Raw genomic sequence first — 133,934 nt, forward strand, 5'->3', positions numbered from 1 at the left:
GGGTGTGATATTTCTTTAGACTGGAGATAATGCTTATACTTTTATTTGATTGCTATCATTAATCTGATTGAATAAATACGAGTGTTTCAAAAAAAAAATCATTTTGAATTTGAATTTTGTTTTCGCTTTATTTGCTAGGGACTAGCAATAAGCTAGTTGGGGGGTGTGTTGAGTGTTAGAAAATGCATATTTATAAAGGAGAAAACCGTCATTTTACATTTCAAGTCTTATTAACAACCCTTACTTTTATGTTTTTAACATTCTTGTGATTTAATTACGTGTGTTTTATTTTAATTAAGTAATTTATATATTTAGGAGCATTATAGTCATTTCACAATAAAGGAGAGATCAGACGGCAAAACGGACATCACTTTTGAACTCAGGACGGTCGAAAACCTTAGGAGGAGCATAAAAGGAAAAATGGCACTATTCACATGTATGGTACTATTCACGTGTACGGTACTGTATACGTTACTGTTCACGACACTGTTCACATAGACGGATGATGACGTGGCATTGACCGATGATGTGGCATTGACTGATGAGGTGTCACGATCCTGTTGGACTAAAATTCTTATGTACTGTTGATGGTGACGTGGCAGCATATCAGTGGACGAAAAATCTCACGTACGGTGCATGCATCACACAGGATTATTTTCAACCAAACCGTGTTACTGTTCATCCGGGTCAAACCGTGTTACTGTTCATCCACGTGGTCAAACCGTGGACTGTTAACTGATGACGTGGCGCAATCCTGAGCGTCCAAACTATTTTTAATCCGATGGCCATAATTTACTCCATGTATCTATAAAAAGGGGGCCTCCCCCCCCTAATTTGATATCTCTGAATCCATTTTTGGGATCCATTTTCTGTAATTCCCTCTCCATCTTGTATTTTCTTCGTATTTTAATAAATTCTCATTTTGCCCCTAGTTCAATTATGAGTAGCTAATTTCTTTTCAAGCTTGGGTTGAAGGTGAAGTCTCAACATGTGTCATGGGCTTTATTTGGTAAATTTATTTTCTCTTCCCCTCTAGTTTTTGTGGATGTTTTGACTTCTCGTCGACAAATAATACTAATCTTGTCTAGTACCGCCTTGGTTTCACTGGCTCTCTAGTACAAGGTTATTATTATTTGGCACGATAAGCCTTTAGCACCATATTGATTAGAGCGTGGTTCATGAGGTGTGGATTCCCCCCTCATGATTTAATTGGCATTAACACGGATTATTTAGCCCATGATGCATGTTGATACGGATCCAGATACCCAAGTACGTCATTTCAATAGAATTCTCTTCAATTTATTCTCACCATTTTAATTTCAATTTTAGAATTTATTCTCGCCATTTTAATTTAAGTTTTAGCATATTCCAAATCATTTCCACCACAGATCCAATCACCAATTCACAAAATTAATTCTACACAATTAAAATCCACCTCCTCATGAGATCGACACTCGACACCATTAATCTATACTACAATAAATTCGTGCGCTTGCGAGTACATTAAAATTTGCACAACAGAAAGCACAAGTGTTACCTGCAATAAGGGGTAATGGACTTGAAGGCTTTGTTAATAGAACAACGAAGGCTCCTACAAATTATCAGGTCTCAATAGATGGGTTTCAAAGTGCGATAGCCATCGAAAGCCCATAATATGTTTTGATTGAGACAAGATCAATTGCTTTTGAGTTGGTTATTAACTACAATGTCTAAGAACATCCACACTGCTGTGACACACTGTACCAGTTCATATAAAATGTGGACATCTCTTGAAAGACTTTATGCTTCACAATTAGTTACGAGAACAACCTGGTTTAATATGCAATTCTAGATAGCCCAAAAAGGCTCTAGAACTATCGTTGAATTCTTCAAAAAATGAGAATTCTAAGCATAGAACTTGCAGTTACTAGGAAACCAATTTTAAAAGAAGATCTTGTGATTTGTATTCTCACTGTTTTGGGAGATGCATATAAAATCATTGTTGTGAGCTTTCTAGTAAGGCCAATACTAGCAACCCTTGAAGAAGTGTATGCCATACTTCTAAACCATGGAGGAAGAATGTAACTACAAAAAGATAATGAATCTATTAAAGCTAACATGGCTGTGAAATCAAGAAAAGAAAATACAACAACTGGGGAAATAAAAAATTGCAATTTGTAAGTAGCTCCTCTCACAAACATGGAGAGTACTATGATAACAATTAGTTTGAAAAAACTACAAAGGTTAAAAGAAAAGCAAAAGGTCAAAAACCATATTCAAGCATGTTGTCTTTTGTCAAATTTGCTTTAAAGAAGGAAAAACGGCCGATGAATGATAGCACAAGAAAGATGATGACTACATGCCAAGGCCACCTTCAAAGAAACAACAAACTTATACACTTCAGAGGCAATAAGGATAAAGGACAACTTTCATGACAGCAACTAGTGAAGCAGGCAGTGAACATGGATTGTTTTTAGACAATGAAGCCACACATCATGTCGCAAATGATCATAACAACTTAAGCTAAAGATCTAAGTACAAAGGTAAACTAATCTCCAAGTTAGTAATGGAAATGAATTAAGCATCTCTCACATTGGTAATGTTGTTCTACACATATCTAGCAGCACACACCTCACAATATGTGATGTGTTATATGTTCCTAGAATATCTAAAAATCTCATCAGCATCTCAAGCCTGGCCAATCAAAATAACCTTGATATAATTTTCACTAATGGAATTTGTATTGTAAAAGACAAGTTGGGGAGAGTTATGCTCAAAGGAACTGACATAGCCGGTCTCTTTGAGGTAAATAGAGTCAATAAAGTTAGCACACAAAGAAACAAAAATGAAGTTGTTTCTACCTTTAATTATGTTATGTCATTGTATGCCTCACTGTGCGATCTTGCTAGTTCAAAACATTTAGTCATTCATTCTAATGTCAAGTCAGAGCCTATTCTTAAGAATGTAAAACAAATAGACATTATACATAGGAAACTCGGTCACCTAAACAAGCAAGTCTTAATGAAACTAATATCTAGTTGTAATCAATTCAAAAGAACAAATAAAGAATGTTCAACGTCATTTTATTCAGTGTGCATGCATGGAAAAAGGCACAAATTACATTATTCATCTACACCTGACAAAACAACCAAATCACTTGAATTAGTGCACACAAACTTGTGGAACTTGCGACTATAAGCTCTAATAATGGATATAAATATTATATGAGTATAATGGATGACAACACTAGATATACGTGGAACTTTCCCTTAACAGACAAAGTATAAACTACAAATGTTTTTATCAAATTTACGAACTTTATTAAGAAGCTCATAGATAACGAGATCAAATGTATCCAAAGTGACTAGGGAGGTGAATTTAGACCATCAAAAGGATATCTAGAGTCACAAAGAACAATGTTTAGACATCATGTCCCTACACATCACATCAAAATTTTACAAAGTTAAAAAAAATCACACACATCCTAGAAACACCACTCACACTTCTAGCTCAATCTAAATTACCATTAAAATTATAATGGGAAGCATGTGAGACAAGTGTGTATCTTCTAAATAGACTTCCAACATCTGTATTGAACCATAAACTCCTTATGCCAACTCTATCAAAATGAACCAGATTATAGCCTCCTCAAAACATTTAGATATGTATGTTATCCTCACAAGGTACAATGTAGGACATTAAAGTGCATTTTCATACGTTATAGATGTCTACACAATTCAGGAAGGATATACATAGCAAGGGATATAGTTTTTTTATAAAAATGACTTTCCTTTCATTAATGATCCCTTATTTAATACATCAAATCAATCATAAAGTCAAAATACACAAAATTATTACATACAACTTCTTTCTATGTTATATATGTCATCTGGTTTTGATTTTTCAGCTTATAGAGATTCACTTCTCACCTTAGAGTGGAACATTACTCAAACTCATGATACAAATGACAATTCACCTAACCTTGTTGAAAATCAATCACATTCTCCTCATCTCCAACAAATTGAAAACACTTAACCTGATTTTGAAACCACAAATGAAGAATCTAAAGGAACTAAACCTAATATCCTATTAGAAAACCATGAATTACCATCAAACCAACGAAAAGGCCACCCAATGATAACAAGATCAAAGGTAGGAATCTACAAGCTTAGGATCTATCTGTCCAAGAGAGAATAAAAAGATGCTGAACTCATTCTATATAACACTGCAAATGCCTTGGAAAATAAGGGTTGGAGGAATGCAATGAAAGAGGAATTCAATGCTTTACGGCTCAACAATAGAGTTAGTTAAACCAGAGGAAAATATGAAGATTGTAAGAAATAAATGGGTGTACAAGATCAAATATAATCCAAATAGAACTGTATCAAGATACAAAGTAAGGCTAGTGGCTAAAGTGTATCACCAAACTGTAGGAGTTGATTATATAGAGACCTTTAATCTAGTAGTAAAAAATGCAACAGTAAAAATGATAATGATTATAGTGGTAGCAAAAGGTTAAGAAATAAAACAAGTAGATATAAACAATGCGTTTCTAAATGGTGAACTGAATGAGGAAGTAAATATGCAACAACCGGAAGGGTTTGTTGATCCAAAGTGTCCAAAGGCAGTATGTAAGTTGAAGAAAGCACTCTGTAGGTTGAAGCAGGCACCAAAATCTTGGTGTGAAAAGTTAAAATGAGCATTAATTGAGTGGGGGTTTAAAAATACAATCTTAGACACATCATTCTTTGATCAAAGTAGAGGGGAGAACCATTTATTAGTTTTAGTATATGTTGATGACATTCTAATAACAAGAGGTCAAATCAAGGATATACAAAAAGTCATTGACTTGCTGAGAAACAAATTTACTCTAAAAGAATTTAGCTCAAGAGAGATAAGTCAGAAATTCATCTAACTCAAACCAAGTACATCTAAGATTTAATGAAGAAAACATGCATACAAGACTAAAAAAAAAGTCTTACTCCAATGAGTACAATAGTCAAGTATAGGGTGAACCTAGAAATCAAAGAAGGTGGAAGACCATTTGAGGATAAAACCATGTATAGAAGTGTAATTGATGTTCTGCAATATGCCACAACTACAAGGCAAGAAATCTCTTTAATTGTAAATAAACTAAGCTAATATCTTGAGGATCCAAGAGAAATACATCGGCAAGGGTGCAAGATGATTCTCAAATATTTGAAAGAAACAACAATTATGGCTTATTTTATACACCTAGAAGAGAAATGAAAATTAAGGACTTCACTGATGCATATTGGAGAGTAGATAAAGACGATAGAGAATCAACATGAGGTTGCTATATCTGTCTAGTTGGAAATCTTGTTTCATGGAATGCCAAAAAACAAATGACAATCTTAAAGTCTACTATTGAAGCTTAATATAGAGCATTATCAAATGCTTCTCAATAACTAGTCTAGATGCAGTCACTTTTTAAAGCGCTCATCATAAATTTAGTCACGGCCTATTCTATGGTGTGATAACATGAGTGCAATTGCACTCTCTGAAAATCCTACATTTCATGGATGAGCTAAACATATTGAAATAGATGTGCACTTTGTGAGGGAAAAGATAGGGAAATAAATAATGGTTAAGTATGTGCTGAGTCGAAGGCAAGTGGCAGACATTATGACAAAGGCATTGGGACAGGAGCTATTCAAATTCCATAGAAATAAATTAAGAGTATAGGAAAAAAGCTAAGCTTGAGTGGTAGTGTTAGAATGAAGTGTGAAGTCAGCGCGTCAAGCATGACAGGCAAGCTCAGCAAAAATGATAAGGTGACTTGGTGACTCAATTAGCACTCAAGAACACTCAAGTGGAGATAAAGTGTAGTGGAGACAATGGCCATGTGATTAGCAAATAAAATAATACAGCAAAGACTATAAAGTAATGTAAAGTATAGTATATATTCAAGCTAAAGAAATGGAAACTATGTGCATTCACAAAAAAATCTCTTATCTCTCATTGTCTTATTCTTTTCTCTTAGGTTTCATCATATTTTAATATTATTTAAAATTTACCATTTGTATTATAAAATGTTCAATTTACGAAGAAATTCAACGGTGCTAATAAAATGCAGGCTATGAACAAGTATAGTCATCGCCTCAATTGAATAGAATACATTGGATATATACAAGAAATCATGAATATATATCAACTAAGAGTTTAATTTATCTTAAACTGTGGATTTTAACTTGTCTTTTTTATTCAGTGGTGCTCAAACAAGGGTTTTCCTGAAGAGTAAGCAGACGAAACTGTGCTATAGAAAAGAGCTCGGAGATTGAACAATGGACAATACAACCTTGAGACTAAATAAATTATTAACATAATAGTTACAAAATTCAGTTACAACAACATTTTTTTCCTCATTCTAAGCCACTGTGTACGTAACTAATAGTTATTAATTTCTTTATTATAGGTGATAGGAAAAGTTGGAAAAAGAGGCTAAAAAAGGTTGTTAAAGGTAGATGCAAGAAATGACTTATTTGCGTGATCACTGGGAAAGATTCCTCATTATAGTTATATGCAAGGGGTGGGTAAATTTGTAACTTCTTCTACGCAATTTCACACCATTTAGGGACCAATACATAGTGACAAAGAGAAAAAGCTATATGCTTGGAAGAAAGTAATTGATGATGAATTGGAAGATATTTATAAGAAATTAAAGAAGACATCTTGCCACTCGGATGTAGGAAGTTCTAACTACTCAACTTATAAAGCTATTGATGGTGATGATTGCTTGGAAGAAAATGTTAGTTTCTCGATATTAGTTAAGGTTATTTATCATTTTGTTGTTTTATTTGGATTACCTATTGTTTTTATTATTATCATTAAATCTGATTTTCTTTTATTAACTTCATTTTTTTGTTATTTAGAATCAGTTACACTAGATGATTGGAAATTTATCATCAATACTTTGTTATTTTGTTTATATTAATATTTATCTACCTCTAATATTTGCTACTAAATTTATCAACAGCCTAATACACTAAGAAGGTTAGTAAGGAAGAAAATGTAACAAAACCAAAACCTATATTAAAAAAGAGTTAGACTTATTCAAAAGGAAAAATGCACATTTAAGAAGAAAAAAGGAACTCCAACAAACACTGCTGGCATTCCAAAGAAAAGGCTAAAACTCAATCCTTTTGTTACTAAAGTGATGGATCTTGAAATTTTAATGAATATTGCGGACGCCAACCAACAAACTTTAAATGAGAATGGGAAGAATAAGCTTGCAAATGCTAACTAGTAAAATTCAAATGAAAGAGAGAAAAATAAAATTGGAGAGACTAAAAAGCAATCGAAATTTGGGGTTACAAAAGTTGCTAATGGTATATAAGAGATTCCACCTTTTAGCCCAACAACAAAGTAAATAAAGAACAAAGCTAAAAAATTTGCGACAAATATGAGAAATACAAGGCATGGAGGGATCACGCATAGTAACAAGCATCTAATGTTGCCAATTTTGGAAAATTGTGTGAAACATGATTGCCAATAACTGAAGTCATGCAATATATGTTTCTTGATGATGTACTTCATCCGAATAGTGTTTCAGCTCATTTTGGGAATGAGGAGTGCAATTATTGCTCTCAATAAACGTGATAGGACTTAACATTATTGAAGTATATATTGTGTTATGAGATCCAATTTGTATTTTACCTTTGTATTTGAACCATTTTATAAGAATTTTTGACACTTCTCTATTAATTTTAGTTTACTGTCTTCACTATTTCAAGGTATTGCATACTTACATGACCCTAACCAGAAGTGGGATGAAATCATTTTGTTTCATATCTCTATGTACAATTTTTTCCATAAAATACAACTCATGGACAAAATTATCTTGGTCAAGAGTTTAAGACCTAAACAAATGCTTGAAAAGGCCTCAAAAGGTAAAGATGGCAATTTTGGTTATGATTCATTTATTCGATTCAATTTGATACAAATTAAATGGGTATGGGTTTAAAAAAACTTGATTCATTTAATAAATGGGTGAATTTAATCTGATTTACTAATATACAATTTGAATTCGGGTGTGAGGATATTAATTTGTTTATTCGTTTAATAAATGGGTTATAAATAAATCGAATATAATCCATTCGTTTAAAATTGATTTATTATTCATTGAATTAAGTAACTTTTTATCCTTATATTTATATGAAAAATATTTAAAATTTAAAAATTAATTTAGAAATTATAAATGACAATAAGACAAAATGTATAAGTGAGTGCAGGCATAGCTGGCCCTAATTTATATCCTTTATTGATGACAAAAGATCAAACAAATTCAATTCTTTTTTAATCTATGCTTAGCTAATGTGAGGGAGGTTATCATATCAATCTTCCAATTCTTGGCATTTTTGGTGGTCTTCTTAGGACTCACATTCACATTTTTTATCTCATTAACTCCCTTCAATAACTTGCTTCTCGTTGTCACTCCAATCAAATCATCATCATCACCATCATCATTAATGTCACCAACTCCATCAAAATCATTTACCAGCTTCCTCTTATGACTATTCTTCTTCTAAACAACTTTTTCCTCTTCTTTTTCATCACTCAAAGCCAAAAACCTCGTCTTCTTCATTGCCACATGTTGTGAATTTGGCTTTGATACGACTAACCAAATTCTCCCCAAGACACTAATTCTGTATCAATGGTTTGAGAATTAACAGCATAGAATTATCCAGCAACAATCACACGCAAGAATCAAAGCATTAAAGAAACAATATGACACCAAGTATAAGTGGTTCAGCACCAAGAGGTGGTGCCTACATCCACTGGAAACAAAGCAACAATCTTTCACTCCTTAGTTCACAAAACAATACAAGAATAGGAATTGATTTACAGAGAACAAGAACTTGTAAACCCCTTTCTCTCTCTATCTTCTCTCTACTCTAAGTGTTTCCCAAATCAATGTGAAGATGATGACAGAGCCTGCACCTTTTAACCTCTGTTTCTAGGTTGTTACGCTAACTACCATTCCCGCCAAATCTATCCAAGAAGCTCTACCTCACGTGCTTGACATACGCTGATTTAAGTGTGTTTAAGAAACGGCACTCAGAGACGTCGTTTCTTGATCCAAGCAAGAGTCAGCTTCAACACACGTGCAAACCACGTGTATTACTTAAGATAGAACTGACGGCTGAGATTATGTCAGTTCTGGCTTCAGGAACTCTACAAGTGACAAGTCATTCGAGACTGAATCCTCTAAACGACTTGTAGTACTTGAGTTTCGAGTTCACTGTTTATCAATCTCCACCTTGAACTCAGAACTCAAGCTATTCCTGTTTACTTCATTCCCTTTCTTTTGCAGCTGATCAGAAACTGCAAATTCCTGCTAAGCTCAAACAGAAGTTGAGCTTGGCAGATGGCACAGCTTTAGTCAACATATCAGCTGGATTTTGATCAGTGTGAACCTTGAGCATCTTCATAGTTCCTTTTGAGACCTCAAGTCTAACAAAATGCAGCTTTACATTGATATGTTTTGTTCTTTCATGATTGGTCTGGTTTTTACTCAAATGTATTGCACTCTGGCTATTACAATATACTTCAACTGTTTCTTATTTTGCTCCCAACTCTGAGACCATTCCCTTTAACCAGATAGTTTCCTTAAAAGCTTCTGCAGCTGCTGTATATTCGGCTTCAGTTGTGGACAAAGCCACCACATTTTGTAGAGTGGCTTTCCAGTTCACAGTGCAGCCTCCCAAAGTGAATATAAAACCTGTCTGTGACCTTCTTTTATCAAGATCTCCAGCGAAGTCTGAGTCAACATATCCCACTAGCTGGTGCCCTTCCTGTTTTAACCCTCCATATAGCAGACCAAACTCCATAGTGCCTTTCAGGTACCTCATTATCCACTGGACTGCCCTCAAATGCTCATAGCCTGGATTTGCCATGAATCTACTCACTATACTCACAGCATGTGAGATATCTGGTCTAGTGAGAACCATTGCATACATGAGGCTCCCAACTGCACTGGAATAAGGTATCCTTGCCATTTTTCCTTGCTCTGCATCAATTTGTGGACACTGTGCAGCAGACAGTTCGAAGTGATTTGCCAAAGGTGTTTGAACAGACATAGATTCATGCATCCCAAATCTAAGCAACACCTTCTTAACATAGCTCTGTTGGGTTAAAAACATAAGCTTCCTTTTCTTGTCTCTGATAATTTCCATACCTAAGATCTTCCTTACAGCTCCAAGATCTTTCATATCGAATTCACTACTCAAGAGATCCTTTAAATGATTGATTTCATCTATGCTGTGACATACTATAAGCATGTCATCCACATACAGCATAAGATAGATCATTTTTCCATCACCAATGTCCCTAAAGTACACGCAACAATCATAATTGCATCTCTTGTAGGCATGTTTTGTCATAAAACTGTCAAACTTCAAGTACCATTGCCTAGGAGACTGCTTTAATCCATATAAAGATTTCTCCAGTAAGCACACATGATCTTCCTTACCAGACACCACATACCCCTCAGGCTGTTCCATTACAATTTCTTCTTGTAATTCACCATGCATGAAGGTTGTTTTAACATCCATCTGCTCCAGGTACATGTCTTGAATGGCAACTAAAGTTAAGATAACTTTGATGGAGGCATGTTTCACCATTGGAGAGAATATTTCATTGAAATCAATCCCCTCTCTTTGTGTGAAGCCTCTTGCTACCAGCCTAGCTTTAAACCTACTAGGTTCAGCATCAAATATTCCTTTTTTAACTTTGAAAATCCATTTGCAGCTAACAGTCTTCCTTTTTTCTGGTCTAACTATCAACTTCTAAGTTCCATTTTTCATCAGTGATTCAATTTCCTCATCCATAGCCTTCTTCCATTTCAGCTTATCCATGCTGTTTATAGCTTCTTTATAGGTTCTTGGCTCTTCCTCATTTACCTCTTGTACACCGTTAATGCATAAGCTATCAAATCTGCTACTACAAACCTCTTAGGTGGTCTTACAATTCTCCTCTTTCTATCCCTGACCAACTGATAAGAGTTATTTTCATTCTCAGCTGGCTCTGACTTCTGAACACCATCAGATCCATCAGCAACCCTTCATGTATCTTCTTCAGTTTCTGATTCAGTCCTATCTTGTTCATGGGACTCCACCTCAAACTGAACACTCCCAGGTCTTGTTTCTGATCTATAATCTTTGGATTCAATGGCTTTGGATTTGTTCGAGATTTCTGTTTCATTGAAAGTTACATCCCTGATAATAATGCATTTTGGTGGCTTAAGATCAATGCACCATAGCCTATAGCCTTTGACTCCATCAGGGTATCCCAGAAACCTGCACCTTAAAGCCCTTGGCTCCAATTTGCCTTGTTTGACATGTGCATAAGCAACACAGCCAAAAATCCTCAATTTTGAATAATCTGCAACCCTTCCAGACTATAGCTCAATAGGTGTTTTGCATTCTATTGCTGTAGATGGACTTCTATTTACCAAGTAACATGTTATATTTAAGGCCTCTACCCAGAGTGACTTAGGCAGCTTTGAGTATAGCAGCATACACCTTACCTTGTCCATTAAGGTCCTGTTCATTCTCTCAGCAAGACCATTTTGCTGAGGTGTGTGTATGACTGTTTTGTGCCTCATAATCTCATGTCTGTCACAGAAGTCTCCAAAGTCTTTGTTGCAGAATTCCAATCCATTATTTGTTCTGAGAGCTTTTACTTTCAAGCTTGTCTGTGTTTCTACCAGAATTTTCCACTTCTTAAACCTTTCCAAAACTTCATCTTTAGTTTTGAGTGCATACACCCAAACCATCGTTGAATAGTCATCTATTAGGGATAAGAAATACCTACAGCCACTAAGGGAATCTACCTGTGCAGGTCCCCACAGATCAAAGTGTATATATGCAAGCCTCTTTTTGGTAGAATGAACTGCATATTCAAACTTGAGCCTGGAAGCCTTCCCTAGAATACAGTCTTCATAGAACCCCAAAGAACTTAGCTTGTCACTTCCAAACACCCCCTTCTTTTGAAGCTCCTTCGGTCCTCTCTCACTCATGTGCCCCAACCTCAAGTGCCATAGTCTTGCTTTATCTTCACTCCTCTCAGTAACACTTGCCTCTCCAACAGTTGTATGTCCATTAAGCACATACAAACCATTTTGCTTGGTACCTTTCATTATGACTATTGAGCCTCTGATAACTTTCAATGTCTCATTTTTAGCCTTAATGACACATCCAGTTTGATCAAGCATGCCAATAGATATTAGGTTCCTTTTAAGTTCAGGAACATGCCTAACCTGAGTCAGTTCTCTAACCATGCCATCATACATCTTAAGGCTTACTGTCCCAATTCCAACTACTTTACAAACTGAATTATTTCCCATCAGCACCATACTCCCATCACAGGACTGATATGTAGTAAAGTAATTTTTATTTGGACTCATATGAAAAGTACATACAGAGTCTAATACCCACTGACCTTGAGTTTTTTCTTTTGTGACAATGAGGACTTCAGCTGTCTCAAAACTGGTTTCTTCTGTGGCTATTGCTGCATTTCCATATTTGTTTTTCTCTCAGGGCAATCCCTCTTGAAATGCCCTTCTTTGTGGCAATGAAAACACTTCAAGTGTTTTTGCTTTGACTTTAATCTTCCTTGCTTCTTTCCTTTGTACTTCCTTTTTTTCAGATCTGCCTCTTGCCATCAGCCCTTCACTTGATTCACTCTCTGGGTTATCTTGTTTGTCTTTTAACTTCTTGGTACCCAGAGCAGATTTAACCTCTTCTAAGGAGAGTGATTGCCTTCCATATAACAAGGCATCCACAAAATGTTCATATGATTTTGGTAAAGAACTGATTAACAGCAAAGCCTTGCTCTCATCACTCAGTCCTTCATCAATTGTTTCCAGTTCATCACAAACTTTATTAAACTCATCTATGTGTTCATCAAGTGATGCTCCTTCAATCATCCTCAGTGAGAACATCTTTTTCTTGATGTATAGCCTGTTTGCTAAGGACTTTGTCATATACAATTGTTCCAGTTTTGCCCAGAGCCCAGCAACAGTCTTTTCTTTGGCAACTTCCCTTATCACTGAGTCACCAAGACTGAGGATGATGGTGCTTCTTGCCTTTTTGTCAATCTCAGCCATATGTTCTGGAGTTCTTGAAGAAGAAACTTCTGCATTTTCATTCTTGATGACTGGATCAATGGCATCTCCCAGACCTTGTGTGATTAACAATGCTTCCATCTTGATCCTCCACATATTGAAGTCATTCTGACTCGTGAACTTCTCAAGATCCACCTTATTAGTCATTTCTTGAACCTTGATACAGAAAAGAGAGCTCTGATACCAATTTGTTGTGAATTTGGCTTTGATACGACTAACCAAATTCTCCCCAAGACACTAATTCTGTATCAATGGTTTGAGAATTAACAGCACAGAATTATCCATCAACAATCACACGCAAGAATCAAAGCATTAAAGAAACAATATGACACCAAGTATAAGTGGTTCAGCACCAAGAGGTGGTGCCTACATCCACTGGAAACAAAGCAACAATCTTTCACTCCTTAGTTCACAAAACAATACAAGAATAGGAATTGATTTACAGAGAACAAGAACTTGTAAACCCCTTTCTCTCTCTATCTTCTCTCTACTCTAAGTGTTTCTCAAATCAATGTGAAGATGATGACAGAGCCTGCACCTTTTAACCTCTGTTTCTAGGTTGTTACGCTAACTACCATTCCCGCCAAATCTATCCAAGAAGCTCTACCTCACGTGCTTGACATACGCTGATTTAAGTGTGTTTAAGAAACGACACTCAGAGACGTCGTTTCTTGATCCAAGCAAGAGTCAGCTTTAACACATGTGCAAACCACGTGTATTACTTAAGATAGAACTGACGGCTGAGATTATGTCGGTTCTGGCTTCAGGAACTCTACAAGTGACAAGTCATCCGAGACTGAATCCTCTAAACAACTTGTAGTACTTGAGTTTCGAGTTCACTGTTTATCACTACAAGTGCTAGAGTGGTCGAAATCGAAGAACCGTTTCGTTCGTTGTGTTATTGGTCACCACCAATTGTTCACTAGCTGGAGATCTCTCAACTCAAGTTCTTGAATCAATCATCTTCGAGATGGGTTTTATTTGATCCATTGTCATTTTCTCCCGATCAATAACAAATTTATTCAAAGCATTTGTAAAACAATTCATACTCAATTCGATTCATTATGCATTTGCTTATTATGGCATAAATGAATAGTAATCAAATCTAGATTCGATTAAATTCATTTATTAATTTTACTAAACGAATTAAACAAATCGAACTGAATATTAGTTTAATAAACGAACTGAATATTCGTTTAATAAACGAATTGAATTCGAATCTTGAGATTTTGATTCATTTATTAAATGAATGAAACTCAAATCAGCAAAGTTTTGACCCAATTCGAATTTGATTCATTTATTCATTTTGCTACCCCTACCAAAAGGATAACTGCTTCTAATGATATAAAATGCCTGGTATGAAATTCATGCCGTCTTCTAATTTCATGCATTTCGCTAACTGTTATCTTCTTTTATTAAAGTATATTAGTCTTCTTGACATGGATTTCAAAATTCATGCCCTTTTTTATTGTAGTTTTCGTTGGGTATTGGTTGCAAATAATGTGGTGAAAAATGATGTGTTTTATTTAGATCAAGTGCAGTAAAGTCTTAATCCAAATTTATGCAATCTCCTTATAATGTATGCATTCCTTCTTTTTGTTACCATTAATCTTTTATTATTCTTCAATATATTCCCAAGATGACTAAGGTAATTTTCATACATTGCCATGACAATGTTCATAGCAGAAGATAGTAAGGAAACTGGAATTATAAAAGGTGAGAATGGTGAAAGTAAAACAAATTACATAAAGTAAATCTTTAGTTAAACTATTAATTTTAATAGTTGTTATAGTAATTAAAATTTTGGTTTTGAACTATAACTAGACCCTACAATAACAAAAGAAGCTTAGTGTGACAATTATGTTATAAGATACATGATTGAAGGAGTTAAAATTTTTACCTTCACATAAAATTTTTTTACCTTCACACAAATTTGTAGTTGTGGAGAACTTGACGGTGTTTATTGATTTTAGAGCTGTTGTGGATACCTACAAAAGATACTCTTAACATTCAAGTCAGTGTTTGTATAAGGCCAAATAAAAAATATATATATGAAGTTGGGAGAAGATGAGTTTTTCCCTTGAAGTGGACAGTGTCTTTACAATGGCCAAAGAATCATTCTCTTATAAATGAGCCCCTATTTATAGAAAATAGGTGACATGGACTTAGGGTTTTATTCTAAACCCTAATTCCAAGGGTATGTGCCATCATTTTTTATTAGTACACATTTATGCGGATGTATATAGGGGGAATTTTGTACATTATTTTCTTTATATCCTTTTTCTCCCTGTTGCCTTATTCTTCTTATCATGGTCTACTTAGAGATAGATCTTGAACCATGTTGAACCTAGTTTCTCTTTTTATTCTTATTTTTCTTTGTAATTTACTAAAAAGGTGTGTTTCAGATGTCATTTTATCTGAAATGATCCTTCCTCAGTTACTGAAGGGGGACACATGGCAAGACTTGGTTCCCTAGGGAATTGGGTACTTACAATGATGGACATACTAGCTGATGTTTATTTGTTAATGAACAATGTAAGTTACTGATGAATATCATTATAGGTTCATATTATAAAATATACGTTGTTTGCTTAAAAGTCTAATAACATTATATTGTGGTTAATAGTTGAAAGGAAATGAAGCATACACACAGGTTAAAATAGATAAGGTTCATTTGGAGTGAGCTAACAATTTTTTTTTTTTTACAATTCTTGTCGCAACAAATAATGGTTAGTATGCATATGAAATTGGAGTTTATTAGAATTGGGTAAATTAAAATTACAGTGGTTAACGTGTTGATGGGATTAAGATCAATGTAATTTTGCATCTAATAATGGTAGTTTATTTTGATTGATTTTCTATAACATTGTGTTGTTGTTGGATGTGTATCCTCTCCTAGGCATTTTCTCTCGCAGTCCTTCTAAACTTTTAAGGATCCATTAACATATGTCATTAATGAAATTAAATAATTAAGATTTTGTTTTAATTAATTTTTACCTAAATACATATCTAAACACATGCGTGACTCTTGTCAAAAAAATTTCAGCAAATTCTTTCCCTCTCAACTCATGCCGATTTCCAGCTAATTGTAAAAAGAAGATGTCAATTGTTTTGCTGAGGATAATGCTTGCTCTGCTTGCCATTGATGCAACTTAAAGACCCTTTGAGGTAGCACACATGTTCCACTAATGCAAATCTTCCTCATAATTTTCATCATTGAAGTGGATATCAAAGAAGCCTCCGGCGAATGGGATTAAGTGCTAAGCACTCGAACGCTGCCAAACTTTATGCAAGTGTGCTTGAATCTCATCAAGTTTCATCAGCTTAGATCTTGGTCGAAGGATATTCTGTCCAATAAGTTCTACACTTCTTCTCTCCCAACAAAAAAAAAAGAACAAAGAAAAAACTTAGCTGCTTTATTTTTATAAGCGGGATGTGTGCTGAAAGGGAAAGAATTTACAAGGAAAAAAAAAATCTTCTTCCCTAAAATTTAAAAAAAAAAAATTAGCTGCTATATTTTACGAGTGAATGTGTGTTGAGAGGGAAAGAATTTGCGAAAGAAAAATTTGGCAAGAGTCACACATGAATTAAATGTCTATTTAAATAAAAATTAATTAAAATAAAATTTTATCCTTTTGATTTTATTAATGACACATATCAACCGATTGTTAAAAGTCGAAGAAGATTAAGAGAAAAAATACTTTCCCAAATCCAATTAAAAATATCAAAGGACCCACTAAATTGCGGTCTAATCAACCTATGTTGAATAATTTCTATCACAACATTTATCACAGGTATATTCTACGTAAATGAGTGATAGGGTTAGGTAAATATCATATTTGATTATTGACCAATTGTTACCACAACACTTATGACAGGTATTAACTCTCTTATAAATGAGTGATATTGTTATAAATAACATATAAATTGAATTGTCGCCTACTCTCTATTACCGATTTTGTTGTAGCTTGTAGTGAGAGACACATATGGCGTCACTAAGTCTTCAAATTAGAATGACCAAAAATGTTGGCAAAAGTGACAATTAAAATTGTCACTAATCAGCAAAATGTTGGGCTTTTCAATACCTCTTTTCTTTTATTTTGTGCTGTTTACGTGAATACAAAACAAGCAACAAAAATTAAAAACAATCAAACAAGGAAGGTTGATGATAATGATTAATGAAACTTTTGGGGGAATTCTGCTAATTCGTCAAAATAAAAGGATAGATATGCAATTTATCCTATTTATTCAGCTAACGAGATTACAATAGGATAGGATTTAGGGAAGGTCCATCTGTTGGTTGCCGTTACTTCAACGGACACATGCTCACTCTATCACTCCTTTTTTATCTCTTCTGAGACACAGCACACAAAGATGATTCTTTTGCGGGAGCAAAAATAAGTCCTGCAACCTTTCTTCTTCTTCTTCATGCTTAGAATTTCCTCTTGTTATTAAACCATGAAAATGAAACCATCCCTTTTTTTTTTCTCAGCTTGCTGTACATGTTCATTTTTTTTATGAAGTGGGTGATCTTTAATTGTTTTAACTATTATTTAACTGCTTGTAGCTAGCACTGAAACATGTTGATGCCAATGGCCATTTCCTTCACTAAGCAAAGTTATGTGACAAGGCAAGTTTTATTTCTTTGTTGTTGTTCTTAAAGAAACGAATTCTTTTCTTATTACTTGTACATTTGTATACAGGTGTTAAATTTGCTTGTTTATAAATTTTTTTAATCATGTTTAGCGTGGAAAGATACTAAGAACTCACTCAAAATAATCAAAAATGAAAAATATAAGGAGATAGAGGTGTGGGGTATTCAGGGATAACGAATCTCTCAATGTCTTAAAAATGAAAAAAAAAAAAATCTAATGTGTTTGAAACGTTAATCAAAAACTGAAATTTATGCATTTGAGAGAAAATAATATCAATTAAGGATCATTGTATTTTCAGCTGCAGAAGGCCATCACAGAAAAACAACTGTTCAAGTTGCTTTTATCTTAAAACTGAATTCATCTTTGTGTCAATGACTGTAAGAAAGTTAATGCTATTTGATTCCGCCTCATTTATCTGTATTGAATGAATAATGGCTTTAGTATTATATTTATCCACAAGGGTAGCGGCTTTCTACTGTTGAGGATGCTAGTCAAGACAAGCGTGTAGCATAAAACAAACGTCAGTTTGTGTTAAATTTCATATCATGACTCAAGACCTTTCATATATTCAAATTAGGATAAATTAATATCCATTTTCTTGAATTCAATCACCACCACTTCAGAGTTTCAGAGTAGATGATTAAGGAACTGCAATCATATAAACTCATTGGCAACAGGAAAACTCTTTCCCAAAGTACAATTACTACCTAAACAAAAGGATCCTCTTCGAAACTCTTTGATTCCATAAAATAGGCTTTTTCTTGAAACCATCCCATCCAGTTACAATTTGATTGTGCTGATCATTATATTGATATAATATGAAAATCATCTTATGGTACTCCTGCTTGTTAGAGTTTTTACATTCGAAGATGCTTATTCTCAGTTTTGAGTGCTTATTGGGAGAGACAAATGGGGGTGTCTATGGCATATGTCTGATCATTCGCTGGCATTGTTTTTCAGGTATCCAGGAGCTCTGTTTTCTCCAAGGCGGTCATCACATTTCTGTGTTAGTGCTAAAAATTTTTTCCGAATGACTTGTAGAAGAGAATTAGAATTCAAGCAACAGTGCCATCATGCACTGTTTCGTTCCAAAGATAAAGCAGATTTCTCTAGTAGTATGCATCATCAGGCAAACGAAGAGGATGTCTCCAGAGCAACCTTAATATGGAGGGCCATCAAATTACCTATTTACTCCGTGGCTCTGGTTCCTCTCACTGTGAGTTCCTTTAAAACTTCAAGCGGTCTGTAATTCACTTTCGAAGCTTTGAATTTAAGTTGCTCAAGAGCATGACTGTTGACATTAGAAAAAGATAAGCATGTTTTCAAGCAGGTTTTATGTGATTTTCTTTGTTCAGGAAGGAAATGACCAGTAAATTTGGTTCTTCTCTAGCAGATCCCACATACACACATCTATTCAGTCTCACTGTTTTAAGTCCCATTGAACAGGTTGGTAGTGCAACTGCTTATTTGCAGACAGGCATGTTTTCCACCCGGCGTTATTTTGTTCTCTTGATTTCTTCTGTCCTCATTATTACTTGGCTGAATTTAAGGTGAGTTTTGTAACTTTACTTCAGATGTAGATTAGTGATGGCATGAATCTGACTCTTTGAACAAGCTTAACTTTACATTTGAGAATGTAATTGCTACGTGTTGTAATTGCAAACTAATACATCTATTGCTTTTCTGAATTTATTGAACATTTCTTCTGATAGCCTATGAATGGCTATGCATCTCATGGGCTATTTTCTATTTAATTTGAGAGGACACACAAACATTTATTTCTGGGGGTTCTTTGAAAGATCATATAGTCTTCATTCTCAATATTAGGACTCATCTGTGTTTGGGCCTGCTTTGTCTCTTGGCAGTCAGTAGAAGAATCAACCATTATATTTTAGGTTGATTTGCCTAAGGTGTTGCAATTGCCACATATACCCCCCTAGGAACTTCATGATGCGTTTGCATTCTGAAAGAGACCTTTCACTTTCATAGAATAAGTGTTTAGCGGATAGCAGCCTGAAGATCAGAAAAAGGATTGCTGCTCTTTGGCTTTTGGGCTTCCCAGTAATTTTGGTTCATAAAAATATTACGACTTTGGCAAACTGAATTTGTTGTCTTTAGTCTTTGGTACAGAACTATTAACTCCTCCTATTTGAAGCCATTAAAATTGCTAATGTGTATTGTGGGCAGCAATGATGTTTACGATTTCGACACAGGAGCTGATAAAAACAAAACAGAATCAGTTGTGAACTTGGTTGGCAGGTAATAAATTTTCCTCTTTTCTATTTATTTATTCTAAGGTGTGTCCAAGAGCTACTTTTCTTCTATTTTGTCCCTCTGTTTTGTACTCAAAAGAGTCACATTGGCTGGTTATTTCTTTTGTTTTGCTGGGAAGCCGTACAGGGACCCTTGTTACTGCCTACTTGCTTCTTGTCCTTGGCTTCATTGGGCTGACATGGGCATCTGTGGAGGCAGGAAATCTGCGCGCAATTATGTTACTGACTTGTGCAGTTATTTGTGGTTACATATATCAGGTGCAGAAATTGAATTGGCATTAGATAGCTTTGAAATTCGGCAATATATACATGATTTACCTTGGTATACATAACACAAAATTAATTTTGGAGATCTGGATCTCTCCTCTATTATAATTATCTGGGAACCTGTAATATCTGATTAGGGGTGTTGGTTGTGTGCATGGCAGTCCAACAATGGTGGAGTCTCGCCAGAACATCTGAGTCAACTAATGTTTAGGCCAACTCTTTAATGATGAGAAAGTGTACTTTTTTATGATTATCATCTTTGTATAATTTTATGTATTCAATTTTGTAACACATTTCTTTTTTCCATTACCAAATGATTTTGGGAATGCTACAAAATTTCCCACTATCATCCTTATAGGAAACATGTACTATTGCTTTGCTTGGATCATTGATGGCACAACAGTTGTGTGCTCTCTTTGACGCGCTTCTCAGAATTTGTCATTACATAGTTGGCTTTCCTATCCTTTGACAGGAATTAGATTGACAACTTGAACTTGTATTATTATATATCTACTTTTAGAGCTTTCATATTGTTAAAAACTGCTTTCTAAATGGTCATAGCTGTGCGCATATTGGAGCAGACGACCAAAATCTGACAGTTTTCAATATTGTATTTGTTGCAGTGCCCTCCATTTAGGTTAAGTTATCAAGGATTGGGGGAGCCTTTGTGCTTTGCAGCATTTGGCCCATTTGCTACCACTGCCTTTTACTTATTGCTTGGCAGCACAAGGTTGCCTATTTTAATTACTAACAATTTCATGGTCTTTCACTTTCCTTGTCATAATATTGATTCGGATGGTTTTGACAGAGAAAATCTATGTCTATCTATAACGGCTACAGTTCTTTCTGCATCACTCCTTGTTGGTTTAACAACCAGCTTAATTCTCTTTTGTAGTCACTTTCATCAGGTAGTTCTCTTTCTTTTGGGTTTTCCCTCTTTTGGTTCCCCACTTTGAAGTCTCTACTTTCTAACGTCAAACAAAATGATACCTTTTTTATAGCTCAGGTGGAAGGCGATCGGAATGTTGGAAAGATGTCGCCTTTGGTGTGTTTACTTAGCTCTCTTAATTTTTAAAATTTTATTAAGAGTAGATTATGTCATTTGATTGTCTTGTTATTTGCATGCAGGTGAGGCTGGGAACTGAAAGAGGCTCTGTAGTGGTGAAATGGGCAGTTATGATTCTCTACTCTCTTCTTTTTGCTATTGGTTTAAGCAGAGCTCTTCCCTTGAGTTGCATCGTAAGTCAATATTTTAATGATGAAATGTATTCTTCTAGTATTTTTTCTCCAGCACCATACTCGTTATAGCACCTGATATCTGAAATGTCAATTGTTCTCCAGTTTCTTTGTGCCATGACTTCGCCCATCGGGAAATTGGTTGTTAGTTATGTGGAAGAGAACCACAAGGTAAGTAGTAAACTTGTGCACAATACTTCAATTTTAATGTTTCAAACCCATCCTCAAAGTATGCAGAATCATGATTAATTACAACAATATAATCCTCTCAGTAAAGCGACCAATCCGTAATGAGGGAGCATGAGACCTTGAAATACAATAGATATACAGTCCTCATTCCTTGACCTTGCCTAAACTAATCAATTTTTTGTTTCAGGACAAAGGGAAGATCTTCATGGCAAAGTATTACTGTGTGAGATTTCACGCATTATTTGGAGCTGCATTGGTTGCTGGACTCATTACAGCTAGAATACTCGTTACAAAACATATTCCAAAGCTGGTTTTTCAGTGAGACTGAGTTCTGCAAGTTGCATTTCGACCTTCCAAGCCTGTGCGCAGCAGAGCAGGGTAGCATTTAGAAGAGAGGATGTGAATAATTCAATCTGGAAAGTCCAAAGTGATGCTTGCAAAATAGCTCGCTGATGAGCATCTTCAACAGTCAACCCAAAAATCAACATGCCAATGGTTGTTTAAGATCCTGCTATTTAGTAGTTTATCTGGTAATTTTCAGGAGTTAAGTGAATATTTTTTTTTTGGAGGAAATATATATCTCCTTTCTAATTGCATTATTAGAGTTGCTTGTGATATTGCAAGAATTGAATGGAATATCCAAATTAAAATAGCTACCAAATTCATTTAAAGTACATGCATTTTGGTCCGAAAATCAGTATGGATTGGGCCATTTTTGTAAGGCTTAGAAAACATGGGGCATTTCCGTAAATATACCGTGAACTTATGGGGTCAGGCTACAATGCAACTGTGGTACCGTGCCACAGTTGCACCAGCCGTTGGATCTACTCAAATGAGTGGGGTCTATTTAAATAAGTGAAAATTCAACGATTTGGTGCAACTGTGGCACGGTACCACAGTTGTACCACAGTTTTATCCGAACTCATGTACCATTATCATATTTAGACATACACCTCACGGATATTTTTATATTTAACTTGAAAAGGTAGGACATAACTGTAATTTCACAATAAATAAAAATAGCAACTGAAACGATGGCCAAAAGCGTTGGTTCGCTGTCTTTGCTGCTTCTTCAAATTAGCTGTCAAATCAGGAGCCTCTGTATAAAACCCCCTTAAATTGACCTCCACCATTTCCATCAATTCCAAATCGCCCACAAAATCTCCAAAAGAAAACCGAAAGAAAGAAACAAACACAACTGAACGGAACAATGGCAGCCCCTTCTCCACGGGAAGAAAACGTATACATGGCGAAACTTGCGGAGCAAGCCGAGCGGTACGAGGAGATGGTCCAATACATGGAAAAAGTCGTCGCCTCCGCCTCAACCGGCGAGGAACTCACCGTCGAGGAGCGCAACCTCCTCTCCGTCGCCTACAAGAACGTCATCGGCGCACGCCGCGCCTCCTGGCGCATCGTGTCCTCCATCGAGCAGAAGGAGGAGTCGCGAGGCAACCAGGACCATGTCTCCGTGATTAAGGAGTACAGATCGAAGATCGAGGCCGAGTTGACGGAGATCTGTGGCGGGATCTTGAAATTATTGGACCAGAAATTGGTTCCCGCCGCTGCCGCTGCCGATTCCAAGGTGTTTTATTTGAAGATGAAGGGAGATTATCATAGGTACTTGGCCGAGTTTAAGACTGGCGATGAGAGGAAAGTCGCCGCTGAGAATACTCTTAATGCCTATAAATCTGCTCAGGTTTAATCTATTTGCACTGCGTTTATTTATTTTTTTATTACTTTGAAATGTGGAGTATTTGTTGTTTTGTGTTTTAAAATTATTTTAGATGCTGCATTATTCATTTTCTTAAGGCATGTTTGATCTAAAATTTTGTTTGATTAGGATGGGCTTGTATACTGTGACTAAGCAAAAAGGATCAGAAATGAATGCTAATAAGGCTCTGTTAAGAGTTTCGTTTATGCAGCAATAAGCATTCATCTTATTATTGAAATTACTGATGGCTCATCACTAAATGCAGGATCCTAATAACTTCATTTCTTTCCTCCAATTTTTTTGTGCTCTATTTACAATTCTATCATGTGCGGTTTGATGCCCTTTTACTATGTTCTTCATTTTGGTTCTAACGCTGTATTGAAAAATATTTTCTCTTGTTGAGCTCTCTTGTTTATTTTAACTGTATGCCGTGACAAGTCGAAGTATAATACCCATTTATTATTGTTATTATTTCTGTAAACCTTATTTTGTTTGAAATGTGGTGCATCTTTCTATTTGATTTCTATTAATCTTAGAAGTTAATGTTATGTGTAAAATATGTCCATCTATTTTTCTTAGTTGTTGCCTTTTGATTTTGTGTCTTTGTTGGGTATATTATTTGATCAGGATATTGCAAATGCTGAACTGGCGCCAACTCATCCTATCCGGCTAGGACTGGCTCTGAACTTCTCTGTGTTTTACTATGAGATTTTGAACTCTCCCGATAGAGCCTGTAACCTTGCAAAACAGGTGAGAGGCCTGAATTTATGATTTTAGTTTCTTCCAAGAACTTTGTCATTCTGCAAAATTTGGGACACGGATCAACAAACAATATGTAGACAAGAATTGCAGTAGCAGTTGATCCTTAAACCATGGATCTTCTGTCCCTTTATTTTTGACTTCTTTGTACCATCCATGTCCTTGAGTTTGCTGATTGTTACATCCTTTTAAACAATATTTAGGCCTTTGATGAAGCCATCTCAGAGTTGGATACACTCGGAGAAGATTCATACAAGGATAGCACTTTAATAATGCAGCTTCTTCGTGATAATCTCACTTTGTGGACCTCAGACATGCAGGTATTAAACTCGATCTTTCTTTCTTGTTAGTTTACTTGTTTTTCCTCAACAGTTTTCATTTTTATACTGGATGGTTTTATCAACATTTGCTGTTATGTTGATAGGATGATGGAACTGATGAGATCAAAGAAGCACCGAAGCCCGAGGAAGAGAAGAAGCAGTGAAGTCACTTGTCTTCGCGGCAGTATTTCACTTCTCTGTTTGTTTTTGTTTGGAGAAGTTTGCTTGGTCCACAACCATTCATTTATGGACTTTAGGTGTTCATGCATCAAATTATGAATATTGGAATTAGTTTTGCAATTTATTAGTTTTTCAATTAATTACTTCCAGATTGAATTTTTTTAGTTTCAACGAGGGGTGAATGGGTGAATACTATTCTCTAATGTTGTTTTCTTGACAATAATGAAACCAATGACCAAGCTATTTCTCTTCATCTTAACATGTTGGAAGATGTGAAATTTCCATTGCACGTATTCTGATATCTTTGTTATGCATTTCCTTCCCTCTTTTGAAAATATATTTGAGTTTATTCTCCATATTTTATTTCTCTCGTTAGTCTTTCGCTGTGTAGATCTACTTTTTTGGCTTTGAGTAAATTGAATTGTTTGTGGTAGATTAAGACTTTTTGGGCTTTGAGTTAATGGAATTGTGGTAGAGTAAGTGTGATTTTATTTCTTATCACGGTGGGATTAGCATTTGCAATTACTCAGGTATACGGAGATGGTCTGTAAGTGTGATTTTGTTAGCCACAAAGTGATTGTGTTGTAAGGCTAATAAAGGTGGATGTAGAAAATAAGTGTGCATTTTGGGATAACAAAGAGGTTATGATCTTAGGAAATGCGTATTGGTTGACACGAGATTGAGAAGCAGGAAATGCATAAGGTGAACATAATAATGAGTATGATTTTCAAACAACTTCTTTCGGCATCTTATAATGCAGCATTAGCAAATCAAATTGCCTTGGTGGTGTTTTGAGCTTAATGAAAATGAAAATAAGTTAGCCCTACTTTATTAATAAAAAAAAAAAAGGGCAGAGGACTAGTTATACGACTTTTCACTTCGGAACATTTAATTGGTGATAAATATCTCAGCACACTCTTATCAAAAATTGGTGAAAATAATCCCGGCACACTCTTATGACAAATTGGTGATAATATTCTTGTCATCAAATTGGTGATAATAATCTTGTCATCATCCTTATCTATTTTTTAATTTTTTATTTTAGAGGTTTTAGGGTTTGATAAGTGAAATGGCATCCTTTCCTTTTTCTTTTTTTTTTTCTCTCCCTCCACTCACATAATGAGCAACTAAGATTGAGCTTTATTTTTAATATTGACAATCAAAATATCAAACCATTTTTTTCACCTTATTTGATAAAATCAACCACTTCTTTTTCACTAAATTATGGAGGGGAGGAGAGGTAACGAGATAAAAAACAGGAAGAAGATCCTTATCTTTAAAAAGACATTCTCAAAATATCAAATTGGATTAAGCTTGGAGATTGTTCCGACCCAACTCCATCCTTATTTTTCATTTTTTTAATTGTTACGGTTTATACGGTATAAAATGAAATTTTTAGAGCATATAATCCAAAAGAATGCACCTATTAATTCGAAGAAATAAATACTCAACTTTATATAGTAGAGTCATAAGAGTTTGTTGAGCGACTACACTCTCATTTACTTTTTGCTTTGCACTTTTTTTTTTTTTTTTATAACATGAGACTATTGCTTAAATTACAACTCATATTACATGAGAGTATAACTGATATGTACAATCATATATATATACTGAGACCTGTTGACATCAATGCTGATATAGTACTGCTCAGATTATTTTTAATTCTCTCAAATATTCGAGAGACGTCAACTCCCAGTCTGAGAGAAAAATTACCTTCACTCAAATTTTAAAACTCCAAAAAAAAATATTTAAATTAAATCCCTGCAATACGTCTGTGAAAACTCGCATCACTTCCCTCATATTTACGAAGGAGGGGCTCAACCACTTGGGCTAAGCCCAAATGGTTCTTTTTGCTTTGCACTTAAAAACATTGGAACCTCCGGTATTTCTTGCTTTACACAGTACAACTTTTGCCAACACCCAATCCCATCATTGGTCTCTCCTACTAGTACCCATAGACTATCTCGTTAATGTCGCCGCCGACCAACTGTCATGGGTTTGATTTAAATGTCTATTCTTACATCTCTGCCTCATTTTATTAGTTAACTTATTACTCCTCAATTGAATCAATAGAATCCAATCTCTCAGTTCTTCTCTCTTACAATGGCTACTGCCCCTGCTGCTTCCTTTGCCAATTCACTTTTATCTCTCAATTCTCATCGACCAAATCCAAATGCCTCTTCTATTTCAAAACCCAACACTCTCTCCATCCAATTCGACAAGAAGACGAATCAACAACAACAGCAGCACCAACGACATGCTCGTTTCACCACATTTTGTTCTTTGGACGCTGAACCCAAAGATTCCATCGAAGATAAACCCATCGAACTTCGTATGCCCCTAACCTTTTTTATTTAATTATTTTTTGTTAATACTTAATTTAATTTATTTTTTTCTTTGTGAATAACTATTTTAATTTAATTTGCTTCTCCATAGGGTACCAGGCATTTCCTACAGTGATGGACATTAACCAGATTCGTGACATTTTGCCACACAGGTCAGTTTGCTTACCGAATTGTGAGATTTTATGTGTCCATTAGATATGATTTTGATGGACTTGTACTTGTGTAGGTTCCCATTTCTTTTGGTGGATAGAGTTATTGAATACAATCCAGGAGTTTCAGCTGTTGCTATTAAGAATGTTACTATTAATGATAACTTCTTTCCTGGCCATTTTCCTGAGAGGCCAATTATGCCCGGTGTTCTCATGGTTGAGGTATTTTCTTTTTCAGATTATTTACGTATTTGATTTAATATTCATTACATAATACAACCTTGGCCAACGTAGTGTTGCTCTAAACTGACGGTTCTGAATTTAGTTGGGTTCTTTTTCGGTCCAATCTAATCCATTGTACCAAATGTAGTTTCGAAAATGCTATACTGCGTTTTCTTTCACCTAGTATTCTTACAAGCCGTAGTTAATGTATTTCATTTGTTTTAGAAGGACAAATATCATTGATGAAAATAAACTTTTTATGAAAATATGGGTCCTGTAAGGCTCTCGCCTCAACCACCTCAGCTGAGAGAGAGTGGCCTCGGCTCCTTGGTTTGCCCCACCACCCGAGGCAAAGTGCCAAGGATGCCTGTCTTATATTTGGTTAGAGTGTGTAAATGATTTGCTTTTGAGAAAGTAGAACTTCAGCCATGGCTGCATAATGAGATTAAAGCTTTAGTTTCCAGGATACATTGAAATTGTCTCGGTGCAAACTTATCTGAAGACGTAAATATCATTGATGAAAATAAACTTTTTATGTAAATGTGAGTCCAGTTACGCATTCATGTCAACCGCCTCACCTGAGAGAGACTTGCCCTGCCTTCTGGGTTTGAGTGTGTCAAAATTTTACTTTTCAGAAGGTAGAACGTAAGCCATGGCTGCATAATGAGATTAAAGCATAGTTTCCACGCAACATTGAAATTGTTGTTGTGCAAACTTATCTAAAGTTCTGTTTTTGTATGTATTTTTGTTCCTGTTAAATAATGATGCATGACTTTGATTGTTGGAACCAGGCAATGGCACAGGTTGGTGGCTTGGTTATGCTGCAACCAGAAGTGGGAGGCTCTCGTGAAAATTTCTTCTTTGCTGGAATTGATAAAGTAAGATTCAGGAAACCAGTGATTGCAGGTGACACTTTGGTCATGAGAATGACACTTGTCAAGCTACAGAAACGCTTCGGAATAGCAAAGATGGAAGGGAAAGCTTATGTGGGAGGTGAAGTGGTCTGCGAGGGTGAGTTTTTGATGGCTACCGGTAGTTAATAATGTTGTGTCTATGTGGTAGTATCTCAGTTTGTCACTGTCAGATTTTCCTTGATTCTGCTCGTTGAATTTTGAGTAACCCTATGTACGCTTTTAGTCGCTCTTCATTTCATGCAAAATCAACCTGATTACTGAGGACTTACTAAATTTTCTTGGTTGATGTGGCCCATAAAGGTGTTTCTGGTTTTTTATATGGATGTTTTATGATACAGAGACCTTAAATCTCAGTTATGATTCCATTACTACCTACTGCTTTGGCTACAGTATGATTGTGCACAATTAAAAAATCTGAGACTAGAGCTTGGATTGGTTAATGGTCATATTACAACAGCTCATCAAACTTCTGACACATTACTATTAACATCACTTAGTGAGTGTGATTCATCTCTCTAGTAGGCCCAAATAATATGTTATCTACATAGGCATTTTATACAAGAAGTAGAATCCTTAGAATTAGTTAATCTTAGGGAGGATTTCTACCTTCTAGATAGCATATTAGGACAATGATTTGATAACGCCTGGGGTTGAAACTGGAGAATTTTAAACTCCATTTCTGGGGCATCAACACTTTTCTCTCTTGTGGTGAGAAACGATATCATTATTCATTGGAATCTTTGTGATCAAATCTGCACCAATGCCTTTTTTCTATGTTGTCTGATTTTTTGTTCTTCACTGCGCTGTCGTTTGACTGTAGCATTATGTTTTAGTCTAAACTAGTTGAAAGTTTAGACATCGTTTTCCGATCAAAGGAATATGTAACAACAAAGATTAGTGCCACTGTTTAATCTTCATTTTTCGATCAAAGAAATATGCAACATAGATTAGTACCACTGTTTAGACGTTTTCCAATAGTACCATCTATGACCTGACAGGGCATCGCGCCAAATGAGGTCTTTATTTACTTATTTATTGAATGGGGAGGTCTTATTTTTATAATTATAAAAAATAAGGTTGTTATGAATTTATTAAAATAAATGTAGATGTTCATAATATATATCTATTAGTCTCCTCATTATTTCTCATTAACAACATTCGGCTTTTCTATAACTCCCACTATCTCATAAGGAATTATGATCCATAATTTTTCCATTAATTTCATAGAGTGATTATGTAACTATAAAAAGAGAATTCATCTCTTTATTTTGTACACACAATTAGAATAAATAAAATCACTTTATAATATATTGCTCTCTCATTTTACTCTTTTATCTTCCGTTGCTCCTTTATTTTGTGTTGCTAGCTAAGAGTTTTTCTAATAAAGGTAAACTTCCATTTATCCTCTATTTAGAATGGCAATCTTCAATTTACTTCTCAAAAGCACGAAAATGTTAATTTATTCTATTTATTGTTAATAAAAAAATTTACTAACATGCCCTCCATGGCTCCTCTTGCCATTTCTATCTGAACAAAAATAGAGGACAAATTGAGATATTTACATTTTTAGGAATAAATTGAAGGTTATTATTCTATCTGTAGAAACTGAAATTAACTTAATTAAATTAGTGTTTTGTTAAATATGTTTAATTGAATAATTATAAATATATAATTAGTCAAACAAAAAATAATTTTAATATAAATTTTACCAAACTTCATAAGTTACAAAAATCTATCAAAATCGCCACTAGACTAATGTAGTTTTCATTTAACATTTTGTGGCTTTGAAGTTTAAAGCCACAACATCGGAAAATCACAATGTATCGAACAAAGCATAAGGTAATTTTTTTTTGTTATTACCTTTTTAGATTAATTCAATAAATTAAAAATTTTTTTATTAACATTTCTAAAATTGTCGTAAGGGTATTATTGTTAAAATGGATATTATCATTTCCCCACCAAAGGTATTCTGACACATCATGTCAGTACCATGATTTGGTAAAACTATCATTTTATCACTAAACGTTTAAACTGTTAGCATTTTCCCACCATTCCGTTAAAACTCAGTTAATAGTTAACGGAAAATTCTTAAAATGTCAATTTTACCCCTAGAGCGTAAAAGACGATTTTACCCTTTAAGAATGAACAGCAGCAAGTAATGATTAAATTACAAAAATAACCCTAAAAGTAGCCGTTACATTCAAATAACGGCTACTTTTATGCTTATAAAAGCTGCTGCTGGTTGCCATTTCAACCAGCAACCAGCAACCAGCAACCCCAAATCAAAGGCCAGCAACCCCATTTGAGCACCAACAACCCAGCTGAAAAAGAAAGAAAATGGCAACCCAACAACTCAATTTTTAACGCACAACTACAAGCCACAGTAAACATTTCAATACCACTGCACTAGCAAGCCCAAGCCATTTTTAAACACCAGCAAGCTCATTTTATTACTAGCAATCAGGCCATTTCAACCCCAACTAGCAACCCCATTTCAGCCCCAGCAACCTAGAAAATGACATGCTCAGCTCAAAGACAGCAAAACCAAACATCCTTTATCATTCAAAGACAGCAACAATAAGCCACTGTAAACACTACATTTCATCCAAGCTCAAAAAATCCAGCTCTTCTTAATATTCACTCAAAACCAAACATAGTTTCAGCCTTCATACACATAAATTCAAACAAAACAATGGCCTCCAGTAGTAACTTAAGTGTTAATACCAGGGTTCGAGCTAAGAAACATGCTGAAGTTACTTGTTACCCTAAATATTGCAATTGTGGAGTGCAGGCATGTGCGATGGTATCTACAACCTCGGAAAACCCCAATAAGCTCTTTTGGACATGCAAGTTTAAAAAGTGTAATTTTTGGCAATGGGCAGCAAAAGAAGATATGGAAATGCGTAACATTACATCCGGTCATGGCATGAACCTAAATGAAGATGTGATGAAGATAAGTGAACAACTACGATGCATTGAAGCGAAACTGAAATTGGTCATAGTTTTTATTTGTGGCATTGTGATAGGCTTATTTATGATGAAGTAATGTAATAAACATGAAAAGTAATGCAACTGGAAAGTAATCAATCAATCATTGTAGCTGAAGATGTAATGAAGCATTATAGTTTAAGATGTAATGCAACTGGAAAGTAATCAAAACAGTTTGTGGATTCCAAAAACATAACAGCAACTTAATGCACTAATATAAAGTTTTGTGCATCTAAAATACATAACAGCACCTTAATGGTAATATTTCATACAGCATCTAATATCTGTGAAGCTTGTGAGCCTTGAGTTGGATTCGAGGAAACATTATCAGCTTCATATTGGCCTGGACAAAAAAATTATTACCTCATTATCTAAGACCAGCAATAGCTATTTGCAGACATCAAATATTAATTTGAAACAATAACATACCTCTATTACGTCCTCTTACTCCATCGCCTCTTGCTCTTGCTCTATTACCCCGTTGGCCCCTTCGGCCTTTATTCCCTCCTCTTCCTCTATTACCACTACCTCCTCTTCCTCTATGAGCAATAAAGCTCTCCTGTGAACCACCTACAGCCTATTTAAATTGAAATATATAAATAATCAAATCATCAATATTTATAACAAACTAAAAATTACTCAATGAATAACAATAAACGAATTACCACTTTCTTTGTCCTCTTTGAAGTACGTGCTGCATTAGAACTTTCTCCCAGCCCACTAACTCCCTATTTAAAATTACATAGATAACAATAAAAAATTAATTTCAATACCCATACAAACAACTAAAACATTAGGTTCAATGGCTGTTACCTGCTGGGCTCTTAATTCTCTTGCAATTGATGGTCTTAATGGACATTTCCTGACATTGTGGTTCATCCCACCACAAAAGGAGCAGCAGATATAAAATGATTTTTTTTTTTATTGGCTCAGTGGCTGCCCTTTTCCTTGCCTTTTTTGGTCTTCCAATCTTCTTGGTAATCTCAGGTGGAAAGAGCTTGGGCCTATCACAAGGGTCCCATGTAACTTTGTCAGGAATTGGCTTGAACATCACTGCATATGTGGTCAAGTACGCCTCTTTGCTGAAGTATTTTGGTAGATACTCTGTTGCCGTGTGTCTAGCATGACTAATTGCAGCCATAGCATGAGTACAGGGGATTCCAGCTAGGTCCCAATAGCCACAATCACAGGACCTGCTCATGAGATCGACAATGAACCTCCTTGCTGGATAATAACCCTTGTCTTTAACCTAACAAAAATTACATAATGATTAAATAATAATTATAAGGTTGAGGAAAAAAAATTGATTAACCTAACAAAAATTACATAATGATTAAATAATAATTATAAGGTTGAGGAAAAAAAATTGATTAACCTAACAAACATTCAGGTTCAGGAAAAAAATAATTATAAGGAACATGAGTTAGAATTATACTTGAAAGTGAAGATCCCCAGAAGCCATTACATTCATCTTGCTTCCACATTCATATGCAGCATCCAATTCTTTTTTCACTCTAGGTGGAATGTTGGTCCAAGATTGTGCTTCTTTTTTTCTTTCTGTGAAGAGTGTCATGAACATGCATCTAATTTCTTCAAGCATGGTCAAGCAAGGCTTCTCTCTGTGGGGTAATATCCAACTATTAAAACACTCTGAAGTGTTGTTAGTTGTACGATCTACCTTACAATTCTTGTCGTACTCATGTCTTGACCAAGTAAACCCAGCAAGCTCAGTCTCCAGCCACTGCCATGCCTCTAACTTCTCTTTTTTGAGCTTTTCCATTGCAATAGCGTAATCAAACTTGTTAGTGCTACTGACAGCCCTCCAAAACAGATTTCTCAAACTAACACCATGATGTTCTTTGCAGAAGTTAGCATATATGTGCCTAGCACATGGTCTGTGATATGCAATAGGCCATGTTATCTTAATGGCCCCCAACAAACCCTTTTGCCTATCTGAGCAAAATGTAATCTGCTCCAAGCCATTATCAAAATACGAATGCAGAATTTCTAAAAACCACGACCAGGTTTCAGTATTATCTATCTCACACACTGCTAATGGTAATGGGACCATTCCATTATTAGCATCCATACCCACAACGGCTAATAGAACTCCACCATATTTTGATTTCAAGTGACACCCATCCAACCCGATATATGGCCTACAGCCATTGTTAAGGGCATTTTTTTGAGCCGGAAATGCCATAAAGAATCTCTGAAACAACACTTTCTCAGGCCTAGTTACAGCATCACAAAGCACTTTACAAATTGCACTAGGATCATACTTGTGAATCACTGCAGCATATTGAAACAAATCTTCGTATCCCCTCGCATGATCTCCATTAATGTCTTTTCTTGCCCTCTCTCTAGCCCTATATAGTTTTAAATCCCCTATCCGCACACCATAAGTCTCTAACATAAACTCACGAAGAACAGAAATCTTCACATGAGGATCTACAGTAACTTTGCTCTTAATTTTCTTTGCTATCCATTTACTGTTCACAGCCACTGACTTTCCAGTCTGTCTACATTCATGCTTCTTTTGCAACTCTTTGATTGCAAATCCACCCTTGCCCCTTATTTTACCTCCCATCACATACCATGGACACTCACTAATCTTGCATTTTCCGTAAAATCTCCTAGGCTCATTGTACACCTTTGTAATTTCAAAGCCTTTATCCACCATCACTTCACCTAACACATATCTAAAATGCTCAACATCATCAAATACATCTCCTAACCTCAGCCTATGTTTACCATTACGCCCTGGCTTATATGCATGCACTTCAATGTAATCCTTCAGCTGAGTGGTACCCAAATCATAATCTGAATCTGATGTGTCTGCTAACAACTGAGGATCTACTTCAGCTGTTTCATCGTCAGAACTAGAACCCCTAGCATCATCCATAATATCTGCACCATTATCTTCATTTTGGTCATCGTCATTAGCATCATCATCATCAGTGTCATCTATACGAGTCCCATCAGTTGAATATTCCTCATCAACATCATCATCCTCATGTCCATCATTCTCATTCAGCTCTGTTGGTGGCCCTTGTGTGCCTCCAGTCCTAGGTGGTGGTTCATTTCCACCATCATTCACCCATGTAATTTGCTCTGCAGATAACTGCACTCCACAGTTATGTAGCATCGCTTGTAACACCCCACAAAGCGGTAAATCAGGACGTAGGGTTGGCAAAATTGTGGCTTCAAACACTGCCACTTCCATTGAATCATGTGCAGCGAACTGAGCCTGCAAGACTGCCTCAGAATCTACAATAATCGAAAGCTTGTTCCTTGGGTTGGTAACCGATAACTACACACTTTCAGGAGTCGTCAACCCATGCTCCCTGGTAATCTTCAATGCTTCATTCTTCATCTACTGCAGGGTATATTCTTCAGGTTCAATCAACCCTATACGATGTCTTTCACCTTTGTAAAGTAAATGTAGTTGTAATGGTAACATCATCTACAAGATCAAAAACGAGGAAACATTTTGAATAACTGAAATTACAGCATAACTCAAAGCAATTTAATTAGGTAAAAAGTAATGAAAAATAACTAAAATTATGGCCAACAACCAAAATTTCAGCAAAACAGCAAATGCATGTAAGCTTGATGGTTACAAATAAAAAATTAATTAACAGTAAGCAAAAATTAATTAACAGTAGGCAACTAATAATCCTAATCTATTAAATTTAAGTGCTAATCACAACTCAAAGCAATTTAATTAGGTAAAAAGTAACGAACAATAACAAAAATTATGCCCAATAACCATAATTACAGCAAAATGGCAAATGCATGTAAGCTTGATGATTACAAATAAAATGGCAAAAATTCATTAACAATAACCAAGTATTAATCCTACTTACAATGGACAAAGTAGAAGACAGTAGAGATGGAAGAACACTGCTGCGAGACTGAGAGAGATATGCATCAGTTACAATGAGCGAGAGAGGGCGGAGATGGAAGAAGAATCGAGAGAGAGGGGGGTTGATTTCGATTTCTAGGGCTCCATGTCCAAATTGCCCGCTTTCTTTACAATTGCAAAACGCAACGTTTTCGCCTCACGTGATATGTCCAAAATACCCTTATGACGTCAGCATAATTTTTATTCAGTTAACGGAATGGTGGGAAAATGCTAACAGTTTAAACGTTTAGTGGTAAAATGATAGTTTTACCAAACCATGGTACTGACATGATGTGTCAGAATACCTTTGGTGGGAAAATGATAATATCTTTTGTTAAAATAAAGAAAAAACAAGGACAAGAGTCTAGCATAATTAACAAGGGTAGAAATGTAGAAAAAGCCTGTTCGACCTTAGCCCGCATGTTTTGGGATGGGCTTGGGCTGAATCGGCCACATCTTCAGCCTAAAAAACAAAGCCCAATCCACCGTCCAATAAATGTCTAAACAAGAAAAAAATATTTTTTAATTAAAATACACCTTTTAATATTTATTTAACCCACCGGTAACATATATTTAAAAGTATTAAATTCTTTTAGCCCAACTTTTAAAGTGTAATCTAATAAAAATAAAATTTTATATATAATAAATTCATAAAATATAATGAAAATTTTTTTCTATAATATACAATACACAAATTCGGGCTTTCAGGCCCAACTCCAACCCAGAAAGAGACATGCTCAAAGCTTTGTCAAGTCCGGCCCGAATCCGAGATTTTGCCAATTCAAAATAAGAGTGGATTGAGGTATTTTTTAAAATATAAGAACTAATCAAACACTTAGCCTAAAATATAACTTATATAAAAATTAAAAAATAATTATACATTTAAATATTGCAGTTTTTAACTTGATTTTTATTTTATTCTTTCGTGTAATTGCAGAATTGCATGAATATATAAATTCACCAGTACAGCCGACCCAAACCTAACACATAAAGTGCATGCCTTTATTTTTGTATACTCCAAACATTGGCTTGTACGCACCACAATCGAGTAGTGGAACTAATTTCATATATGTTCGTCATGATAATGACTTTATTTTGAGAAGCCAGTAGCTGTCGTGTGGACAGCACACTCCATTTATACAAATTAATATTAACAAGATAATGATAGTGGACTAATTTTCCCATTCAGTGAGGAGTATATATATACATATTCTTCACTTTTTGATGATGAGAAACTCTAAAATACTAGCGTTCCGTGTGGAAAACACACTCTATCAATAAAATAAGAATGATAAAAAGTTTCCTTTCGTGTGGAATGCCCACTCACTCTAGTTAAATTAATATGTAATTTCAAATTGATTGATCTCAGTAACATTATTTGAAGTGCTCTCTTATTCAGCAATGACTCAGCAATCCATGCTTAAAAGATCCCTCTAAAACAATGAAACCATTAAGGCAGTCATTCCTTGTATCTTCTTATGCATTATACAGTCCCTGAGTGCTTTAAGTTTAATCGAATTGCACGATTTGTCTCTACATTTTTTAGAATTATTCAAAAGATATACGTTGTATAGGTTCGGTATCTAATTAATTTTTAAGTTGTGTGTTTGATTTTGTTATATTAGATAGTCATAATATTATTTTGCCAAAAGTTAAATCCACCCATTACAAAAGTAATAATTGGGGTCCAAGGAAGTTTACTAGATAAAATCTCTTGTGTGAAAATAATGAAATCGGGAGTTCTAACTCTGTTCACATGGAACGGAAAAGAAGATTTAGTTGTCATTAGACAAAATGAAAAGAAAATAATGTTTTAGATTTTTTTTTAAATGTAAAAATTAACTGAGTAATTAGTCCAAACTCTAGTGAATAAAAAAGAATTGACCTTTTGTGTGTGTGTGTGTGTGTGTGTGTGTGTTGGTCACTTGAACAAAATAGCCTTATCTAGGAATTGATAATGAAAATTAGTTAAAAATAGAATTCGAAATACAAAAGACTTTCTCTTAATATGAAAACGAGAAATTAAAAATTTTGGCATGTTAATAAATTAACTGTATATTTAGCATACATATCGAACTGATATATGTATATCAAATTTGCAAAGATGTCGTCACAGAAAATTGTGTGGTTGCTGGACCACAAGTACGTAAAGTTCAAACTCTAGCAACATTAATTGTTCAGTAATATCTCATCTATTGAATAATTTTCTTATTCCTATACTCTTTGCATTGTTTTTCTTTTTCCAAGTGTAGTAGACCTATTATTCAAAAGATAAGCAAGACAGTACATACTTCTGTGTAGTACTACAAACTTGAATCATTAATTTGTCTTTTAATTTCGTCTATATTAATAAAATTTGTAATTGCTAAGAGTATAATAAATAGAGTAATGATACAGCCACAAACTCTTGTACAAACTTATTTTGTACAAACTGACGTGGCACGATAAGATTGGTTGAATGAAAATATAAATTAATAAAAATAAATTATGTGGATCAAGTGATATTTAATTCAACCAATCTTATCATGCCACATCAGTTTGTACAAAATAAGTTTGTACAAGAGTTTGTGGTTGTATCATCACTCTAATAAATATATATAACTACTATTTATACATTTGTATTCCAACTAATGTATTACTAGCTAATAGAATTTTATTATATAAATTAGAAATAATAAGGCTTAATATTTAACTATCATTTAAGCTAATAAAGTAGTAACCCATCATTTGCTATATCAATTAAGATATAAATTAACTATCTTAACTAACTATATCGTTATTAATATATATATTAAATTTAAATGTTGAGAAACTATCTACTATACTCTATTAGTTACTCTCTCCAAGCAAAAACAAACGTGCAATTTTTTATTCTCGAGTGTTTGCGAGAGTCCTCAACATGAAACGCCACTAATAGCTGAAAATTCCCTATAAATATAGCCTCGACGAGGGCGTGTGTCCAGCACAAGCATCTTCATTCTTCCCCCTTGATTATATATATCTTCCCAATTACTAATCCTTCAATTTCTTTTTCGGTCATGGCTGCCCCTAGAGCGCTTGAAGAAACATCATCTCAGAATCTTGAAATGACCATCCACGTGAATGATACTGCAGAGAAAATTGGTGATGAATTTGATTACTCTCGAAGGGCACAGTGGCTTCGAGCTGCTGTGTTGGGTGCAAACGATGGGCTTGTTTCCGTCGCTTCATTAATGATGGGTGTTGGAGCTGTTAAAACAGATATCAAAGCCATGCTTCTAGCTGGTTTTGCAGGCTTAGTAGCCGGTGCTGGCAGTATGGCAATTGGAGAATTTGTCTCTGTGTGTACTCAGAGGGACATCGAAATTGCTCAAATGAAGAGAGATCAGCAAAAGAAAATTACCAGCAATGAAAATCATGAAGAGCCCGATGAGAATATTCAGAGAGAAGAAGCATTGCCAAATCCGGCACAGGCTGCAATAGCATCCGCGCTAGCCTTTTCTGTAGGGGCAGTGGTGCCGTTACTGGGCTCTGCATTTGTACGAGACCACAAGGTGAGGCTGGCTGTTGTGGCTGCAGTGGCCAGCATCGCGCTGGTAGTTTTCGGAGTTTTGGGAGCATTGCTTGGGAAGACTCCGATTGTGAAATCCTCTGCTAGGGTTTTGGTTGGTGGCTGGATGGCCATGGCCATCACTTTTGGGCTCACTAAGTTGATTGGCACTGGCGGCCTCCAGATGTGACCGCTTAGGCTCTGTCTGCGCACAACTCGAATTCTACTAAAAGATTTTGATAAACACGAAATTACTAAAGTATTTGGTAAACATGTGTATTATTTACTTGTTTTTCTTTCGTGCAGGTCGATCAGTGGCTATTTCTACTTGATATAAATTGTTATTTTGCATGTGGTGCTTGGACTGTTGTAAGCAATAAAGTGAATTATGTTTGAATTAATGAAGAAACTGCTCAATAATTTTAAATATAAACTATGATCTTACGCTTGAGGCAAAATTTGTATCTTAATTTGTCATGAACGAAAGTTGCTGTTGAGCTCTACAACGGCTCCAGCCTTGTTTCAAATATACTGCAAGTTACAGCTTCAACATAAGCTCTAGATCACTGCACACAGTATGGCGAAGACGCAAAGTAAATGGTAGAGGGAGATAGAGAGAGAGAGAGAGAGAGCAATCTACACTCTACCAAGTGACCATTTGCTTATCGGACATTAACTCTCAATGTGCCATAATCACCTAAATATTTTAGTTGAATGTGGGGATCTCTCCTGTATTAATTACAAAGTTACCTATTACATTATAAGTTGTATGATAACACAATTTAAGGTTAAATTTGTCCATAATATATTCTTATATAGAGTATAATAAATCAGACTCATTATATAATATTTGAGTCTATCAAAATTACTCCTTAATATTGACATTAATCACATATTAATTAAGTACATTAAAAAATTAAAATGATTTATACTAGTCTACAATATATGAAAATAAATAAAATAAAACGAACATGACAAAATTAAATGATTTATACCAATCTATAATATATGAAAATAAGTACAACAAGAAACAACAGCGTAGAATATTTGTCCATTTCTGTATGCGTACATAAGCATAACTACAAAGTTCAAAATATGGAACTAACAAAAGACAATGGCTTCAACACTTATGGTGTGATACTGATACCCTTTTTAAATAAATCGTTATGAGTGGTTCCATGACTTAGATGTTGCTTCTTTTTTTTTTTATCTGAAATCTAAATAAATATGAATTAGTTTGAATTATGAATAAAGCTAAATTTGAACATGTTTATTTTTTAATCTCTAATAATAAGTATTAAGTTGCTTTTTTTTTAACTTAAAGAGCTTGAAAACTAGTTCTTTTACATTTATACCCTTATCAATTTTAAATATTAAATAGATAATTAACATTTCAACAAACATAAATAAAATAATATTATCATAACATAAATCATGTTCAAGTGAACACAACTCTTTAATATTCTAAACTAGAAAATTTTGATCAATTTTATTGTAATTTATGATGTATTACATGAAAAATAGTCATAAAAAATTATAAAGATAAATAATGCTAATTTGAAGAATATAAAAGTTAAAAATAATAATAATCTACTATTATATTATCACAAGTAATATAAAAGAATGACAATGTTAATTAGTAAGAGAATCATAAAAAAATCTTCAAAATGAAATTTTACTACTTATTTGAAAAGTCATATCAACAAAAAGAGTTTCAAAAGACTTTTCAAATGAGATTCTTCAAATAGAATAATGCTTTTGTCTTTTCAATATGAAAGAGAGAGAAGTACTATCTCATCTCATTTGGAGAGTCTTTTGAAACTTTTAATTTATTATTAAATTATTTTTATTTCATAATTCATGAAGAGAGTGAATTTTTATAATTGCTATTACTTTTGTAGGGAAAAAGATTTGGTTAAAATAATTTATGTTCATTTTTATTTGAAGAGAATTTGGCAGATGACTTTTTTTTATACTCTTTTATTTGTCACATAGGTAAGCAAATAAGTATTTAAAGAGCTAAATTAGAAGAGTCTTTTAGCGATGCTCTACATTTTATTTAGGTAATGATGAAAATAAAATAATAAGATAGGGATATTTTTAGAGAATATTTCTTAATAATATCATTCAGATTTTTTATATAAAGTAAAAAATTTTTAAAATTGGCTTAATAAATAAATAAATGAACGACTAAAAAATTTCATTAAACTGAAAAAATAAACAAACTTATTAATTTAACTTATTGATATTAAGTCAATTACGTCAATTAGGTCATTAAATTAAAAAAAAAAAACAAATGCCCTTTTACTTAAAATCATAACTTAATTATTCTTTTTAATCGGTCTAGTCCAATGGTGTGGATTTAAAAAGTAGCATTTAATTCTTGATTCATTTACCATTGAATTTGATTAATATAACAAATGAAAAAAAATAAATCGTGATTGATGAATATAATAAATTAAAAATTAAGTCATGATTTTAAGTAAAAATTTTAATTTCATCCTGTCAAATAAATTGCATAGAAGGATGGAAAATGGGCTTGCTGGGCTTGGCCAAGCCCGGTCCTAGCTTGACTGTATTTTTAGTTAACCTCACATCCGTTCGATCCTGGGTCTTTACTTTGCCTGATACGGCCTGGTCAGACTTGGCCCAACGTAGACCCGATATTTTTAAAAAATAAAAATAAAAAAAGAGTCGAGATCATTGCACCCTTTAAATACTCTTAAAGCCAAACTATCTATACCTTCAGTAAAATTACATGAAAGGATAATAGTATATCTGATATGGGTGCTCAAGGATCAAAATTTACAAATTAGATATCAATCTATATCGATGTATGATTTTACGAATTATAAATTTTTAATCCGATCCAATCTATGCATTAATGAAATTTAATCTAAATTCAATATATATGTTTTTAGATCGGGTGCAGATGTGATACAGTCCACATCCAATTTACCTTTTTTGTGGATTGATTGCTGATTAAAAATTTTTCATTTTGTCCAATCGACGAACTATTTAATAAAAAAAATTAATTTAAAAATAATTGACTACCGAATCGATTTTAAATTAAAAAATCAAAATAATAATTGTTTAAATAAAACTAAAATAAGTGTTTTTTTATTTAAATATGCTCCATTTGTCCTTAAATATCAAATCTATACCCCATTACATACATATACCTCATGAAAGTGTAAAAAGTCAAAAATAACCTTAAAAATCATCTATCTACATTTTTTTCCTCTCTCATGACTTCTACATAATAACATAACTAAAGTGGAGTGTGCTTGATTTAATTAAAAAGAAATTTTTCGTTTTAATCTAACTCAAGTATTCTCAACCAGTTACCGAACTTCAATGAAAAGTCGATAATTTTTACTGAATGGATGTTGGGCAAGTTAAATTAAGGTCGAGTACTCTCGACTCTTTACTCGACTTACTTGAAAAAGTCGAGATTTTTTAAGACAATTTTTTATTTCAATTGGCGTCGAGTATTCTCGATTGTTTACCCGACTAACATGGAAAAATCGAGAATTTATGCTGAATTACTAATCGTGTATGGTTTGATTGAAGTCGAATATTCTTGACTATTTACCCGACTTTGAGGATTTGGGTTCAGTTTTATGAGGATTTAATTGTGGTTATTTTTGTACTTTTTCTATTTTTTTTAAAGTATATATATGTAAAATTTAAGAGTGTTATAATTTAAGGCATATATTGGGTATTTTGGAGGAAATGGGGTATATCCCACGCAATTCTCTCCTAAAATAATGCATTCAAAATTTCAAATTGTAACACCCCAAAAAAATGAAATTGATTTATTTGGATCAATACATGAGGATTAACTAAAATTATGGAAGTGAATACAAAATTGAAACTTGAAAGCTTGCATTATAATCATTATGGAATTAAATAAATACCAAAGTTTCAACTTCAAAGCTTAAAGAATACAAAAATTGAAGCTTGAAAGTTTAAATTATAATAATTACGGAATTAACTCAATGCAAAAGCCGAAATAAGTTATGAAAATTAGCTTGTTCATTAACTAATAATGCCACATTTATAAATTTTATTTTTTGGTTAAATAAATATTATTTTTTTAACCAATTTGCTACTTTACAAAAATAAATTCATATTCAATTTGCATTTTAAAATTTTCAAACCAATTTAATCCATGAATTAAATTTTTATGAATAAGATTTTTACAAATCAGACAGATTGAACGATTAAAACTAAATTATGAACACCCCAGATATCTGATTAAACCCACACTTTAAACAAAAAAAAAAAATTCTTTACACCCACAAGCTTGCTCTTAAACATAGGAGGAATCAAGTTTGGTTTAGAAAATCATCATGAATTTATTCATGCAATGAAACCCTCTGGTCATGAAATTACAGTCCAAGCGTCAGTGGAGATCTCACCATGATGCCACCAAACATTCTTACAAATGGGTAATGACTAATGAAACAAGATTTAATTTAATTAATATATATGATTTTAAAGCCATGATTTTTGTTTTTTGCTCTTTTTTCTTGAAAATCCAAGCATCGTTGGCTGCTATTTCTACTTTGATAAATCAATGTTGGGCTTCTCATTGGGGCGTTGGCTAAGCAAGCATCGTTGTTTTCGGTTTATGATACCAAGCTGCTTCATCATTCTCACCAAACCTTAAGCCTTTTTCATAATTAATTTTTTTTCCTATAATTCTAAAGTTTAGACATTAGCTGATTTACAAGGTTCAATTTATTTTATCATCAAAGGTTGGTGGCAATGGAGAGAATGAGAGAAAAAGAAGATAAAAGGAAAATCTAAAGAGGAAGTAAAAAAGTGAGAAGAAGAGAGAGGAGGAAAACTTCTGTCTCACTTGAAATACTAACTAGGCAACCCAAGAGGGGGGGTGAATTGGAATTTTAAAATTTAAGCTAAGCAATTCGCTCAACAATTTAATCTATTGCCTTAATCAAATTGAAAACAATAAATTCAATAAAAGCACAATAATAAATGAGTAAGGGAAGAGAAAGCAAACTCAAGGATTTTTACGTGGTTCGGCAATCCCCGCCTACGTCCACGCCTCCAAGCACACCGGGCTTGAGGATTTCACTAAGCTAGCCTCCCAAGGCTTCAAACGCTTACAATTGACTTCCAAGGTGTCAATGGACCTTTACAACAAGAGATTATCCCCAATCTCTTAACCCAAGTGTATCCCAACACTTACAATCTTTTAACTTGATTTTACAAAAAGGATTACAAATGAATCTCTCTCACACAATGTATTTGATCACAAGTGAAAGCTCAATGTGTGAATGAATGAGATGAATACAAAGATTTAAAGCTCAATGAAAGTTGTATTCTCAATATTTTGCTCAATGATGATCGTTGGAATACTTCTTGTTTGAATTGGATTGAGCTTATTTATAGTTGGAGCTGAAAAACTAGCCGTTACAAACTGTCTGCCCGAAAACGGTTCGCCGTTAACCATTAACGGTTAACTGTTTACGCTGGTCAAAGTTACCGTTGTGCCAATTTTCAAATAAACGGTTAGCCGTTTAGGCTTACCCTTTCGCCGTTAATTTCCAGGGACCTGCAAAACAAATTTGGTTTAACCGTTCTTACTAAACGGTTCAAGGTTAGCAATCTGGAAATAATCGGTTAACCGTTTTCAGTAAACGGTTCACCGTTAGTTTCCAGAATCATCATTTTAACAATACTTTGCAGAGCATGCTTTCTGGAAATTATCGGTTAGCCGTTTTAAATAAACGGTTAGCCGTTTGCTACAGTGATTGCTACAGTGAAAATATTTTCCAAATTTACAGTTTGACCACAAAACTTTATAAAACTGTATTACGGCCCAAAACGTTATGAAACTTTGCACATAGGTCCAATTTCAGAATTTCTAAGTAATGCTTTGTTAATCCCAAAACTTTCTGAAATTATGGTATACCCCAAAATGCTATTACACTTTTCAAATAAGTCCTTTACCAAGATTTCAAGCAATACTTGTTTATTTCAAAGTTTTCAAAATTCTTTCAATTAAACCATAAACTTTGAAAAACAACCAATTTCATAAAATCATTTTTCCATTAAATATGAAACATTTATAATGTGAAAATAATGATTTGTTTAAAAAGAATAAAAACAATCAATTTCATAAAATCATTTTTCCATTAAATATAAAACATTTATAATGTGAAAATAATGATTTATTTAAAAAGAATAAAAACAATCAATTTCATAAAATCATTTTTCCATTAAATATAAAACATTTATAATGTGAAAATAATGATTTATTTAAAAAGAATATTAAATAATTTGAGCTTAAAAGATTAATCATTCTTAAACTTGTTTGTTATCATCAAAATCAATATTATGGAAACATATATGTTAACAATCTCCCCCTTTTTGATGATGACAAACATTTCATGTATTTAAAGAATGATTCCACAAATTGCTCCTAAATATAATCTTCTTTTACAATTTGCCAATTAGCTAAATTCATGATTTAAATACATGGGTTTTTCTCCCCCTCATCATCAAAAAGAAAAACTTAATTGGCAAAGACAAAAGTAGCAAATTTTTATAGATTTGAAAAACATGTATTCTTCTCCCCCTTCATCATCAAAAAGAAAACTTTAAAGGAAAAGAAAAAAAATAGCAAATTTGTTACCCATGTTGTTTGAGTAGAAATTTTGAAAGAATCTCCCCCTAACAACAAGCATCACCTCAAATACAAGATTAGTGATATCACTTCCAAAATATCATATAAAACAATGTAATCAAATCATTATCATATCTTAAAAACATCACCATAAGCACATATTCATCATCAAAAGAATATTCAAAGTGCATGTTATTCTCCCCCTTTTGACAACAAAAAAGTTCAAAATGCATATTGTTCAAAATCATATTGTATGCTCCCCCTAAATATATGGCCAATTAAAAAATTTAACCAAAATGATTTTATCCAAAAACATATCATATTTATCTCCCCCTTCATCGTAAAAAGGAAAGATAGATGCAATTGAAACAATATCATGAAAATAATTCGATGAAGATATTACCCATTTTGTGAGAGCAAAAATTTCGGTAAAGTCTCCCCTTAAAAATGAACAAATTATCAAATACACAACATGGTTAAAAAGATATAAGCTTCAACAGTTATAACAAACCAATAACTCCATCAATTCATCAAGCAACGCACATATAATCATTAATCATCAAAATCAATATGAATTCCTCCAACACATGTAACAATTAAATCCGAGGATTCCATAATCATATATCAACCATTAAAAGAATGCTCAAAATGCATATTATTTCCCCCAATTTACATCATTAAAATGATTTATTACTTTGTCTCCCCCTTTGAACAATAAAAATGTTCAAAAAGCATATTATCCAAAATAGAACAAGTAATAAGCTAAGCAAGGGAATGCAAAAGTCATAAGAGCATAATGTCAACAATTCAAAAAACATATAATTACTAATCACATTTTAGAAATCAAGACAACTAAACTCATCAAAGATCTAATGTGACATTTTAATATAATTTACACTCTCATATGCGCCAAGATCTCAAGGATCATGTATTTCTCCCCCTTTCGATATTATTTAAAGCAAGTAATGGATATTTAACAATACGTCAAGAAAGCATACAAAAAATGTATCCATTCACCAATCATAGATTCCATAAGATCAAATTTCATCAACTACAATGGAATCATCAAAGCACATTCTTTGTCATCAAAGCATAAGTATATAATAGCAATATATAGATAATCAAAATCAACATATGCCATTATAGATCATCAAAATCAACATAGCTAAAAAGCCATCATTATGAGCTAAAGAACAAGTGATCAAATCCATTATTACAAATGCTCACATATATTTTTAAGTGATGATTTAGTAGTTACACCTTGTGATGGATCTTCAAAATTAAATTCTTAAGGTGAGAAGAAATATACCTCCACTCTTTAGGGAGTGTTTGAGAAGTACCTTCATCTTACTCCGCATTTATTTCTTCATGTTGCTCCTTTTGATTTTCAAGTGGTGCATTCTTTTGGCTATCATTTGATAATCTTCTTGTAGCTTTTCATCTACATTATCATCAACAACAACTTTCTCCATAGAGGAAGAATTAGACTCATCAAATATAACATGTATAAATTCTTCCACAATCAAAGTTCTTTTGATATACACTCCATAAGTTTTGCTTGTGTTTGAATAGCCAAGAGAAATACCAACATCAAATTTTGGATCAAATTTGCCAAGATTATCTTTTGTGCTCAAAATAAAACATTTGCATCCAAATATCAAATAATAATCATCATCAATCCACAATGAAAGCAACAATGCATATGAAAATGTAGGTGCATAATATAATAAAAAACTATGGTAAAATCCATAAGGAGAGCACACTATGGAAGTGGTAATTTGAAATACTCAAAATGCACAAATTCGAATTTTTTAAGATATTGAGTAAAAAGTGTAAGTTTGAATCAATTAAAACGATTTTAGAGATGATTTTAGACACAAGAATGGATGAGAATAATTTATATGAATCAATTTGGATTGAAAACGAATGAGAATGATGGATTTTGGAATGAAATCAAGTGAGGAGTAATCGGCTTTTAGTGAGAAAGAGAGAAACGGAAAGCCGAAAGAGAGGGAGAAGATGAATAGTTGAAATAGCACCCGAAACCGGATTGCCGAATGAGCTTAACCGGAAATCCGGTTGGTTCCAGCAAATGTTTCACGCAAATCCGGTTTTCCGGATAACACGAACCGGCTTGCCGGTTGGATCCAGAAGATAGCAAGAGAGAATCGGCTTGCCGATTTGCCAAAATGCAGCTCGAATTCGGAATTCCGAATTGACAGAACCGGAAATCCGGTTTGGTCCAGCAAGCGTTCCTTGAGAATCCGGCTTTCCGGTTTTGCTAACCGGTAGTCTGATTTGAGGCAGAAAGTAACGTGCAAGCTATATACCGTTGGAAAGATAATTAAGTTAGCTTTCCAATAAATTTTACAGAGCTGGATTTGGAGTTCTCTAGAAGGAGTTATGACCAATTCATTACAACATGTGCAGACTTGATTTGGAGTGCTTATAAGCATTCAAAAATAAAATGCAGAAAGGTCAAATTCGGAATAAAAACTGTATTGATTGAGCCAGAAAGTAACGTGCAAGCTATATACCGTTGGAAAGCTAATTAAGTTAGCTTTCCAATAAATTTTACAGAGCTGGATTTGGAGTTCTCTAGAAGGAGTTATGACCAATTCATTACAACTTGTGCAGACTAGAGATTTTCACAATAATTAAACATATAAACATTCAAAAGTGAATAAATTAAACACACCACTTAACTATCATGCTTAAACACTTCATAAACATTAACATCAAACAAATCCATCATGATTAATCACTCAATATTACATACAATGATAATTCCATCATGTAAACATACAAGCATACTTTCGCAATTTTATTTATCATGATTCATTCAACAAAATTAATATGGTAAGAATTGTTACCAAAATAATTAAATCATCTTGCCTCATCTTTTTCTCTTAGATCATGCTCAAATGATTATCCTCACAAGCTTCCATCAAGGAACTTCTCCACCATTCCTTGATTGTGGTACCTACAAAACAAATTCAAGTTGTGTGCTTTGGTACCCAAATACTCTTGGGTCCTTGAACGTTAGATTTAATTTCTTTTGGAACCCAAATACATTTTGCTCCATAATACGCATTTCTCTTAACTGGACATCTAAAACTCATATGACCATTTCCATTACAATAATGACAAATAATCTTATGATCGCTTGTGGAGGTAGCCTTAACAAAATAATTCTTATAATATTTTTGTTTCAAGTAAGGCTTATACCCAAGTCCTCCTTTATCAAACACACATTTTTGTGAATTAAGCATGTTATCCAACATCTTTTGCCCATTTGTGAATTTCAAAACAATCTCATTCAACTCATTGCTCCTTTTCTTAAGCGTTTCATTTTCATTTATTAATTCATCAACATGTGATTTCTCATGCTCATACGAAGTACTTTGTTTACATGTGAATGATGCAATTCTATCATGTAACATTTCATTATCTAATTCTAATTCTTTGATCTTTTCATTTAATGAAACATTGGATTTTTGCAAGGCATCTTTTTCATTTTTTAAGTCATTTACATGTGATTCTAGATGCTTGTGTGAAGTGCTAGGTTTCTCATTTGATAATGCAACTCTATCATGCAATATTTTATTTTCTAATTCTAGGCAACTAATCTTTGCACTTAGAGTTTCATTTTCATTTGTGAGCTCTACCATTTTCTTTTTAAGACATGTATTCTTTTTACCAATTTTTATCCAATTATCATGCAATTCTTTAAAAGCGTCATGTAATTCATTATAAGTAGGAAGATCATTTACCTCATCAAGTCCATCATCCGAGTCATCTCCAATTGCCATAAGTGCCAAATTCGACACTTCATGAAATTCCTCCTCCTTTGTAGTCTCCTCATACACAATTTCAAGTTTTCTCCAAATTTCATAAGCATTAGAACAATTTGAAACTTTATGAAATTCCTTTTTATCTAAGGCACAAAATAAAGCATTCATAGCCTTGGAATTTAATGACATCTTTTTCTTATCCAATTCACTTAAAACATTCTTCCTAGGAATGAATGAACCATCACAAACTATTTCCCATAGTTTATAATCTAAGGCTTGTAAAAACACTCTCATTCTAGTTTTCCAATAAGGATAGTCATTACCATCAAAGAATGGAGGTCTAGTGGTAGATTGGTCTTCCATGAAAGTTGAGCTAATTTGGGTTGCTATAGATCTTTAACTCTAGACGGTTAAGTCTATACAAGAGCACCTCGCTCTGATACCAATTGAAATACTAACTAGGCAACCCAAGAGGGGGGGTGAATTGGAATTTTAAAATTTAAGCTAAGCAATTCGCTCAACAATTTAATCTATTGCCTTAATCAAATTGAAAACAATAAATTCAATAAAAGCACAATAATAAATGAGTAAGGGAAGAGAAAGCAAACTCAAGGATTTTTACGTGGTTCGGCAATCCCCGCCTACGTCCACGCCTCCAAGCACACCGGGCTTGAGGATTTCACTAAGCTAGCCTCCCAAGGCTTCAAACGCTTACAATTGACTTCCAAGGTGTCAATGGACCTTTACAACAAGAGATTATCCCCAATCTCTTAACCCAAGTGTATCCCAACACTTACAATCTTTTAACTTGATTTTACAAAAAGGATTACAAATGAATCTCTCTCACACAATGTATTTGATCACAAGTGAAAGCTCAATGTGTGAATGAATGAGATGAATACAAAGATTTAAAGCTCAATGAAAGTTGTATTCTCAATATTTTGCTCAATGATGATCGTTGGAATACTTCTTGTTTGAATTGGATTGAGCTTATTTATAGTTGGAGCTGAAAAACTAGCCGTTACAAACTGTCTGCCCGAAAACGGTTCGCCGTTAACCATTAACGGTTAACTGTTTACGCTGGTCAAAGTTACCGTTGTGCCAATTTTCAAATAAACGGTTAGCCGTTTAGGCTTACCCTTTCGCCGTTAATTTCCAGGGACCTGCAAAACAAATTTGGTTTAACCGTTCTTACTAAACGGTTCAAGGTTAGCAATCTGGAAATAATCGGTTAACCGTTTTCAGTAAACGGTTCACCGTTAGTTTCCAGAATCATCATTTTAACAATACTTTGCAGAGCATGCTTTCTGGAAATTATCGGTTAGCCGTTTTAAATAAACGGTTAGCCGTTTGCTACAGTGATTGCTACAGTGAAAATATTTTCCAAATTTACAGTTTGACCACAAAACTTTATAAAACTGTATTACGGCCCAAAACGTTATGAAACTTTGCACATAGGTCCAATTTCAGAATTTCTAAGTAATGCTTTGTTAATCCCAAAAATTTCTGAAATTATGGTATACCCCAAAATGCTATTACACTTTTCAAATAAGTCCTTTACCAAGATTTCAAGCAATACTTGTTTATTTCAAAGTTTTCAAAATTCTTTCAATTAAACCATAAACTTTGAAAAACAACCAATTTCATAAAATCATTTTTCCATTAAATATGAAACATTTATAATGTGAAAATAATGATTTGTTTAAAAAGAATAAAAACAATCAATTTCATAAAATCATTTTTCCATTAAATATAAAACATTTATAATGTGAAAATAATGATTTATTTAAAAAGAATAAAAACAATCAATTTCATAAAATCATTTTTCCATTAAATATAAAACATTTATAATGTGAAAATAATGATTTATTTAAAAAGAATATTAAATAATTTGAGCTTAAAAGATTAATCATTCTTAAACTTGTTTGTTATCATCAAAATCAATATTATGGAAACATATATGTTAACATCACTACCTCAATATAATGAGATAGTAAGTCCATCTAATAGTGTTTTACCATGTGGTAGAATAATGTGACTACAATGAGTTCTACTAACTTTTTAACTATAAAATTTTATGAGTCTTGTGTTAGAATCCACCGTCTTGCCCATGATACCAGATAGTAAAGTAATGTGACCTACAATGAGTTCTACTAACTTTTTAAGAATAAAATTTTATGAATCCTGTGTTAGAATCTACTGTCTTGTCCATGACAGAACAAACTGAGATAATGAACCTGTCTTGTGTAAGTTTTTTTCAAGAGAGGGGTTTAGGGTTTTTAAAGAAAAAGATTTTAGGAGGATTCTTTATATTCTTTAAAAAAAAAGTTTTTAAAAACTTTATATTCTTTATATAATTTTAGGGAGCTGCTACTTTACATTAAACGTAAGGTACAACCCTCTCATTAGTGGTGGATTTTAGTGGAGTCCACAAATAAATTATGTGAGTGGTTGTACCTTACGTAGCAAAATTCATAATTTTAATGGGGTAATTAAAGAAAAGGAATTTAAGAGGCACTTGAACGTGTCAGCGAATTGATAGTGTTTCAATTCCGACGAGACGTCATTATTTCGCTTCAAGTCTTCAGCCACCTTGCTGCATCACGAATCATATGATGCCAAGGTCTCATGCAAGGACCCTTACTCTATTCTGCTCCTTTATGGAACTGTCATATAAAGTAGTATAAACGTGTTTTCTCCTTGCTTGCTACTTTCAAGCCTCGTATTGTCTTCCATTTTTGCTGAATGGTTGTTTTGAGTGTTTGTTAAGTTATGTAATCATGTAATTTATATCAACTCAACACTTATTACAACTGACATAAAAATATAAATAATAAAAATTAAATGTGTTAGTGATAATAAATGTTAGATTGATGTAAATTACCTGATTATATAACTTAACAACTACTCTTTGTTAATGCCTTAATGCCTCTCTTGTTGATGATAGAATAATAGAAAAATAATTTGAAATAGCTAAAATAAGCTTTAGTCTTCAGTTTCTTATAAGTTGTTTGTTTAACTTTTTTTTTTATTTCTCAATTTACCTTAATAAAAAGTAAAATGTGATTTTATTTTGTTGGCTTATTTTGTTTTATTGAAACAGAGGATTTTTTGTTTATTTCAAACTTTCAAAAAAAAAAAAAAAACCTTTCTTTTATGAATATGAATATCATCATGTTTTTTCTGCAAAAGTAGCATTACTGGCAAATCATTTCATATTTTATAACAAAATTACCAAAAGAAAATGCAAAACTACAGCTTACAGAAATGGCGTCGTATTGTGTTCAAAGAATTCTACAATCGTCTTAGGGGTATATATGTCTTTTGGCTATATAATTGATGTTAGTTTTCTGAAATTAATAAGTTTTAAGATTTTTTTTTATTATCATTTGAAAGTTTTAAGATTAATTCTCTAAAAAAAAAAAATTAATCCGCCAACGAAGCTGCAGTTCCCGCCTAAAAGCAAAGGTAATGGAGCCGGAAAATGTGCCGGCTCACTTGAAAGCATTAGCGGAGTTTGTGATTCGGCACCACTCTGATCAGCTCCGATCCATCACTCTTTCTCCAGATCCCAAGCTCCATTATCCTCTCTACATAGAGTATGTTACTATTACTACTATTATTTTTTTATTCCTTGAAATTTTGATATTTAATTTTTTTTAATTTTTAATTTTTTATCCCCTTAGTTTCGCAGAGCTATTGGATGAGGATCCTGAGATTGCCCATCTCGTCTTTTCCAAACCTGCTGACTATTTGCGATTCTTCGAGGATGCCGCCATTTGGGCTCATGTAAGTAATCTTCTTGAATTTCACAGTATAAGCTCTTCAAACGGAATTTGATTACGGTGCCGAACTAAGTTGTGCTCACCTTTTTATAATCTTTTGTCATTTGTGTATTTATAGCAATGTTTGATTAAATTTTAATTATTTTTAATTTTTTCTATAACTATGGGTCACAATTTTATAAGAAGCACAGCACTGAATTAAAATGCCTTTCAACTAATATATTAAATGTGAGCTGCAAATTTAGGATATATCCATAACCCATAAATTCGAAACACAACCATTAAGGTGTTACTTTTACTTGACAACTAGGGTTTCCATTTTATGGTAACTATGGATTAATAGGCACAACACTTCACGTCTGAAACTTACCTTTAATTTTATACATTTTTTTTCAGTATATATGGCTTTGGTGCTCAATTTAAGCTTAAAATGAAATTCTGATACTAGAATTGACTTACAATTTTGATATGGGTGTACATAGAAAATCGTCTTTGACGAGTTGAAGTCTTGCGAGAAAAGGGTCGAGAAGAAATTCATTCATGTCCGTATCAACGTCAGTGGTTCTCCATTGGAATGTCCTGGTTTGCTTCCCGTTTATGTTCACAGAGGGACTAGTTCGCTCTGTTTTGAGTTGCATTTTTTGTTTTTGTTTTGAATAGATTATTTGATGAGTGGTTTTAAAATGTGATTAGAAACTTTTCCAAGTATTGGACGTGTCAGAGTGAAGCACCATGGGGTTCTGCTCACACTCAAGGGGACTGTGATTCGTTCGGGAGCAACCAAGATGTATGAAGGAGAGAGGACATATATGTGTCGGAAATGCAAACACATGTAGGTTTGATCTATGGCACTTTGCTCCATTTATACATTTAATCTACATCACATCTACTCATATGTATGGATATAGTTTCATATTGCCCTATTTATTTTTTTTTATTTTTTGAAAGGTTTGCAATATTTCTATTGTCTATCTCTGAATTTGATTATTGGTTGTTTAAATTGCTTGGCATGATGATGCTGTGATCAAAATAGTAAATATGGAAGCACTTGTCTTCATATTTTGTTTGTGAGTAGATTGGGATCAGAGAACTTGTTCACTCTTGTTTGTTTGGATTGCAAGCAGAAGCAGGGTAACATTGCCTTTTTTTATCCATTTTGCTTTCTCCAAACCTGTAAAACTCTCAACTCAATCTATTGTCATGTTTTACATCAACAAGTGTCCGTTAACTTTTTTGAAATGAGAATATTGTCACCTATCGGTTATTACATTTCTTTGCATCTTTGTGGTGCTGTTTTAGATTATAATAAGAGGAACATATATATGCTTATGGCAATGGCATCTGGTTTTACATTCTTAGCAGATCATGAGTTGAGTTGACTATTATTTTGTGCAGGTTTCCGGTTTATCCTGAATTGGAAACAAGGAATTCCATAGTTCTACCATCACATTGCCCCTCTCAGGTATCTAGTGTGGTTAATGCCTAGACATGTCACATTGTCCTTACAAACATTTTGCAGAGTTTGGAATAAATCAGTAAGCATAAATTTGTATAGCCTCTGTGTGTGTGTGTGTGTGTGTGGTGTCGGTGATGCTTAAACTTTGAAACTAGTGACTTCAGTTCACAGAATATATAAATATATATATAGTAAATAATGAATTTATTTTTCTTTTGTTGTTCATCAAACAAGATGTCTGATTTTATTTTCTTCTAGCTTTTACTATTTTTTCAGTGAGTATTAAATTTAATTTGCAAGCTGTAAGTTTTGGTCTCTTCTGGTATGAATATCTTTTTGGAGTTTGATCACTTACCTTTGGTCTACAATGACAGAGGTCCAAACCTTGTGAAGGCACAAATTTTCAGTTTGTGGAAAATTCTATAATATGCCACGATTACCAGGAAATCAAAATCCAAGAAAGCACACAGGTTTTGGGTGTTGGAGTCATTCCTCGCTCAATTCTAGTCATTCTGAAGGATGATCTTGTTGACATTGTTAAAGCTGGAGGTATGACTTTTTGTGACTGAAATACATCTATGTTGTTCCTGAAGATCGACCTGAAATAATTTTTTTTTAAACATCTTATAAATAGAGTTGTATCCCGATGGAGACTGTCTTAAGTTGAATCATCTTGATTACCATAGTTAGTCCTTCACTTCAACTGAGGTCTGCATAATCATATTACTGTGCTACTGAAACATCATTTTGCAACTGAATTGGCAGCCCACAGAGCCTTATATAAGGCTTTACTTTCTTGACCATGTCATCAATGTTTTGATATGGGATTCCCTTATGACGGGATCACTAATGGGTTCTTGGTTGTTGTAGAATCAAAAGCTCTTCAGTAATATTAAAAAATGAATAACCCTTATTTTTTCTTTATTTGAACTTACCATTCTCATATTATCAAATATCAATCCACAAAAGCAGAGAGGATATGCTGACTGATGTTTCTTTTTTATTTAAGCAAAAGTGTGTATGTTTAACAAATACCGTAGGCTTCCACGTTGAGTACATATATTGCGCTCGTTTAATAGTTGAGCTGTAGGAATTTTATTCTAGCAATTTAGATCTAGCCTTTCCTAATTTTACCATACACTTGAAGTTGCTATAATAAGGAATACTGATCATTGTTAAAATTATAATAAGAAATTGAACTCATCTTGCTGCTTCAAGGACATTATTCAAAAAATTTGAATCTCCTGATTTACTGGCATACATTAAACTGGCAATCTATGAATTTGGAATTGCATTGGAAGTCCTTAAGATCCTAAATAGTTGGTCATATACAATTTTATTTTGGAATCCATACAGAATGGGATGATTCGCAGTATCTTGATATGATGGCAATGCATTTTTTAACATACTATTACTTCCATCTGCCACCACCACCATGTCAAACTATCATATCTGTTGCCAGTCCTCACCATGCTTCCACCATTAACACCAGTTGAACTCTATGCAACCACAATAATTACCTTTATAACTTACTCTATACACTCTTGCATAGTGGGATTTTGAATATAACTATGAGTAACTAATCCATGAGAGCATACAAATTATTTGCAGCCTAATTAAATCTGAGTAAAGCTGTTTTCATCAAAGATATTAAGACAGCTGTAAATTGTCTGCACCACATCCTTAAGTTCCAAGTTCTTGGTTCATGGTTTTTTCCATATCTTGTTTCTTTTTATTTAATTTCTTCAATGCTATACATAGTACTTCTACTCAGTATATGTGTCTCTTCCACTTTTTATGTTAACTCTAAACCTGCTTTTCTGTAATTTGGTTTCCATGGGGATGTCTGGAAATGCAAATTCCATTTTGTGCAGATGATGTCATTGTTACTGGAATTTTAACAGCAAAGTGGTCACCTGATTTAAAAGATGTCCGCTGTGACCTTGATCCTGTATTAATTGCTAATCACGTGAGGTAAATAGGTTATTTTTGTTGTTGGGTTTAATCTTATCTTAATCAATTAGTCCCCTTAGGGGTGATTTATAATAAGTTTCTTAAAGGAAAGAAATCCCAGTCTCGTTTGGAAAAGATTCTTATTTCTATTTATTTATTTCTAGTTACAAATGGCATCCCAAATTAAATTAATTCCCCTCTAAGGTTGATATGAGGGTGAATTCAAAACCTTGACCTCTTGCTTGCTAGAAGAGGCAAATTGGAATGAAACAAATTGTATCTAGGATATTTGGTACCTTCTGTTTATGGTTTGTAATTACATGTTTTGCCGTCTTGCTCTGGTTATAACTTGTTATGGCTTACTTTTGAAGTAACTGAACTGTTTATTTTTCATTTCTCCAATATGATGTATTTGTATATCCAATTCTTTTTCATGTAATCTTGAAGTCTTTCCGCATACTTCTGTAGCGTAATACTATCTTATGCTACTGAAACTACTGAAACTACTTAGTCGATCTGAAGTATTACTTTCAAAGTGAAATCTTGTGCTTTTTTATTTATTTACTTTTTAAAATTTTACTTTCTATATATTTTAGGAGAACTAATGAGCTAAAATCAGACATTGACATCCCTGATGACATTATCATGCAATTCAAGCAATTCTGGTCAGAATTTAAAGACACCCCATTGAAAGGTAATAATTGTTGATCGTTTTCTTTTTAGGAAATTCATTTACAAACTCATAATTGTGCTTCATTTAGTGGATCCCTTTTAGAAAGGAATTTAGATTTCTATTTCTTTTCTTTCTGAAGCATCATTTATGTTTTACTTGATCTTGAGCATCCACATTTCTTGTATATCTCTAGTAAGAATTTTAATGTTTGCCCAGGGAGAAATGCTATTCTACGAGGCATTTGCCCTCAAGTTTTTGGACTCTTCACGGTAAAGCTTGCAGGTACAGTATTATCACATATCACATATCTTATTTCTGTTAAACTTGAATTTTGCACTTGCATTGCTTAAATTTTGGGAAATAAGGATTTTTGGTGATGTCATCCTTCTTTTCTCAAAGTTTTAGCATCTTTCATCATCCCACTTACTTTGTCTTCTTTCCAGTTGCACTGACGCTTATTGGAGGTGTCCAACATGTGGATGCTTCTGGGACAAAGGTTCGAGGAGAGTCTCACTTGCTTCTGGTTGGTGACCCAGGTATTATTACTGATGTAGTATGTATATTTTTCTTACCCATTAAGTGCCATCAATCTACCTTATGCTCACGAGAAAGAATTAAAAAGGTTCAGGCATACCTGAAATTTCTTGATAGGCTTTAATTGTATAAATAATTCCATTGACCAATATTGGTAGCAAAAGTTTATTCTATCTTTGGGAACTATTGGATAAGATGTGTCTACAAATTATTGATGCATGTCAGCAAGACATTATAGTGCAATTATCATTGTACTATTAATCCTTTAGGGTTCATTGTACCTACCTTGCCAATACATAAAATTTTACTTTATAGGACTGTCTTTGACTTTGAATTTTCTCGAAATAAGGGTTCGAATGAATGGTGCTTGTCTCTGTTGTGATTGCAATCACTTTACAATTCTGAATTTTAAAATTGCTGGATAACTTTTTCATTCCTAACAATGGGATAAATCTCACAGGTACGGGAAAGTCTCAGTTCTTGAAATTTGCTGCAAAATTAAGCAATCGGTCTGTAATCACTACTGGATTGGGAAGTACTAGTGCTGGATTGACCGTCACTGCAGTCAAGGATGGTGGTAATTATCATTACATTTCTACCTTAGACAATGTATTAGAATTCTAACAGTTTGTTTAACAATTTATTCTAACATTATGCTTTTGGCTTACTTTCTCTATGCTCATTTGAGTCACATGTGCACTTCTGAATTATTTCTGCACAATATGAGACATGCTATGTGGTTCAACTGATGCACCTAGACTGTGGATTGTTCTCTAATTGGTAAAGGTGTATTTGTAGCATCTGTGTCAGATTCTTTGTTTTTCAAGATTAAGTCTCCCTCTAGATTTATGTAATAATTTTACATTGTCTATAAATAATAACTTCAGGAGAAATCATATTGGGGTCCTTTGAATTCATCTATATAAAAATTGAAACTTGTCATGACTCAAAAAAGAAGCTCGGCGTAAACCAAAAAAAAAACTTCATATTACGTATCAAGGCTTCCTGCATAAACCATAAAGACTTTTATGTATGGCACACGTAATCATAGCTAGACTACTAACTGAACTGGAGAACTAATCTAATGAAGAAAACTTATTTAAGTAGTATTAGCAAAGACTACTTTAAATGAGACATACTTCCAAGTTAATGTTACTCTCTTAAAATCACTCCCATAATATGATTCCTGATATAGAAATAAATGAGATCCTAAATTACCCACATTTCATGCCACCTTGGTTCCAATGTAGTGCTATGCCAGTAAGGAATATACATACAATTCATTTTCATGACATGGGACTGCTGTCTATAGACTTGTGTTGGACTACTGCCTAACACAAGGTTCCTTGGTTTCTGCAGTTTCAGGGTCAACTCTGTAAGGGTGTGATATTTATGTTAGATATAATACTGTTGTTGGGGCCCAAACCTACAAGCTTAAGCTTTTCAAATTCCCCATTGTGATTGCATCTTTCTGTTTCTGGTCTTTTTTTCTTCTATCTCTGTGGCTTACTCTGCATGACAATTTGATTTGGCATCGGTCCTGTATGTGAGGGCTATTACAGCTTAATGCTATTATTTGGATCCTTTGCTACAAGCTTAAGCCTTTTTGTAATGCGATAACAACTTAAGAAGCATGACACACATAAGAGTTTCTTACGGGAAAAGATAAACTTTAAATTTAGTTTTTATAAACTTCCAGTTCATTTTTTATTGTGTATCTTCTCCTTTTGTTTTGTTGCTTACTGTTAATATTGCATTATGTGCTCCTATCTTTTGATAGATCTCTCCTAGGCATCTTTGATAATTCTCATTTGAGGAATATTTTCTCAAAATCTTTGGACTTGCAAACATTTGGAATTTATCTGAATTTTATCTAAGTTTAGGGACTGATCATTTAATGAAATAATTAGGAGAATGGATGTTAGAAGCTGGGGCCCTTGTTTTGGCTGATGGAGGCCTTTGCTGCATTGATGAATTTGATAGGTAGTCTCTTCCAATATCTTTATGAAACTTTTGAAGCTTTTATTCATTCCTTATTAAGCTTAGACCTGATACAATTTATTCCTCCTGGCATGACCTGTTAAACCATTAGTTATAGTAAATTACCTTCTTTTTCATATAGCATATAGTTTCTCTGTTTTTCTTTGTCTTTCCTGATTGGATGGAGAAATATGAAATATGAACAACTTTTGGGGATGTCCAAACCCATTTATTCAAATTTTTAGCTGTATATACATTAGTGTTTCTATTTGAGTGCAATTTTCTTTTTTTGGCTTTTATTGATACACGCGGAAGGGAAAGCTGGAAAATTTGCAGACAAAATCTTGTGCATGCTTCTTTAAGAACGTAATTGTAGAGTGATTGTTCTACTCGTTTTAATTATGCACTACGTGATATTATCACATGCTTGGGATAATATTTCCTGACGGTCATTTTAATTGTTTCATGGTCATATGCACTATTTGTAAAACTCTAGACTAATAGTAAGATAACTTTGGTAGTCTTGCTGTTTATTGTTTGATATTTAAACTAACCTAGAGGCCTTTTCATTATTGTTTTACTTTTTCTTTGCTTCCCAGCATGAGGGAACATGACAGGGCAACTATACATGAGGCAATGGAGCAGCAGACTATAAGTGTTGCCAAGGTATATGCATCTTGTATAAGGGAATGCTAGGGGGAAAAAAATTGACATGAATTTGTGACCAAAATTCTCTTTGTCACATATTGCTGCCTTGCGTTGACTTCTAACCTGGAACATACCCACTCTTTTTAATGAAAAATATCACGCAGGTCAATCATGATATCATGTTTGACTACTACTTTGTTAACACTTGTTGATTTATTTGTAAATCAGTTCTTACTGAACCTTCTTTGAGAGACAACCAGACCTTGCATGAGAAAGCTTTCTGTAATATTCATCCATTGTTCATTACTTTTTTCATTTAAAAGTCTGAAATCCCAAGTATATTTCTGTTTTTGTACTTTTTTTTCATCATATTCAACCATGCTTTCTGTTATTTCCCACTTTTTTTCATTATATTTATCCATACTTTCTGTTATCTCCCACCTTTTTTTGTTTATATTCATCCATGCTTTCTGTTATTTCCCAAGACGTATTTTTATCGTGCTCTGTTTGGTGCCAAATGTCAGAATGGTTACTAAATAAGTTAACGCCTCTCATATTTCAGGCTGGCCTTGTAACGACTCTTAGTACTAGAACTATCATCTTTGGCGCAACAAATCCTAAAGGACATTATGATCCCAATCTATGTATCACTTTTCAATAAGAATTTTAAACAATTCACATTATAATTATGTGATTGTGCCTGTTTGCATCTTAAAGTGTACAGATTTTCCTTTTCTGTCAGCTGTGAGCTTTATTATTTCTTATACATTCCGGGTTGCAATATTCTTAACCTCTTCTAGCCCTCTCTGTCAATACAACACTCTCTGGTCCCTTATTGAGCAGATTTGATATAGTTCTTGTCCTCCTGGACACTAAAAATCCTGAATGGGATGCTGTTGTATCATCTCACATTCTTGCTGAGGTAAAGTAAGCTTTAATTATGGATTTAGAATCATAAAGGACTTGAAAATTTGTAAATATTGGCTTCTTCTGAACTAATGTCAGGGAGGACTTAGCGAAGAGAAGGACACTGAACCTCTAACAGATATCTGGCCATTAGCAATGCTTCGCAGGTAAAAGATTCTCTTATTGCATTCTGACATTATGATGCACTGTTGCAGGAGTAGAATAAAAATGGAAGGTCTTTTTCAGCTTGCCAATCTTATTAACAATGTGGAATTATTCTTTATTGGTTTCACATGCATCATTTGTGGTTTTGCGATTATCTGTAAATAACTGAAAACTATAAACTCAAGAATATTATAACAAAAATGCTGTCTTGTTCTGAGTTTGGCAGTATAGATAAATGGCAACTAAAATATATATACGTCTATATTATGTATGCAGCAGGATCAGTGAATGTATATCATATATTCAAAATCAAGTACTGTACTTTGTTTATCTAAAATTTGGCTGCACTTTTTATTTAGTGTGCTTTAGCAACCAGTCATTGTTCTTATTTAGGAGTGGCAATGGGGGTTATGACACGATAACATGACATGGATACGACACAGATTTCCGTATTCAGGTCTTAACTTGACACCATTAATAATTGTGTTCTGTTCATGTCAACCTATTATTAAGATATAGAAATTAACCCTTGAATCCTTGGCTTTTGTACAGCTTTATAGTTGCTACCAACAAGGTACAACTAAGATAGGCTATTTTGGAATTCCTAAAAATTTACTTGCAAAAATTTAGCGACGGATCCACCCGTAAAGTCTTAAAGACCATGGCAAATTTTGGGGGTTTCACATGACATATTGTACATTTTATTACTTTCTTGGGTCCTTTTCCACCAGTAGATTATATTTCTTTCAAGTGAGCTTTGTTACTTTCCACCAGTGCACTGCACAATACCATGACAGCTTCACTGTCAGTGGATATATGTCTGATGCTATCCCTCCCGATCTGGGGCAAAATGCCACATTTATCCTTTCTCATAAGTTCTTTTTGTTTTTCCTGGTTTAGTTTCACAGGCTTGTTCAAATGTGAGCATAACTGTATTTCTTCTGCCTTTTTGTCTTTTTCCAAATCAAAGTAGAAAGAATAATACCTTTTCATACTGTTGTATGTCTTTGTTACATTTTCTTTCTCTTGTCGGATCTGCACCGGTAAATCATTTCTATCAGTTATAGCTTTCCAGTGAAATTGTTCGTTTTGGTATTAATCTAGGCTAATGTTTTATTTTTCATTTTCTCTTTTTCTTGGTACTGGAAGCTTGGTACTTTGATAATCTGCAAACTAGTACATTAGCTATGATCCTGCTGGATTTGACATTTAATTTGTTAATTTGATCAATCAATTAAACTTTATGTATCACATTGAGTTTTTCATTGGCTCAATGGAAAGGAAAGAGGAGGAAAAAATGAGGGTAAATCTTAATTTTATTGTTTGGTTTGACCAGGAATTAATCCCTTCCCTTATTTCTTTCTCCTGTCCTCCTTTACTCTCCTCCTTTCATTTCTTCAAATCAAACATTAAAGATCATCCTCAAATCTATAATTATTGGGAACTAAACTTTCTGTATTATCTTGCAGGTACATTTACTTCGTAAAAGGATACTTCAAACCGATCCTTACGAAGGAGGCTGAAAAAGTAATCTCAAGCTATTATCAACTCCAAAGAAGATCTGCGACCCAGAATGCAGGTTTCTAAACGAATCCCCTTGTTGCTAAATCACTTTTGTTATGGTTTTACTGTATTCTCTTTCATAATAACATTTCAAACCAAACAGCCAGGACAACCGTGCGGATGTTAGAAAGTTTGATACGCCTAGCTCAAGGTATGTACGTTTACTATTGCTTATTCTTCCAATGCGAATTCTACTTTATCTCATTGGAGATTAAATCTATTGCTGTTGCAGCTCATGCAAGACTAATGTTCAGAAATGAAGTTACTCAATTAGACGCTATTACTGCAATTTTATGCATTGAATCATCCATGACTACCTCAGCCATAGTGGATAGTGTTGGGAACGCCCTGCATTCAAATTTCACTGAAAATCCTGATCTAGAGAGTATCCTTTTCTTCTTAATCAGCATTGTGAATTTATGCATGTCAGTTGTGCATACAAATATGATATCATATATGCTGTCATCTGCACAAATTTAAAAGCATTCGGACATTCAAGATAATGCAACTAATACTAGGAAGTTGTCGATATGATAGTTTACGGTATGATTTTAGCATGAGTTTACTCATTCTATGAACATAAATCAAGGGTTAGTGAATTCTTGACTCATCGTATCATAGATGCCAAGCAAGAAAAGCTGATACTTGACAAGCTCAGATCATTTGACGAATTTCCTGATATCATCAGTACTCAAGCATTGTGAGGATGGAAATTTATGGGAAGAAAATACATGCTTGTCAAACAGCCGATTGCGAATTGTGACAGATGTTTCGTGCTCTAGCTGTAATATTATTTACTTGTTTGTTGCATAATTTTTCATTATTTATTTTTTGGGATAAATACATTTTACGTATCTGTTCGACGCACTAGTACAGAAATGAGAGAGGAAATTGTATCAGGAATTGTCCATATGCAATTTCTTTGTTGATTGCTTGCATAATATGTTTGCTGGATGAGATTATCTTTTCAGCCATTCATCACCACAACATTTTTTCAGTCATTCACGACCACAGAGTAGAAGATAATTGAAACAACGATTTGGCTCTTTTGGGCCTCTCTGTCAATCATTCAATAATAAGTGGTTCAGTTTTTTTATGTTCTCTCTGCCTTTGTTCCACATGTTTATGTGTATGTTATCATAAATTTCTTCAACCATTACATTCAAACAGTTTCCACTTTTGAGGTCAAATGCAAGATCGCAGTCTTCAGAGTTAAATTTTCTTTTTTTATTCTCGACGCAACAAATTTTCTTATTTAAAAGTCCATAGAGTTAATTTCTTACTTAAAATTCCATTCTAAATTTCTAATAAAACGATCTACAGAGGTATCAATTTGATAATATTGGCATTACATGTGGCTTAAAATAACTACACTTTTTGATCTTTAAAAACCCAAAAAAAAAAAAAACCTTCACTCTTTATCCCATTTTCATGATAGCTAGACGTTTAAGAAATGATAGCAAATGAGACTAGCCACTAAAATACAAATGCACAAAATACACAGCGAATGAAATGGAACATTATACTATTCAACAACACTCCCTCGACGTTCTTTTAAGAATCAATCGTAGGATCATGTACTCTACTCCCATGATCTTCAGATCCCATTTCTTGGCATACATGCAATTTTGTATCAACATGGAAAATTTTAGTAATAATAGGAAGTGGGGGCTGAATATCACTCGAATAATCATAAATAAGAACTTATAAATAATTTGCACATACACAGACTTCTTTTGCACGCACTTGAATGACAGGCGGTCTGAATAACAACTCAAATGGATGAGAAACAAAGTTGCCTTTTCTCATTCTAACTGATTATGATTTACAAACTATGGTTTGGACATAATAAAACATCACTAATATCGATCTCATTGACCGTTTTCATAGATATGTCCAGACCCACAACACCTATTAGAATCAACTGGTTTTTCACTCCTAATTGCTACATGCAGGAGCTATGAATATTTTCCAACTTAAGGCTCTACAAATATAAGACTGGTTGTAGCATAAATGTACAGCAAATTAATCTCTGAATCAGCAACCACTAATCATAGACATGGACTAGGTTTTCCCGTGCAGAAAGGAATGTTAATATTTCCCCCAAAGGCACGTTGTAAACTCAATACAGCAAACATTGCCTTTATTGGTTACATCAGATGTGTCAACATGGAAGGTTGTGAATCTAAAAAACAGAGCACGTCCTGTCATACTATTGCAACGTATTAATTACTTTCGAAACTCTACAATAAGATAGGTGTATATCCACCCATGAGACAGATTGAATGTAGCGGAAAGGCAAGTCAATCATATAGTTGAATTATGCATCCAAAATGACAATCTAATTGTCAACACTAAATAACAATTATTGGCATCGGCAAGACTTTGGAAGCCCACTTCTCTAGAGTGACAGGCAAAAGGTATTCAGAGCAAAGATACAACTCCAAAAAAGATACAGAACTTGCAAGGAAGCATCTGAAAGAAGCATTCTCCCAAAGGGTGAAAATAACTGTCAAGCTTTTATCTAAGGACTTCACAATAAAATTGAAGTGACAGCAGTATAGATTCTAATTTCAGTATTCTGTGAAGAGGGGGTAAAAAATTCCACTTTCTGGAGTGAAGTGTTTTGATCAAGCAATGTCGAGCTAAATATCAAAAATTTCTTTGACATAAAAATAATGAGCTCAAGTTTTCCCTGAAACAGTAGAGGGAAGATCAACGATTAATTACAATGAATATCGGAATCAATAAAGACCCAAGAATTTCCACCAGAAAGTTCCAGTTACTCCCCAGATGATAGCATTAACAAGAGCCATTGTAAAGCCCATTTTGAATACGTCAGGAAGGTCAATATAACCAGCTGTTCAAAAAGTAATAAAAAGATTATCAGTCACCCAAGTGAAAGATTCTGCATCATCATTTACCATGTAGGGAGGTATGTGGTTGTTAAATATCCAATTACAGATACACTAAAAAGCATATACCCGAGATTAAGGATACAGCTTCAAACATTTTGTACAAACAAGCGTGTACAAAGTGATGTCACATCAGTTAATGAAAATAATTATGTGGGCCCTGTGATAATTTTATCTAACCAATCTCTTTTTGCCATACCACTTTGTACACATAAGTTTGTAAAAAGTGTTTGTAGCTCCAACATTACTCTAAACCAAAGCATCATAAAATGAGAAATTAAAACAAAATGAACAAAAATAAATAAATAAAATAATGCATAACTTAGGGGAAGCAAATCGCACCTCCATAGTACACAGCAGCTTGACCACTGCTATAATGTGTTATTGCACCGAACAGATTAGTATTGTAAGCTAAAGCCAGTGCAGCCAGCACACCAGGAACCCCAGCTGCCAAGTGCATTGCAAGAAAAGCAGAATACAACGCTCCCACGTGACCAGTTTGACTAGCAAATAGGTAGTGGATTAAGAAGTATGATGCCTGAAGAACCCCAAATGCGGCTGGCCAGCTCAAAGAGAAAGACTGAAGGCACTTGGCCACACTGTCAGACATCCACGTAACAATGCCAAGATTTGTCAATTGGCCTGCCATGCCCACTAAAACAGCAAACCAAGACAATGTATCCCAAGCTGACTTTTCACTTAGGCAATCATCCCAATCAAGGACACCCAATAACAGAAGTATAGATAGGCCGATCATTGCAGCTACAACACTTGGTATACCTAGTGCATCTCTGCATACAGAAGAAGTCATACCTCCATTCAATTAATGCATTCCGAAAGAAAAAATTAATCTGGTTTCTTTACATATCAAAGACATCATGACATGCTCCGAAGAAACTAAAAGGTATTTATAACAGAATTGAATCCTGAGAGGGTGACAACTTATTTGAATGATGGTTGCACCTCAGAAAATTACCAAATACATCTGTAAGACAGCTTTTATAATGCTAAAACCCAAGAAAAAACAATGAGAGAAACTAATAGAGTGAACAACTAACATAGACATCAAATTGTAGGAGAAGGAGTTTCACAAGTTAAAATTTGATGTGATGTAAACAGAAACAATAATGAATTTGCTCTGCTTATGAAGTATTATAGAAGCTACCATCTTTCTGCTTCTGTTTCTTAGTACCAGTGATTTAAACTTTAAAGCATAAACAGAACAAACTATTCCAACAAGTTAGACAATGAATACACAGAATAGAGGGCTGGAATGACTGTTACATCTTACAAGTAAGCAGAGGCATACCAAGGCGGTTTTTCTAGGGAGAGAACTGTACCCAATATAATTGGAGAACACAAAAATTATACAAATCTGATGCAATAGAAAAAGTTGAAATTATGCCTGATTTTCAGATGAAAATACAAAAATAACCTTAGTGATTGACTACTTGCCCTACGTCTCTGTTTTGCTCGACTTCCAAACTAGTTTGATTGGAAGGACAGGAAATTTATAAGCTTTTTACTATAATTACTGAAACATTTCTCTACTCTAGAGTTTTCTACCATTGCTTAAATCCTGGCTAGTCTAGAAGTCTATAACTTCCTCAGATTGCAATGCATTTGAGCAAAATACGCAGTTATTAAAAAAGCACCACTTCAAATGACCTACATTTATCTATACATTAATCCATCAAGCATACATCATCAGTATTTGTCAACAGAAGTATATTCAGTAGAGATGTGTGCAAATATAACTTGTTGCAACTGAAACTGAAAAGACAAAAAATTGTGTATGCAAACAAATATACCTTATTATACTATCTGCATGAAATGGTTTTTTGCAGTACATACTGATGCGATTTAATGATATATTGAAAATAACATCCACATAATTGATAGTTCACACAAGCATCACATAGGTTAATCTTAAAGAAAGCAGCTAAAATGTTAATGTCTATCAGAAGCATAACAAATAGCGCGAAAAGTTCTAACCTTCATTTTTACCTGTTTGCACATTTCAATCAGTTATATATAACATAATGGAGATTACAAATGTCAGTTATGTGAAAAAAAATCTTCATTGCTATGTAAGAAATAGTACTAACCCAAAGATCCACAAAGAAACTGCAAGAAGCATTGTCCCAACCATGATCCACTCATTTCTAGTGACAGGACCCAACTGCTTCAGTTTCTTTGCAGCCATAGCAGGGGCATCTGGTGTGTCTTTGACTTCAGGAGGATAAAGCTTATATAATATAAGTGGAGTAGCAAGCAGAGCAACAAGAGCTGGTACACAAGCAGCTTTGAACCAAGACACCCAGGGGCTTGAAATTATTACTCCAAGTTCCTCAGCTAATTTGAGGCACAGTAAATTTTGAGCTGCAGCTGTCAGGAAAAGAGCACTAGAGTTGCCAGCAGACTGTGTTGCATCACACAATCAAGTATAAATGAGTTAGCAAAAGATTAAAGTTGATATTATAAAAGAAAAACCATTCCATGGGCCTAAATATTCACTCTGCCAACTACTAAACATTAAACAAATAGAAAGAAAAGTGACAGTGTTAACTAGAAACATGCAGCTGATGGTCACACTTCAATCTTTAAAACATGGTAATTTCCATCCACTTTAAGCATACACATGTAGCATAGTTATCAGCAGAAATTTCAATTAAACCATAGAACAAGCATTCAAACATAATACATTACATTTTAGCCATTTAACACATACCCACATAGCATAATTAATAATACAGTATATCGTGTGGCCAATGAACACGAGCACATTACTTGAATTACAGTTTGCTTCAAATGCTAACCTGAAATTGGGACTGAATAAGATATGATCCAAGCTTCTTCGAGGAGGAATCCCCGGGCTTGCTCCCAGCGGATAACGACAATGATTTAATGATTGGCAAGAAAACGCCGCCAGCTCTGGCAGTAGTACTGGGCATTGCCGGAGCAATAAGCGCCTCACTGAAGGTCAATCCGTAGGACAAACCCAGAGTGCTCTTACCCAGCCATTTAACAAAATACGTAGCAATCCTGTCCCCAAGGCCAGTCTTCACAAACCCACGTGCGAAAAAGAAGGAAATGACGATCAACCAGATGACTTCGTTGGTGAACGCAGCGAAAGCAGTGGGGAATGCGAGTGTTCTAGTGACAATTGAGGTAGTGAGGCCGAGAAAAGCCCACGCGCCGACTGGCAACGGGCTCAAAACGAGGCCGGCGATCGTGGAGAGGAAGATTGAGAGGAGCTGCCATGCCTGTGGGGAAACTTCGACGGGTTTGGGGACGAGGAAGCGGAGGATGAGGCCAATGGAGATGGAGATAACGAAGGGGAGTAGCTTGGCTCCTCGTGGTGGAGGTGGTGATGGCAAATTTGTTGGAGGTACTGTTGATGCGGTGTCATTTTGAGAAGAGGAGTGAATGGGTCTGATGATATGGGGTCTGGAGAGTGAGAGTGATCTTGATCGGAGGGTGGGGAAAGAGCGAGAGTGAGATGGGAAAATAGAGGGTGGGGATTTGGAGATGGGTTTGTAAGGGAATCGGTGGAATAAGGCGGAGCGAATGGTGGGGAGAGAGAATGTGGGGGTGGTGGAGAGAGAACGGAGGGCTAAGCTCTCCATTTTTGTGCTTAATTTGTTTTGAACTTTTACTTTGTTTTGGTTTTTTACTCTGTTTTAGGAATTAAAAATTAAAAAAAAAAAAGGGGAAAACGAAAAACAGCACTGTAAATTCAACAATTCTGAATTCGGAAAATGAGAGAGAGAGGAGATAAGTGCGCGCGCGTTAACTTTGATGTGGAAGTGTGGGACACAGCGGATATCACAATGCCTGACCACTCGCTCTGTGTATTGATGTGAGAAAAGAGAGACTCTTCGTATGAGAGAGGAGAGAAAAATTTGTGTGGGTGCGGGTGCACTGTTTCTGTATTTCACCCTGAAAATAATAAAAAAGAAGAGTGTGCTACGGTCACAACTCACAAGCACCAACACTCTCTCATTTCACAAGCACCAACACTCTCTCATTTTAAATTTGACACTCCAACATTTTTATTTATAAGGTCAGAGTTATGAAAATATATTTTTATAACCATATAATCAAAGTTATAATATATTTTTTTATTATTTAATTATACAATTAAAATTATAATATATTTTTTATTATTTAATTATACGATTAAAATTAATAGGGTCATTCTATAATGCCGTGATTAAATTTACGGCATCAAAATCGTAATTAAACATAAATTATGTAAACGAAACATAAAACTTGTAAATTTAACATAAAATTTTTAAACCAACATTAACTGTAAAATAAAATATAAATTTTAGAAATTAAACATAAAATTTATAAATGAAAGGTAAAATTAAAGATGACAAAATTACTTGCAAACCCACCCAAATTTGCCCGCAAAAACCTACTTGGTGCAGGTAAGCAGGTTTTTTTTTCGGGTTGCGAGCATGTTTGATATTTCAAACATGCCCGGGTTGCAAGCATGTTTGATATTTCAAACTTAAATCCACTGCGAGTTGCAGGTGGGTTTGGTACTGAGGAAAAATTTGTTGGGTACTAGTGCAGGTATCCACCAATCCATATTATTTATTTTAATTATTTATATTTTTTATTTTAATCACAAAATTTACATTAAAAAAATTTGATCATAAATATATTTAAGTTAAAATGTTTCATTCCTAAACCTAAGAGCATCTCTAAAAGGCTCTATAAATTTTACTCTTTAAATATTCATTTGCTTACCTATGTGGCAAATAGATGAGTAAAAAAAGATATTGTTATTCAAAAGACTCTTCAAATAGAAATAAGTTAATATTATTTTAATTAAATAACTATTTTTTTAAAAGAAAAGTCAATATTAATTAAAGTACATTTCTCTTTTTCTTCAACAAAAAGTAATAAAATATAAATTGAAGAGGGAGAAAGTAACTCTTCAAATTTGAAGAGAGATGATCATTTCTTATTTGAATAATCTTAATTGGAGTGTCTTTTGGAGCCTTAAATATTGATGTACCTCTTCAAATAAGTAATAAAATCTTATTTGAAGAGTCTTTTGGTGATGCTCTAACTTATCTCACTGCAACATATATACAATAAGCTTTTAATAAATAGAAATTTTATAATTTTTATTACTAATATTTTATTTTACTTTAATTGATTTTGTTTGTTTTGCCTTAACAATAATTGTTTTATAAAATTTAGCATTACATGCACCCATTTTTTTTTCAAAATTGAAAATGATAATGCTATGTATACTAAGTTTGAATACTTAGGGATTGTTTGTTAAATGTCTGAAATTTAAAATTTTATTAATTTAAGAACTTTTCTGGAACTTGCTTATTTGTTTTTGGGACTTACTTATATATATATTAATTACTTTTATAATTGGTTTAATTTCTCTATCACCCTAGCACTAGTAAAAGAATTTGGATCTATTGTTGAGTTGTTGAAAAGGGGATAGAGTCAGAAATCTATTTTACAAGGGGCAATCCAAGAATGAATATAATTTAAGAGTCACAACTTCAACTTATGGAGGCATATCAACAAAAAAATAAAAAATAAAAAATAAACCAAAGCCTAAAACAACAATGTGGGCTGAGTTCAAAATCTACAGGTTCCTCTAGTGCACCAATGACTCGCAAATATTAAATTCCAAAAGCGTGTTAGAGGGTAACCTCAAGATTTTCTCCTAATCATCATCTTTGAGATTTGCAAATCACTTGGGTACATCAGGGCCTCCAATAGTCACCTGAGAAATTTCCCTGATCAGAGGATTGACAAAGCTCTTAAGTAATTCACCATGATGAAAGAGCTAAGATAACTGTAATGTAAATCGCCATAATTGTAACACCAAAAAATTAAGTGATTATTAGTATTAATTTGATCGCATTGTTGTGATTATTGATTCATTTTCGTATTTGATTGTTAAATGTTTTTATTATGTCTTTATTGTTGTTACTGTCTTTTTATTTGTGCTATTAATATTAGACTATTAGCTTTAGTACTAACATTATCTTAGTGTTTGGGCTTATTTATTATTGGGCAAGTTTTAGCCAAGCCCATTTTAGTCATTTTATCCAAGCCCATTAGCTAAGGCCCTGGGTATAAATAGATAAACTAAAGGGAAAAAAATGGAAGCTAGCTTCTTCTTCACTTGGTCGGTTAGGAGAGATTCTTTGAGAGAGAGGCCAAAGTTTTTCTTAGTTTTTATCTTTTAAGTACAAGAATTGTTGGGCAATTGTGGAAATGCTTAAATTATGAATATCTATGACATTTCAGTGCACTATTTTTTGTGTAAACTTAGAATTAGTGTGTTTGATCTCTATGATTTAGATTTGGGGTTTTGATTCTTAAGGTTATTGCATGATTTTCATGGGTATCATGTGTTGGGAAATTATTGATTAAATAAAGACCATGATGATTAAAAGAATGTGTTGGATTTTTATGACAGTCACAAACTCCAAAAATTGTTTAAAACATTGTGCTTTGACTTTAATTTTTTTAATTTTTTTTATATGTGGTGAAACTAGACATCCTAAAGGCACATATAATTTTGCTTTATTAAAAATATTCTTGTATTCTATTTTTAAAGAATTTTTGAATGGTGCCCTGTGATTCTGGAAAATTGATATTTTTGCAATGTTGTAAGATGGAAATTTTTTTTTTTAGATTAATGACATGATTTAAAAGTGATTTATAACTCTCAAGTATAAGAGTGTTTTGTTATATAATAACTCGGTGAGTCTGAAGTCTATTTACAGAGAAAAAATTTAATTTGTTTATTTAAGTTTATAAAAAAATTAAAATTAAAATTAAAAATATGTAATTTAATTTAAGAAAAACTATGAAATTGAATTATTTAGGGTTATGGATCCACTTCTAGTAATAAATACAATTTAACAATTTTTTTTATTTTATTTCCCAAAAGATTAATTGTATAAATTAAAATAATTTTCCCATTAATTTTATTATGGACTTAATGTGTCAAAACTCAACTTGTCTACAATAAGTCAAAATACCAATTTACCATATTTTATACTAAGATATTAAGATTCATTGCGCCAAACTCCTATTTTTGTCTACAATAAATCAAAATTTCAAAATATAAAATATGGATAAAATTAAATAGAAAATAATTCAATTTGTACAATTAAAAATAGAATTTGATTAAATCATATTTCTCTACTAAGAGTTTCACCTCACCCTAACTACTAATATTTAGCTAAACATATTTGAAATAAAGGAAATTATTAAAATTGAAAAATACATAATTAAAAAAATGGTATTTGAAAATTGAAATAAAACTAATTTTATTTATTGAAAATATATTACAAAGAGAGATGAGAAGAAGAATTTGAGGGGAAATAAGAGAAGAGAAGGTGTGGAGAGGTGTGTTCCCCCCCTCCCCCCTCTCTATTTATACTAATACAAGATTAATCCACACCACATAAAATTTAAATTTTAAAACTATATGCTAATTTTAATTCAAAATTATGCTCCTACAAAATATTCGAAGGCAACGAGTTCCATGTGAGATTTAAATCAACGCCCTTGACATATACAGAGCGCTACAAGCCTAGTGGCATGTATGTGATACAGTAGGGCCAGCTCTAGAGTAATGACGCTTTAGACAAATTTTTTTTTTTATGAGACTTCCTTTACATTTAGTAGCTTCAAGATTGAAAGAAACATAAAAAATCTCGAAATTCAATCAATTTTTAACTATACCTTAAATATCAACAATTAACAAGATAGTAAGAAATTTTAAAAATGAAAAGTAATGAAGAAAATATCTTTTTTTATTTCTTTTAGAACTATTATTTCAAGAAACTATATATAATGCTTCAAAAGTAAAATAATAAAAGTAATAATTTTCTTTTAAGGTCTAGCTATATTGGATATACTCTAACTTAAATTATCCACTACAGCAATTGAATTTAAAGTTAAAAAAAACCAATACTCATTTCAACTTTAAATTGAGTAGTTATAGGAGATGCTTTAACTTAGAGCACTTTCAACTAGGGATGGTAAACAACGGGTCTGAGCCGGGCTTTTTCAAACCCAGGTCCAGGCCCACTGTCAGTTAAGTGTGTGGGCCTGGGCTGGGCCGAGCCAGGCCATTGCGGGCTCGAGCCGGACTTGGACTTTATTTATTTATTGTAAATTTGAAATAAATTAATGATCAACAAGTTATTACAAATCATATATAAATTAAAGAAAATGAATATTTCAAATTAAAATAATAAATAAAGCAAATAAAAGCTCATAACTTTAATTTTTTTAATACTAGATTTTTTAATTCAAACGCTCTCTTAATTAATTGACACAAAAGAGAGAATTTAGTATCATAATTTTAACTTTTTTGAATCATAATTGATTTATAAGTTAAGAATTTAAGTTTTTTTTTTTAATTTTTAAATTACTTTTCATTTTTAATTATATTATTCTAATTTATAAAATTATTTTTTTTTAAATGTAGTAGGACTGGGCTTTGTCCGAACTTTTTTTTCTTGGGCCCTTGTCGAAATGAGGGCCGGGTCTAAGCCCGCAGCCCGACCTGGGCTTTTTTGCCATCCCTACTTTCAACATAACAATTCTCTTTTCTTTACAAAGAAGAGCACGAGAATTTTATAATGTTAAATAAGTAACCCTTTTTTTAACGGACAAAGAATTTAATATTTTTCTTGGGAAAACTGATAATGAATTATGGTTAGACAATATTATTAATTATAGATATTTAACATTGAAGTTATCAAATATAATATTTTTATAAAAATTCTTAACTATGAGATAATTATTAATTGAAGAGAGGTCTAAAAATTAGGCTTTTCTATATTAAGTAACTTAAAAATTTTATTAATTTATGTATATCAATGAAAAAAGTGTCTTCCTAACATATAGGACCTAGACGACCACAATGAAACTTTCACACAATATGAGGATTTAGGTGACCGCCTAATTAATTCCCTTAAGTCCAGATTATATTTATTGTTGTGAGATAAAAACTATACTTGTTAAAGAAAAAGATATGATTACATGGTAAATAGTAATTTAAAAAAAAACTTTTATAGTTAGTAATTATAAAAATTTGGATGAAATAATAAAGAAAAATAGAAGTTGGCTGTGGTGCTGTAGCCCACAATCCAACCGACGGCCTAAGAGATGGTAGAAAAGAACAAAGTTTTTAATCAAGACAGCAATGTAAAGTTGTTGTTATTTGTGATTGAGAGTCACATGCTTTTGTAGTTTTGTTGTCAAACGAAATTGCTTATGTGTGCTCTTACATCAGCTGGAAAGGGCAAGCCCCTTCTACAACTATGTTGCATCTACTATCACAAAATCCTAATCCCCCATATTGTATCCATCAGAAGGAAATTGTCAATTTCCGATGGACACACAAGCAAACCAGCTTCACTTTGTGCTGTTTCCTTTTTTAGCCCAAGGGCATATGATCCCTATGATTGACATAGCAAGGCTACTTGCACAGCGTGGTGTTATTATCACCATAGTCACAACGCCAGTTAATGCGGCCAGGTTCAATGGAATCCTTTCTCGCGCCATTGAATCTGGACTGCAAATCAAGATAGTCCAATTCCAGTTACCATGTGAAGAAGCTGGTTTGCCTGAAGGTTGTGAGAATTTGGACATGGTGGCTTCGCTAGGTTTAGCCTTCGATTTCTTCACAGCTGCTGACATGCTACAAGAACCAGTAGAAAATGTTTTTGCACAGCTGAAGCCACGACCAAACTGCATAATTTCTGACATGTGTCTGCCATATACAGCGCATATAGCTGGCAAGTTTAACATTCCAAGGATTACTTTTCATGGAACATGCTGCTTCTGCCTTGTGTGCTACAACAATTTATTCACCTCCAAGGTTTTTGAGAGTGTGAGCTCGGAGTCAGAGTACTTGGTCGTGCCATGTTTGCCTGATAAAATTGAATTCACTACTCAGCAGGTAGATTCTTCTCTAGGTTCAAGATTCAATGTATTTCAGAAAAAAATGGGTGCAGCTGATACAGGCACATATGGAGTTATAGTGAATAGTTTTGAAGAATTGGAGCCAGCTTATATTAAAGAATACAAGAAAATAAGGCATGACAAAGTGTGGTGTATTGGTCCGGTTTCACTTAGCAATAAAGAGTACTCAGATAAGGCTCAAAGAGGTAATAAGGCATCAGTTGATGAACACCAATGCTTGAAGTGGCTTGATTCAAAAGCTCCCAAATCTGTAGTTTATGCTTGCCTTGGAAGCCTCTGTAATCTGATTCCTTCGCAAATGAGGGAACTTGGGTTAGGCTTAGAAGCATCAAATAGGCCATTCATTTGGGTGATTAGAGAAGGAGAAACATCAAAAGAATTGAAGAAATGGGTTGTAGAGGATGGCTTTGAAGAAAGGATCAAAGGAAGAGGCCTTGTCATATGGGGTTGGGCTCCACAAGTGCTAATATTATCTCACCCTTCTATTGGAGGATTCTTAACACATTGCGGCTGGAATTCAACACTAGAAGGTGTGAGTGCTGGCTTGCCATTATTAACATGGCCTCTTTTCGGAGATCAATTTATGAATGAGAAACTTGTTGTGCAAATACTAAAAATTGGGGTCAAAGTTGGGGTGGAAAGTCCCATGATATGGGGAGAGGAACAAAAAATTGGGGTGTTGATGAAGAGAGATGATGTCAGGAATGCGGTCGAAAAATTGATGGATGAAGGAAAGGAAGGAGAAGAGAGAAGAAACAGAGCTGTAAAGCTTGGTCAGATGGCAAATATGGCGGTCCAAGAAGGTGGATCTTCTCACCTCAATGTCACACTTGTAATTCAAGATATCATGAAACACGTACACTCCACGAGTCAAGCTAATAAATGACATCTAGAACAGAGGAGGACAGAGCTTGTCCTAGCAAGCTGATGACGTGCACCAAAACTTTCCTTGTTTGGATTGGATATTGTTTTTCACACAATAATGAATCAATGAATCTTTGTTTGTTTTTTCACAGTCGTATTTGTATGGTTAACGTTGACACAATATTTTTGTTGGATAAAATGACCCTTTTTGTCTAGAAAACCCGTGATTATTATTTTATAATTTTAATCAGAGTTTTTATAAACAACGGTCATTAAAATTAAGATTGTATTTTACCCTGTTATTTAATGACCATTATATAATAAAATCGTTATTGTAAATGTTAGATTTTATAATAGTTAATATAATAACATTTATCAAATACTTTTGATAACACTTATTAGGAAGAACCATCATAATATATGAGTTATTGTTTTACGTTTTAGTTGTAGTAAGAATGGTACATTTACCTCTTAGATTGGGGAATCAGAACCCAGAATTGAAATTATTGATAACATTTATTTTACAAGATAAAGTCAGGAATTGGAATCAGAATCATCGGCCCACCCCAATTTAGGAATGAGAAATGAGAAATTGATTCTCAAGAGGGGACAAGAATGAGTCTCCAATTTTCGAGAATGACCATTCCCCCCTCCCTCCAACCCCAACTAGAGGTGGCAAAAATACCCGTCCGGTTTGGATCCGGACCGTATCCGGGCGTTGTGGGCCGGATATTACCCGGTCCGAGTATGAAGCCGGGTCAGTCTTGGGCATCACTTGATAAATCCAGAACCCGGATTTTATTAAAAAAATATTATAAAATATATATTATTATAAATATTTATATTTATTTGACTCATTTATTATACATATATAAAATTTTAAACACTTAAAGTTTATATTTTCATGTCAAATTTTATTGAAATAAATTTAAAACTTATAAAATTACCAAAAAATAAAAAATATATACACATATAATATTAAAAAATATAAAATTCAGGTATCTGGATTAAAACCCAGCTCGGACTCGGACCCAGGCAGGGTCCGGTCATTGCAATACCCGGACCCGACCCGGGGTTTTGCCATCTCTAACCCCAACAACAAAATAAAAAATGCCAATTTTATCTTCAATTCAAAAAAGATTATTATAATTAATTAGTATATTAATATAATAATAATAATTGAATAAATAATGACTATAATTAAAACAAAAAAATAATTTTGACAGTAGTTTATGAATTGTACTTTTTAGTAATTTATTACAATTTAACTTATTTCAATTCTGATTCTTACCGTTCAAATAAATAATTTATTCTAATTTTTATTCTTTATTTTCATTTCAGCCCATTCTAATTCCTATTCATTTAGATTCAAATTTATTACTGTAATCATTTAGTAAATGCACCAAGAATGGAATGAAAAGTCGGATGGACAAATCCGAGTTAATTTTGTTTTGATAAAACATTTGCTGCAATACGTTCCTTGCTTGGATTCTCCTCCTCTGCCTATCATATGTCTTTTTCCATTTGTCTTTAGTGTAGCCGCTGGGAGCCATAATTAATCATAAAACAAATAAAAATGAAGAGAAGAAAAAGAAATGACAAGGAGCTTTTGCGGGATTTGACAAAGTAGTTTTCAAATAATGGCCATTTCGGTTTGAGTCTTAAAGAAAATGGGAGTTAAAAATTCAATTTGGATTTTGTTCATTATCTTTTCGTTTTGTAGATTAAAAAAATTGCAAGGCATTTGTAGTTTTCCATTTTTTTTTATTGTAGCTGTCGTGCGAAACAATTAATTAAAAAAAAATAGAGAAATCAATGATATGCGAGAAAAATTTTATCAAATAAAAAAGAAAAGAAACTACAAAATTTCATATTTGGAAGACCTCATCAATATTAAAAAAGATTCTTTCGAATAAAAAATATCATCCAGCTATTCTTAATTTAACCACTAGATCCATAGTGAACTGCTGAATTTCCTTCGTAATAAATCTGAGAACAATAAAAATGCATTCCACAAATTAGACTTTAACAATTTAACTATTTATAGCCGCACAACTGCCGAGGAGGTTTAAAACTTGAGCTCATAAGATAATTTATAGCCGCACAAGATTTACTTTCCAACTAAATAAAAGTCCAAACTTTCTAGACAACAAATTTAATAGCTTTAACGATGGCATAGATCATCAAAGCTTTGAAAGAAGTTTGATGACTAAATGGCATTACAAAACAACCCCGTAAAGCACCACTACTAAATCCATTAAAAATGGTGCCACAAGCTAGAAGAAACAGGTTCTCCTTTACAATTATAATTTTTACATTAGTGGGGATTATGGTCGTATATTTAATTATATTATATCAAATTATCAATTGTGTTTGTTATGATATTTGTCAATTATAAAGTTATGTCAATTGATGTTTTATCAATCTATATAAGAATTAAGCAAACTTAAAATACTTAAAAGATTTGTAGTAAATTGTAATACATTCTTAATTCTTTGGCAAACATGCGCAACACATTAGAAGAAAAATTTACATAAAACAGGCTAATCATGTCATCTATGCACCTATTAAATAAAAAGCTAATATGCAAATGAACCCTTTGCAATAGTAATTTTGACACTAATGGGTATTATGATTATATATTCAATTATTTTCTCATGCACCAAACTAAAAGAGGGTGCCACAGAGCTACAAGACTCAGATTCCCCTTTGAAATAATGATTTTGACATTAGGGTTATTATGCTCATACATATATATAAAATTTATATGACATCAAATTATCAACTATTCTATTATAAACATTAGGGTAAAATTTAATTTACCCCCCACTTAGAGTGGCTATCTTCAAAATGTCCCCTAAGATTATGAAAAGTCAATTTATCCTTTAAATTTTGTTATTTCTCTATTAATTTCAACCATCAAAAGGAAAAAAATCATATTTGTTTATCTTTATAACAGTCAACTAACTAAAAAAGAGTCAAACTTTTATCTTTTTTACTTTTGTTAATAGCACTAAACCCAATTATTTCAAAAATTTCACACATAAAAATGCTTCAATAAATTTCACACTCTCCTGAATTAGTAATTTTTTTTAAAAAATTGGTTAACTTTTAATAGTAGGTTTCATAAAGTCATCAACCCTCTTTGTTCTGTTTGTTGATTCAAAGCCCACAATTTGTTTTGTAAATCCAATCACAAATCAAAATCTCATTTCAAAGAACCAAACATTTCTCTCAAAATCTAACAAAAATCCAATGTGTCATACAAATTAATTCACAAAAACAACTTAAACAACTCTTCACCGCACGCAGCAACCTCTTTATCACGCCGTCGTGCACAACATCCCGAGATCGAACTGGAAACCCATGGAGGTTTCACTACTCTTATTGTAATATCAGCCAAAGATCAAATTTATTCTATCAATCGAGATCAAATTTATTCTATTAATCGATTTGGGTAAAGCTCGTATTTTAATCGACTTTAGGAGAAGACTCCATCACCATCATGACTGTCTGCCTCTTTTCTTCGTTTTTCTATTTTATTTTTATTTTTTGAATTCTGTAATCTAATCTTAGAATATTCATATTATCGTTTATTTATTTTTAGAATTGGGTAATTTAATTGGTATATAAATTGAACTTTAGTTTATGGTGCTTTCATATGGGGTGGGAAAAACGATCTAGGCCGGCCTGGCCCTCCATATGAGGGCTTAGACATGGGCCAAAATTTTTAAAATCTGTTGTGATAGGTCTAGTTAAATAGATACTGAATTGAAATACAATGATGGTGGATATGTAATAGGATTTGGTTTTTCGAATTTTGATTTTTTTAAAAAAATTTGTTTTGATTTCATTATAATACCATTTTTCTATTTTTCCGTCATAATTATTTTAAAATTTTCACAAAGTACAAAAGTTTATTATATTTTTTAACATTGAAATTACAAAAATTATATAATATAATTTCCAGACATTCAAATGACATTAAGAATAAAATAACTAATTGATCAATGATTTATATTAAAAAATAAATGATAAAATAGGGAAGGTTTAAATGTTTGATTTTGATTGTATTGATATTGTAAATGGATTTTATGTTTATTTTTTTTTGTTAATTAAAATAGAGGTAAAAATTATTTAATTTTTTAAAGGTTTTGTTACTACTATTTTGCCCTTTAACACCTACAATATGACAAATACTAAAGTTTTCATAGGATGGGTTTTATTAAAAAAATCATCTTTATCATCATATTGAAAATATGTCAAACTTCATGGGAAAGCTAAAGTTATTCTTCTTAACCTATAAAAGTGTTAGGTAGCATATTTTGTTAGGGTCAAAGCATTTTCGTATTTTATTGAGCCAATGTTAGTCAGCTGTTAAAAGTAACGAAATTTGAAGGTAAATTAACGTTTTTGCCTCATTAGAAAGTATTTTAAAAATAATCACTCTAGGTGGGGTAAATTGAATTTTACCCTAAATGCTATTGGAGATTTAACATTATTGCAGACTCACCTGATCAGTAATATACAACTCTTGAAAGCAATAATTTCCATATAAAAAAAAATTCTCGAATACAAATTTAAAAAAAACAGAATTCTCAGAAATTAATAAACATTTGGAATGAAACGAAAGAAAAGCCTATGAAATTAAGGAAACAATATCGAAATCACTTCTGAGGTTGGCCATGGAATGATATATCTTGCATAAATAATTCGATGTTGTTGTAAGAAGATCCCCCTTCATCTAAAGCTCTCTTTGCCAACTCTCCAAATTCTTCTGCTCTTCTTCTTCTTGCATCTCTTTCTTGTCCATCATCCATCAGTATGTTTATAGCCGTTTCGACATCTTCCTTCTTCACCAACACTCCAATCTTCTCCTCTTCCCCAAACTTCATCGGAACTTCCACTCCAACACTCACACCAATCCTTAAAACTTCCACAATCAACTTCTCGTTACAAAATTGGTCTGCAAAAAGTGGCCATGTAAGCATTTGAACCCCAGCTGATATCCCTTCCAGAGATGAATTCCAGCCGCAATGCGTTAAGAACCCTCCGACTGCAGGGTGTGATAATATCAGTACTTGTGGTGCCCAACCCCGAATCAAAAGGCCTCTCCCTTTAATCCTTTCTTTAAAATTTTCTTCTACAAGCCACTTTTCTAATTCTTCTAATTTACTTTCTCCCCTGATAACCCAAACAAACGGCTTGTTAGATGCTTCAAGGCCTAAACCAAGCTCTATAAGTTGTGAAGACGGCAAATTACAGATGCTTCCAAGACAAACATAGACTACTGAGGTTGGCTGCTGTGAATCAAGCCATGTTAAGCATTCAGGAACGTCGATTGATGCTTTTTTACCTCTCTCAGCCTTGTCTATGGGCTCTTTGTTGCACAGCGAAACAGGGCCGATGCACCAAACTTTTTCTTGTTTTGCTTTTTTGTAGTCTTCAATACATGGCGACTCTAGCTCTTCGAAGGTATTTATAATCGTGCCGTATGTTTTCTTATCGGCCGCAAAAATTTGCTCTTGAAGCTCTTTAAAGTCATCATCCTGCTCGGATATTGGTAATTGAACTTTAGTAAATTGAATGTGATCAGGCAAGCCAGGTATATTAAAGTAATCTGAATCAGATGTAACGTTCTCGTGAACCTTTGAAACACCCAAGAGGTGCAGGCAGAATAGACAGAAGCAAGAAAATTCATGGAAAATAATCCTTGGAACATTGAACTTGGCAGCTGTATCCACCGTCCAAGGAAAGCACATGTCAGAGATTATGCAGCAGGGCTTAAGAGTTTGCCTTTCGAACAAATTTTCAAAAGGCAACTGAAGCATGTGAAGCGAATTCAAGAACCTTGCAAAGTCTGTTGTAGGAAGCAGGTCGCAATTCTCACAGCCTTCGGGTAATCCTGCTTGTTGCCATGGAAACTGTATCTCAATTAGTCGGATTTGCATTCCGGAATCTATGGCACGAGCGTGCACTGTTTTAAACCTTGCTGCATTAACTGGGGTGGTGACAATAGTAACAATAGCTCCACGCTGTGCAAGCAATCTAGCAGTGTCAAACATGGGAATCATGTGGCCTGGAGCCAAGAAAGGAAGCAAGAGAAAATGTGACTGGCTGGCTTCGGATGCCATGGCTCAATGGATAGATGTTGAGGGGATGGACACGTTTTGTCATTTATAAAAAGGAATGGGAAATTGCTGATGCCAGAGACTGCGTAAACATATTGGCTTATTCGACCGTGAGGTTTGGATAATGTTCTTATGACACATTAACTAATTCATCAATGAACCTTTGATTGTTTCTTCACACGCGCAATTGTATTGTTGCTCAACGTGATTTAGCCTAGAAGTCTGTGTGTGTGTGTGTGTGTTAAATTATTAATAAATTTCAATTACTAGTGTGTGTTTCTTCACATACACGCACACACACGTAGAAATTTATAATAAATTTCAATAAGGGATATCTTAAATTATTAAAGTAAAGTATAGGATAAAAAATAAGAAAAATACATACTTTAATATACCGTATTAAGGTAAGTCTTTTGCCTTTTTTTTTTAAAGTTTAGGTAAGTCTTTTACTTATTTTTTTAGTTTATCTCTTATTTTAGTAATTTAAGAGATTCCTTCTCTCTCTCTCTCTCTCTCTCTCTATATATATATATATAGTTCTTTATTGTGAGTGCTCGCATTTTTTAAAATGCAGATTTGGACATTGTTAAATGATTTTTCAGCTGTTTATAATTGATGTAAAAGCATTTGACATTATTGTGAAACCCCAAATCAAGATTTTAAAGAATGCGAGAGCTCGCGTCTAAAACTGACTATATATATATATAAAATGTTATGCAGGCACATCAAGAACGCCGATTCACAAAATGGCAGAAATTAAAAGACATGCAGTCTAAGGTGGAAATAGACAACAATTGAATTGGATTGATTGCTACAATTTAATAAAAAGAACATTATATATATATATGTGTGTGTGTGTGTGTGTGTGTATAATGATTATATATATATATATTATATATATGTAAAATGTTATGCAGGCACATCAAGAACGCCGATTCACAAAATGGCAGAAATTAAAAGACATGGAGTCTAAGGTGGAAATAGACAACAATTGAATTGGATTGATTGCTACAATTTAATAAAAAGAACATTATATATACGGTGGTTATGGAGGGAATCTGACTTCAGGTGTGGAGGGCTGGTGAAACTCGCCTTAAACCTGCGAAACAACCAAAAAAAATTTAGAGGTGGAGCCGGGGGTGGCCGGCGACCACACTCCGACGCTCAAGTCAGAGTTGGGTTATCTAAGGTTGGAGAGCTTGCAAGCTCTCGGTAATGGAGATTTTGAGGTTGAAGAAACCCTAGTTTTTTGTCGTGAGTCTGTTCACTCACTTGATAAAAATCAAACCTGAGTATTTATATGGTGTACCCCGGTCGCCGTGCCACCTGGCGCTATTTTAATGGCGTTCCCTGCTGTCATGTCAGGAATATTCTTATTTTCATGCGTATGGCGGCTTAGACATTTCAAAAATATCAGTGGAGAGCAAGTTTGTGGCGTATTCACGTGTTGGGCGTAGTGGAGTGGTCCCGCGTACATCTGCAAATCCGTTATAATTTTGCAGGTGTAGCAGGCAAAGCTGGTGGTCCCAACTGTCATAATATCACCATTTTGGCGGATTCGCTGGGGTGACAGGCGGCTGTCTCCTCCTTTGTGGCACAAGATTTCCTTATTTTTCGACACGTATCAAACCGATCTTTTTGAGATTCAGGGTCCACATATCCCTTCACATATTTACGAAGATTTTTATATCCTTTCATGGTGTACCCGAGGTACCCCCGGAGTCCTTAGGGTGGCCGGGGTACCTAGAGTATCCGAGGTACCCGAGACAAATTAATCTCTTAAATATTGACACATGGCGCCTCATTATTGGTCTCATATTTCCTTCCCAAACATATATATATAATGAAATTCTCAATTTTCAACACCCGCTATGTTCATCGACTTCAAGGAAATTGCCTTAACGTGATTGATCCGTGGCTGAATGGTTTTCTAAAAATTGTCCAATATAAAGACCTCTGCTTTCCACTTAATCAGTTGTTCGCTTGACAACATGGTGATATCCAAAATCGACAAGTCACATATTATTGTGATTAGATGATTAGCATATAATATATACATATTTTATTCTTAATTATATAATTGTTAGTTATTTTTATTTGTTATTTTTAATTAATTGAATAAGGAATTAATTGGAGATTATAGATAAAAAGGCATGGAAAAACTCAATTTAGGAAGTAAGGGAGATTAAATTGAGAATCAATTGAAGGACAATAAATAAAAAGAATTAATTTATTGAGATTTAATAAGAGATGCATCACGTGAGAAGAGTTAAAATTGTTTTAACGACTGTTTGGTTAATGAGAAAGTGAAAGAAAGTTGAGAGAATAAACGGAAGTTCAAAGGATTCTAGAATATCATTTTATTCATTCTAAATCAATATAAAAAATGATTACATTATTGTTTATATACAAAGTTGAAGATAACAGCTCAAATGCATTGTTAACACTAACTAGTCAAAACGAATCTTCACGTGTGCTGGTAATTACATAACCACCTGGTGCCACCTGGACAACCATGTCATCAACCTTTAACCGTATGCTGTAGCTGCTGCAATCCTCTGCTTTATCTTTTGTTTTGCTTATTGTACAGCAAACAAGATGAGCTTCCTTAACATCCCCCCTCAAGCTCAATGGTCTGCTGAACTGAGATAAAGATAAAGGTTTGGTGAGAATGTCAGCCACTTGCTCTTCAGTAGGAATATATCTAACTTCTAATTCCTTGTTGAGAACCTTATCTCTAATGTAATGCACATCTAACTCAATGTGCTTGGACTTAGAGTGAAAAACAAGATTTCTAGCTAGTGCCCCTGCACTTTGATTATCACACCAAAGCACTGAAGTAGGTAACTGTGCTTGAATTAATGGCGGCATTATGAACTGTATTAGAAGATGAGGCAGGGTGTTGATGATAGAAAATCCATTGGAGCATATTGCATTTATCTCGGCAACAATCTAATTTCTTGGTCATCTAAAAAGCAAGGGGTTGTGGCTAAGTCCAGTACTGAAAGTGATTACAAGGCCTTATCATCAGCATGTTTAGAACTTTCCTGGTTTCAATCTTTGTTTTCTAAATTAAACATAGCTCTGATACCAAGTTAAAATTGTTTTAACGACTGTTTGGTTAATGAGAAAGTGAAAGAAAGTTGAGAGAATAAACTGAAGTTCAAAGGATTCTAGAATATCATTTTATTCATTCTAAATCAATACAAAAAATGATTACATTATTGTTTATATACAAAGCTGAAGATAACAACTCAAATGCATTGTTAACACTAACTAATCAAAACGAATCTTCACGTGTGCTGGTAATTACATAACCACCTGGAGCCACCTGGACAACCATGTCATTAACCTTTAACCGTATGCTGCAGCTGCTGCAATCCTCTGCTTTATCTTTTGTTTTGCTTTTTGTACAGCAAACAAGATGAGATTCCATAACAAGAAGCAATTGCCATTATTGTTAACATGTGCATGGCATTGAAAAAAGGAATCCTAATGTAATTCTAAGTGGTGGTCACGTGTGAGAGCAAAACAAATTAAAGGCCAAGCCTTTTGGCTTTAGAATTGAAAAGGTCGGGCCCATTTTGAATACTATAAAAGCTAACTTTGGCTTTTGAGAGGGAGGCGGCTAGAGGAGAAAAAAGAGAGCAGACGCAAGGCAGAGAAGAAAAGAAAATAGCGGCAGCAGCAGTTCAATATTCCCATGGCTGGTTTTATTTTATTTGTTGCTTCCTATTCAAGAATGTCTAGCTAATTTTCTTATACTGAGGTTAATGATGAAATATTATTCAATGAAATAATATGAAACCTTATTCAATGAAATAATTATCTTTTTATTTAATTAATTCCCTACATATGTGCTTTAATGTTTATGGTTCGTGTTTCACATGATTAGTTAAATGTTATTAAATTCTTTTCACCAATTCTGTCATGCATTATTGATTGTTAGGATTAATATTTGACTAAATCTATACTTGGATCTATAAAGTTTATATATGATTATCTTTGATTTTGGGTTTTTATTAAATTGTTTACACATAGTGCTTAGGAAAACTTTGACTCTTTGTTATTCAATATGTTTACATGGGATGTTTAGATATTATACTATTAAGTAGAAAAAGAACCTACACAAGATTAATTTTATTTGGGCTTAATTGTTATATCTATGAGATGACATAGATTGATTTCGAGTTGTCACTCTAAAATTGGAGATTAATTAATAATTAGATAATTACTAGTTGAATAGTGGTGGATTATGAAACCTTGGTAATTTTTACCTTATTGAATTCTCATTTGCTTTAATTGTTTTCTTAGTTTAATTAGTTTAATTTCTCTTAAAATTTAAATTGCTCAACTAGGTTAGGATTAATATTAATTTTAGATTTAAATTAGACTTTTCAATTTATATCAATCCTTGTGGGTTCGACCTTGTTACCACTGTTCTATCTCTACATTCGTGTGCTTGCGAGTATATTAATTTTTTTTACAACATTAGATCTGGTTGTGGTGGAGTTAGCTCTACTGTAAAGCACTACTAATAACCATACAATCATATCAATAACTTATTTTTTTTACTATTTATTACTTTGATCCTGTGTTTAGAAGACAGTGCTCTACAGTAGAGCAACTCCACCATATCCTCTGCCTTGTGATTATGTTCGATTTAAATATAAAAACAGAAAAGGACAAAGAAAACAAAACCTATAATGTGAAACAAATCATAAAAATCTAATTTAAATCACAAAAAGAAAAGGTAATAGATAATACTATAAAAAGAGAGAATGAAACATCCCACACTTTCTTAGTGGTGAGTTTTACAAAGTTAGATAAAATATTTTACTACGAATTTTAGTAGAAATTTCTCCAATATATCCATTTTATTCTCTAACTAATTTGCACTTTGAAAATATTCGAATCTTAAAAATATTTTAATATTATTAGTCTATTAGACAAATTATATTATTTATATTATATTTTTTTTCATTAAATTAGATAGACTATATATTACATTTGTATTTATTAGAAAATTTAAAGTAAATTTTTTATATAATATATTCAAAATGTATTATAATTAAAAGAAAAATATTTTGGTACTACTTTTTGGAAACTTGATGGTGTGCATGATCATTTCCTTAAGGGGACTTAGTATGATATTCATAAAAAATGATTTGTCAACAAATTTTTATTGTTAGAGGAAATGAAAAATTATTACGAACATAAAAAATCCTATATATTTTTTTTGTTTTTAAGACTTTTAGTTCTTGGTCCTGGTTGTGGGAAGAGAAAGAAATTGAAGAAATTAAGAATATATATATATATATATACACACACACATACACTTTTTTTTTTATTTTTAAACTCACTGGTTGTTTATAAAAAGCCAAAAACAGAAAGGTTTGGTAGAACAATATTGAAAATTTAGTAGACATTATGGGCCAGTTTGAGATTGCGGAGGTTGATGAAATAAGCTGCTTGTGCTGTGCAAATCAAATAAGCTGTTGATTAAAAAAGTAGCTTGGTGTTTGATAAATTGTACTGTTACGGTTGCTATGAGTTTGAAAAGTAGAGTACATGCGTTTGGTAAATTTTATTACGCAAGTGTTGTATTACATAATGACCAAAATAGACATACATTGTAATTGCTTTTTATTTTATGTTTAATAAATTGTTTAGACATATTTTTTTTTCTTAAATATGTAAAATTATAGTAAAAAAACTCAATTAAGCAAAATCTGAAGAGCTTCATAATCTGTTCCATAAAACATGATAAAAATTTATACTTTTACATAATCTAAATAAAATAAAAAGTAATATGTATTACATTCACAATAAAATTTTTGCAATAAAATTCCTCAAATTTTCTATTTCTTAGGATCCAGAGCCATTAATATTGTGATACTAAATTGTGGCGGTAACTAAATTGTGACGGGAATATCTAATGATTTATATATTAGGGTTTATGAATAAGTAAGATATAATTGTCTTTTTATTAAAATACTAGGGTTATAATAGACATTTTAAAAAGACATAGTAGCTTATTGAATAAGCTGCTTGTGAAAAGCAATTCTGTACCTGCTTTTAAAAGCGGCTGATGAAATGGAGAAAATTATGAAATAAGTTGCTTTTAAAAAATTTACCAAACACTATTTTTATTAAAAAATATGAAATAAGCAGTTTATTAAGTTTCAACCTCAATCCTAATCGGGGCCTATGTCTATTTACAAAATATAATGTGGGTTTGGATAAAGTAGAACTTTTCAAACAAAAATTAAGCTTAATAAACAAGATTTCAGGGGCCTGTATAATCGGCTTCTATACAAATACATTCAAAATGGCCATTACTATAAGTATATACGTGTTTAAGAAGAAATTCAAAGCCAAGGCCTCAGCTAACTCCGCTCCTGCTCCAACGACTTCATTCACCAATCATCACCAAATTGTTAAACAATCATGTGACGGAAGTCTAATTTAGGAGAAAAGTTATAAAGTATTTGAAATGGAGGCAAGTTACTTGATTGAATCCCATAAACAAATAGATAAGATTAGATTTGATCAGAACTGATCTCGCGCCAAAACTCCCACCCATAGACAGGTTCGAGGAGAGAAAACCAATCTTTTATTTATTTATTTATAAATCTTCAGGTCTAAATAAACATCTCCAACAGTTGGGTTTGTGGTTGAAACAGAAAACATATATTATTTCATAAAATTTAATAAAAAAGATATTTAGTAAAATTTTTAAAATACAATTATTTAATAAGTTTCTTAATTTTTGACAGCAACATTTAGTAGCGGTTGAAAGTACATTATAAAATAAGCCACCACACATTCTTAAAGTTATTATTTTAACATGATTATTTCAACAAAAAGATAATTATGCCTTATTTTTTCATAAACCTTATTTTATAAATCATAGCCTAAAACATCATATTACTACAACCACTTATTACTTTTATTTTATTATGAACTTATCATATTTTATATAATCAAGTATAAAGCTTATTGGATATTGATTACAATAAAGTGAAACTCTATATAAGAATAACTTCCATATAGTCATAAAAAAATAATAGTCCCAATTAGCTTGTCATAACTTATAAATAAAAATAAACTCCACAATGTAATACATTATATTTTTATAAATCTCGTCTTAATAAATTTACTTTCACATAATAATAATTATATGTACATTACAAAAAATATATGTAGATAACAAAAAAGAAAAATGAATGATATAGAAATTTTATTAAATAAAAGAGAAAAGAAGGAATTATAAGGAGTCTCAAGAGCGTTTGGCCGAGTAGTATCAAGTAACTTTATTTAACTAGTCACTTGAGTTTAAGTCATAGAAATAAAAGTTCGATTTGGACTTGACTTCCCTACTTTTGTATAAACTATAAAGAATAAAAAGAAAATAATTACAAGGCATTTGTCCTTTTCCATTTGTTTTTATCACGTTGTTGTGCGAAATAATTATTAATAAAAAAGAAAAATCAGTGAAATGGAAATTTTATAAAATAAAAACGGAAGAGATGACCACATCTGGGGCGTTTATCCTTTTTCATTCGCTTTTATTATAGCTGCTGTACGAAATAATGAATAATAAAAAAAGAAAAAAAATCAGTGATATAAAAATTTTATTAAATAAAAAAGAGGGATCACAAGATCTGTAGGGATGACAATGGAGTGAGGTGAGGGTAGGGAGACTTATTCCATTTCCATAAATTTAGTGGGGTGGGGTTGGGGTATCCACACGTGAGAAATGATTTTTCCATCCCCGCCCTATTCCCCATTTACTTGTTTTATAATAGATTTAGATACATGATTTTAGTAAATTTAAAATTAAAGACTTAATTAAAAATTATTACCATATTATAAAGTATTTAAATTATTTTAAAAAACCTCTAAAAATTTTGAAGCAATATCTTAAAAATGATATGAAAACTGAAAAATGATTAAAGAGAGAAGCACTTTAAGAGAGAAAAGAAAATATAATAATATTTTACCGTTGCATAAGAATTATATTGGAGGGTTTTCTTTTATTTATATCCCATTTATATTAGGTTAAAATTAAAAAAAAATTATTAACTAATATTATAATTGATAAAATAAAAATTAAAAAAACATTTGTATATAATGGGGATTTGAGTGGTCGTGTGGTGGAGAATACAAAATCAAACCATACTCTATTAAGAAATTGAAGATTATTGTTTTCTCATTCCTCATAAATTATTTAAAATTTACCCCATTTGGGGTGGGGTTCCATGAACCCCAAATCCATGATGAATTTTGCTATCCTTAAAGATCCGTGGCATTTGTCCTTTTCTAGTTACTTTTATTATCAGTTGCTGTGCCAAATAATTAATATTAAAAAAATCAATGACATGGATATTTTATTAAATGAAAAAGAAGAAAAATTACAAAATCTGTCGCTTGAACTCATATTTGGGAAGACATCATTTAATATTCAAAAAGACTCTTTCAAGCAGAAATAGGAGGATCATCCCAACGTTCTTAATTGTTAACCACTGGATCCATATTAGTGAGCTACTGAATTTCTTTCATGATAGATGTGAGAACAATAAAAATGCATTCCACAAATTAAGTTAAATAATTTAACCATTGTATGCTCAACTGTGAACAATGTTTAAAACTCAAGCTCATGAGGTAATCCACAACTCCAAAAGAATTTTATCTCTTATATATAAATATATACAGGTAATAAAATTTGAATGAGGAGTACTTGGGACATGACGCATGAGGGGTTATCGCACATGACTTTTAAGCCCTCGAAAGGATGAAGGAGTAGAAGAGGGGAGGGCAAAGTGGAAAGGTCCTAGAAAATTAGTTTCAACCACCCAAATCGCTAGAGAATTACAGAAAAATGGGTAATAAAATTTGAACAAAGAGTATTTGGGGCATGACGCATGAGGGGATATTGCTCATGACTTCTAAGTCCTTGAAAGGATGGAGTGGAAGGGAAGGCCAAAATGGAAAGATCTTAGAAAATTAGCTTCAGCCACTCAAATCACCAGAGAAGTATAGAAAATGGTTCTTACAACATATCATGTTGGGATTATGTGCTCTTTAAAGCATATTAATTTATTTATATATAAAATATATTTTCTAATTAATAAAATATTTGAGATATTTTTCAAACATCTTCATTGTATAAATATTTTGAATAAAGTATATTTAATCATATTATTTGTATTTATACAATCATCATATTGATTCATAAAAGACATAAATATGAGTTATTTTATAATTAAATAAATTGAGTTTTTAGTTAATAAACAGAGTTTAGCGATCTATTTATATTTAAACTGTAGTAAATTCATTGAATGATTTGTCTTAATCATGTATGAATTTACTGAATTAGTTTGACTACATTAAACTGGATCATATATGAGATTTAATTAACCCTGAAATGACTGTCAAACTTATTAAATCTCATAGACATTGATTTTATTACAATCTAAATCTTGAGTTAATTATAGTTTAATGTTTCTGATAGTCATTTCATTTGAGTTACTAATGGGTGTGACACACATTTGTCATCAACATTACTCGATATCTTAGTGGAAGTGATTATGAGCAGTGAAATTATAGATTAACAATATAGAGTTTGTACAAAACATCACTTGATGAGTTTTCAACACTTTATCATATAATTCTTTGGTCAGAGTATGTCAACATAATTAGTACATTGAAAATAACATTAAGGGAAACCAGTAGGCGTCAAGGAATAAGATGTAATTAAATTGATTGGACTATTGAGATACTAATTTAATTAACAATGTGGTACAAAAGATTGTTCAGAAAAAAAAATCAATATAGTATGAATCAAATTATTATTTGAGAACACTATTCTAGATAACATACAATTATGGAGGTCAATTTCAATATTTTAGTGAAGTAGATTTGGAATTAAATAATTGAGCCAATTTAATTACATGCCTAATTATTAGAGCCATTACTGTATGTACCTATATGATCCCCGAGTTAGCTCATTTAATTAATTGTATCATTACTAGATAGATAAGCGAGATAACTAGGTATTTGAGTTAAAAGCCTAAACATACTATTTGTTGGGAGACTCCATTTAATATGTTTGTGCCTAAGGAGTATTGTGTTATTTTACAAGGTGGGCCCCTATAACAAGAACTTAGTGTAATGCAGCCTTTGGTTTTTATCTTATGTTTTAATTTATATCAAATATTTTCGATTTAATAAAATTAAAAAATAGATAAATATAGAGTCTTTGGTTTCCACCAAAAGTAGATATAAAAAGACTTGTTCTTTCACAAAAGAATAGAGGACCCACAATAAACAAAACATATGAAATAATTTTTCTTTCTAGCTTTGAGAGAATGATTTTTCTACTACCAGTTACTTTTAGTAATGGTAAAGTTACCCACATGTTAAATGTAGATTAAACTTCAATAATAATCTAGAAGATCGCTGGTGAATATCGTGATCTAATAAGATTAATGGTGACGGATCGTGACTTGAGAGCCTAAATTACTTATATGAAAAAGCAATAGTACGATTTCTAAATTATAGTAATTTTATATGTTGTATGAGAATTGTGATTCAAATATTTCCATTACAGAACTATTTTTAACCAATGTATCAAACATGCCACATGGTAGCTTGAGACTACCAAAATAGCGACAACTTCCCCAATAGTGCCAAGACACATTATCACAACACGGTCCTTACCAGGGACGCCTCTAAAATATCTCACTACAGGCTAACAAAGTCAAATATAAGGTACCAAAATAGCGACAACTTCCCCAATAGTGCCAAGACACATTATCACAACACGGTCCTTACCAGGGACGCCTCTAAAATATCTCACTACAGGCTAACAAAGTCAAATATAAGGAAGGGGGGACTACCGACATAGTTACCTACCTCATCTCCAGTGAAATCAAATGTCACTCAATTTAATTGGTTCATTTAAAATGAGTCAATTACGATTGGGGACACATTGCTAGAAAGGACAATCCCTCAAAGGGCAGTTGTCCAGTCTAAAAAACCTAAAGGCCTCAACAAGAAAGGTAAATTACTCTTAAATTCCCACTTGAGAATGGAACAATCAATACCAGTCCGCCATGTGTTCAAAAAATACACAAATATGCCCTCAGGGGCACTACACCTTATAAGGACGTCAGCCTCACAAAAGAAGTAAGTTCTCTCACTCATACAAACAATTAAATTTTCTCTATTTTAGGATTTATCTGAAATCCAAAATTTCTTTCAACCCCCAACTGATTTGATTGTCGGAGTGCCGTTGTCGGCAACTACTGGTGTTGCCTCCAACGGCCGTTCTCTTTAATTTTAGTTCATCGCAACCGTCACTGTCCCCCAAAAAATTGTTTCAAGACAACTCAGCCTCCACTATCGCCGGAAAACACCTGTAGGAAGGGAAGCTCTCATAGTGTCGTGGGCTTAACCAAAATCGGACCAATATAATATTCATATTATATCAAATTATTAACTGTTCTGTTATAAATGTTATTGAAGATTTAACATTACTGTAAACTCATCTTGGTAATATACAACTATTGAAAGCAATAATTTCCATATAAAACAATATTAGCGAATACAAATTTGAAAAAACAGAAGTTCTGAGAAAGAACAATATTTAAATCACTTCTGAGCTTGGCTGTTGCATGATATCTTGCATAAATAATTCGACGTTGTTATAGGAAGATCCACCTTCATCTATAGCTCTTTTAGCCAACTCTCCAAACTCTCTGGCACTTCTTCTCGCATTTCTTTCTTCTCCATCATCCATCAGTATGTTTATAGCCGTTTTGACATTTTCCTTATTCACCAATACTCCAATCTTCTCTTCTTCTCCAAAATTCATTGGAACTTCCACTCCAACACTCACACCAATCCTTAAAACATTCACAATCAACTTCTCATTGCAAAATTGGTCTGCAAAGAGTGGCCATGTAAGCATTTGAACCCCAGCTGATATCCCTTCCAGAGATGAATTCCAGCCGCAATGCGTTAAGAACCCTCCGACTGCAGGGTGTGATAATATCAATACTTGTGGTGCCCAACCCCGAATCAAAAGGCCTCTTCCTTTAATCCTTTCTTCAAAATTTTCTTGTACAAGCCACTTCTCTAATGCTTCTAATTTACTCACTCCCCTGATAACCCAAACAAACGGTTTGTTAGATGCTTCAAGGCCTAAACCGAGCTCTATAAGTTGTGAAGATGGCAAGTTACAGATGCTTCCAAGACAAACATAGACTACTGAGCTTGGCTGCTGTGAATCAAGCCATGTTAAGCATTCAGGAACATCAATTGATGCTGTTTTACCTCTCTCTGCCTTGTCTATGGGCTCTTTGTTGCACAGCGAAGCAGGGCCGATGCACCAAACTTTTCCTTGTTTGGCTTTTTTGTAGTTTTCAATAAATGGCGACTCTAGCTCTTCGAAGGTATTTATAATCGCGCCGTATGTTTTCTTATCGGCCGCCAAAATTTGCTCTCGAAGCTCTTTACGGTCATCATCCCGCTTGGATATTAGTAATTGAACTTTAGTAAATTGAATGTGATCAGGCAATCCAGGTATATTAAAGTACTCTGAATCAGAAGTAACATTCTCGTGAACCTTTGAAACACCCAAGAGGTGATGACAGAAGAGACAGAAGCAAGAAAATCCATGGAAAATAATCCTTGGAACATTGAACTTGGCAGCTGTATCCACCGTCCAAGGAAAACACATGTCAGAGATTATGCAGCAGGGCTTAAGAGTTTTCTCTTTGAACAAATTTTCAAAAGGCTGTTGAAGCATGTGAAGCGACTTCATGAACCTTGCAAAGTCTGTTGTAGGAAGCAAGTCACAATTCTCACAACCTTCAGGTATTCCTGCTTCTTGCCAAGGAAACTGGATCTCAATTAGTCGGATTTGTAGGCCGGATTTTATTGCACGAGCAATCACTGTTTTGAACCTTGCCGCATTAACTGGGGTGGTGACAATAGTAACAATAGCTCCATGCTGTGCAAGCAATCTAGCAATGTCAAACATGGGAATCAAGTGGCCTGGAGCCAAGTAAGGAAGCAAGAGAAAGTGAACCTGGCTGGCTTCGGATGCCATGGCTCAATCTGGATAGATGATTTCGGGGATACCCAGCTATCATTTAAACAAAGGAATGGGATATTGCTGATGTCAGAGTCTGCGTAAGCCTATTGGCTTATTCAATTTGGCTGTGAGGTGCGGATAATGCTATTATAACAAATTGATTAATTTATCATTGATCCTTTGTTTGTTTCTTCACACTCTCAATTGTATATTTAGTTACCGTGATTCAGCCAACTAGTCTTGAAACTCTGCGAATATAATAAATGCGTTCTTTTTATTAACCTGTAATAATTAATTCTGTTCAATTGTTGTCTTTTTCGACCTTAGATTCCATGTTTTTTAATTTCTGCCATTTTGTGGATAGGCGTTCTTGACGTGCTTGCATGACATTATTAAAATATATCTATATCTGTATCTGTGTGTATATATTAAATTTGATTCTCAATTTTCAAACCCTGCTATGTTCATTCACCTCAAGAAAAATTGCCTTTGATATGTCGTTTTCAAAAGTGATTGATGCGTGGCTGAATTATTTTTTTTAAAAATTATTCAATATAAAGACCTCTGCTTTGCACTAAATCAGTAGTTCGCTTGACAACATGAATATATCCAAACTCAGACAAATCACATGTTATTGTGATTGCGTTGTGAAGGAAAAGAAAAAAAGAAGAAGAGCGAAAACCAAAACAAAACCTGTTGATTTTTGAGTCAGAATCAATACAAAAACTTGTAAATCTAAATTTAAACACATATTCAGATTATATGTGGAAAACTGATAAACTAAGATTGTGCTGCTGATTTATGGTCGGAGAATGATCACAAAGTTGGAAAATCCTCTCAATTCACGTTGCAAGAACCCTCTAAGCTTCTCTTGACTTGAATTTTCTCTAAATTACACTTTTACTTATTCTTTACTTTACTTTGCTTAACTTTTTTTCTTTATAGATTTGCCCTCTATTTATAGCATTCCATGAGTAGTGATCAATCTTCTCAATGATCACTAAATAAACTTAAACAATTGTTGGAGTGATCATCTTCTTAATGATCACTTAATATCTTTTAATAAAATATTGTAAGATATTATAGAGTTCTAATTCAAAATGATCACTTGCTCTTTTTCATGTATCTCTCGTGAGTGACCCCAAAGTGATAGAACCCTATATATGAATATATATTTACATATATATTTCCAACATCTCCCACTCACACATGATGAGATGTTTATGGTGCAACGAGAACTATTTGTTCAACCCTCAAAACTCAATTATCATACTAGCAAATGCAACGTGTGACCCATGAACAATAAGCAGGAGCTATATTGCTTTGAATCTCAATTGTGTTCTATACAAAAGAGTTGTTCATCATATATCCTAGATTTCATATTATTACATCAATTTCAAGTATACTAAGTCTTGTATCAAAAGCTATGCTTGACAATATATACTCTATGTAATCACAATTGTATCAATTCTAGATTATACAATCAGTACCAATGAAAAAACATAAGGTAGATGTAAGTAATGAATCTTCCCATTACACTCATATTTCTTAGTTTTAGATTAACTGCTTTCCTAGACTTGTTTCATAAACTGAATAACATCATAGCTTTAGAAAACAAATTTAAAGTAGCAAACACTAATATATCACCTCAAAATATAGTTGATACTATGGAAGGATACCTGTTGAGGTTTATAATACCTCAAAGAAACTTTACACAATGAGAAATAAGGGAAATTTTCTCATTTTTCTTTATTTAGTCATCAAAGCACACGTTGTATGAAATAGGTGCTACAGTGAATTCTCTTTTCTAAGAGTGTATGTCTAAATTATTTCACTATACAAATCTTAGTTCAGTCGCTACTCAAGCGCCTAACCTAAGCTTTTAATCGCTTATCTAAAGCGCCAAATTAAAGACTTACATCTGGCTTTAATCAGGTTTCCATGATTATTGGGTATATCATGGTCGGTTTTATATTTATTATATATAAATCTCATCTTAACCCAGTCAAGGCGACACGTTTTATAAATGCTCCATGAGAATGTACATGGTATCTGATTCTCTCTCTGTTGTCTCATCTCAGCTTGCTTTTCTAGCAACTGAGCTGATCGCTTGTGTAAGAAAGTCGATCAAAACCTGATGACATAACTTTACTCTAAATATGTGTAAAAAAATTTTATATGGACAAACGATAAGAAGAATTTAATCATATAAACAATTTATCACATGCCCATTATTCAAAAAATAATATCTCATCAAGTACAATTTTACAATCTATGTAAGCCTAATGATTGAGTATGTTTCAAGTAAACATCTCGTGTTATGGCTTTGGTAAATGGGTTTGCTACTATAAAATGTGTAGATGTGTATTGTATTAACACTTCTCTTTGTGCTACAATTTCTCTCACAAAATTGTACTTGGTCTCTATGTGTTTTAACTTACTGTGGTATTTGGCATCTTTTGTAAAAGATATGGCTGCTTGACTATCACAATGTATAATTACTAGTCTAGAAGAATCAGTAACTATTTTGAGATCTTCAATAAATCTCTTAAGCCATACAACTTCTTGCACTGCAATCGGCATATGTATAGCCAATTAGGCGCAATTCACCTCCCTGATAGCATAAAGAGTAGTCGGTAGTGCCTTTTAGATATGCAATAATCCTCTTGACTGCATTCCAATGCTTTCGTCTCAAATTTGATTGGTATCTGCTCACTAACCCCACAACATAACAAATGTCTGGTCTAGTACGCATCATAACGTACATAAGACTGCCAACAATACTTGAGTACAAAACTCGTGCCATTGCTTTTAGTTCTTTAGGAGTCTTAGGGCACATTTCAAGGCTTAGAGTTTTTCCTTTTGAAATAGGAGTATCCATAGGTTTACAATATGACATATTGAATCGTTTAAGAATTCTCTTAATCTATGTCTCTTGTGAAAGAGATAAAAGTCTTTTTGAACGATTCCTATGAATTTTAACTCCTAAAATATAAGCTGCTTCGCTCATATATTTCATTTCAAAATTTGAGGATAACCATTCTTTAATGATTTTGACAAACTCTAGATTGTTTCTGGCCAATAAAATATCGTCCACATATAGAGATAAGATAACAAAGTTATCTTATGATCTTTTAACATATACACAATGGTCTTCTTCGGTCATCAAGAATCTATAAGAAATTATGGCTTCATGAAACGTAAGATACCATTGGCTGGAGGATTGTTTCAACTTATATATTGACCTTTTAAGCTTGCAAACTTTGCACTTTTGGAATATCTAACCCTCAGGCTTATCCATGTATATTTCTTCCTTCAGTTCTCTATTGAGAAATGCTGTTTTAACATCCAATTGATGTAATTCAAGATCCATATGTGCAACGATTGCTAGAATCAATCATATTGAGGCAAACCTTACTATACGGGAAAACGTTTCCCCATAGTCTATACCTTCTTGTTGGGTATATCCTTTCACTACTAAGTGTGCCTTATATCTCTCAATTGTGCCATTCGCCTAATGTTTTATACGTAGAACCCATTTATTTCCAATGGTTATTTGTTTAGGCGGTAAATCAACCAAGTCCCAGACCTGATTTGATTTCATGGAGTCCATCTCTTCATTCATTGCTTTTATCCATAATTCTTTAGCACATGATGCAATAGCCTCATTAAAAGTTCTTGGCTCATCGCTATCGTGTAAAGCAACCATAAATGTCTCCCCTTCAATCTCAAAATGACGACGTGAGATGGAAATACGATTACTCCTTCGAACTGAGGCATCCTGTGAAGTCATTCCATAAAATGGTTGACTCCCACTAAGATAAGAAATCCCAGGTAAATCTGGGTTTTCCTTAATTCGATTGACAATACTCAGTGGATAATTCATTTCATATAAACGAATATCTTTGTCAACATTTGTTATGCTAGGAAATTCATTCTCTTAGAATATGACATATCGTGATTCTAGTTCAGTTATAGTTTCATCATCACGTTCATCAATCAATACATACCATTTTGACTGCTCAAGATATCTTATAAAAATACATTTTTTTTCCTCTTGCACCCAATTTTCCATGTGTATGAGAAAGATTGTGAACATAAACTTCAGACCCCCAAGGTCGTAAATGAGTTAGAACAGGTTTTCTGCCTATCCATAGCTCATATGAAGTGGAACTAATTGACTTGGGACTCGATTAAGTATGCAGGCAGTAGGCAGTAGTAAGCAATGCATCTCTCCAGTAGGATATTAGGAGATTTACTTGCGCCATCATAGACCTAACCATCTCAAGTAATGTCCTCTTTCTCTTTACCGCAATACCATTTTGTTGTGGAGTCCCATAAATAGTTAATTGTCTCTCAATACCTTTCTCTTGACACAATTCCTTGAACTGTTCAGAAAGATATTCATGTCCACGGTCTGTTCTTAAGACTTAAATCATTTTTTTTAATTGATTTTCAACTAATTTTAAATTTTTTTAAAGCAATCTAATGCTTCAGATTTGTGAGAAATCAAATAGACATGACCAAAACATGAGTAATCATCAATTAATGTAATAAAGTATGAGGCGCCATGTCTGGCCCTTATACTCATTGGACTACATATGTCAGAATGAATAATTTGCAAAGAACTTATAACTCTAGTTCCTTTACCAAATGGTTTTCTTGTTGTTTTTCAGCTAGACAACTTTCACATATAGGCAATTCTATTTTATTGAGTGAACCCAAATAGCCCTCTCTAGATAATCAATGCATTCTGTCTTACTCTATATGTCATAGTCTGGCATGCCATATATTAACATCCACAGAATCAGAAGATGTGATCAATGAAAAATAATTTTGATTAATTACATTCAAAATCATAAAACTATTAAGTAAATAACCAGTTCCGACTAGAGTTTTATTAAGAACTAATTGCATACAAACATCATGGAATATCACATGATATCCCATGTTCAGAAGTACAATGATAGATACTAAGTTTCATCATATCTCTGGTGCATATAACACATCATGGAGATAAAGCATTTGACCACCCTGCAACTGTAATTGTGCCAATCCCTTTAGCTTCAACCCTTGAGTTATTCCCCACATATATCCACTTAGTCCCTTTAATACTCTGACGATATTCCACTTAGGCTCCACGTTCATTGGCTACGTATTCCGTTGCTCTTGAATCTACAATCCACAAAGGATGAGTTTTAGTCATATAAACGGAGCCATTTACATGCATATTATGTAAATTTTTGGATTTAGTATGTACCTTTTCGGCTTAGTGCAATCACGAGCGAAATGACCAAGTTTGCTACAATTGTAACGTGTCACTTTGCTCATATTCTTCTTCTGACCAGCGCGTTTACCTCTCTTGCGCTTACCCAAACTGGATTGCCCTTGATCAGATTTCTTCTTACTCTGAGAGGAGATTTTATCTCCTCTTTTGCATTTAAAGTCTGAAGCTTTTTGCAAGTTGGTATCAGCCATATAAAGTTGAGCAGAAGATTTAGCTGCCACTAGGCGCTCATCTTCTAACTCCAAGTGACGTTGAATATCTTTAAATGTCTTGACACTCTCATTATGTGTCATGTTAACTTTCATATGCTCCTAACTATCTGGAAGGGACCGAATAACTGCCTGAACTTGTTGTTCATAAGTTATAATGCTATTAGCATTCTTTAGCTCTCTTATTAAAAGTGACATTTCTCTCAAATGCTGCTCCATCGAAGTATTGGGGCGTAATTTGTGAGTGTCAAATTTAATAGTAAGTCTTCTAAGTTTGGTGGCAGAATTACCACCATACTTATCTTTCAGGGCATTCCATACTTGGTGAGCCATTTGATATTTCTCATATTCACACACAAAATCATCTTCCATAGTGCTCAGCAACAAAATGCGCGCACTACGATTGTTTATTTTCCAAGCTCTGCAAGCTTCAAGATCTTTTTTATGTTGAGTGGAGTTACTCTTTGGTGGCTCAGTCATAATGTTTGTAATTACCTCTAGTGAGTCTTGTAATTTAAGGAGGTTTTGAACTTTACGGTACCAAATATCATAATTGTTACCGTTTTGTTTAATTCAGCCACGACACTGTTTGTTACCATTTCTTCTAAGAAAAATACAAAACACGGAGATAAGTAAAAAAATTCTTGATTTTATTTACACATGTTTAATTATTTTACTGCAAATAAATAACCGAAAATATGATAAGTTTAATGTAAAGATTTGATTCGAAAAGTCGTCGAGACTTCTAATCATCATCATTTCCAAATATTAAGTTAACATAATTTTAGTATATTGCGTAAAATATTAATTCATTTATTGTTTATTCCCTCAAAATTTTAACAATAATGGAATTCCCACTCATAAAATATGCCATAAGAATACATCCATCATGCATTTGTTCACGTGGATAATACACCAGGAAAAATTCCCAGGAAGATGGTGGAGATTAAAAATCCCTCTCAGTATCAAAGTTCCTTAGACTCATGACCTTTTGTCAAAATTTTCCTAGACATGCAATTTATCCATATTACTACGCCAGGATTATTCTCATTTATTTTTCAAGTAGTTTTGTTATGCTCCCACTGAAGCACAACTCTCTCAACGATGTATCATCATATGCAAAAAATATTTTTTCATATTTTTAATACTTACATAAAGTATTATTATCTAATTTTAAAGTATTTATTTGACTAAAATTGAAATTAAATATATAAAAATGTTATAAATTAATTTTTAAATCACAGAAAATAGAGAATAAAATATTGAAATGGTCTCCGCAAACGGCGCCTCAAAATTCAATCGGGAAGGTGGCGCGTGAATTACACTCTCCACAGTAAAATAGAGAATAAAATATTGAAATGGTCTCCGCAAATGGCGTCTCTGCAAATCACTGTTCATCTTCTTCAACCTCACTTATTTTCCAGATTTCGAACTAGAAATTTAAATGCTCCGTTCTCTCTCAATACACGTCGGAAGTTTGTATGTGATATACCATTGGAAATATTTTTTCATGCTCTTTCTAATGATACTAATTTTATATTCATATGTTATGTATCATAAAATATATGAGTAAAATAAACCTACGGGTTCATATCCTAGGTTTTCATTTTACTCATTACATGGATCAAATTAATCCTCATGGCAACTAGGAATTAATCTGTGCACCTTAATATGTTTGTTAATCCAGTTGCATGGAATAAAAAATAAGTAAATTATTACATGCCATTAATATGTGTTCTTGATGGAAAAATTAACTTTCTTAAAGAACATTCTTGGGTATCATGCTTTGCATGCTTAAATAAGAACACAACCTATTTAGCTCTGATCCCAATGTTGATTTTTGATCAAGAATCAACATAAAAACTTGTAAATCTGAATTCAAACACATACCTAGATTATATGCAGAAAACCGATAAACCAAGGTTGTGCTACTGATTTGTGGTCAGAGAATGATCACAAAGTCGGAAAATCCTCTCAATTCACGTTGTAAGAACCCTATAAACTTCTCTTGACTTGAATTTTCTCTAAACTGCACTTTTGCTTATTCTTTGCTTTACTTCGCTTAACTTGTTTTCTCTATGGATTTGCCCTCTGTTTATAGCATTCCATGGGTAGTGATCATCTTCTCAATGATCACTAAATAAGTTTAAACAATTGTTGGAGTGATCATCTTCTTAATGATCACTTAATATTTTTCAATAAAATATTGTAAGATATTATAGAGTTCTAACTCAAAATGATCACTTGCTCTTGGTCATGCATCCCTCATGGGTTACCTCAAAGTGATAGAACTCTATATATGAATATATATTTACGTATATATTTCCAACAAAACTTGTAATGTAAAATAAAATCATAAAACGGTAAGAAAGCAGATTAATAAAAGGTCTATAGCAAGAAAGAATGAAACAACCCACATTGTCTTATAGTCTTACGAATGAGTATTACAAAGCTTGATAAAATTTTTTAGTGGGAACTTTTGTTGAATTTCTCCAAAATCTCCTCTTTAATTTCTTACTAATTCACAAAATCTGTACCTCCAAAATATTCTATTTTAAAATGCTGAGACGAACCTAGGCATTTGATTTAAGGGGGTTTAGTATGAATTTTACAGAAAAAAGTCAATGAATTTTGCACAAAAAAGGTCAACAAATAACTATTGTGGGAAAAGAGCAAATTGAGAAGGATAAACAACGTTGGGATTATTCCATGGATTGTGGAAGGGCTGGTAAGATTTTGTAAGTGGGTAAGGAATATTTCATCTATTGAGCTAGCTTTTAGTTCTAAGAGAGGCCTAAGACCATCTAGCACTGGTATTAGAGCCTCGATTCCATAACAGCCTAATAGGAAGAACATGTGTCTATACTTGTGACTCAAGGCTTGATGTGTAAGGGAGATATTATTGAAGTTATCCCTCATCGGTTGTGGAATATGCTGGTGGTGACTTTATATGTGTGGTGGAAAGCACCCAATACCACATAATAAATGTATAGGAATAAAACTGATTGCTTCTTTATATGAAGCCAAAACAGTAAGTTTTAGTAGTCTATTTACCAAATATAATTTGGGCTTAGATAAGATATAACTTTTTGAACAAAAAGTAGTGATATTTTAATATCTCTTACCAGCCCCACTTTTTCAATTAATGTCACTTATTCCCACAATTTCCTTGTTAAATAAAAATACTTAAAAAAATTCTAGAAATCCTAGCCAGCTTCCACCACCACTGTCACCATTTCAAGTCAAACGCACCTCTAGCCCTTAGTCATTAATTGATCCTAAATTAAATTCTTCAATAGCTACTGACTAAAACCCCTTATTTACTTGAATTGATTTTAGTGATATTCATATGATAGTATCAAAATCAAAATAGTATCAAACAAAAAGAGGCAAAATATTATTTTTATATAGGAATCAAGAAATTATAAATTAATTGGAATGAATGATAAGTAATGAAAATGGGTTAGAAATAAACTGGCTGAGATTGGAATGAATGACAAAGAATAATGGCTTAAGGTAGTGATAATAGCAGTGAAAGATGGCTCGGCTTTTTGAAATTTTTTTTAATTTTAATTTTATCTTTTAATAAGGATAATTTTAGAAATAAGCGATGTTAAATGAATAGTGGGGGTGATAAGAGAAGTTGAGGAGGTCAAATATGAGCATTTTAAAAAAAAATTGGTGTAATAAAAAAGATTTTGAAGGCCTATAATTGGTTTACAATAAAATTTCTCTATAATGATACTATACTATATATGAGAATAACCTCTATATAGGCATAAAAAATTTCGAACGAAATTTGAACTAGTTTTAAATAAGAATAAGCTCCATATTATAACAAGTTATAAATTTTCAAGATCTTGTCTTAAGGAACATACCTCCACATAATAATAATTATTTGTAGATTTAAAAAAATATCTATTATGTTACAGTAATGTTTGAAGATAGAATAATTTTTTTTTGTAAATTGTTTGGGATAATTATTTATTCTTTAGACTTTTAAGTTAATTCCGCATATTCTCAAAAAAAGGTGGCTAACCTCAGTGAAACCTGGGTTCAGGCTCCGATTGAATTAATTATCTAGTTAAAAGTAATTACCAAGTAAAAGAAAACAAAAATTGAAATATGGTTAGGGTAAAAGTCTCCTCCACTACAAGATCCTTAAATGAAATACTAGATTGCAATACTATAGACTATAAAGATTTAGGTAACTAGTTTTTAAATTATGTCTATTATTAGTAATATCAATACATTAGATTTGAAATCAATTATCAGTTTAGCTTATATTACACCTTTATATCACTTGCACTAAAGGATAACTAAGTCAAAAGGCTCAAATCAATAATTTTAAAACTAAGCCTTTATTTAAGTAATAACCTCCTCATAGTAATAAAATTATCTTAATGCTAATATTATGACTATATAAAGGTTACTGTTACATTTGATGTCACCATTAATGTAATTTTATAGAGAATTTCCACCCTACAATTTGGTGTAAATCTACCCTAATTCAAAAAATAATTTATAAAAAATTCACATCATTTTTTAAAATTTAAAGTAAATAAAAAGTTTAAACAATTAATCAATTATATCATTTTCTTCAAATACGTTTGTTGACCATTTTAGATCACTAACATTGTTTTAACATAACTAGTCCGACTATTGAAGGGGCTAAAATCTTTACCTTCACACGAACTTGTAGTTATGGAGAACTTGACGATGTTGGCGAGTACTTACAAAGGGCACTTTGACGCCCAAGTTAGTATTTGTCTAGGGCCAAATAAGAAGAAAGAAGAAGAAAAAATTGAGAGAAGATAAGTTTTTCCTTTGAAGTGGACAATATCCTTGTAATGGCCAAAGGCTCCTTCTCTTAAGATGGGCCTCTATCTATAGAAAACACATGACATGGAAGTAGGGTTTTATTCTAAATCCTAGATTGAAAGTGTATTTATTTGGGGGAATTTGTATGTTATTCCGTGCATGTGCTTTTTCCGTCTTTCGCTTTTTCCTTCGATCATGGTTTACTTAGTGATAAGTGTGGAACCATATTGAACCTAGGTCCCTCTTCTAATCTTATTTTCCTTTATAATTTACTTAGGAGATCTATTCTGAATGTTGTTCTTGCTCAAAATGATCATTCCTGAGTTGTTTTAGATAGACACGTGGCAAGACGTGATCCCTAGGGAATTGGGTACCTATACAACTCCCCCTTTATGTGCATTTTCTTTAGAAAATACTTTCGCTAGGATAAGAAGTTCTAACTTTTGTTTGATTGGCCATGTGACCTTTTTTAAAAAAAAAGTAACTATGCTTTAGTGTTCGAATATATTTCGGGAGGATTATTATCAGTGAAAGTTTCCTCTCCGTTGACTTAGGGAAATATGAACTACATTCTCTAAACTAAAGTTCAAAGATGAAATGTTATTTCTTTGAATTTTTCCTTTGAATTAAAATTTCAGGAGGAAATGGTAATTATTATTTGAAATTTTCCCTTGAATTGAACTTCCACGAGAAAAATGAATTATTCTTTAAATCAATGGAACTGATTCATCTGAACTAAAGTTCCAGAAGGAATTGCGTATTGTTCTTCGAATCAATGTAATCGATTCCACTGAAATTTTCTTCTAAACTAAAGTTCTAAGGGAGAGTGTTAGTTTTTGAATTCTTTCTTTGAACTGAAGCTCTAGGAGGAAATCTTAGTTTCCTAAACTTTTTTTCCTGAACTGAAGTTCTAAGAGAAAACACAAATTTTCCTTAGATAGTCTGATTGGTCCGGGCATAGTTTATGGAATTTTTGTTTGAATTCTAGAATTTTGGCAAGTATAAATTTTTTGCCTTGACTTAGCTTGACTTGTTTTGTTTTACCTTGTACAAGGTTATGCTTTCCTTGGTTTGGCTTGCTCTTGTTGGCTCTAGCTTTTGCTTTTCTTGATTTTTCCTAAGTTTTTCTATACTAGCTTGCCATTGGCCTCTTCTTGGTTTAGCTTGTTCTTATGGTCTTGTCTTTTTTTTTTTTTTTGGTGGCTTTGCCTTGATTTTTCCTTAGTCATCGTTTGCATTGCTTGACATTGGCCTTTTCTTACCTTGGCTTGCTCCTGTAGCCTTAGCTTTTGTTTTCTTTGATTTTTCCTTAGCTTTTGTTTGCATTGCTTGGCATTGGCCTTGGCTTGCCTTGAGTGCCTTTAAAGTGTTTGGATGGTTGTTGCCTTGAAGATCTCGAGTAAGCCAATGGATATAGCTTTTAATTCAGGAGGTCTTTTATTTTGGACTTAGCTTTCAGTTCTAGAGGTAGCTTTTCCTTCCTTATGGATTTAACTTTTGGTTTCTTTTGAGTTTAGCTTTTGGTTTTGAATGTCTACTCCTATTCTGGGTGTATCCATTTTTAAGTTTAGATTTTTTATGTTTGAACACATAGGTAGGTTCCCTTTCGTACTTGTAGTATTACGGTTATAATGATTTGTGATTAGAATTTCAATCATCTAAGAGCTTTGCTTGTGAAATTTTTCCTTATAAAATGAGGTTGCTCCGACCTTAGATATTATCATTTAGAAATATTGCTAGTGGAAGTTTACTTATGGAATGTGGGTAGCCTTAGATTTTAGATATACCAAATATTTAATTATGGGATATTACTCCCTCTTCAGATGAGTAATAATTAGGCTATTGTTGCAATTGTTTAAAGATAACTATTTTCCAAACTAAAGTTCCATGAGAAATGGACATAATCTTGAATCAATATATGAAAGGAATGATCCAAAGATGAACTTTATTTAGGAACTTTTCCAATTGAGTTGATCTAAGGAAGTGAACTCTAAACTTTTCTCAGAATTGAAGAGAATGAAATATAAGTTTCCCTTTGAATTGATAGAATCAAATCAACTTAACTTTCCTATAAAACTAAAAGTTCTAAGAGGAAATGCTAACTATTCTTTGAATTTTTTCTTGGAAATGATGTTCCCAGAGAAAATGAAATTGCTCTTCGAATTAGCAGAATTGATTCTATAGAATTTTCCTCTGAATTGAACCATATCAGGAAGGGTTATCTGTTCTTTGAATTTTTTCTCTGAACTAAAGTTCTTATGAGGAAATGTTAGTTGTTCTTTGAACATTTTCCTCAAAACCGAAGTTCCAAAAGGAAATGAGAATTGGTCTTTAAATCAACAGAATCGATTCGACTCAACATTTGAATGATAATTGCTTTTCAAACTTCTTATCTTGAATTGAAGTTCGGCCAAACCCTAACTTGCTATGTTGGGCGACCAGGTTAGCATCACTAATGTTTGGTGGAGCACCTACATTTTGGTGCATTCTTCTTTCTTTCCTTAGTCTTTCATTCCATCATATTCCTAATAACTTATCCTATTATAAAGTAAACTAAATATGAGTTGTTCTTTGAAATGTTGAATCGTTTCCCTTTGACTTTTCCTTTGAACTGAAGTTCTAAGCAGAAGTGTTGGTTGTTTTTTAAACTTTTCCTTTAAATTGAAGTTCTATGAGCAAACATGAATTGTTGTTTAAATTGATGGAGTCGATTCTACTTAACATTTCCCATAAACTAAAGACCTACGTGGAAATGTGAATTGGTGAACTTTTTGTACATGTTAACTTAAGAAAAAAGTGAACGATTTTTCGATCAAAGTTCTAGGAGAATTTGAATTGTTTTCTGAATCAATTTTTAAAAGAATGATTTTGAAGGAATATTATTAGATAACATTTTCTCTTTATTAACGTAGAGAAAACTGAACTATTGTTGTTGATTTTAACTCAATTGCTATTGGTGTCAATGTACAAGTGTACACAACAAGTAATAAAGTGATGAGTAATCAAGATCGTCTCCACATAGATTGATGCCACTAAAGTTGCTACAACAATCTCAACAATGCAATCTCTTTTCTAAATCAACTAAAGAGGATTAAAAAGATCAATTAACTCATAAAAATAACAACTCGTCAACATAAAATGCAAGAACAATAAAAAAAAATTTTCACGTTAAACACAAAGTTGAATCAATGAACATGTGGTAATTGAGTGATCAAACTCTCTTAATGGGGTTGACCGTTTAGTTCATATCAAGTTCAGTTGCTATAGCATATGCTACAACACTGGATAGAATTCTCATTCATCCTCAGTTGTAGCATGTTGGACATCTCATACATTTATGCATGACATGACTTAAAATTGTTTGATTTACTCTCAAGTATAAAGTGCCTAGTTATAATATATCTCGGTGAGTCCGAGGTCGATCCACAGAGAAAGAATTTAATTTGTTTACTTAAGTTTATCCAAACAAAAATAAAATTTATAAATATGTAATTTATTTAAGAAAAGTATAAAATTGAATTAGTTAGGGTTATGGATCTACTCTTAGTTGTAAATAAAACTTAATAAATTCTTTTTGCCATTTGTTTAGATTTATTGCCCAAAAGACTAATTATATAAATTATTATTATTTTCCCTTTAATTTTATGATGGATTAAGTATTCATTGTGCCAAAATTAAATTTGTCTACAATAAGTTAAAATACCATTTTACCATACCTTATATTAAGATAAAAAGAATTTATTGTACCAAAATCCCTTATTTGTCTACAATAAATCAAAATTTCATAATATAAAATATGTATAAAATTAAATAGAAAATAATTTAATTTATAAAATTAAAAATAGAATTTGATTAAATCATATTTATTTCCTAAGAGTTTCACCTTCCCGTAACTATTAATATTTAGCAAATATTTTTTTTATAAAGGAAATTACTAAAATTGAAAAACACATAATTAAAAATGGAATTTGAAAATTGAAATTAAACTAATTTTATTGATTGAAAATAAATTATAAAGAGAGATGAGAAGAAGAATTTGAGGGGAAAGAAGAGAAGAGAATGTGTGGAGAGGTGTGTTCACCCCCCCTCTATTTATACTAATACATGGTAAATCCTTACCACAAAAATAAAAAAATCTAATTACATCTTAACCTTACATTTGTCCCACTAATAATCCCACTAATAAAATATAAACCTAACTTATCTACTCAAGCATATCCAACACATTGCACTAACAATTACCACATTTACCGTGGTAAAAATGTAAAAATTTACAATAAAAGTCTTGGATCCTCCTCGACAATGACATAATTTCTCGGAATTCCGGAATCCAAATTTGACATCCATACATTTGTTCGGAGCCTCAAATTGCATGAAATTATTATTTTTACCTAATAAACACACAAAAATATACAAAATCAAATATTTAGAAAAATAATTAGAAATTCACAATATGTTATACAATTACAAATATAAATTACATTAATAAAACAAAACAACATTTTTATCCCTCAATAAACATGCAATTTTTAACACTAATCACACCCCCCAACAATACTTATGGGGTTTCATTAAACGAAAACAACATTTTCGTTATAAAACTCATTAGAAATTCTATCTTCAGGCAGTAGATTATTCAAGCTATTTTTATTTATATTTTTTTACAAAAATATTGCATTTTTAACCCATGTAGCGAGCTTTAGGCCAGTGACTCCCAGTCCAATTGACCTTAGGGCACTAGGTGTTGAAACACCCATACATACTTAATTTATCGGGTTATTAATAAATAAGAAAACAATATATCTATAACCCATGTAGCGAGCTTTAGGCCAGTGACTCCCAGACCAGTTGACCTTTGGGCACTAGGTGTTAAAACACCCCTGCGAACTTAATTACTCGGGTTCTAGATATAACAAAATTAAACTCATTCATTTTTTTTATTTTTCTCTTTTTTTGTTTTATTTTTCACCTCTTTTTTTTTTTGGCAATATACACTTTCTTCCACCTTAGATATTATCCCTAATAAATTAAAAGAACTAAATGCTGCAAAAATTTTAACTTACAACCCACTAGTATGTGTCATAGTGTGTGTGTGAAGAATGATTTAATAATATCTGTTAAATGAATAAACAACAAAATAACTTTATAACTAAATGGAGGAGAGTTCACAAATTTGAGTAATTCAAAGAAAAAGGGAACAAAAACAACTTATTATGAATTTTAAAATCAAAATATAATACAACAAGACTATTAGGATGCATCTCAAAAGTTGTGACTCTTTACACAGCCATCCTAAACACAAAAAAATTATTGTTTTTGTTTTTTTTTGGTTTTAAAAAAAAATAAACACACCTATTTACAATTTACGTCAACTACCCTCCCCCCAACCTAATCTAAACATAATTCATAATTTAAAAATATGCATGCAAAAAGGAAAAAAATTTAACAAAATAATAAAAGATGAAATAGGAAAGATCACACCTTAACAAGCCGCTGAAGATGCGTTTCTAAAGTCGCTACACCCCATATTCTGCCATCTTCGACAAAAGCATTATTAGGATTTACTATATTCCACAGTTGTCAACTATTCCCTCCCCCAACCTGAACAAGATATTGTCCTCAATGACTTAAAGGAAAGAAGTAGAGTTTAGAAGACATAACCTCATAGCTCTGAGAAGATAGTTACAACCGAAGAGTTAAGTCCAACTTTTACTTCTTAGTAGGGCTAGGGTTACCATCATTAGTCGACCATTCCAATGCCAAGGTCTTAGGATCTGGCTCTGGTTTGTAAGCTTGTAAAAGATCAAGTAACTCATTAGTAGTAGAAGCACAAAGAAAGAGATTTTTCACAGAGATTGAAATAAAATGATTCTTAATTGCATGGTTAATGAATGTGAGCAACCCATCAAAAAAATTATTAACATTTAGTAAACCGATGGGTTTTTTATGGATGTTTACATGGGCACAAGATGCAAATGTAATCAATGCCTCTAAAGTTGCAGGATCTCCTAGCAAGAAAATGAAAGCGTTAGCATGATTTAACATCTCAGTTATTCGCTCTTGCATACTTGAGACAACTAACTCTTCTCCAATTGGTACATCAAACATGCATCCCAGAGGTTTTAAGGCTTGTGGAATGATACCTAGTACCTGGTTTCCTCTAATAAAAACAGCTTCTAAGACAAGCTTTGATAACCCGCGGTCACCTCCTCTATATACAAGGTACAATTTCTTCTCAGCTATGGCACGACCAAGATCTATAGCTGCTTGAACGAACTCTTTGTGTTTTCCATAATGAAATCCAGAGAGCACACAAATGTTTTTGAATTGTCTACTCGAAGATGCTGCCATTATAATAATCTTCAAAAACAAGTTATGAGTAGTTTGGAAAAAGAGCTCTTATTTAAAGATCTAAGTGACAGACAAAATGAGAAACAACCGTAAATGGGTTGTTGTATTTTTCAGATGACGCGTAAAGCTCATGTCTCAATTATTCAAAAACAAATAGTAAAAAGAAAGATAAACAGTGAAAAGAAAAAAAAGTACAAGAAAACAAATAATGATTAAATACAAAATCACACCATTAAATGTAATAATGCAAATGATAAAAGAACAATAAAGTAAAATGATATTTGTTGGTAGTTGTGATTGTAGCTCACATCTTCCTCTGGTTTTACGTCCAGTAACGGCTTGAACGCCCTCTATGGGTCGAGGATAGACTTCCCATCCAGTTTTCTTATAAATTGGCAAACATGGTCTTTTTGAGTCAGATTCCCAAGGCTACATTGAGCACATTCTTTTTGGAATAGTCTCCATAACTTGTGTATCTCATATTGCACATGCTCGCTTCGATGCGTCTCAATAGATCGTAAGGTATCATCCAACGATTCTTTACTCATGCCATTTTTAACGAATTTAATTTTATCTTCTTGATTGTCAGAAACCATTCCTAAAGATTTACAAATTTCTAGTTTGCAACTAAGTCGTACACAATTATGACATTCTGAGTCAAGTCTTTTAGCTCTCCGTTTTTTAGCAAATGTGTTTTTACCAAAACCAGGCATGTAAGAAATAAATGGATCAGGAAACTCACCAGCTAATCAGACCTTGCTTCAATTAACCAATGAATATCAGAAGGAATTTCGTTGACCATTAACAAACGCAATCTTTCACAATGAGCTTTGTAAATTTTTTTGAGTGCATTTTGAGGGAGAGAAGGAAAACACTTATGCAATTTATGTTGTATTTCTTCCATGCTTGATTTTGAGATTTCAGTTATTGTGGGAAACTGAGGATACCGCCTTAAGAAGTCATGGAGTACCGTTATCCGCCATTTATACGAGAAAATAAATCAAAACACATCAAAATCAAATCTGCAAAATCAAATCAAACGTGAAGGTGAACAACAAAAAAGAAACACAATATGTACAAAGGAAAATGAACTTACATTCGTCCTCTCATTGAGTTAACCTCAAGCTCAAATTGAAATTCATATATGCCACGCTCTAATGCTCTGAGTTGTCTTTCTTGATCCTCAACGTAGGCCACTAATTCTGGTGGTTATTGTTCCCAAATTGGATGTGATTTACAACTTTGTATCAATCTTCTCAAGTGAAATCTTGTTCGCAAAGTCTTTTAAGATGTGTGAACAGAATCTTCCTTATTGAGGTACTCATGATGTATAATGATGAAGAAAACACAATTATTAAACATACTTAAGTAAGAAACATCACAACGCGTATCGTTCAAGACTGTCAAACAATTCAAATGGTAAGACAACAGTGAAAAGTTAAAACACTCATTAAAAACTTAATCAAGATTTTGTGGGTCACTCAAATTTATTTCGGTGCTTGGTTCACGTGATTGGTTTTCTAGATAGGGCTTTATTCTTTGTCCGTTAACTTTACATGTGACACTATTTTTTGGATTCTCAATGTCTACAGCCCCATGTGGATATACATTTTTTACAATAATGGGCCACTCCACTTTGACTTTAACTTTCATGGAAACAAATGAAGACGAGAATTATAAAGCAACATTTTTGACCAATTTCAAATGTTTTTCGAAAAATTCTTTTATCATGAAATTGTTTTGTTCTTGCCTTAATAATTCTTGAATTTTCATATGCATCATTTCTTAATTCCTCAAGTTCACTCAATTGTAATTTTCGCACATTACCAGCATCATCCAAATTTGAATTAAAAGCTTTAATAGCCCAAAATGATTTATGCTCAAGTTCAATAGGTAAGTGACAAAGTTTACCATAAACTAGCTGATAGGGTGACATTCTTAAAGACATTTTAAATGCAGTACGGTATGCCCAAAGTGCGTCAGTCAATCGAAGAGACCAATCTTTGCGGTTTGGGTTAACTGTTTTTTCTAAAAAAAATTTTATCTCCTTATTTGCTAATTCAACTTGACCATTTGTTTGAGGATGATAAGGGGTAGTAATTTTATGTGTAATTCCATATTTTTTCATTAAAGACTCAAATGACTTATACAAAAATGCCTACCTCCATCACTAATAATGGCTCGAGGGATTCCAAATCGACTTAAAATGTTTTCTCTTAAAAATTTAACGACAGTTTTACTATCATTATTTCGACAAGACATTGCTTCAATCCATTTTGAGACATAATCAACTGCAACTAATATGTACACAAATCCAAAAGATGGTGGAAATGGACCCATGAAATCAATTCCCCAACAATCAAATATTTCAATCTTAAGTGTGGGATTTAAGGGCATCATGTTTCTTTTACTAATTGATCCTAAGTTTTGACAGTTTTCACAAGTTTTGCAACATTCATATGTGTCTTTGATATGGTAGGCCAATAAAATCCACCTTGCAAAATTTTATCCGTAGTTTTTCTTGAAGAAAAGTGTCCACCGCATGCTTCAGAATGACAAAAATTAATGACACTACTTACTTCATTATTAGGAATGCATCGTCGAAAAATCTGATCAGGGCAATATTTGAACAAGTAAGGATTATGCCAATAAAATTTCTTTACTTCAACAAAAAATTTCTTCTTCTCCTGAGTATTCCATTGCGAAGGCATTTTACCTGTAACAAGGAAGTTAACAATGTTAGCATACCATGGTGTTGAGTAACAGATAATAAAAATTAATCAGGAAAGGAATCATTGATGAGTGTTATATCAGTGCAGATTTCAGATGTGAGTCTTGATAAATGATCAACAACGATATTTTTGACACCCTTTTTATCTTTGATGGTGAGGTCAAATTCTTGAGGTAACAAAATCCAACGAATTAGTCTTGGTTTGGCATCCTGTTTAGTCATCAAATATCTCACAGCAGTGTGATCAGTAAAAACAACAGTTTTAGAACCAAGCAAATATGAGCGAAATTTGTTTAATGCATACACCACAACAAGTAATTCTTTTTTAGTTGTAGAATAATTCATTTGAGTACTATCCAAAGTCTTGCTCGCATAATGAATCACAAACGACTTACGATCTTTTTTTTGTCCTAAAACAGCACCAACAACAAAGTCACTTGCATCGCACATTAATTCAAAAGCCAAAAACCAATCAGGAGATTGCATAATAAGTGCAGATGTCAAAAGGCAAATTATTTTCTCAAAAGATTTTTGGCAATCATCAGTCTATTCAAATGGTGTATCTTTTAATAAAAGGTTACAAAGTGGTTTAGATATGACAATAAAGTTTTTTATAAACCTCCTATAAAATCCTACATGCCCTAAAAAAGATCGCACATCTCTAACTGTTTTTGGTTGTGGCAATTTAGATATGACTTCAATTTTTACTTTGTCAACTTCAATTCCTTTCAAAGATACAACATGACCCAAAATAATTCCAGAAGTAACCATGTAATGACATTTTTTCCAATTTAAAACGAGTTCTTTTTTAACACATCTTTTTAAAACTTTTTCCAAATTATCAAGGCAATCATCAAAAGAATTCCCAAACACGGTCAAATCATCCATAAAGACCTCTAAACATTGTTCAATCATATCAGTGAAAATACTTAACATGCATCTTTGAAATGTTGCAGGAGCATTACAAAGTCCAAATGGTATTCTTTTAAATGCAAATGTTTCAAAGGGACATGTAAATGTGGTTTTTTCTTGGTCTTCAAGTGCTATAGGAATTTGATAATAACCTGAATATCCATCTAAAAAGCAGTAGTAGAGATGTCCAGCTACTCTTTCTAAGATTTGGTCAAGAAATGGTAATGGAAAATGATCTTTTCTAGTGGCTTCATTTAATTTCCTATAATCAATGCACATGCGCCAACTAGATGTAATTCGCGTTGGAATTAATTCATCTTTTTCATTTTTAACAACAGTGATTCCAGATTTTTTAGGCACCACTTGTGTAGGACTTACCCACTTACTATCAGAGATAGGGTAGATAATTCCGGCATCAAGTAACTTAAGAACTTCTGTTTTTACTACTTTCATGTGTGGGTTTAATCTTCTTTGAGGTTGTTGACATGTTTTAGCATTTTCTTCCAAATTGATTCTATGTGTGCAAATTAAAGGATTAATACCTTTAATGTCATTTAAAGTCCATCCAATTGCGTTTTTATGCTTTTTAAGAACAAGTAGTAATTTACCTTCTTGGTTGCTTGATAAGGTTGAAGAAATCACTACAGGATAAGTTTGTTCTTCTCCAAGATAAGCATACTTCAATTCTTCTGGCAAAGGTTTCAATTCCAATTTAGGTGCTTCTTGTTGTTCAGTTTTTTCAATGATTCCAAGCTCCTCAAATTTTGGTTTCCCATCATCACTTTGCAAAGTCTGACAAAAATCAAACAACAAATTTATATTAGAAGTATCATGTTCAAGTTATTTATTTGATTCAATCGAATTAATCAAACAAATATCACTAAGTTCAGAAAAACTCCCTTTTTGAATATTCTCCTCTATACAAGATTCAAGCAATTCCTTTTGTTCATCAATTTCATCTTCATTCTCATTTTCCTCATTAGGTTACCTACACATATTGAAAACATTCAATTCCAGAGTCATATTTCCAAATGACAAATTCATTAAACCATTCCTACAATGAATCAAAGCATTAGCAGTTACTAAAAATGGTCGACCCAAAATTACAAGAATTGGTTTATAATTATTTACAACAGGTTCAGTTTCTAAAATAATAAAATCCACAAGGTATATGAATTTATCAACTTGTACTAAAACATCTTCCACTATTCCTTTTGGTATTTTAACTGATCTATCGGCAAGCAAAAGTGTAGTTAAAGTTGATTTTAACTCACCAAGATTAAGTTGAAGATAAACTGAATGTGGAAACAAATTAACACTAGCACCAAGGTCTAACAAAGCATGCTCAATTTTGTGATCTCCAATAATACAAGAAATAGTACGACAACCAGGATCTTTATATTTCAACTTATTATTAGTAGACAGAATGGTACTTACCTGTTCAGCCATGAAAACACTCTTTTTTACCTTCAATTTCCTCTTAACAGTGCATAAGTCCTTTAAAAATTTGGCATATGAAGGTACCTGCTTGATTGCATCTAACAGAGGAATGTTAACTTTCACTTGCTTAAAGATTTCATAAACTTACAAGAAATAACCTTACCACTACGAAGAGTTATAACTGACTTAACTTAGTCCATGGGTGCATTTTAAATCTTAGGATTTGGTTGTGGTTGAGCTGAAAATTTTCCTTTTTCTTGAATTATAAGTGCAGAAGCAATTTTAGCAAGAGTATCTTTCAAATCAGAAAAGGTTTGTGCATTTTGATTGTTAATAGCATCTTGCTTCCTAATGAATGAATGCATTGTATCTTCCAAATTTTTCTATGGTGGTGGAACATATGGTACAAAAGGCTGAGTATTTTGAAAATTTTATGGAGGTAGTGCTTGTGAAGATTGTGCATTATTATTATTCCTCCAACTAAAATTTGGATGATTTCTCCAACCAGGATTATAAGTTTATGAATATGGGTTTGGCTTGTTAAAAGTGTTGATGGCATTAGCTTGATCATGCAAACATTCTTTGAGTGCAGGCAGAGTGGGACAATCTTGAGTGAAATGATCATTAAAACTACAAACATCACATGCAATATCTTGAACATATTTTACTTGATCACTTTTTTTATTTTCCAAAGCTTCAACCTTCCTAACTAGGGATGCAAATTTTGCTTGTAAATCATGATCTTCCCTAAGGTTGTAGATTCCTCCACTAGATGGAGATGGTTGTGGTTTATTAGTCAATTCAAAAGTTCCAACAGTATCCCAATGTTGTGCATTTTCTGCTAATTGGTCAAGGTAATCTAGTGCATCTTCATGATTTTTATCTTTAAATTCACCATTACACATCATTTCTACAATTTGTCTAGTTTGTGGTATTAAGTCCTCATAGAAATAAGTGACCAATCGCCAAGTTTCAAAATCATGATGTGGACATATGTTAAGCAATTCTTTAAACCTATCCCAACATTGGTATAATGTTTCTCCATTTTTTTGAGTAAAAGAAGTGATTTGTCTTTTAAAAGAATTTGTTCTATGAGGTGAAAATAATTTTTTCAAAAACTGTTCTTGCATGTTATTCCAAGTTCTTATTGATCAAGATCGAAGGTTTTGCAGCCAAGTTTTACCTTTATCTTTTAATGAAAAAGGAAAAAGCTTTAATCTAATTATGTTCATGCTACAATTTTGGTCTGTGTATGTATTACAAACTTCCTCGAAATCTCTTAGATGCAAATATGGATTTTCATATTCTAAACCATGAAATGTTGGTAAAAGTTGGAAAATACCTGGTTTGAAGTTAAATCAAGATGCTTCTGGAGGAAATACTATACACGATGGTGCTCAAGTTCTGGTTGGATTCATGTAGTCTTTCAAAGTTCTCGGTTGATCATGTTGAGATTGGTTGTCTCCCTGATCAATTGGAGGATTAAGTTGGCCCAAATTGTTTTCGTCTTGGATCTCGTTCATGATTGGCGGTGGTGATTGAGATCTACGAATTAACCTACCACTTGAAGTTCGAAACCAATGTCTCAAACAATAATTATATCACAAAGATAACAAACAAATTAGTAACACAAAAACTAAATGAAAATTGCAAAAAGAAAACATGAAAATGAAATATGCAAATAATATGAGCGTACAAAAGAAAATTAATAACTTAAAATTAAATAACAACTTTGGTGGTTGAACCCACCAATTAAATTAACAAAAAAAATAAAGCATAAAATAAATGCGAAATAAAAAATGGTGGTTGAACCCACCATATAAAATAAAACAAAATAAAAAATAAAAAATAAAAAAAAAACTGAAATAAAAAAATTAGTAGTTAGTTTGTTAAGTATTTGTAGTTAGTTTGCTTGGTCCAAATTAAGTCCAAAGAAGTCCAATTATGGTCCAAAGAAGTTTAAATTGTAGGTCCGAATTTGAGATTTATGGGAAATTTTGGCTAGGGACCTATGTGAAAGGTTTTGTGATTTTGTGGTCCATCTATAATTATGAGACAAATGAGCTAGAAACGAGATTGTTTTGGGGTACAACTAAAATTACGAAAGATGAGGGGATACAAGAGAATTAAGGAAAAGAAAAAGGGGTTAATTGAAAATTTACACAAAAGTAAAAAAAAAAAGAAAGGAAAAATAAAACAAAATAAATACCTCTCCTCGGCAACGGTGCTAAAAACTTAACACGATTTAAAAATGTTTGATTTACTTTTAAGTATAAGAGTGCCTAGTTATAATATATCTCGGTGAGTCCGAGGTCGATCCACAGAGAAAGGATTTAATTTGTTTACTTAAGTTTATCAAAATAAAAATAAAATTTATAAATATGTAATTTATTTAAGAAAAAATATAAATTAGTTAGGGTTATGGATCCACTCTTAGTTCTAAATAAAACTTAATAAATTCTTTTTGCCATTTTTTAGATTTATTGCCCAAAAGATTAATTATATAAATTATTATTATTTTCCTTTTAATTTTATGATGGATTAAGTATTCATTGTGCCAAAATTAAATTTGTCTACAATAAGTCAAAATACTATTTTACCATACCTTATATTAAGATAAAAAGAATTTATTGTGCCAAACTCCTTTGTTTGTCTACAATAAATCAAAATTACATAATATAAAATATGTATAAAATTAAATAGAAAATAATTTAATTTATAAAATTAAAAATAGAATTTGATTAAATCATATTTATTTCCTAAGAGTTTCACATTCCCTTAACTATTAATATTTAGCTAAACATTTTTTTTATAAAGGAAATTTCTAAAATTGAAAAACACATAATTAAAAATGGAATTTGAAAAAAGGATTTAAACTAATTTTATTGATTGAAAATAAATTACAAAGAGAGATGAGAAGAAGAATTTTGGGGGAAAGAAGAGAAGAGTAGGTGTGGGGGGAAAGAAGAGAAGAGAGGTGTGTTCACCCCCCCTCTATTTATACTAATACATGGTAAATTCTCACCACACAAATAAAAAAAATCTAATTACATCTTAACCTTACATTTGTCCCACTAATAATCCCACTAATAAAATATAAACCTAACATATCCACTCAAGCATATCCAACATATTCCACTAACAATTACCATACCTAACATGATAAAAACTTATAATTTTATAATTACCACATTTACCGTGGTAAAAATAAAAAAATTTACAACAAAAGTCTTGGATCCTCCTCGATAATGACATAATTTCTCGGACTTCCGGAATCCAAATTTGAAATTCATACATTTGTTCGGAGCCTCAAATTGCCTGAAATTATTATTTTTACCTAATAAACACACAAAATCAAATATTTAGAAAAATAATTAGAAATTCACAAAATGTTACACAATTACAAATATAAATTACATTAATAAAACAAAATAACATTTTTATCCCTTAATAAACATGCAATTTTTAACACTAATCAATGCAATCTAACAGTGACTAGTTGTTATGTCAACATAAGATATTACATTACATGCTTAGGTTCTCTTTACCCTATTAGGTGAATTCCTGTATCTAGTTCATCACAAGTCTTAAATCAAGCACGACCATTTTTTGACTCAAGTTGAAACTCAATCCAGGAAACTCGATTTAAGACCAAGTATTGCTCTAATATTTTCCACTAAGAAAAGCTTTTTTGTGGCTCTCTCTTAACTTGTATCATTAAATGGGAGGTCAACCAAAATAATGAATGTATTATAAATTATTAAAGCAATGCTATAGCAAATGCACAACAACTCATAAAATCAGTCAAACACCCATCTAGATTGTTTATCACTCAACGACAAATAAAGTTAGTTTATGATTTGAAAAACAAAAATAAATAACAAAGTTTCAGGCATCAAACTCATCCTCATAATTAAAAAGTAAACAAGAAAACAAGAGAAGAATAAAAAGTACTGAGCCCCCAATTGATTTATGCAAGTTTACTTTTTGTGCAGCTCTTAATTTCTCTCTTCAATTATATTTTTCTTTTGATTCTTTTTGGATGATGACCCCTTTTTCTTTATGATGTGTGCTCATTTTATAGTTGAAAATTAGGGTAAATGGAAGCTTAGGTCGCTTGCCTTTTAGATTAGGAAACTGCAGATCGCAATATTCTGCAAAATTTTCTCTGTTGTTGTTCCAGGATTGCCACAACAATGACTACAACAACTGTACTGTTCCAAATTTGTTTCCATTTTTCTGTAACCAAGTTCTTTTCCATCTTTTGCAAGCCTATTGTATTAGCATTCCTTCCTTGAAATTTGAGCTTCCGGTCACCTACAATTATTCATATAATTTAAGCACACAATTTATTCTAAATCAAACAAAATTTATGAAAAATAAATTAAGATGCATGATTATGCAAAATATAACAAAACTGCAATGAAAACACATCATTTACTCTCCAAGTAGTATTGATTTAAGTCTAAAAGTGCCATGATAACTCTCATTTCATAGAGTTATCACACCCCCAAACTTAAACTATTACTTGTCCTCAAGTAATGACAACAACACTAACACTTTAATCACACAATCATGCAACAAATAACTTAATCCTGTCATCAAATTTGCAAGGATTCTTTAACCCTTAGATCACACTCTTAATCATACAAAATTGCCATAGTAGTTCAAGTTTTAGACTTAGGCCTCATTCTATCCAGAGTGTGTGTGCCACTTTGATTAAATTCCAGAGGTGCTATAGCATTACACAGACATTGCATATAATTCAGAGGTAGAACACAAATATAGTCACGCATGAGGGAGCAGAATTCACAAATAGATTCAAATTGTGCTACAACAAAAACAAAAATAAAAGTTTTTTTTGTTTAAACCTCTTTAGTGTATCATTGATTTTTTTTTTCTAAATGTGGATCACTTGTAATGATGACACCTAATTACTCAACCAATGCACAAAACAGAGTTGATGCAGCAATGCTTATAACATAGTCTTATATAAAGATATATTTAACTCAAAACTGAACATAGAGCTCATAAACAAACTTGATTACTCAATATCCTAGATAGAGGACCTTTCTTATTCTCTCTCTCTTTTTTATTTATTTGCTACAACAATGCTCGTAACTCTTGTTGCCTTTGGACTCAACTCTGCATATGGGGTGCATACTCAACCTTGGTTACTCAGCAACTTAAGCCATTTGAGCAAAATTTATTTCATAATAAGCATAGTTCAACAAAAATGTTCCCCGCGAAACTTGAGATATTCTCTACTTTCAATGTTTTTTCTTAACTCTGTTGTAGTATTCTTATGAAATTCAACCAAAGTCTAAGTGCTAGGATAAAATTTAGCCTTGGTCCATAAACCTGTTCTATATAGTACTTATTAAAATTGACACTCAATATATCCCAATTGGGTATTATTAAATCTACTCACAACTGGATGACAGAGCTACACACCATACAGAACATATAATACAAGCATATACTACACATATACTAAGGAGAATTGGCACAATCTCCCCCAAAACTTGAGAAGTGTTGTGTTCTCACATACACAAAAATAAAAAATAAAATTGGAAATGCAGATAAAGATAAAAGCATTAAGAGTAAAAGAAAAGTTCCGAAAAATAAAAGAAGTAAATTGAGCTAAAAAGGGGTGTGAGTGCGTATGCTGTAGTAACTATTCACTTCTTTTTCGTAGCACTCTACAAACAGTCTTTAGGTGAACTTTAAGATGGGATGGTAGACTTTGGTTTCTTCTGGTGAGGAGGTGGACTGGTGGAGGGTGTGGCCTGAGTGGATCTTGTGCATTTGGGCTCTAGTTCTGCTGGTTCTATAGTACCTCTAGAAGTGGCCCCTTTACGTTTGCTGGTTGTTTTGATGGTGGCTGAGGGAGATTTAGCTGGAGGTTGGAGGGGCGCAGTAGGGGTAGATTTTGCTGTCGCAACAACCTCAGTAGTTATTTCAGTAATGATTTCGAGTAAGTTCTTCCTTGCTGTAGGTGTATGAGTGACTTTATCGGTGGTTGCTTCTAGTTCAGCATCAATATCCTCGGAACACTTCTCAGAATCCTCGTCATGGAGGACTTTCTCCTTGCCCTTAGAAGATGGGATTGGGATTGGTGGTTCCTCCTTGGTCTCTTCTTCATCATCATCACCAATGGTGTGTTTGAATCGTCCCCTGGTTGGTGGGACTTGTGATGGCCCAATTTGGTCATCTCTTGAATCTCTTTCTTCCTCTTGTTCGGTGGAGCTATGGGCCTCTGGTACAGGGCTTTTTACTGCAACTTGTGTTGGCTGGTCTTCCTCTTTTGGCTCAGTTGCACTATCTAAATCTATAGTAACTTCTTCACTCCCAGTTACAGGAGTTCCGAAGTTGAATTGCTACAACAAAGATTCTGGAAAATTCTTGTGGTGATCTTTCATGTACACAACAAACTGATGGAGGTGGTTGTCTAAATGCATCAAATATGCCCAGAATCTATTGTTTTCTCTTTGCTGGGCAGCAACACACTGGGTAATGCTATCATTGAGTTCTTGCAATTTTCTCTCGATTCCCATAGCTCTTCGAGTATTTATGATAGCAACTGGGTCGGTTGGTTCTGCAGTAGTTTCGCCTGTAATTCTCTCAATTGTTCGAGCATTCAAGGCCCCTGCATTCCTAATTAGCTCATCTTGACTAGTAACCCGTACCCCAAAGACAATGCATATACCCGTGATCAAGGATGGGAAAAAGAAGGCTGCGTTTTTATGTTGTTTCATAGCACATTCCCTAATTTCCCTTTCAATAATAGTTCCCACATCAATTGAGAGTCCTCTAACAAGGACATACAAGAGCACTAATCGCTCTTGTGACACAGTGGTAGTGTGTGTGATAGGCATTAAATGAGATTTTAAAAACTTCACCCACACTTGAGCAACTGGTGTAAGGTCGACTCGGTTTACAACTCGTCCTTCCTCATTAGCCCATGTCCGCTTTTCTACGGTAAGGGTTTGTAATATTTGCTACCTTATTTTATCAGTCAAGTTGGCAATCAACTTGGAATACTCACGCTCTATGTTAGTGGGCAAGTTATAATATGCATTAATGATGTGGGTATCTAAAGGGACAAGGGAGTTTCTTACCCAAATGTTGCATTGATCCTGTCTCAGCATGTTAGCGTAAAATTCCTTGACTAAAGGTAGCATGGGATCCCTTGGATGTTGGCAGAAATCTACCCATCCCAGTCTTGCTATAGCAGTGTGGATGGTTTGAATAATGCCTGATGGTTTTGGTGGAAATCGAAAGCCTTTTTCTTCTAGAAGTTTCCTCGGCTCTATAAATTCTTCAAAATTCTCTTCGGCTTTGTAACTTTGGAAACGAGAGGGATTTTTAAGGCGTTGTGCTATGATTTTGTACTTAGGCGTTGCTAGAGCAATCTGAGAGCATTGGCAAGGAGATGAAATGGTAGTTGCTACAGGGATTCAGAAGAGGGTCGGTTGGGATGCTGTAGAAGAAAGAGAGTACAATTAGAATGCCCCTTTATTGCACAGTAAAACCCTTATTGATATAAGAAAGAAGAATTAAATTAGAAAGTAAATTAATTCTAATGAGATAAAATTAGAAAAGAAATTTCAAATTTTAAAACACTGATAATTAGGGAAAGAAAGAGATTTCTATGTGGTGATATAGAGATTATAATCCCTTCAAATCCTTATCCTTATTCTCCACGCCAGCTGTCATTAATTTATGACTACAACGGTAAAAAAAAAATTACTTATGTGTCCCTGTAGCGGTAATCTTTATGCTGCAACACTCAATTTGCTTGCTGCAACATGCTGGTGCAAAGTTCCACATTTTTCTGAAAAATGCCATCTATTTGAATTGTTAAGCATAATGCTGCAGTAGTCAGTATTGAAGTCCCTACAGCTTCGCCCCCCCTTTTTTTAATAAAGAAAAACATGCATAAGTAAATTTAAGGAAAGAAAAAGAAAGTGCCAAGTTACTTTCCTAATTGTTGGTTGCCTCCCAATAGTGCTTGATTTTTGGTCCTACAGCCTGACCGTCCTTCAATAGCTCACAATGTTGGGTCTTTGAGGAACAAAACCTCTTTTGAGCGGTTTATAACTGAATTCATGTAGTGTTTTACTCTGTGCCCATTAACCTTGAATTCTTGGCCTGTTTTCTCATCTAAAAGGTCGACAACCCCATGTGGATAAATTCTAATTAACTTGAAAGGTCCAGAACATCTAGATTCAGTTTCCTAGAAATAGCTTTAATTTTGAAATCTAAAGTAGAACTAGTTGGACTGGAATTAAATGTCTTTGCTGGATGTGCTTGTCATGCCATTGCTTTGTTTTCTGTTTGTAGATCCTGGCATTTTTATAAGAGAACAACCAAAGTTCATCAAGCTCATATAGCCGAAGTTTCCTCTGTTCTGCTGCAGCATGTATATCCCTGTTTATTTACTTCAATGCCCAGTATGTTTTGTGCTCCAACTCAAGGGGCAGGTGACAAGCTTTTCCATAGACAATTCTGTATGGAGACATGCCAAGTGGTGTCTTTTATGCTGTCCTATAAGTCCATAAAGAGTCATGTAATCGCAATGACCAATCTTTCATGGTGGGGTTCACCACTTTCTCCAAAATTCTTTTTATCTCTCGGTTGGACACTTCTGCCTGACCATTAGATTGTGAGTGATATGTTGTAGCAATCTTATCCTTAATTCCATATTTAGCCAATGCTGTAGCAAATATCTTATTGCAGAAGAGAGTACCCTCATCACTAATGATTGTTCTTGGAGTTCCAAACCTTGAGAATATGTTTTTCTGAAGAAAATTCACTACCGCTTTAGCATCATTCGTTGGTAATGTTGTAGCCTCACCCATTTAGACACATAGTTCGCATAAACTAGAATATATAAGTTCCCAAAAGATGGTGGAAATGGGCCCATGAAGTCTATCCCTCATATATCAAAGATCTCTACTTTCAAAATGTTTGTCAATGGCATTTCATGTCTTTGAGATATGTTTCCTGTCTTTTGGCACCTTTCATAACATTTAACAAACTCATAAGCATCTTTAAAAACAGTAGGCCAGTAGTAATCTGATTGTAGAACTTTAACAGTTGGTTTGTGGCCACTAAAATGTCCTCCATATGCTGCAGCATGGCAAGAGTGCAATATTTGTGGAATTTCTTCATCTGGAACACATCTTCGTATCACATGGTCTGAGCTTAACTTGTATAAATATGGATCATTCCACTGGTAATTTCTGACATCATGAAAAAACTTCTTTTTCTGATGATGATTCAAATCAGGTGGTAACAACCCATTTACTAAATAATTGGCAAAGTCTGCATACCATGGGAGCCCAGATTGCGGCAGCATTTGGGCATGTTGTAACATAAACAGTTGTTCATTAGGGAATGTTTCAGTAATGTCAGGCTTAGTTAATGTGCTGGCATCTGCTTCTAGCCTTGATAAATGATATGCTACCTGATTTTCAGTCCCTTTTCTATCTTTAATTTCCAAATCAAATTCTTATAACAATAAGATCCATCTTATCAATCTTGGTTTGACATCTTTGTTTGAACCAGGTACTTTTATTGCTGCATGGTCTGTGTAGACTGTTACTTTGGTGCCCACTAAGTAAGCTCTGAATTTATCAAAAGCAAACACCACTATTAGCAGCTCTTTTTCAGTAGTGGTGTAATTGATATGAGCATTAGCAAGGGTTTTACTAGCATTATAGATGGAGTAAAACACTTTATTCTTTCTTTGCCCCAGTACTGCTACAGAATGGTCGCTAGTGTCACACAAAAGGTAGATTCCAATCTGGTGCTATAACAACTGGTGCTGTTATAAAAGCTTTCTTCAATTCACTAAAAGATTTGAGACAATCTTCATCAAAATTAAAAGGTCTGTCATGCTCCAGTAGTGAGCATAATGGTTTAGATATTTTGGAAAAGTTTTTGATGAACCTTCTGTTGAACCTAGCATGTCCCAAAAAACTTCTCATACCCTTGATTGAAGTTGGAAGTGGTAGTTTATCTATCACTTCTATTTTTACTTTATCCATCTATATCCCATTCTTAGACACTCTATGACCCAAAACTATACCTTTTTGCACCATAAAGTGGCATTTTTCCCAATTGAGTACCAAGTTAGTTGTTTTACACCTTTTAAGCACATCTTCTAAGTTGTGTAGACAATCATCATATGTCGCTCCGAAAATTGAGAAATCATCCATGAAAACTTCTAGTGTTTGTTCAACCATGTCTGAAAAATAGACATCATACACCTCTGCAAGGTTGCTGGAGCATTACATAAACCAAAGGACATTCGTCTGAAAGCAAAAGCTCTATAAGGGCAGGTGAATGTAGACTTCTCCTGGTCCTTTGGTGCTATAGCAATCTGATTGTAGCTTGAATACCCATCTAAGAAACATTAGTATTATTTTCCAGCAAATTTGTTCAACATCTGATCTATAAATGGTAGTGGGAAGTGATAATTCCTTGTGGCTTTGTTAAGCTTCATATAGTCCATACAAACTCTCCAACCCATTACTGTTCTTGTAGGAATAAGTTCATTCTTCTCGTTTGCTACAACATTTACTATACTTTTCTTTGGAACACATTGTACTAGGCTCACCCACGAACTGTCTGATATCGGGAAAATGATTCTAGCATCCAGCCATTTGATGATCTCCTTCTTCACAACTTCTTTCACGATAGAGTTCAATCTCCTCTGTTGCTCTACTGAATTGCTGTAACAATCATCCAGTAGAATTTTGTGCATGCATATTGATGGGCTGATTCCCTTAATGTATGCTATATTCCATCCAATTGCTTTTTTATATTTTCCCAGGACTTCTACCAGGCTTATTTCTTGATCTGTATTCAGAGAAGATGAAATGATTACATGAAGTGTATTATTCTTTCCAAGATAAACATATTTCAAATATGAAGGTAAAAGTTTCAATTCTAGAATAAGGGGTGATTCAATAGATAGAACTATTGATTTTACTTCCCTATTTGACAAATCTAGTAATTCAAAATGTTTGTTATGTCTCACAGCTTGTTTTTCTTCTAACTATGCCATCTGGGTTGCTGTAACATCCTCTTCTTCAAAATCGTCAAAAGTAGCAACTTTTATGTCTTCTTTACTGCAACACGTGTCTATTCTTTTTGTTGTAGCAAGGTCTACCACGCTTATGAAGTTGCAGTCTTCCCTTCATCAGAATTTTTCATTACTTTTAGCATATTGAATGTGACTTGCTGGTCATTCACCCTCATGGTTAACTCTCCTTTCTGCACATAAATTAGAGTCTTTTATGTTGCTAGAACGAGTCTTCCAAGTATAATTGGTACCCCTTTGTCTGCCTCAAAGTTTAGTACAATAAATTCCACTAGGAAAATGAATTTGTCTACTTTTACCAGTACATCGTCAATTTTGCCTTCAAGATATATATGAGATCTGTCAGCAAGTTGTAAAGTGACTGTTGTTGGTCTGCATTCTCCAACTCCCAACTGCTTGAATACCGATAAGGGCATTAGATTTATACTGGCTCCCAAGTCACAAAGTGCTGTGCTATTGTACCTAGTGCCAATAGAACATAGTATCGTTAAACTTCCTATCAGTTTTTTAGGAATCTTACTTTGAAGCATATGGCTGCATTCTTGTTTTAGGGCAACAATTTTAAATTCTCCCAGCCTTCTATTTCTTGCTAAGATATCTTTCAGAAATTTCACATAATTGGATATTTATTCTAAGGCTTCCACAAAGGTATGTTGATATGTAATTTCTTCAACATTTCTAAGAATCTGTTAAACTGTTTGTCTTGCTTTTGTTTCTGAAATCTTTGTGGGAAATGAGGTGGGTGCCTAAATTGTTGCACTGCCACAGAAGGCACAGGTTGTTGCTCTTTTGGTTAACTTTGATTTGTTACTACTGGTGTTGCAGCTTCTGCTTGATCAGGTACTGAGTGATTGCTTTCTGTGGTTATTGTAACCTGACTTCTCTCACCAGTGTTTTGAGAATTGGGTTGCTATAACTCCTTTTCAACTTGAAGCTCTTCTTGGGATGAAATAAGTTCCAACATTTTTCTTGACATATCAATAGGAATATCAACAATCTTTCTAGACCTTAAGTCGATTATTTTGCAGTATTCCTTACCATCTCTTCTTGGATTTTCGGTGTTGCTGGGTAAACTTTCTTGAGGTCTGCTACTTAGTGTTGTGGCAAGCTGTCCAATTTGGTTTTCAAGGTTTCTGAAATATACAACTTGACTTTGCACAATTGCTTCATTCTTCACAATGTATTCCTTAATAAGAGTTTCTAAGGAATTGAGTTGATCATTATTGATGTTTTCTTGCCCTTGATTTTACTGATGAAAACCAGGTGGTTGAGCAGACCTGTTCTATCTACTGGGTGTTGCAGCAGGTTGATTCTGGTTGCTCCATGAAAAATTTGGGTGTTGCTTCCATCCAAGGTTGTAAGTGCTAGAATATGGATTGTTCTGGTTCTGTCGGTTGAAGTTACCCACATAATTCGCTGATGTTGGATTCCCATGGCAATTTTCAAATAAATGCCCCTCTCCACAGTACACGCAAGAAATCTTAGCAGCTTGATTAACAGTTGCTGGAGCAGAGGTCATAACTTTTACCATATTGGTCAATGATGTTACTTGAGCTGATAGTGCTATAAATGCATCTACATTGTGTATTCCTGCTACTTCTCTTGATGTAGTTTGTCTAGTTGATGGCCATTGATAATTGTTATTAGCAATTCTCTCTAAAATTTCATATGCTTCATTATAAGATTTAGATAGTAACGCCCCATTTACTGATGCATTGACCATCAATCTAGTACTTGGATTCAACATATTATAGAAGGTTTCTAGCTGTATGCAGCAAGGAATACTATGATGAGGGCATCTCCTTAACAATTCCTTAATTTCTCAAGCCTCATACAAACTTTCATCTTCAATTTAATGAAAAGAGGTGAGTTCATTCCGTAATTTTGCATTCTTGGTTGGTGGGAAATATTTCATCAAAAACTTGTTAGTTAAGTCATTCCATATTGTGATGGAGTCTGGTGGTAAAGAGTTCAACCATGCTCTTGCTCGATCTCTCAGAGAGTAAGGAAAAAGTCTAAGTCTCAATACTTCCTGTGATGCTCCAGCAATTTTAAAACATCATTCACCTCCAAAAATAGCTTGAGATGGAGATGAGGATCTTCAGATGGTAGTCGGTTAAATTGCCCTACTGTCTGCAACATCTGAAACATCACTGGTCTGAGTTCAAAGTTGGTAGCTTCCACTTCAGGTCTGACTATTCCAAGGTGTACAACTTGAGGAGTTAACACAACATAAACCCTAATAGCTCTGTTTCTGTCATTTGCCATATAAATTATATTGTTGTTCTCTGGTTGTATTTGGTTAATTTGCCCATTTTGACCTTCTTGAGCATTGACAGGTTGTATCGGTCCGTGAGGATCTAAGTTTCCCAAATCTTGCAAATTATTCATTGTTACAGCAACTTTTGAATTTCTTTGTTCTCTTCTCAATCTCCTAGCGGTCCTTTCAATCTCTGGATCTAATTGAAATTCAACAAGTCTATATTTGCGCATGCAGTGGTCACATGTCCATCAAGTAAATAATCAAAATAAATTCCAAGATTGGCACTGTCAAAAGTAGTTTCACAACTAAAAAATAAACAATCAATTCCTGACAACAGCCCCAAAAACTTGTTGTTGATTTTAACTCAATTGCTATTGGAGTCAATGTGCAAGTATACACAACAAGTAATAAAGTGATGAGTAATCAAGATCGGTCTCCACAGGGATTGATGCTACTAGAGTTGCTACATCAATCTCAACAATGCAATCTCTTTTCTAAATCAACTAAAGAGGATTAAAAAGATCAATTAACTCATAAAAATAACAACGCATCAACATAAAATGCAAAGACAATAAAACAAAATTTTCACGTTAAACACAAAGTTAAATCAATGCACATGTGGTAGTTGAGTGATTAAACTCTCTTAATGGGGCTGACTGTTTAGTTCATATCAAGTTCATTTGCTATAGCATATGCTATGGTACTGAGCAGAATTCTCATCCATCCTCAGCTATCGCATGTTGGACATCTCATACCTTTATGCAACCTAACAGTGACTAATTGTTATGTCAATACAAGATATGGCATTACTCCACTACTTGCTGGGACGATTCTAATTGTTCTATCCACTAGGGCGAGGCCAACCAAAGTCCCCGCAACTCAGTCAAAATTGAAACTCATACAAAATAGGAATGCTAGATCCACCAACACTAGTCGTAACATTAGGAGACAACCCAAAAAACTAACCTCATTCTTCATTATTGATCTCCATAACAAGTTGAATGCTCAACACTACCATGGGGAGGAAAAATTAGATGAGAATAGGTTATTCAATTATGTTGTGATTGTTGAACTCTACCACTTTTGTGAAAAGGTAGATAGGATTGTAAAAAGAAATGAGATCGTCGCAGAAAATCACTGGCACTATTATTCCCACCAGTTTTAATATGCCCCAAATCACATCCTGAAGGCCACACCAATCCCGCTAAAAACCTTTATAAAGGTCAAATGACCATTAAAGGCATCAATATTCATGCCATCCGTCACATCTTCCTTTATACTTTGAAGGATATAACTAAAGTGTGGTTTAATAATCTCTCTATTGAGATTGGCTTGTCATGGGAACAACTATAGTGGGGCTTTCTCACCAATTTCGAAATGCAAGAAAAGAATAATGGAGTTTCTCACTTATATCTAAAATAGTACAAAAGAAAGGCAAATCTTTAGATGGTTATGTCATATGGTTTCATAACAAGGTCCTGCATGCTAGTCTATAAGGTGATTTATATTTTAACTTATAATTTAATATTTAAATTTTATAGATTTTGCAACAAATATTTTAATTTTTTTTCTTCCATTCAGCATTCATATAATTTATTTGACTTGATTTCCGTCATGATGTTGTTACTACTGAAATTGCATATGAATAGTTGATACATTGATTGGCTTGTATATTATGAGATTGTAACAAGGTTGATGCATTTATTCACTTTGTTAATATAAAGAATTTTAGACTATTTAAGCATCAATGACAAGAAATGAAATTAACAAAAATTATGGTGCTGAAATGAATTTTGGCTTTGTCAAATCTTAGAGTCTTATTCACAAATGGTACTTTAGTTTCATCATCAAATTAAGATTATTTTTGTATTTACCACATTTCCCATGTTAATGCCACTTTTCATTTAATTAAACACTCTTTGCTCGTTTCTTTATTTTTGTTAATTTTATTTGTTAGTTTAAACAATGTTGTATTGGTTTGTTAATTTCATTTCTTGTCATTGATGCATAATTTGAATCAATGAATTGATACTCAATTAGTATAAAATTATGACAACTAAACTGAATTTCAAGTCTATTATGTTATTGGCACTATATTCAAATCAACCAAATTATAATGTTGAAATGAATTGAAAAAAAATATAGCTTAAGCCTTAATGAATACTTTCTGTTAAGTAATCTCAATTCGAAATTTTTATTTTTTTAAGAAATTTCTTAGTATTTGAATGAATCAAGATTGCTTATTTTCTTTATTTAACTTTTTTCAAATGTCATCTTTTTCAAGAGTTCAAGACAACATTGAATCTAAACTGAATGTGTCCAATCGTAAAGTTGAACAATAAGTTGAAAATGATTCACCAATAGAAGTCACTAGTGGAACGAAGAGGAAAAGGGCTTCATCATCAAAACCACCATAATAAAAACCAAGGAAAAAGATGGCAACAAGATCAGTGGTATGGTAGCATTCTACTCAATTTTCAAATAACTATGGCAAGTGCAAATGCAACTATTGTGGCTAAAAATTTGATTGTAGGACTATAGTGTAGGGAACTAGCATTTTAAGCACTCACTGTAAAGAATGGTGTAAATGCACAAGAGCTACCAAACAACTTTAACTCAAGATATTGGTAGTGAAGAACTTCTAGCAAGGGGATTTAGTTAGGATGCTTTCATACGAGTTTTGATGCGTATTGCTGTAGGTGTTAATGTGCAAGTGGACACAACAAGTAATACAATGATGAGTATCCAGATCGTCTCCACATGGATTGATGTTATAAGACTTGCTACAATAAAACTAACAGTGCAATTTAAGTCTAATTAAAGTAAAATAATTGATGAAATTGATGACTTAATGAAATTAAAAATGCAATAAGGAAAATCTAAAGTAAAACACAAAGATATACTCAAT

The 133,934-nt window shown here is 33.2% G+C and overlaps 10 protein-coding genes, 2 non-coding genes and 1 pseudogene across 15 annotated transcripts; 8 read left to right on the top strand and 5 right to left on the bottom strand.

Moving 5' to 3' along the window:
- Window positions 1-17,436: 17,436 nt before the first annotated feature.
- LOC18034853 (2-carboxy-1,4-naphthoquinone phytyltransferase, chloroplastic) lies at window positions 17,437-22,398 on the top strand. 4 transcript variants are annotated; one of them, XM_006423747.2, is made up of 11 exons: window positions 17,437-17,756; window positions 18,742-18,997; window positions 19,228-19,331; window positions 19,969-20,040; window positions 20,174-20,312; window positions 20,945-21,051; window positions 21,130-21,229; window positions 21,328-21,366; window positions 21,450-21,560; window positions 21,663-21,728; window positions 21,934-22,398. In XM_006423747.2, the coding sequence occupies exons 1-11, from the start codon at window positions 17,707-17,709 to the stop codon at window positions 22,066-22,068; spliced, it is 1,179 nt and encodes a 392-aa protein (XP_006423810.1). In that variant the 5' UTR covers window positions 17,437-17,706; the 3' UTR covers window positions 22,069-22,398. The 4 variants fall into 4 exon arrangements, with proteins under 4 accessions (XP_006423810.1, XP_024034294.1, XP_024034296.1 ...); XM_024178526.1 differs by having other exon boundaries at window positions 18,823-18,997; XM_024178528.1 differs by lacking the exon at window positions 17,437-17,756 and having other exon boundaries at window positions 18,852-18,997; window positions 19,175-19,331.
- A 379-nt stretch (window positions 22,399-22,777) lies between these two features.
- LOC18033934 (14-3-3 protein 6) lies at window positions 22,778-24,969 on the top strand. The gene is made up of 4 exons (XM_006423748.2): window positions 22,778-23,442; window positions 24,085-24,207; window positions 24,420-24,536; window positions 24,641-24,969. Exons 1-4 carry the CDS (start codon window positions 22,957-22,959, stop codon window positions 24,698-24,700), a joined length of 786 nt encoding a protein of 261 aa, XP_006423811.1. The 5' UTR covers window positions 22,778-22,956; the 3' UTR covers window positions 24,701-24,969.
- Window positions 24,970-26,599: 1,630 nt separating this feature from the next.
- Window positions 26,600-28,591, top strand: LOC18035231 (3-hydroxyacyl-[acyl-carrier-protein] dehydratase FabZ). The gene is made up of 4 exons (XM_006423749.2): window positions 26,600-27,048; window positions 27,153-27,213; window positions 27,288-27,432; window positions 28,224-28,591. Exons 1-4 carry the CDS (start codon window positions 26,820-26,822, stop codon window positions 28,470-28,472), a joined length of 684 nt encoding a protein of 227 aa, XP_006423812.1. The 5' UTR covers window positions 26,600-26,819; the 3' UTR covers window positions 28,473-28,591.
- Window positions 28,592-30,806: 2,215 nt separating this feature from the next.
- Window positions 30,807-34,560, bottom strand: LOC112096371. Its single transcript, XM_024179801.1, has 6 exons — window positions 32,770-34,560; window positions 32,287-32,583; window positions 32,000-32,062; window positions 31,764-31,911; window positions 31,607-31,677; window positions 30,807-30,854 (listed from the first exon to the last, which is right to left on the bottom strand). The coding sequence occupies exons 1-6, from the start codon at window positions 34,558-34,560 to the stop codon at window positions 30,807-30,809; spliced, it is 2,418 nt and encodes an 805-aa protein (XP_024035569.1).
- A 3,719-nt stretch (window positions 34,561-38,279) lies between these two features.
- On the top strand, window positions 38,280-38,960 carry LOC18034600 (vacuolar iron transporter homolog 2.1). The gene has a single exon (XM_006423750.1). It carries the CDS (start codon window positions 38,280-38,282, stop codon window positions 38,958-38,960), a length of 681 nt encoding a protein of 226 aa, XP_006423813.1.
- A 13,673-nt stretch (window positions 38,961-52,633) lies between these two features.
- On the top strand, window positions 52,634-63,886 carry LOC18034515 (probable DNA helicase MCM9). Its single transcript, XM_006423751.2, has 20 exons — window positions 52,634-52,821; window positions 52,909-53,011; window positions 53,490-53,589; window positions 53,701-53,839; window positions 54,403-54,469; window positions 54,838-55,012; window positions 56,338-56,437; window positions 57,013-57,110; window positions 57,306-57,371; window positions 57,533-57,625; window positions 58,084-58,200; window positions 59,534-59,606; window positions 60,203-60,269; window positions 60,814-60,895; window positions 61,052-61,173; window positions 61,257-61,324; window positions 62,792-62,901; window positions 62,989-63,036; window positions 63,118-63,270; window positions 63,507-63,886. The coding sequence occupies exons 1-20, from the start codon at window positions 52,694-52,696 to the stop codon at window positions 63,587-63,589; spliced, it is 1,992 nt and encodes a 663-aa protein (XP_006423814.1). The 5' UTR covers window positions 52,634-52,693; the 3' UTR covers window positions 63,590-63,886.
- A 1,543-nt stretch (window positions 63,887-65,429) lies between these two features.
- On the bottom strand, window positions 65,430-69,483 carry LOC18033877 (dicarboxylate transporter 2.1, chloroplastic). The gene is made up of 4 exons (XM_006423752.2): window positions 68,620-69,483; window positions 67,909-68,222; window positions 66,143-66,591; window positions 65,430-65,745 (listed from the first exon to the last, which is right to left on the bottom strand). Exons 1-4 carry the CDS (start codon window positions 69,427-69,429, stop codon window positions 65,630-65,632), a joined length of 1,689 nt encoding a protein of 562 aa, XP_006423815.1. The 5' UTR covers window positions 69,430-69,483; the 3' UTR covers window positions 65,430-65,629.
- A 5,602-nt stretch (window positions 69,484-75,085) lies between these two features.
- On the top strand, window positions 75,086-76,883 carry LOC18035063 (UDP-glycosyltransferase 73C1). The gene has a single exon (XM_006423753.2). It carries the CDS (start codon window positions 75,207-75,209, stop codon window positions 76,683-76,685), a length of 1,479 nt encoding a protein of 492 aa, XP_006423816.1. The 5' UTR covers window positions 75,086-75,206; the 3' UTR covers window positions 76,686-76,883.
- Window positions 76,884-81,245: 4,362 nt separating this feature from the next.
- Window positions 81,246-82,870, bottom strand: LOC18034538 (UDP-glycosyltransferase 73C6). The gene is made up of 2 exons (XM_024178375.1): window positions 82,312-82,870; window positions 81,246-82,212 (listed from the first exon to the last, which is right to left on the bottom strand). The coding sequence occupies exons 1-2, from the start codon at window positions 82,795-82,797 to the stop codon at window positions 81,331-81,333; spliced, it is 1,368 nt and encodes a 455-aa protein (XP_024034143.1). The 5' UTR covers window positions 82,798-82,870; the 3' UTR covers window positions 81,246-81,330.
- An 11,040-nt stretch (window positions 82,871-93,910) lies between these two features.
- LOC18034981 (UDP-glycosyltransferase 73C3) lies at window positions 93,911-96,176 on the bottom strand. Its single transcript, XM_006423755.2, has one exon. It carries the CDS (start codon window positions 95,912-95,914, stop codon window positions 94,448-94,450), a length of 1,467 nt encoding a protein of 488 aa, XP_006423818.1. The 5' UTR covers window positions 95,915-96,176; the 3' UTR covers window positions 93,911-94,447.
- A 15,749-nt stretch (window positions 96,177-111,925) lies between these two features.
- LOC112096372 lies at window positions 111,926-118,558 on the bottom strand (annotated as a pseudogene).
- Window positions 118,559-118,625: 67 nt separating this feature from the next.
- On the top strand, window positions 118,626-118,732 carry LOC112096511. The gene has a single exon (XR_002904414.1). It is a non-coding gene; the product is annotated as a small nucleolar RNA R71 (small nucleolar RNA).
- An 11,812-nt stretch (window positions 118,733-130,544) lies between these two features.
- On the top strand, window positions 130,545-130,649 carry LOC112096543. Its single transcript, XR_002904445.1, has one exon. It is a non-coding gene; the product is annotated as a small nucleolar RNA R71 (small nucleolar RNA).
- The last annotated feature ends 3,285 nt before the right edge of the window (window positions 130,650-133,934 follow it).

This window comes from Citrus clementina, unplaced genomic scaffold, assembly GCF_000493195.1.
Source record: "Citrus clementina cultivar Clemenules unplaced genomic scaffold, Citrus_clementina_v1.0 scaffold_8, whole genome shotgun sequence".
NCBI lineage: Eukaryota > Viridiplantae > Streptophyta > Magnoliopsida > Sapindales > Rutaceae > Citrus > Citrus x clementina.

What these genes read in the sequence shown, in the direction of transcription:
- LOC18035063 (XM_006423753.2), top strand. Translation starts at nt 75,207, where the DNA reads ATGGACACACAAGCAAACCAGCTTCACTTTGTGCTGTTTCCTTTTTTA.
- LOC18034853 (XM_006423747.2), top strand. Translation starts at nt 17,707, where the DNA reads ATGTTGATGCCAATGGCCATTTCCTTCACTAAGCAAAGTTATGTGACA. An exon ending in TTGGAAAGATGTCGCCTTTG is followed by an intron (nt 21,367 to 21,449) that starts GTGTGTTTACTT and finishes ATTTGCATGCAG; the next exon opens with GTGAGGCTGGGAACTGAAAG. An exon ending in ATGTGGAAGAGAACCACAAG is followed by an intron (nt 21,729 to 21,933) that starts GTAAGTAGTAAA and finishes TTTTTGTTTCAG; the next exon opens with GACAAAGGGAAGATCTTCAT.
- LOC18034600 (XM_006423750.1), top strand. Translation starts at nt 38,280, where the DNA reads ATGGCTGCCCCTAGAGCGCTTGAAGAAACATCATCTCAGAATCTTGAA.
- LOC18033877 (XM_006423752.2), bottom strand. Translation starts at nt 69,429, where the DNA reads ATGGAGAGCTTAGCCCTCCGTTCTCTCTCCACCACCCCCACATTCTCT. An exon ending in GTTTCTTTGTGGATCTTTGG is followed by an intron (nt 66,592 to 67,908) that starts GTTAGTACTATT and finishes TTCTGTATGCAG; the next exon opens with AGATGCACTAGGTATACCAA. An exon ending in AGCTGCTGTGTACTATGGAG is followed by an intron (nt 65,746 to 66,142) that starts GTGCGATTTGCT and finishes CTTTTTGAACAG; the next exon opens with CTGGTTATATTGACCTTCCT.
- LOC18035231 (XM_006423749.2), top strand. Translation starts at nt 26,820, where the DNA reads ATGGCTACTGCCCCTGCTGCTTCCTTTGCCAATTCACTTTTATCTCTC. An exon ending in CGTGACATTTTGCCACACAG is followed by an intron (nt 27,214 to 27,287) that starts GTCAGTTTGCTT and finishes GTACTTGTGTAG; the next exon opens with GTTCCCATTTCTTTTGGTGG. An exon ending in CCGGTGTTCTCATGGTTGAG is followed by an intron (nt 27,433 to 28,223) that starts GTATTTTCTTTT and finishes TGTTGGAACCAG; the next exon opens with GCAATGGCACAGGTTGGTGG.
- LOC112096371 (XM_024179801.1), bottom strand. Translation starts at nt 34,560, where the DNA reads ATGGAAGTGGCAGTGTTTGAAGCCACAATTTTGCCAACCCTACGTCCT. An exon ending in AGATTGGAAGACCAAAAAAG is followed by an intron (nt 32,063 to 32,286) that starts GCAAGGAAAAGG and finishes AATTTTAAATAG; the next exon opens with GGAGTTAGTGGGCTGGGAGA. An exon ending in CTTCACAGATATTAGATGCT is followed by an intron (nt 30,855 to 31,606) that starts GTATGAAATATT and finishes GTCATTTTCTAG; the next exon opens with GTTGCTGGGGCTGAAATGGG.
- LOC18034538 (XM_024178375.1), bottom strand. Translation starts at nt 82,797, where the DNA reads ATGGCATCCGAAGCCAGCCAGTCACATTTTCTCTTGCTTCCTTTCTTG. An exon ending in ACCTCTTGGGTGTTTCAAAG is followed by an intron (nt 82,213 to 82,311) that starts GTTCACGAGAAC and finishes ATATCCGAGCAG; the next exon opens with GATGATGACTTTAAAGAGCT.
- LOC18034981 (XM_006423755.2), bottom strand. Translation starts at nt 95,914, where the DNA reads ATGGCATCCGAAGCCAGCCAGGTTCACTTTCTCTTGCTTCCTTACTTG.
- LOC18033934 (XM_006423748.2), top strand. Translation starts at nt 22,957, where the DNA reads ATGGCAGCCCCTTCTCCACGGGAAGAAAACGTATACATGGCGAAACTT. An exon ending in ATGCCTATAAATCTGCTCAG is followed by an intron (nt 23,443 to 24,084) that starts GTTTAATCTATT and finishes TTATTTGATCAG; the next exon opens with GATATTGCAAATGCTGAACT. An exon ending in TGTGGACCTCAGACATGCAG is followed by an intron (nt 24,537 to 24,640) that starts GTATTAAACTCG and finishes TTATGTTGATAG; the next exon opens with GATGATGGAACTGATGAGAT.
- LOC18034515 (XM_006423751.2), top strand. Translation starts at nt 52,694, where the DNA reads ATGGAGCCGGAAAATGTGCCGGCTCACTTGAAAGCATTAGCGGAGTTT. An exon ending in TTAATTGCTAATCACGTGAG is followed by an intron (nt 56,438 to 57,012) that starts GTAAATAGGTTA and finishes TATATATTTTAG; the next exon opens with GAGAACTAATGAGCTAAAAT. An exon ending in AGACTATAAGTGTTGCCAAG is followed by an intron (nt 60,270 to 60,813) that starts GTATATGCATCT and finishes CTCATATTTCAG; the next exon opens with GCTGGCCTTGTAACGACTCT.